Source organism: Argiope bruennichi, chromosome X2, assembly GCF_947563725.1.
Source record: "Argiope bruennichi chromosome X2, qqArgBrue1.1, whole genome shotgun sequence".
Lineage (NCBI taxonomy): Eukaryota > Metazoa > Arthropoda > Arachnida > Araneae > Araneidae > Argiope > Argiope bruennichi.
In genome coordinates this window covers 65,453,386-65,597,564 of record NC_079163.1, presented here as the reverse complement: position 1 = coordinate 65,597,564, position 144,179 = coordinate 65,453,386, and the positions used below count along the sequence as shown (strand labels likewise).

At 29.4% G+C, this 144,179-nt stretch overlaps 2 protein-coding genes across 5 annotated transcripts in view; one reads left to right on the top strand and one right to left on the bottom strand.

The window, feature by feature from the left end:
* The window catches only part of LOC129959792 (putative ammonium transporter 3), an 18,614-nt gene extending 810 nt beyond the window's left edge, over nt 1-17,804 (top strand). Inside the window, exons 2-7 of the mRNA XM_056072684.1 lie at nt 2,004-2,553; nt 6,423-6,494; nt 8,537-8,596; nt 8,681-8,757; nt 11,391-11,710; nt 17,646-17,804. Coding sequence (XP_055928659.1) covers nt 2,004-2,553; nt 6,423-6,494; nt 8,537-8,596; nt 8,681-8,757; nt 11,391-11,710; nt 17,646-17,804 — 1,238 coding nt within the window. The remainder of the gene's footprint in view (nt 1-2,003; nt 2,554-6,422; nt 6,495-8,536; nt 8,597-8,680; nt 8,758-11,390; nt 11,711-17,645) is intronic.
* A 6,883-nt stretch (nt 17,805-24,687) lies between these two features.
* Nucleotides 24,688-122,170, bottom strand: LOC129960807 (glyoxylate/hydroxypyruvate reductase A-like). 4 transcript variants are annotated; one of them, XM_056074459.1, is made up of 14 exons: nt 122,093-122,170; nt 101,656-101,835; nt 68,038-68,189; nt 54,700-54,843; nt 54,570-54,604; nt 50,391-50,521; nt 46,143-46,228; nt 39,593-39,680; nt 36,862-36,979; nt 35,303-35,370; nt 35,138-35,222; nt 34,912-34,956; nt 27,599-27,694; nt 24,688-24,821 (listed from the first exon to the last, which is right to left on the bottom strand). In XM_056074459.1, the coding sequence occupies exons 3-13, from the start codon at nt 68,171-68,173 to the stop codon at nt 27,608-27,610; spliced, it is 1,023 nt and encodes a 340-aa protein (XP_055930434.1). In that variant the 5' UTR covers nt 68,174-68,189; nt 101,656-101,835; nt 122,093-122,170; the 3' UTR covers nt 24,688-24,821; nt 27,599-27,607. The 4 variants fall into 4 exon arrangements, with proteins under 4 accessions (XP_055930434.1, XP_055930433.1, XP_055930435.1 ...); XM_056074458.1 differs by lacking the exons at nt 101,656-101,835; nt 122,093-122,170 and adding an exon at nt 71,012-71,109; XM_056074460.1 differs by lacking the exons at nt 101,656-101,835; nt 122,093-122,170 and adding an exon at nt 71,017-71,100.
* Nucleotides 122,171-144,179: the final 22,009 nt, after the last annotated feature.

The following is a 144,179-nucleotide window of genomic DNA, read 5'->3' as shown; positions in this document are numbered from 1 at the left end:
TTTCGCAAAATTAAAAACACACACACTAAAGTTTAAAAAAAAAAAATACGAGATGGTCCGTACAAAACAATATTATTTATAAATAATGATTCCGTATAAATATACTCTCAAATGAAATTTAATTATGTATAAATATATGTATGTATACAAAAGAGATGTTCACTCTAATCTTGATCTAATATCTAATTTCTTAACTATTAGACAGAAATATACTGATTGGAAAAACGCTTTAAAGTAAGCAAAGAATTCTGTTTTATATTGTATGAGTGTATACATATATTCTTCAGAGACCGAACAAATTATGCCTGTCTGAAATGGACCAAAATATTGGTTATTGGAAGCTAAGGCCCAATTTCTTTGTTCTGGCGCAATTAATTCTAACTTTGACCTATCAATGGTGCGATTACGTTTCTAGAGCAGTATATAGATTAGAAGATGACATACTTTTCATGCCGACACCACATGCATGAATTGGAGCTACGAAGTGTTTTCGAACATGAGTAACCTCAAACGACTGGTAATTCAGATGTTATTTTCCTCATAAAATCAGAGGAAAATGGAATATTTTGGCAAAAGAAAATTATATAGATGGGTTTAAACAACTGAACGAAATATGCAGTGACGACTAAACACTGAATTTTTGTTTGTATTTTTGTATTTGTATTTTTATTTAATGCACTGAAGATGAAAATTTATAATACGATTATTGAAAGCTCGTTGAATTATGTATGATTTTTAGACTGGACTTCCAAAATCGATTTTGTGTATCATGTTCAGTGGATGAAAAAGGCAATTTACTGCTTTCAAAAACTTTTATTTAAATAGCTGTTTTAAAAAAAAAAGCAGTCTGAGAAGCATTTGTTTACTTCTTGTGACGATGTATGTTAAAGTATGGATGGAAAGTTTGTTGGCAGTCAGCACTCCATTTCATGATTTAATATTTTTTTAAGGATGGAAAAAAAAAATTCTGGATGCATAAACAAAGGTATCATGCATACACATATACTGTTCGTTTCAGTATTCTGATACGACCACTTTTCGATGGTTCTATCTCACTAAAGGGTGACACACGGAAAGATGTGCGCCAGTTCCGGTAGTTACTTTATAGTTAAATGTAAATATCTCCTCCTTTCCTTTCACCCCTATTTTGCCGAATTATACCCATCCTAAGGCATGCGCAGAAGCACGGTGGGTTTTAGAATCCGTTGACAAACAATATGCCGTTTGATTTTGTAAAAGAAAAATAACTTTTTAGAGCAATTAAATAAATTAAGTTAAATAAAACAAATAATAATTAAATATTATAGATAGATAAAGATTTTACCACACGTTTGTCATTATTCTGTAATAAAAGACAATCTGAAAAATCATTATTTTGAGATATTTCCAATAGTTTTAAAGGCTATACTGAGATAATTAAGAACTTGAAATTTAATGAAGAAATATGCTTGTTTGATTTGAAAATCGGATACTTCTATTTTTTTGAATTTGTACTTTTACAAAATGAGTAACACTTATAATTCAGATTAATACTATACATTACGAGATAACATGTTGGCGATATTAGTATTAGATATTTAGCATAACATGAGATATATCGTTGCAAGTAATAAATGAGTTAAATGCAATTTTTAACTAAGAAAATCGTTAAAGAACATTAATTATTTGTAAAAATAGAAAAATATTTTCAGTTTCATAAAAATAGATATTCGGCCTTCGTTTTTTTTTTTTTTTTTTTTTTTTTTTTTTTTTTTTTTTTTAAGGATCAAACAAAAATTCAAGATACAAATTAAATTGATGGAAACTAACTAAAGGAGGAAATGTGGTAATTTTTGTTTATTTTTACGGTATTGCAATGCTCTAAATGATGTTCAAAGAATTCTTTGTAATCATGATATTTAAGTCTAGCGTTATTTTTATTAAGATAATAAAGAAATAGTTCATCGGATTTCAGTTGTAATTGCTTCTATACAATAACTACATTCTATTTATTGAATTTTCAGGTTTTGCTTTGTTGGAAGCTGGATGCGTTACACGTAAGAGCGAAGTGAATGTGCTGATGAAAAATATTGTGGATATAGTTTTTGGAGGACTCAGCTATTGGATGTTTGGTTATGGTATGAGCTATGGGACTTCAAGAGGAACAAATCCTTTCTTTGGTGTAGGAAATTATTTCGTTGATACGCAAGAAATAAATATGGGCTACTTATATACAACTTACATCTTTCAGTTATCATTCGCATCAACAGCAACAACCATTGTATCGGGAGCAGTTGCTGAAAGATTCAATTTCTCAGCTTACTGCATATATTCTTTTCTAAACACGTTTATATACTGTTTACCGGCCGGATGGATATGGGCAGATGAAGGATTTCTTAATCATTTAGGCATTGTCGACATTGCTGGTTGTTGTCCTGTTCATCTTGTTGGAGGAGCTTCAGCTTTAGTGGCAGCTGCTATGGTCGGACCACGAAATGGAAGATATGAAGAAGGAAGGACGAATGAAAATATTAATTCTCCTACTAATGCTATGCTAGGCATGTTCATTCTGTGGTAAGTCAGTAATTTATTATTCTTTTTGTTAGTAAAATATGATAAAGGAAATGCAGCGATTTGGGATAACATTATATTTCGCCTATTATGGGCTACCAAGTGTGGCAACAAAATAAAGTGCAGGTACATTATAATATTGTGCTTTGCTATTCGTTTTGAATACGTAGTTGCAGTTTATGCTTTGTTGATTTATGCTCAAGGAAAATATTTGTAGATATATTAGTATAATTTCATTGCTTTTGTTATTTCATAAGAGAGTAACATAATATAGATTAAAATTTTGAATAATGTAATTGCACTCCACATTTATGCTATTCTTTTTGCTTTCTCGTATACGAAGTATCAAAAAAGAATTGTAATCGTCAAAAAATTCAAACTCGAGATTTTAACGAATATCTACGTCTTAGACCTCCGTGAGTTCGAAAATCATATTTTTGACATTACATCCGTCTACCTGTGATCACGTTGACTCAAAAACGCATTGAGCTGGACGGATGGAATTTGGTGTATGGAATTTAGATCAAATTTGTAGATTTCTATCAGAGTTTGAACGAAATTCATTCCAAGAAAGTCGGTTTATTCAAGTAAGGTGAATTTGAAAGCTTTAAAATGTTAACAGCCTGGTAGATAAAATTAGATACACAAGTTTAGCATCCAAAATATAGATTCTTATTCGAAATGAATCTGTGCAAGGAGTTGAATGTGTGTCTGTCCGTTCTTTCGTATGCATGGAAATGCAATAACTCATAAATGCAATTATTCAAATCAATGAAATTCGATATGTAGTTTTGTGGTTACAATTGTAGTTCTGAGTCATTCAGATTTTGGTTACAACCAGTAAAGATACATAAAAGTGTTCGATTTACGGCAAAGTCGAATATTTCATAACTATTGTTCGCCAATGCCATGCAAAGCATTCGCAGCCCTATAACTTTGTGAGGTGTTGGGAAAAAGATAAGACCTGTATTGGAGAGTACCCGAGAAAGTTAAAGGGAGACAACTCTAACTGGTTTTGTACACAATAGCTTTGCTGAGTATGAATCATAGCGAGAATAACGAAATACCATAATTCTTTTTAATATTAAAAAAAACAACAGCCAAGTTTTGTGTGTCTTTGTTTTATCTGTTGGCATAATATTCCAAACCCATCCGTAAGGACAATTTAAGCTTGCCAGAGCCCTTTGATGCTGAATTTCTCAGGATCTGCTGGAGGAATCTAGCTTAGACGTGATCCTCATCATCTCATCGCGGTTCAAAATTACGAGGTCCATCCAAAATAGCCCTAGTGTTGCTTTAAAACAGGACGTTAATATAACTAAACTAATCCATTCTTTTTATTTATTCACAAAATCTGAATTTGTAGTGCATCAGGAAGTAAAGCTTTAACGAGCCTTTACGAAATATTTGGAAAGCTATTCCAATTTTAAATTTGAATCATATATATACATAAAAAAAGTATCAAAATAAAGTCTCACTCATTTTTTTTTCTTCAAAAGGAAAACAAGAATTTCAACTAATTAGATGAACCTATGAGAACTATAAATTTCCAAACAATTTTGCTCAACAAATTTATGGACTTTTTCCATAAATTGAAATTTAAAATTGGCAAAAACAATCGCAAAAATTAGTCTGCGCAATATTGAAATCTTTGTATCCAGTAGGAAAATATCCGAGTCCTGCAAATAGCGCATGCCCTGAACCCAGAAATCGATAACAGTTTATCAGATGGTCAACACACAACAAAATGGCTACCTAAACTAGTAGGCGTTTCTGCCACAACTACACTGGAAAAAATCAATAACTTCTAAGATACTAAAAAATTTTAAAATAAATTTAGAAACCTACTAGGGGAAATAAATTTAGAAACCTACTTTAGAAACCTACTCCAGGGTTTCAGCTACTCTTGAGCACCACATTCAACATAAATTATTCATCATTTTTCCTTTCATAGCCATATCTTAAAGAGCACAAGAAAATATCAACTATACGGATCGCAACGGATCCGAAATCGCAATTAAAAGAGTGAAAGAAACTCATGTTTGTTTGTGAGTTTCTGGTATTCATGTTCACGAAATTTCTTGAAATCTCCTTCTTATAAAATACTATTGTTAAATTGATATTACAAGAACGTGCCAACTGCGCAGTATTATGCCAAAGAAGGTTGGTTTTTGGCGAGATCCTTTGTAGAACTGAGGGAGTGAAAAAGCATACCTGCCTGCTGAATTCAACATTGTAGGAGAGAAATTTTGTTACTGAGCTTCTTCTGATAAAGAAAATTCAATTATACATCATTAATTTTTATCGAGCTATTGTCAAAGACACAGTCTTTTAGAGCATATTCTTTTTTCATTAATAATATATAATTAAAAATAAATCTAGCAATAATATACAAGTTTTGAATAAGTAGATTCTATATGAATCAAACTTTTTAGTTCGAAAGATTATGCTCTGCTTGCTAACAATTTATGGAATATTAAGTTTGTTATTTAAAATACAATGTAAATTCTAAATATAATGTTCAAAGGATTGGAGCTCTTGTATTTAATTTGAAGGCAAACAAAAACCAATTCCAAATTAGAAATGAAATGTGAAATTTCAGGAAAGTACTAAAGGGAGAAAGCGAACACTGAATAATAATTATAAAAGAGCCACCTATGAAGATAAAATGGCTGTCAATTACACTTTTGTGTTTATAAAAAGATACAAGTTGATCCCAAAGGACACCTGAGATTATAATTAGGAAGCCCTGAGTTATAAGTAAAGAGGTTTCCACGAAATGGAAACCCGCTATGACTATCTATAACATAATATATCAATTACTTTCATTATAATTCAGATTAATTCATTCAAATGTAGATTTTTTTTCAGTTATTGGAATTGTTCGAGTTTTGGCCTGTTATTCTCCAGGCAACACTGATTTACCCAACCAACTGAATTGAAATGGCAGTAGGCATGGTTTTGGCTTGACATACGAGGATTTCCCTTTTAATGGTTTTTTAACGATTTCCCTTTCAACTCGTTGATTGTAACTGGCATTGAATTATAAACATCATATATTTTCATGTAAAAAAAATCATTAGGATGATTGATTTTCGAAGGGCTCACGTGAGGATACTTTCTTCACCCTAGCTATCTGTTCACCAAAATTCTATAAAAATAGTCTTTCTCGTAGAGATAAACATGGGGAAATTATTCCATCCTGCTAGAAGGACATTTCTTCATTCGCAAACATCTTTTGAATGCGAGGTACATTGCATTCCAAATGTTAGTGTAGATATTATTAGCCAAGATATTCTTAATTTTTACTTGGAGAATTCTTGGCTGGTGCAAAAGTTTTGTCTTCATGGCATCCGGATATCTATAACCAATTAGATCCTCCTTTGTTATTTCCCTGAGTTGAGAGATTCAATTAATCTACAAGATAACAAATTACACACGAATATACCACTAGCTTAATTAACACGGTATTTCAGACCCTAAAAATAAACTCAGTGGCACAACAGCCCATGTAGGCCAAACCCTACAGTGCCCATATCTGCTTTCTTAACCGAGGGCCCTGGGGTGCAAGGTATATGTCCCAGTTAGGTGGTCAGCCTAACGCGGAACCCCCAGTGTTTAGTTCCCAAGTATGCTTGGTCCTCAGTTTATCGACCCACTGAAGGTATGAAAGGCTGAGTCGACCTTGACCAGCCCGAGGATCGAACCTCGAATCTGTGGGTTGAGACCACTACGCCACCGGGCTTCATTTCAGACTCTAACAAGGATTATGAGCTGTCGGATAGCTGTTGATTGAATCATAATAATTAAGGGGGATGTGGGTGAACTAATGTATACAAGTTTTTAAAAATGAATTTGATTTTTTTTTTTAGGTGGGGGTGGCTCGGATTCAACTGTGGAAGTACTTTTGGGGTTACTGGAACGAAGTGGAAATACGCTTCCAGGTAAGAAGTTTCATATTAATCTAAATCGCTTATCATTCTTGATTAAAATAAAATCAAGCAAAGAAGAAAACCAGTTTATTTCTTCGCTAAATGACACGAACGGTATATTAAGTGAGCAACCAACAATTCTTATTTTTCTGGAGTTATGGTGTTTGAGAAAAGGACGAATGAAAAGAGATAGTGAGGAAGAAAGGTGGAGTGTTTCACTATTTGTACAATCTTTCAATGAAGTAAGTTCTTTGCAACAATAACAACAAAAAATCGATTAATTCGTTGGATACCATATCGAAGTTACTTGAGGTTCGCAAGGGTTTAGAGATCGTCAATATGATATGTATCAGGCTTGTAAGTCAAATCTGGAAAAATATTCCCTGTTTTTCCCCTGTACGTATATTCAAGATACGAAGATCACTGCGCGAATAGCACTTAAGTTCTAGCTATAATGCAATATGGTTTTAAGAAGTGGAAAAAGCATGGAAAGAAAGCAACAATTTAACATTTTTCGAAATAATAGCATATTAAAGAAAAGTTTATATTTACAGAAAAAAAAATTATATTTTTTCATTATCTAGAATTCAGCAAGTCAAAATTTATTTATTAAAGGGGAGAGATATATTACATATACTGTTTTATTGTAAGTAACACAAAATTAAAGACTCGGGGGAAATAAAATACAAAACATTTTTGCTATAATGATACAAATCATATAATGATTACTTAACAAAAAACATTACAAAGCAAGGTTACTTTTTTTTATTTATTCATTTTTGCCAATTAATCTATTTGTGCATCAATTTCTGTAGATTTTTCAGTTTCATGAAACTAATCCTTAACAAATAAGGTACGACATTTTTAGTTATTTCACTTTTAGTGAACATATGGGAAAATATTTCCGATCATTGAATGCATAAATGATACATCGGAAGACGAGTATGATGAAACAAGCTTTAATGTCCAAAAAAGTTCAGCTTTAAATGTTCTAAAAAAGTTAAAAGCTAAAAAAGTTCAGCAGTTCTAGAACTGAAAATTTCGAAATCAGTTTTTTTCGGACATTAAATCTGAGGTTTTCGGATTTGATGCATCATCTTTTCCTGTATTTCTTTTAGATACTAAGTCCAACATCAATGATGACTCTTTTGAACTGGCACGCAGTTTTGTATGTTTTTCTCTTTTGGCGTGACTAGCAAATGCTGTTTTCCCATATTACTTTAGTTTATTGTCTTATTACAAAGCGAGCAATACGCAACAAATTGATTTTGCGGAATTTCTCGAATCTATTCAGCAAAATAAGGATTGACTTATATATCCGTCCAATTCTTATTAAATACGGATTTTTAGCAGTTCATTGTTATAAAAAAATCTCTAATTTACTTTGAATAAGTTACACAATTTTCCAATAATAAACAAACAATTCAATAAACTCAAGTATGGTAGATTAAACGCCACCGCTCTGCTTTCACAGATTAAATGTTATTTCCGCCAAAAAAAATGCATTATATTCATTCACACAGTTACGGAAATCTCGCGCATGCTAATTAGCTGCAATTCGTGAATCTCATGGAAAAAGGACAACTGTCTCGCAAATTGAAATTGGAATGATCCATACAGAAAAAAAGAGGAGAGAGTAGATAGGAGGCGAGTTTCCACCTTACACAATCGCGAATGGTATAACTTCGTTTTTGGAAGCTATGACTACGATCTTTTATTCTTGCTATCTTTAGAGTTCGCATTTTTTAGATGGGGAAAAAATGACTAAAAAACTTGGAATTCCCTATATTTTCCCGATTTTTTTAGATGATTTTCAAATTTCTTGTGTTTTTCCAGTTTTTCTCTGTTTTCCTGGTGGCTTGACAACCCTGAATGTGGTGATGATGAAAAGGAAAAAAAGTATATATATTTCGATTGAACGAATTTAAAAGGGGGTAGTGTGAAAATAAGAATCATACTCTAGTATTTTTTTTTTTTTTTTTTTTTTTTTTTACATATGATGTTATGGGGTGCAAAGAAGTTCAAGTTTTTCTTACTTTTTCCAATCATTTCAGATCAGCGATAACTACTATAAACGCTTCAATAGGAGGAGGACTAGCATCTTTTGTTTTCAGGTACGAATTCAATTCACTGATCTTTTTACAAATAATTATTTAAAGTAATCAAAATAAATATTTTAACCATCTATTTTATTTCAGTTTTCTCCAATACAGAAAAAAATTTCTGATTTCGAACCTTATAAATGGAATATTATCAGCTTTAGTTGCCATAACAGGTGAAAATTCATTTCATATCTTATAATATATAAATGCATTTTAATTTTGTATTTAATGTACCTTTTCGAATAATTACATGAACAAATACTACTTTCAGAATCAGACATGAATCAGGAATAAGATTATAGTTAAATACATTGTGCTAATTCACAACTACATCACACATGTCGTTGACTGCGTAGTAACTATTTCTAGTAAATGCGAACAAAATTTTATGAAACGGTTTAGACAAATTTAAATCAATAAAATGAATTTTACATGCGGTATTACATTTTCGCTCATCAACAAACAAGAACCTGAGAATATCTCAACGCTAAAAAACCACCTTAAAATTGAAATGAATCGTTATGAAATTTGGCTCATAAATGCTGGCATAAATTTCTGTTTAAAATAATTTATTTCACTGTTATTTAACCATAATTAAAGTAGTAGTTTGAGTAGGAAACTGGAAAATAAAAACTAAAACTGAGACCTCAAAACACAGACTTTTTAATATACATTGTGAGCAAGGAATAAGTTAACCACTTCAGAGGGTTCTAAAATGCATTTTATTGATCCAAATGAGATAAAATTTGAACTACAGATTATTGAGATGATGCGCTTTACATTTATTAAATAAAAAAAAGTATAAAAATTCACCGTTAGATGGCGTTGTAATACACATAAAACCCTTAAATATGGTTTATAATTGTTAAATAAAGTAAAATTAAAATTGCTCAATATGTCCTCCTTCATTTTCAACAATATGCTGTAATCAGAGAACCATATTTTCTATAGATGACCGGAATGAGTCTGCCGGGATATTAAGAATATGTCGCGGAATGTTGCCTTTCAGATCTGGTAGAGATTATGGCCTTTGACAGTAGATATTATCCTTCAAATAACCCCACAACCAAAGTCGCTAGGGGTGATGTCCGGTGAGCGAGGAGGCCATGCTATTGGGAAATGACGGCTGATAACTCGTGCTTCTGTGAAAGGCTGTATTGACAATCGCTTTACACGACGATCAATATGAGGTGGTGCACCATCCTGCATGAAAATGAAGGCATCCACGCTGTAGAAGAGTTGACATTACAAAATCCTTCAGCATATCATGGTACCGTTGTGCTGTGACGGAACAGGTCTGGATTCCATTTGAGTTATGTCTTCAAAGAAATACGATCCAATGATAAAGGTAGTTGTAAAACCACACCATACTGTCACTTTTTCACGATGCAAGGGTTGTTCTCTGCCATAATTCGACAGTTGTGGTGTTAACTTGCCTACTGAGGCAAAAGTGGACCTCATCACTCCACAGAATGTTCCATGGCCAAGTTGTGTCAACCACCATTCGAGCAAGGAACCGAAGTGCAAAAGTTTTACGGACCTCTAAGTCCCCGTCCTGCAATAGGTGCACAGACTTGATTTTGTATGGATAAAAATGCAAAATCTGCCGTACGATTTTTCGTACAGTTGAATACGGCATATCCAGAACACGGGAAACAACTGGCAAACTCACACTATTATGTGGCGACTGATTGCTGGCTTTGCAGCATTTTCGACGCTGGGAGACGGGATATTTTTTTCGTCCTCTACCTGGGATAATGCCAAGTTGCCGAGTTTTTTGGAATTTCTGCATCATCTTGCGTAGGGCATTTGGAGACATTCGACCACTTCGTATCTGCTTCATATGACAAAATTCCTTTAGAGCTGCAACGGAATTTTGTTGTTTCTGGTAGAACAATTTCACTAGTAGTGATTTTTCTTGCAACGTAGGCATGACAAACAGAGAAGAAACTAATGTTCGTGCAGAATCCACCTTCTTTCTATCCAAAGAAAAATGGTGATAGACATGCGCTGTAACGCAAATTATGTTTCACATTTTCAATATATGCAAATAAATGCCATTTGTGTTACAGCGCCATCTATTGGTGAATTTCTGTACTAATTTTTTAAAATTAATAAATGTAAAGTGCATTATCTGAATAATATGTAGTTCAAATTTTATCTTATTTGGACCAATAGAACGCATTTTAGAGCCCTCTGGAGTGGGTAACTTATTTCTTGCTAACCCTGTACATATTTTTATGTAATAGGAAGTTTAATTGGATTTTGAAATAAGTTTGACATCAAATCTCAAAATGAGACTCCGTGAAAGTAAAACAATTGAGTAGTTTAATGTCTCCTTTTAGAAATAACATAATGAATAAAAATCAGAATTAAATTGTTGACATAATTTTATTGAAAGCATAGTTCAATAAAAGTAAGAAAGCAAACAGAAAATCTTGACATCACAAATCTCAACTAAGAGACACTCTGATTATAGCTAGACTATAATTAAAGAGGATTATAGATTGAATACACACTAATTACTAGATTGAAGCTATAATTAAAAATTTGCAAATGTATGCATATCCATTACGGACAATATTTGTACATGCTTGTTATGAGCAATCATTTATTTTCCGCATCGGCTATTCACTCATGCTAAAATGGAGACACTTCTTTTTTGTTAAATCAAAAAATATATCGTTATTCTAAGTAAAACAATTCGTTTATTAATCTTATAAATCAACGTTTGAATAAGAATTCTTAATCAACATCTTAAAGTATTATTTATTTTTTGACTTTATATATTTTTATTGAGTTGCAGCTGCCTGCGTTTTATATAATCCATGGGAAGCTCTACTTATCGGTGCCATCAGTTCTTTGCTAACAAACCTTGCTATGCCAGCAATTGATGCCATAAAGATAGACGACCCAGTCGGTGCCATACCTGTGCATTTAGTAGGGTCAATATGGGGTATGGTTGCTGTGGGTCTCTTTGTGGAAAAAGATTCGATGCTAGCTTTAAGCAAAGGAGAGGCAGGAGTCTTCCAGAAAGGTGGCGGCTTCTATTTATTAGGAATACAGACCTTATCAGTTATAATCGTCGGCGTGTGGAGCCTATTTATGACATACATCCTCTTACGTGTAAGTATATTTCTCAATGACACATTATAATGATATGTTGTAAAGTTAAAAGATGGCACTTTGGTCATTTTTGAAAAACAAAACTAACATTTTGTTGAAATAATTAATTAAAGTTTAAAAATGATTTTAGCATTCGAACTCAACTTACCACTTTTCCAATTATCCAATCAATTGTTAATCGGACTTCAATGACATTCACATATATTGTAATTATCATTTCAATTGTTAATCGAGAGGACGAAAATCAACAATAATAACTTTTAGATCATACATACACACACAAATGATAACAATCATTCCCAAGATCGGAAACACCTATTTAGCTTGGTTGATAGGAAACAAAAGCATAATCAATAGCAATTTTGAGAGACAATTTAATGTAATACATTCACTATGGTGAATGTATTAGGATTTCTTTCGTTGACTTTCTGGACACGCCTCACTATTGTTCTACCAAGCACGGTGAGAGATTTCATAGATTTTTAAACTAGCAGGAGTGCTAATCTCCCTAAAATCTTTTTCTCACATACTCTCTAATAAAGGTGAATTTGTATTTTAAGCTTGCTTTTCCCCCACCGATTTAAATCAAAATTTGACATAGAATTACAATAATCACAGAAATGAATACCAAATTTGATATATTTACGTCATTGCGTTTTTGAATTTACGGAAGTACAAACCGACAGACGTTAAACCCCTTACTGGATTTGGCTCAAAATTCGACAGATGTCTATACAACAGGCTCTCTTCGTTTTGTAGTTATCGTATTAACTCATATTTGAACAGCCGGACAGACACACTTCCTCTTAAGAGATTTTACTTAAAATTTGATAGAAATCTACAAATTTGATGTAAAGACAATATACCAAATTTCATCTGTCTAGATGAAAGCGTTTTTGAGTTGCAATTGTCACAGACAGATATATGAACAGACAGACATTTTCCAAAAATTTGTTTTTCCAATTCAAAACGTGTAGATTCGTCACAATCTCAAATTCGAATTTTTTGACGATTACTATACTTTCTCTATACTTCGTATATGAGAAAGTAAAAAGTGTAATCGCGTTCCAGTACACGTAAAAGAGTTATTGTCAGCTATGAAGGACTACGCTATCAACCACATGTCAAGACAGAAATATCATTAACTACATCTGCCTGCTGGAGAAATAAATAACGATTTGCTTTATTATGCGTGTGTGAGAGCTACAGAGTCATCTTGAAGAAAATGTATTCATGATGAAAAGCTATAAATCAGTTTATTTAACTTGAAGCATAGTTTCTTATTAGATTAAAGACTAATTTATTCCTCATGTATTATTTTTAGCGCATCTGAGCCATGATCATTTGAGAAAAGCTTGAAGTATTTGATTTCTTTGGTGAAGTACGAAAGAAGAAGCTGGCATCCTTTATCAGCTCGGATGTTGAGATCTCCTGTTTCGAAATTGAAACTGAAACTATAAATAAAAACATACTTGCACAGCAGCTTAAAACAATCAAAATTACAAATATTCAATTCTGAGAAACGAAGGTTTAAAAAAAAAAAAAAAAACCGAGCATCTCAGAAGTTAAAATACAAAGGTTTTTCTTAATCAGGTGATTAGAAAAAAAAAATCTATTTAATAAATATGAAGAAATGGAATTTATTACAATCCTCTCCCCCCTCCACGAAACTTCTACGACAAAGAAGCTGTTCATTGTCATAGATTCTGCGAAGATGGAAAAGCTTGCTAAATTGGCTTAAAATTGTGACAAACCTGTTTTAGAGTAAATATAATATGCAAAAAATAACAAAGTAATTTATATTTAAAGCAACAGGTAGAATAATATATAGACACAAAAATGGAATCTACTAAAATATTAGCGGAACACGCTCGGTGTTTCCAGTCATATGGTGAATATCAGAGAAATCAAAACCATAACAAAAAAGTGAAGCTATGAAAACGAAATACAGAAATAATATCTATTTTTCGCCTTATTTATTTATTATTTTGCCTTCTGAATACAGATGATGAAAATTGAAAGCAAAAACTGAAAATGAAGAATAAAAAGAAAAAAGTGAAATAGTTTCTGAAAACGATGAAATTAGAATTTAAATTTTATAGATATAATTCCCAGATTCTTGATTCTTCCTAATTTGTCTCCTTGCCAAATCAGTAACATTTCACCTTGTAGTTCAGTATCCCCCCCCCCCCGTATCAGCAGAGAAAATATTTGAACTTACTAGGATAACCATTATTTTAAAATAAATGAATTTTTTTTTATTTAAATCGTTTTTTTATCTTTAAGAGAGACGTTCGGATACTGACCTCAAAAAATTAAATTAGCATCATAAATTAATATTTTTTAAATTTTAAAATGGTGCAAAAATCAGTTTTATGCTATAAATTTTCAGAAGTTATTTCGGAGAACGTCAAAATTTTGCTAAGTATTAAATTAATCAAAATTCAAAACAATCGCTTCGATGTGTACATTCCCACCTTCTAAAGTATATCTGTGCTGAATGTAGTAGTCCTAGGTCTTATGATCTGTTCTGTAGAGCAGATAAATATAGATTTTGGATTAAATAATAAAATTTCCATAAAATGATCAAATATTATAAAATTACAAATTTTTTTAATTGATCTCAGAGTACCTTATATAACATAACGCTTTCAACAGAGTTTGTTCTTTAGAATAAACGTTCTTAAAGGTTTTTGATACATGAATATAAATAATAATAGTAATAATAATAATTATATATATATATATAATGTAAACACAATTTTTTAAGCAGTTTCGTGGCCGAAGAATACATTTTGAAATTTTAAAACTTTACTTTATTCCATCCCAGGAGTTATAATTTATGTACAAGAAAGAAGCGAAGAAGCGATGATGAAAACTGACGTCCGTTCACAAGCAATACAAAAGCAATAGAACGAAGGAAAGACAGAAATGTTTTCCCGGTGGTTTTATACTATGAGATTCTGATAGGGATTTCGTTACACGTGTCGATTTAGGAATCTTTTAAAAGGATTTGTTTAGCTTGACAGATTTTTATCCCTTCACTCAGAGTGTGGGAACTTGCTGATTTCAGCAATTTTACAGAGCTTGTATAGAATTAATTAAACAAAAAAGAATTGGATCAGGAAATAAGAGAACATTTTAGAATCAATTTAATATAGGTTAAAATAAGATAAAACTTTGGAAATTAATGAGGATTTAAATTATTTATTTTTGAATCGCAAAAATCTCCGTTTCCTCACTGTTAGGGAAATAACTCATTAATTATTTTATCAAGGTTAATTTTTTGAACTTGACAATTCTCAATTGAGAGCAAAGTTAAACTGGCAAGTCTTTCTTGCTCCATTTTGGTTCGCAAACAGTTAGCTACAACCCAGGAATAATTAAGTAAATTGTGCATACACCAAGAAAACTCGATGGAATAGAATTATTTATTATCAGCAATTCTGCCAATCTTTTGACGTAATTAATATTTCTCAAGTTCCTCTTTAAATGATGTCTTAACTAAAGATAACTAGGATAGAAAAGTTGATACAACATCCTTTGGAATTGTTCGCACAAAATCATCTGTGCTGTCGTGGATCTCTTTTTCATTCACTTTCATCAGGCTGAATTTCTTGATATATATCATGAATATTCTTCATACCATGAAAACAATGTCGACATAAACTTTCTATCATTCAGTAAAATACATTTACCCTAAAATAAGATTCTGGATTCTTTAAAAGCTCATTTTCTCATACTTTAGCACAGTATTTTTTTTTTTTTTTTTTCACTTTCCTACCCTACTGCACCGAAATTCTAATTATTCCCCAAGGCCAAAGGATCTCTGAAGTGACAGATATCAGATCTATAAGTTTTTAGATTCAGTAATTTTCGTTCTTCAGTAATTTGTATGCTAGTAAGAGATCTTCTGTTTTCATACTGCAAACATTTAGGAACAACATTTCCGATTCCTGGAACTTAACTTTATATTGTATTACTAAGAAAACAGCAAAATCAATTCAGATCCTTTGTTTCGCCTTTTTATATCTAATTTTTTCTAGGACACTCGATTTTAGGATTTTGCTAGAATATTCTCGGAAGAACCATTTTTTCCCATCATACTTCCAGATAAGGCCTAGCTTCACCCAGAAATCTTTCCCTCTTTCCTAAGCTGGTTGGAACAATGGCGTCATCTATTAGTAGGGTTGGCATAATCTTAATAGCCATCGGTGCATTCGTAGGTATTATATCTTATTTAATTAGAAATAGACTTTCTTTCCAATAAGGTTTCCAGACAGGTTTTTGGCTTGAAAAGTAAAAATATAATATAGTTAGCAAAGATTAATTTTTCATTAAAAAGTACAGTGAGGTCCTGATTTAATAAGTCCCTATTTATCAAATTTCGCGATTTAACGAATTATTCTTTTTCCTCGATTAAAATGAAAGCAAAAACCTTATTGAGCGAATAATAAACCAGGAATTCATAAATTATTTCAATAACCGAAAAAAAAATTATTTTTGTTCATTTACATTTAAAAAAACTGGATTGCTTTTCAAATGTATGCAATGTCCACCTTGCCAGGAACAGATGAGTAATGAGTGTAACTTATCAAATAGGTTTCACATGGGTAAGGCAGAAAATTCCTTTCTTATCTCACCTTGCTACATAATGCAGAGAAGTGAGATGTACTGGACATTCAATTTTGCAGAACATTTGATTTTTGAAACATTGTGAAACAGTAGTAATTTCAACTGCTAAATAAAAAGCACACAATTTCTAATTATGAAATTTTTGTGTAGATCTTTATTAGGTCTGTTTCATAAACTAAATGCAGACTTTGTTTGTATTAATAATAAAACCCCGGTTTAACGAATAAAAGTTTTTTTCCCGATGAATTTGTTAAATCGGGGTCCAACAGTTAAATCTTTAACATCCACATACTATATATATATTCCCCACCTTATTTGAAAACCTCCTTAGTTCCTGGCCAAAGGGCTTTGCAATGGTGGTAGTTATATCCTGACTCTCAATACGCACGCTCACACTTAAAATAAAATTCAATAAAGGTAACTTTTTCGGAAAATAGCAACATCCTATTTTATTTCTATGCGTCCAACTTAGTCTATAATTATCCGCTAAAGCTGCTCTTTTTATATTGTTTGATATTATATATAATCTGATATCCCTATTAAAACTACTTATCAGTAAAAAAACTATATCAGCATTACTTTCTGGTTTTTTGATAAATTTACTTTTCACCCATTCTGTGCAATACAGGATTTTTTCATCTATATTAGTTTTCAAATTATTAATTTAAAAAATTTTTCTCTGCATTTTGGATCACTGATATAGAACAGAAATTTGCAAAATATAAGGGCCTTAATTATTTTTCAGTTGAAATATTTATTACTATAATCAGTTTGCACTTTTTATGCAAAAAGAAAATATTTGCATGTATAATGTTGCCTTCGAAATAGTCGGTGATTAAACTAGCAATGTTATTCACATTAAGCTACTGGTTAATAATTTGTATTACAAAACCAGATTTCAATACATTCAGAAATAAATAAAACATAATTCGTTTAAACAATCATTTTATTTTGAGCTTTAGTATTAGCAAATTGCTATCACTCAAAATTTTAAATATCTTTATGACAATCTCAAAGTTACAATATTAGTAACTTTGAGATTGTCATAAAGATTACTTCTTTTATTATTTAAGCTATTCTAATCTATATAAAGCAATCTAAGCAAATCTACTGTAACATACTCAAACATATTGCAAGCACACATTTTCAGTTTGTTCGTCAGATAAATAAACTTTTAGATTCTGGAAGATAAAACGTTGTATATAGCCCCCAAAACAGATCTGGATATAAAAGAAAATGCTATGAAATATTTTTCGAAATACTAAATAAACTAATATAAATTCTATGTTCCTAATTTCAGGTTATTAATGTAGTCGTTCCCCTGCGAATAAAGTTGGAAGATGAAGAAGTTGGAGCTGATGCCGTTGAACATAATATTAAGCATTACAAAAACATGGAAATGAGGCAATTTTCTTGCAATTCTTCATTAACGATGGGGAGTTCGCCTTCCCTAATATAACTTTGCAGATATTTTATTCATATATTTTTTGACACTAGCAAATAATGGTTTTCTTTTTTCAAATAAAAGTTTAATTTTTCGAAAAAAAAAAAGCACCGATATGGAATGATTTCAGAAATACGGAAAAATATTACACTTTATTGTCATTATTAATTCCAATAGAAACGAAAGAAACTTGTTGGAATGTGATTTGACACATCAGTCAAAAATAATCAGCAATAAAATTCTCTATGGAAGAAAAAATTTAATTTCAAATTGAAGGTCACCTTAAAAATCTTAAAATTCTATAATTTGTTGACTTTCACTTATGACAATATAAGCAAATATAATAAAGGACAAAGAAATTGAATTTCCAGACGATTACTGATACATTTTATAACACTAAAAAAAAACTGACTTCCTGAAATGCATTAAATTACCAGTAAATATTGCTCCAATTAATTTTTAGAACTAAAATTTTGAAAATACCGACAACTGATTTTCTTGATCAGAAAATATCCATATATGCATATATGTATATACTGGAATTTAAAATGAATTTGACTCTGAAATACGTCACAAAATTTTAAACAAATATAGTAAAAGAATTTAAAAATAAGAAATTTAAAGTTAATATCAAAATCATTCTGGATCGAACTTTGATCTAATTAAAACTGTTTCCGCATCGTATTTTTACTTAAAAAATTTTTGGTGACTATAAAAATTCATATTGTCTATATATCATTCTTGGGTTTTTTAAATACTCGTATAATTACTTTTATACAAGAAGTAAACGAAAGTAAAAATTATGGATTTTATTCTTCCTATGCCAAAGCATTCAAGGTTAAATTATAAACAGACTTTTATATCCTTTAAATATAAGAAAAAATTAGAATGAGAATTCCAGCCTCAGAAGAAAAAAAAAAGTTTTTTTGGGTTGTTTTTATGGAAAATGCTTCAACAGAAATCTAATAAAACTTACATAATCAATGTGGACATCATTTCTACCGGTTTTTTTTCCCGTGACCTTTTCCCGATTAATAAAAAAAAAAAAAAAAAAAAAAAAATGAAAATCTTTACACTGTGTCTCTGTTTCTAGTTAAGAAGACCATCAACGCAACTGTCGAATAACTATCATCCATCAAGAAACTCAGTTGATAAAGGTTAATTATTGACAAGCCCAGCAAATTTTGAAAACCAAAGTTTTAACAACTATTACAGTTAATGTTTGCACTCATAAAACACCCAATCATTCCAAATAATTATCGCTTGTGCTAAACTCCTACTGGAAGAAATAATTCGGGGGCTAAACAATTAAAGAGTGACGCGCGTAAGCATGCCTTACAGCTCGATGGACAACTCACTAATATAAAGCATTGCATTCTGCGATTTCATTCTCCAAAAGTACCAAGACGCATTTATGCTAGCTACATTAAATTATCTATTATCCCATTCATAAAAACATCCAAAGGAAAAACTTAAATGTTTAAAGACATGATCAATGAGAAGGATTTACACATATAAAACAAAAACGTTAAATATTTTTTAAATATAGATTGTCCTCTATAAATACGACAACGGTCCAATACATTACTAAAAATTACAAAGGTTGATCTACCTTACAAAAAAGTATTTTATAAATGGAAATCCGAAAAACAGTCTCTGCGTAGTCCTTAGACAATTTGCAATTTCTAATAGATTTTTTTTTTTGCAAGATTTTAATTGACATCGTCTTTGATGACCTTCTGGGCCTTTTACTAATAAATGCTCACAATTTAAGAGACGAAGGTCTTTATTATTCTGCAGCATACCTCTTTGTCTAATGCTGTTTCTCGGAATCGTCTCATCAAGGTAATTTATTTTTACTGACCTGTAAAATATTAATAAATCCTGTGCATCATTAGGTGAAAATAGCGAAATAGGACATTTTTCAGGTTGCGATGAGAGCGGTTTCAAAACAATTCACGAAAAGTGACCTGTACCACTTTTTTCCTTGAATTAAAATAATTTTCCATAGGACTGTCGAATAAATCAACTCTATTTTTATATTTGTTTAAAAGTTGTAACATAAAATGGTTCATCAACAATCTTTCTGCCTATTTTAACTCGACGCTGTACTTTACTGCGCACAATTGTAACTTCAAAATTTGTTAGTCATGAAACTACACAGTTGTCATTCCAGCGAACAGCAGCTATTTTGTGTGCATTGTCAAACAATGGATGAGATGTTCCTCTTTCAGTTTTAGCTAATGATTTCAAAAATATTAGAGGGCATTTTGCCATTCGATTATCGAACAGTTCTAGTGGCACAAAATCCTTTTTGTTTCAAAAGAACCATTAACCCATGTGAAGTAAAAAAGTTATCCATATATATCCTGTGAAACTTGTGATTTTTCACAACCGAGAGCTAAGATTCCACAACGCGTTGAGAAAGTAGTTCCATAAACTTTTCTTGAGCACCTTGATAAGGAATAATATTGAAGGAATATCCATTATAAGATGTCAACATCCATAACTAGTATCCAAAACTCACAGGTTTATTTTTCATGTACATTTTACAGCTGCGTTTGCCAAAATAGCCTACCATTTTTTCATTGATTGTTAGATTTTCTGAAAATATCCCAAATTGTTGCAGTGCTTCATTTTTTCTAAAAGTGGATTTTGTAATAACGATCCTCTTTGTTGATGGCCGATTTGTCATTCAAATGTAAGTATTTTTTATGTCACTGTATTGTTTTCCAGACATATTTACTAAGGTTGTACCAGTCTCCAGAGAATTTCCTCAATACGTTTTTTCAAGAGGTAAAATGTGATAACACTGCAAAAAAGGATACCTATAAACTTTTTGATGTCACTTTCGTTGACTTCAAACGAATCATTATTCTCTGTAACTATATACGATATCATATCATTAGCCATCACGAGAAAAAGTTCAACGTTTTTTTCCCCTAATATCTTATTTGCAATATGTTGATGACCTTGAGAAGAAAAAGAATATGGTGAAAGAGAAATTTCTAGTTGACATTTTTCCCATTTAGGTAGTTTTCAAACCTAGTTTTTTCAGATATTTGACAAAATCTCTATAGTTCCAAAAGTATCTCGAACTTCAGGATCATCACATGTTTCAACTATATTACAATTTGTGAAAGAATCGTCTATTCCTTCTTCACAGACCGCATCTGGTTCAGGCGGAATAATTATCATTCCAAGATCAACAAATTTTTGATCGAATAAAGAATTCGTATATTCAAGAGCTTTCTCAGCTGTTAGAAATTTCCTGGCTATTTTACAACAACAAACAAACTCGCAAGTACAAAATACATCAGCAACTGAACTAACGGAAAGACAAAAAAGGACTGAAAACGAGTTTCACAAGCATATGTGCAATAGTATACACGAAAGAACTTGTTTGACAAAGCAGAATGATACCAAGGAATATTCAAGAACATTCCAACCTTTTATTGCTCCCTGTCCTCTAGCATGAAAAGATAAAAAGATGCATTGTTCCCTAAATTCAATGAATGCGATCTGAGGTAAGGGTGATTTGAAAAAAAGGTGGATTATCGGACTGTTGTCTTATTTATAGGACAGCTAGAAAACACATGTCAAATGCCTGTAATACTTATTTTTTCATGGATATTTTTAATGTTTTGAACAACACTAATAATCTGCTAAAAAACCATAAATGTTTAAGAAAAATTATAATTTTATTATTATTATTTAAAGGGTTAAAACTATGACATTCTTTTAGGAGTGAATTTAAAGCAATTTCTTTTAATTAATTATTTTAAATTCGATTTTTCCCACTAATTTATTAAATTTAGTCTATTTATAATAATTTACGATAAGTTTTATAGATTTTATTTATTTTTTATTTTATGCAGATTTAATTCAACTTTTCTATAAATACGACAGCGGTCCAATATAGGTTAAACCTTATATCATGAAACATTTTCTACTTTCAGTGCCAGCGTTTTGACTAATCAAGAGTAACTGGCGGAGGGCGTTCATTTGTTCGATTTATGCTGCAAAAGGCCATGATAGGAAGCAATGCACTGCATCAGAAAAGTGAATAAACTGCAAAGGCGTTCTACTCTCATTTGCCCACGCTAGCAAATGGGAAAAGAAATCACTACAGTAAAAATTAAAGAGCAAATATCTTATCCTAAAGCACGTCGTAAAACAAATTTTAAACCGAACGTCTGAAAATAGTTATATTTCTGCTATTAAAACTTTCTCGCAGCCTCAAAGCATACCAACAGCCTCACTATCTAATGAACCTTTTGATTCCGAATCCGATCTTAAAAAAGCATCAAATATCAAGAGAACAACGTCAAAATCTTGCAGTTCTAAAGCTTTCGAAGAGTGGACTTTCCGAAAAAGGGATCAACATTTTAAAAATCAGCTTAACCGTCGCTTAAGTTCATATTTAGAGGCGCACTCCAAATCCCCGATCGCCTTGCATTTCTTCTATCAGAGGAGGGTGAGGTGATTCTAGTATTAATTATTTGAAAAGCTTTGCCAACTACACCACACGCTCCGAATAATTCTCCAGCGACAATAATCTCGTAATGGGTACATTCCTTTTATGGAATTGTCATGGTATACGATCCAAATTGCAAGACACCAAGAAAATCATTAATGCAATTCATACTGCTATTCTACTTTGTTGAAACTTAATAATCATATAAAATTACCAGACTGCATTAGTATTCGTAGAGATTTTGGCACTGGAAAAAAATCACTCAGGAAGTGTCTGTGTCTTAACATCTAATTCATACCCGAGTAATCTTTAACTCTACGCACTTCTTTGCAAGTTGTGGCTCATACTAGAATCTTAAAGTGCATTGTATCTATTTGCCGTCTGTAGATGTCATTTGTCCGCAAGATTCCAAAGATTTAATGGATCGGTTTCTCTTGCTTTTTTTTTTTACTCGAAGACTTGAATTTAATGGACATAGTAATTCGTGGGATTCGGATAGTGCAAATTCTAATAGGCAACAGATTGAACAATTTTTTCCCCTGATTACTGTTTGTATCTCCTCAATAATGATAAGTACTTACATGTACAATGTCCCATAATCCTGATCCGGTCATCTGTTCTCCCGAATTGCTACGTTGCAGACTTTTACAATTGAAAATGTTCTCTATAAAAGCGATCATTTACTCTAAATAGTCTCTCAAGTTAATAATAATTGTGTGACTTCGCTTCTGCAGTTTCTATTCCAGCAGACGGGATGGACTACATTCTTGCAATTGGCACTGAGGCTATGTTTAGTTCTGCAGACTTTACGAAAGCAGTTTAACTCATTATTAACACAGTAATCAGTACCACTAAAGAAACACATCTAGAATGTATTCCAAGCCAGAAATCCTTGTTGTCTTTAAACAAGATAAAACTGTTGCTCATCGCATTCGTCAGAAGGAATGGATTAATTTCATTTCATCCATCGCATCCTTTACCTCCAAAAACATTTGAGAAAAAAGTGAAACCCCCTAATGGGATTATGCGTGAATTTCTATCCTTGTTACGAATATAGGGAATGGGATGCATTCTGCCTCATTAGATGCAGCCAATATTCTTGACCACACATTTGCACAAGTTTCCGCAATTGATTCCTATAGTTTTGTATTAAATTGTTTTGAATCTTGTTTAGGATTTTACTTTTGTTTTAGAATCATTGTTCGACTTAAAAATACAAAAATTTTAAAAGTTTTTCTATTTATTGTTGCACTGTCATACTTCGCGTTTATATATGAGCTCATTTGCTTTTATATATTATTTTTTTATGATCTGCTCTTAGATTTTACCTTTTGTTTGGCACAGCAAGCCAAATATGGCTTATACCAATAAATAATACAAATTAAAACGAAGAATAGGCTATTGATTTCTTTAATATTACTGTAGAATATACTGAGAAATAGTAACAAACACTCCAAAAATTCAATATTTTCGAATAGATTATTTCAAATTGGAAAGGAATAAAACGTACTATTGCATATTTACAAGGAAGAAATATCGATATCGGTAACATTTAGATCGTATTTAACAAGTTTTTATACCTTAAAGATTATTCAGAGAAAAATAATACCAGCTAAAACTGCGAAGTAACTTTGAAATAGAGTACGGAAAAAATGGTTCAAATTTATTTATTGCAGACACAAATTATATTGATCAGAAGTCATGTCTAATAAAGTTATGCGCCTACCTACATGCCCTTCTAGCTCACAATGCAAATGTGGAGAAAATATTTCTTAATTTCCACTCAATAGTAGGATGAAAGAAACAGATAGTCAGGGAAAACAACGGAAATAATTTTGATTTCACATCATAATTCTAAAATGACTAGCAATCAATTTTATAATTATATGAAGAAAAAAAAAGAAGAAAGAAAGTGATTAAGGAAAAAAAAAATCAACTTTAAAATATGACTGCTCTCAAAAAAGCATTAGCCTTGCATCTTTTTCATTATTTACGTGTTCATAAATTATGTGTTAGAATGGATAAAGTTACTTTTTTTTAAATTTAAGTAAAACATATCATTACTTATCCACTTTTTTCCATGTTTTGTTTATTCAGAACTTAAACTTCCTATATCAATGTTTGGCAATTACGGCAACCTCAGCTATAAAAGGTATCAATTAATACTAAAATGAAAGACTAGAAGAAAAGTAATCATCGAAGTAATAGAGACAAATATAATTAAAAAGTAACTACAATGCATTTTATAGATATACATAACTTTGAAGTATTTTCTAGACAAACCTTTTACTTAATTAATTTTAATGACAAAACAGGGAAAACAGGAAGCTGCACAGAGGCAATACAAATATATTTCAATTCTTACATAAATTATACAGTATGTTACAATCACATAATATTATAAACAAAATACAAACAACATTAAACTGATATTTTTATTTAAAGTTACTTAGAAATCACATAAAAATATACAAATTGGCAATACATATCACATGAATTAAGGAGAAGTAAATAAATCCTTCCGTTTTCTCAAGTAATCATTTGCTTTAGTTCACCTAAGGATGAAACAAAATTAATTAAATACAATTTATAAAAAGTGAAGATTCATAAAACCTTAAAATAAGCAATGATATCAAATTGAATTAATTTAAATATTAAAAATAAAATTCCGACACGATGATAAGTCATCAGATCGTTTTTTTAAATTTATACATTTTTTGAATTTCTCTTAAAAGGTTACACGAATTGTCTTTGAACTCCGACCATTAAAGAATATACTTGAATTCACATTTCACAGAGAAGATTCGGTCACGAAAGCCTTTAGCGGACTGACTAGAAATTGATTAGGAAAATTATTTCAGCTCTACCCGTTTCACAGAAAACTGATAAGCATTAGCAACTTTCATCAATGACTAGATGCATTTTCGTAAAAAAAAACCCCACATATTTGGTATGTATAGTTTTTTAAAATCCCCAATTTTCCCGGAGACATTTTGCTTATAGGCAGTTTTCATCCAAATTATATGAAATTTAGTAACAGAAATCTAACGAAGAATTATATTAAAACTTGAAGTAAATTATTTCAATTTCTGAGGAGTTATGAGTATTTGTAATATATAATTTTAAACTGTTCATGTTCGAAGTGTAAAGTACTTTTTTCTCCCATAGTTTCGAAGCCAGATATATAGGGACATCTTATATAAAAAAATTCTATTGAATGCTTAAGATTCAGAAAAATTTCGACGTTCCAACAAGTTGAATTTTAATTGATCTCTAAGGGAAGTTAGATGAAGAAGGTTTTTCCACAAATTGGTATTTTAAAAACTTGAATCTATGGATAATTATATTAAGTTAGAGAGAGATTAGAAATATGCTTACTACCGACACGCACTTATAAATTAAATCCATAATTTACATTTTAGTCAATCAAGTATTATAAATAACAATAAAAATAATTTATCCATATTATTTACCCAAACATTATGTAGCGCATATTATTACATACCAGGACACCTCTACGCCTTATTTATCCTGCAAATGTGTCAATTGCTAACATGCAGAGGGGGGGGGGGCGCCTTTTACTGCAGTGACATCTGGCACTAGGGAAGCTATCCATCAACTTTTGGAATGCTTCTGCAGGAACTGCATGCCATTTTTGTAAAGAAAATTCTTAGTTCTGTCACTGACAAAGAATGTTGTGATCTATCTCAAATTCATTTCTAGGTGTTCTATAGAACTGAGATCCGAAGCTAGTTAGTCCACTTGCTCAAAAACCATATCAGCAAACCGGCTTTGCGTGTTTTGTGTACAGTAACAGGAGTACGATAATGTTGAAACAAGAATAATCCTTCTAAAACTATAATGTAAATGTATATGAAGGTTTCAAATTATATGGCGTATAAGGAATTGTATAATGCTACAATTTTAGTGTTTTTACAAATACTGCGACTAACGTAGTAATACTTATCATTATTTATACTGTGTAATTATTACAATTTAAAATATATACTTAATTTATAAGTAGGTATTGATTACATAATTTTTACTTTTAAACAATTCAATACTGTTAGACGAGTTAAGTATATAAAACATGAATTTGTGTAAACCTTTCATCATTTAGTTTCTCTTGCATATCAACTGAAATTCAATTTACTAAATAACCGATACCTTCCTCAACCTTAACAGTATTCAAAGGGATTTTTTTATAAGTTACCCTGTATATCTATCTGGCTTTGAAATCAAAAAAGAAAAAGTTACGTTTCACACATAAGCAGTTAAAGATTTACAATAAATACTCCCATTTCCTTGAAAATTCAAAGAATTCATTACAATGCTTCGTTAGCCTTCTGCCACTCATTCTGTAAATTTCGTATAATACGATTGAAAATTCTGCCTGTTATAAGCAGAAATGCTGCGAAAAATTTGAGATTAAAAAATGCTTTCCTCCCCTCATATACATATTATTTTTAGGAAAAAATACATGAATATCGCGCACAGCAATGTAAGTTGCAAATTATTACCAGCTTTCTGTGAAACGAGGCGAGTCCAAATCCATTATCTTCATCAACTCCTGGTCTGTCTTGCAAACGCCCTCGAAACCGAAACTTTACAGTAAAATATATTCTTCACATAATCTAAATTCAAGGGCAGTTGGTCCAGGGTTCAAAAGTATTAAAGTAAAACGTGAAAATACGAAAACACTGGGATAATTTTGATCATTTTATGTATTTTATTACAATATAATATGTTACACTATATATATATATATTCTTGTCAAGGTTAAAATCTAAATGAGCAGAGAAAAATTATATTGTAATAAATCATCTGCACATTACAATATATATTTGATTAAATTAAATATATAATTTAAATATAATTTCTCTATAAGACGAATGGAATATATGAGTTTTACAGGTATGACAATCCATAAAAATTTAAAAATACTAATGTTAGGCAATTAAAGTACAAAATCTGTGCACTCTATCTCACAAAAGTAAGATATTTCAGATAATCCTAATAAATGTTTAGTTTCTTATAAATATAAATGGAAACTTGATAAACATTTCAAAAACCATTTCTTTTCAAATGATAAAATATGAATTTAATGACCAGCTTAATCAATTAGAATTTTAAAAATCATGTAATCAATTATTCAACTAAACAGAAAAAAAATAATCTTACAATTCCTAAAATGTTAAGCTTTAAATGAAAGCAAGGAAGAATTACATTTAGATTAATCAAGTTTTCTTTTAAATTATTTATTACAAATAGGAAATGCAGAAGTATTAGTAAACACATTTCATTCATTAAAATTTTCAGAATAATATCTCACCTGCTGATTTCAATATCCATCAGACCATCTAACAACATTTTTTAGCTCATGTCCTTCAACATACCTCAAAAACACATTAAAGAATTCTTCTGCAATCTGTTAAAAAAAATTTCTATTCAAATAAATAACGAAATATCAAATGTGGATTTAATTATATAATAAAGGTGTATATATATATAGGGTGATTTTGATTTAATTTTCTCAACAAAAAGGGATTTGAAGAAGACCATGTGAAACATAAAACACAAAAGTCCCCCTGTCTCTAACCGTTTACGAGTTATAAGAGATAGGTGAAAAAATGCGCCAAATATAAAAAAATAAAACCCCAAAATTAATAAAGTTTATTTTTCTCTCTCTCATACCCATGCGCGCAAGCAAAACCACATATTAAAAAAAAAAAAAAAAAAAAAAAAAAAACAGAAATATTTTTATAAGGTAACTCACTTCCATCAGGATATCTAGATATAAAGGCTAGTTACAAGCGCTTAGAAATTGGGGAAATGCAAAATCGAATTGTCGCCAAAATTTTTAAGTATCTCACACACCCTTTCAGCTCCAAATGGACTAATTAAAAAAAACAATCCTAGTCTATTTTATCAGCTTTTGAATTATCCTATAATAAGCTATATCAATTACATAGTTTAGCAGAAATTTGGCCTTTTGTTAAAAATATATTACTGAATTAGGCATTCATAAAAAAAGACACCAAACATATTATGGTGAATTCTGATTTCAAATATTTGTCTGAATTCAGCTTACAATTTTACCAGATGTAAGAATGACAGTTTTAGAAAGGAAAGTAATGTTTCTATTAAGTTGGTGAAACATAAAAAAAAAAAAAAAAAATGATATTTAAAGCGTTTTTCGAACAGGAATATGAAAAAGAGAGGGGAAAACAACAACAACCCCATGAGTGACGCATCTCACGTCTATGATTAAGGTCCATGCATTCGCAAGAATATGTGAAACCTACAGCCGTTGCTGAATTTAGTCCCTTTCCCACCTAATACATGTCCTTGCCAACTTACGAATTGAAATCATCGTAGCTCTTAACTAAAGCTCTCAGTCAGTGGCATAGAGAGTGTAAGTGACACCAGAAACACAGTATCATTTTCCCGCCTCCTCCAGTCATCTTCCGTGGCTTAAATGTGTAAATGGCGCCTGGAGCAAGGTACTATCTTTTCGCTTCCTTGTCATATTTGGTTGTAAGAAGTCATAATCATGAATCAATATATTGTCTCGATGATTTCTCCTACTGTTGACCGATGTATCTATATTCCCTTGCCACTTGATCGCTAAGCCACTACCAGTTTAACTGTTAGTGTACAGGCTAATGGAAAATGTAGAAATCTTCTACTACGGGGATTTTGATGATAAAGCAGGCTTTTACGTTCCCCATAGGCATTGCCGTTTCATTTTACAGATCGCAGAATCACAATTCTTATATATTTATCCCTTATTAGCAATCAAATACCAATTACACGCGACAAGACCGATTATGTTATTAAGGCAGAGACTAATTAGTTCAACTGGGGGAATGAAATCCTAATCTTTTTCTGATACAGATGTATCAATTCGCAAGCAATTTTATTTTGATACACCATCTATATCGTCCATAAAAGTAAAAGTTAACTAATGTCTCATCGAATTGGATGCTAAAGCCTTTCAAACTGAAAACCTCCTTAAGATACACCTCTTATTTCAAGAAACCCCAGACAAAGAAGTCCAATGGAATCAGATAAGGCTATCAAAATAACAAAGGGATGGGTCTGTAGTCCAATCCACAGCGGATACTGTTCTTAAGAATGCACAGAAGCCCGTCATGTTGGAAAATTATTTCATCTCATTGGGTGCAATTATGAATAAAGTAATCCTACAGATGATGTTCCAGAAATACTAGTTTTATTCATAAGATGATTCTGGATTGCATGTATATCTTTCAAACGATAAGCAAAGATTGTGAAGCAAATATTAAGTTAATCGACTCGCCATTTTTACCCACAAGAAGGATGTACCAATTGGAAGGTTGACGTGGAAAGTGATGGATTTGCACAAGTTTCCTTTAACCAACATTACTTCGACAAATGTCAGTTAAGGTGATATATTGCAAAACAAAGCCATTTTTCTTTTGGATCTAGAGCACCAATATGGTTTATTATAAGCTCATTTAAAAGCTGATGGAATGGATACGTTATGGGTAAATTTAATCGGTTATAGCTGGTAGTGGTTTGAGATATTGCTGGTTAGCGAATTCGATTTTGTATTTTTCCAATTTTGTAGCATTGAAACTTGCGGTTAAATTTCGATGGAATAGGGGACATTTTATAAGAATCTTTCTGCTCTTTTCAAATATGTAATGTTTTTTTTTTTTTGTGTGTGTGTGTGTGTGTGTGTGTGTAATTTTTCTCAAAAACTACATTTTTTTTAACAAGCGCATTGTTCGTCTATTCTCTGTAACTTGTAAACGATTAAATAGGACAGGGCGGTTATAATATTTCATGTTCAACATGGACTCTGGCATTATTCCTTCTCCTTTGGCAATTTAAATCAAAATCATCTTGACTACATTATGCAAAAACTAGGATAAAAGATAAAAGTTATATAAAGAATGGACAAATATTAATAATTAAAATCTATACTGTACTTTCCTAAAAATAGACCTAATCGAAAAATATATTTCAACATAACCTTTTAGAATTTTGCAGTACAAACCCTAGTTAAGATCGCCAGTCAGCCAAATGGGTACCAAGCTTATTGCCAAATAACCAATCTGAGTACAAATGCAACGCACATGCATTTCAAACGATCGCTAATGAAAGTCGCCTCATGATAATTTCAATAACTCAAAAATGGAACGACTTAAAATGATGAAATTTGTTAGGTCTATACATTAAAATAATTTAAATCAAATTTTGGATGAAATCCGCCTAAAAAAATGTCTGCCTGTCAAAATACATGCGAGCATCATAATTAAAAGTCAATCAAATATTGCACAACCTTTAATCAGACTGATTAAAGGTTGTGTGAAACTTTTAAATTCCAGTTCTATAAAAAAAAAAAAAAAAAAAACAGTGTGTCTGTTCATGGATATTCACTTTTTAAAAATATTCATGGTTAAATATTAAATTTTTGTTATTCATGCATTTAGTTTAAGGTTTTATTAAACAAAGTCGTTTTCTCTTAATGAGTAAAGGAATTTATGATATATATAATAATTTTCGAAATAATACTGAAAGTTTCTAACTCATTTATTGTTGGAAACGTCACTTTATAAAACCCTATAATTCTCACACTTTTCACCAGAGTTCCACACAGTTTTATAGAGATGTTAATTTCAAGACGGTCAAATCAGAACGAAATAAAAATGATAGCCGTAGCTGGAAAATTTTGAGACAGTAATTAATTAACTCAATTAATCAGTCTGCCATTTCAAATAAACATGCCCCCTCGAGCCATTTCCATTGATACCAATTTTGTGGAGATGAGATGGGAAATACAGCTACACAGTGTCCTATTTTTTAAATTACTGTATCTTTTGACACAGGATCTCTATTAAAGTTCTGTTTTTCCCACAATGAATTCAGAACAGTGACAAGTATAGTTACATATATGATGTCTAAATATAGCAAACTGAAATTTTAAAGAAAGTTTGATTGATTTGAAATTTTATATGCAAGAATCAATATGTAGGTTATACTGCTCCAAGCAATTCTTTCTCTAATCCAAAATTTAACAAAAAAAAAAAAAAAAAAAACCCAGTTTCAAGTACAATGAAAAAAAATATCATTGGTATAGTGATAATAAAATATGAAAAGCTATAATGAAAAACACAAAAAATATTCAAATTAAGGTATAAAATTCTAAGAACTTTAAAACGATAAAAAATTAGTACGTGGGTCTTTGTCTAGTAACATTGGAAAAGTCGCTATTATTAAGAAAATCAAATTCAGAATAGTAAAATATGGACTTCAATAAGGATGTGGAAAAACTGTTGTGCTATAATTACAGTGTCAGCATATATGCAAATGATCATATAATAAGAGGCATTTATATATGAATCTGGTGTAATCAATTCACAGAGGGTTAAAAGGGGTCATATTACTGGATATTTACAGAAGGTCAGTTTTCCATTGCAGGTTTGAAAATGTCTAATTTGTTTAGAGTTTCTAAATCCCCTTGAGTTTGCCAGTTGATGTAAAGGCAGTTCTTTATTTATCTCTTCAGGCTACAAGCAGATGTGTATATTTCTAAAAAAAGAGGGATTGATTTGGCACTCTTGTCAGTCCACTCATTTCAATATATTACTTCATAGGATTGGTATCCAGCACAATAAAAGTGTGAAACCTCAAAAAAGAAAGAATATATGTAAATAATATAACACCAACCTCTATTTAAAATCTGTAGCAAAGCATGCAGTAGCCTGAATAGTAACTAATAGAATAAGTATGATTCTGAAAACATGAAATTTTATCTGGAAATGCAACTGCAAATAAAGCATTAGTGGATACCTTAGATCCATCTTTATAAACAGGAATAAAAGATTTATAATGGGAACAGTGCTCAAGAAATAATTTATGGAAAACAATATCTGCCATTTCTGATTTGCTGAAATTTTCAAAGAAAACAGAAGTTGTGGACTTTTGAGGAAGAAAAACTATTAAGACATTTCTAGATGGATCATGCTTCATTCCAATGAAATAGTGAGTAGTGCTCTGGTAAAAAATATACGTACAAAATATTTTCTACGAAAGGAACAGAAAAGGATGAAAGTTAAAACTAACATAGTTAAAATTATAACATGGATAGGATGCAATTCAATTCTAAAATAATAATAAAAGGAAATCATTTTTTTTTCTTGCTCACGTTTAACTTAAGTCTGGCTCATGGCATTCGACATATAAATTCTTAACTGGAGAAGTATGAAAAGCTCCAGAACTTATTTTAAGTGCAGCATGGTGATTAAGTTCCAGTTTTTTGAGTATGACCATTCTGGCCAAGCCATAGATCATGCAGCCATAATCTATTTTCGAAAGAATGACAGCCCTATGAATTTTCATCATTGAGGTAGGTCAGGCTGTATAAGAAAAATTTCTTAGGGTGAATCAGATAGAAACTCCGGAATAATTAAGGCCCTTTCACATCTGTTAAAGCCAATTGACAATAGTTCGAAGGATTCGTGAGATCTTTATCGGGCTTGAAAAAGTAATTATTATCTGTTGCTAAGATGACAAGGAGTATTAGTCATTCCAAATCTGGTTAAAAAGATATGAAGCATTTTTCTATAAGCTTCGCAAGTTAAAAGCTGAATCATAGAATAGATGATGTTATCAAGTCCTGGAGAAAATTAAGATGTGATTTAGTAAACTGAAATTCTTGAAACGTAAACTTACTATTACAAGATAAATCGATGGGAGTTAAAATTCAAATTTTTGCCCACAGATTTCTTTTTGAAAATTTAAATATGTGAATTACAATTTTGATGGGTGATATATTTGCTAATGTAGAAGCTATTTCATTTGTTGTTCTTTAAAAGAGGATATATAATCTAATTATTGACATTTAAATATATATATAGAATTAGAGGTGAGAGTGTTAGTAATTTTTTACTTTATGCCCAAGTTCTTGACTTGAAATGGAAGACCTTGAGGTTGAAACAAATGTTTTCAACGACATTCTACGACTATATCGTTGAATACGACCGGACTCTGCTTTGGCTTTTATAATATATAATTAAATTTTCTAATGTGGGATATCTGCTTGCATTTTGGCTGTACGATGGAAGCATTTACAGCATAGATTATTGTTGTTTGATGAATTCTACTGCCGTTTGAATATATTTTGCCTAGGCGCATACATGCATAATAATTGGAAAATAATTGTATAATATTAAATATCTGCCTCATTATACGTCAGTTTAGAGCATATGAGATATACCAAATCTCTTGCAGAGAAAGAGATTAGAGTATTTCCTACTAACAAATATAATGAAATTATCAAATTTCTTATTTTTAATCTTATTTAAATATTGTTAAGTAACAAAAGAAGAGCCTGCTTGATAAAAAACAAAATCTCATTACTACTTTCACATTTTAGAGAGGCAGGACCTACTTATATCAATCAAATGGAAATTATAATATTCACAATAAGTTTTATACACCAGCTTAACCGAAAAAAATCCTCTAAGCATTTTAATATATTACAACAGTTTATAAAAGGAAAATTAAAATTATTTAAAACCTTTAAATTCAGGATCAATGTCTGATGTAAAATCGGTACCAATTTGCCCCTCCCCCATTATACGGTTCCTAAATGTATGAACAAAAAGCGCGTTTGTGAGAATTTAAAAATTGTGACTTCACTAACGGGATAAAACAGAGCACTTCGTTATTAGATTTATTTATTTTGTTCAGGATGCTTTTATTAACCACAACGATGACAACATTAAACAATCTGAGGAAATATTCATTTGAAATCGCTTTCACAACAAGAAGAATATTGTATAAGAAATTTATAATTATCATACTTAACATTGGCATTACCTGATGTGTACAACAAACCATAAACTCAGAATTCAAGATATTTGAATTAATCAATGGTAATTAATGGTCTTCCCAAAAAATTTTCATATATTGCCTAATAGAGATATTATCATTCCATATAAAATTTCAGATCATGGTCAAAACTATGAATGTCGAGGGTGCTCAGATTTTCACTTTCAGAGCTCAATACATGAATATTTTTGTGCTTTGTAGAACAATGAAGAAACCTATTAGATTATTTTTGATTGGCTGACAAATTTCATTTATCTATTTATATTGGGTTATCGCGATACTGTTAAGTCAACTCATTTACGGATTTGGTTCAAAATTTGATGCGGACCTATACTTTAATTATATATATATATATATATATATATATATATATATATATATATATATATATATATATATATATATACTTATTTAGCTTTTCACTTTTTGTAGTTGTCGTTTTCGCTACTAGTCAAACAGACAAACTTCTTGTATATGTATTTCGTTCAATAACCGTTAGAAATCTATAAATTTGAATGACATATGAAATTTCTTCTGTGTAATGCGTTTTTGAATAAAAATGGCCACAGATTGAGAAAGCGACAGAAAACTTATAGAAAACGATTTTTGGAGGCCTGAAACGAGATTTTAATCAATCAAAATTAATAAATCAATTACTTTGACGATTATAACACTTTCTTTTCATAAAAGAAAAATAGTTTTGCATACAAAACAAGTGCAATAAAAAAAATAACACAGAGAAGATGTCAAAACATTGCTCACGTGTTCAGGTTTTGATATAGCAGCTACATGAGGCGTGATGGTTACCTGCAAAATAATGCAAAAAAAATTGAAAAATAATAAAGGAGCTGCAAGAATACATTAAATATAAAAGTTCATATCAGACACTAAACTTTTAGTTCCAAATATATTTCAATGATTGTTTTTGTTTACATACAAAGAAAAAAAAATGCATTTTAAGTGTTTAAATATATAAATTAAAAATTACTTCTGGCATGTGCCATAGCTGACTTGATTTAGGTAAGGGCTCAGTTTCAAAAACGTCTAGTACAGAACCAGAAAGGCATCCCGTCCTATCCCAATGTAAAAGAATTATTTAATTAGTCTTGCATAAAGAAAATTACTATGAAAAATAAGAATGTTGATTTATTACCTTAGAGCCTGAAGTAACTCCACCTCGGGAATAACATCTCCTCTTCCAACATTGATAAAAACAGGATTCTAAAAAGGTATGCAAAGAAATAAAATTTCTTTTTATCACTAAAAGCGACAACAAATATTTCATCAAAAAGAAACAAAACAGTCATAACTGATAAATAAGACAACATCAATATAATGACAGCACTTTTAAATCCGTTCAGAAATACACAATAAATAATGTAATTTTAATAGCTTGTTATATAAGGATATGGATTCAAATTAGAGGAATATAAGCAAGTTTCCAAATTCATAGGCTCCTTAGCGAATTAAGGCCGTTTATGGGAAAAAATTTCAATTTTCTCAAAAATTTGTAAAGTTTTTTTTTTTTTTCTTTCTCTGTAGTGTATAAAATTTACAAAAGGAAAGTACGTCAATCTTCAATAAATTCAACCAAGAAAAGTTGACGAATCTTCATGTTCTAGATTTCTCTACAGTGATCTGTCAAAATCATCTTTTCATTAATATTGATCTTTTTCTATCAACAGATTAAATTAGCTCTTTTCATTCGAAGAAATAGCTACATTTTTTTTTAACTTTACGAATATCATGAAATATATACTTTTAAACTTTATTTATTCTATGAACACCCATTAAACATCGAGATGTCGATGTTTAAAATTGTTTTAATCTACAGATTTAAGAGAAAAGACGAAATGCTTGGGGCTACAGTGTATCTTTCTTCACAAATTGTATGCAGTATACTGAATTTATTTTGTATGTTTTTATTGAAAGATATCCTTGATGTTCTAGAGTGCCCAAAGCACCGCACTGTCTTGATTTTGGCAATCCATATCCAAAGCTTCATATTTTAATTTGAAAATGCACTAAAGTATTTAAACCATTATTTCATTAATTTTCAAAATCATTTCTGTAGATTTGCAAGACAAACAGCTATATAAAAATATATAATATTTCAATAAAGCACTAAATTTAAAAAATGCCTTATTTCTTTAGCCAAGTGCTTCTACTCATATATATGATTCGAAGTTACATAGACGAGTTATATATGATTTTTGCATTTCATTTTTCTTATATGTTCACATACTTAATTTGAAATGTGTCTTGATGTTATTGATTTTTCATTGCCTTTTTTTTTTTCAATCAGTTTTGTACCCTTTATAAATGCTTGATGGGTGTTTGTCCTCTTTAATCCAATTCTAGTAAGACCACTGAACTGAGATGAGAATGAACAGCAATCTGGTGCGGGGCCCCTTGAGTGCAGGATTCAATTGAAAGCAATCGATCCAAATAGAGCTGAAGACCTGCCCTATTCAACATATTTTAAATAATTACATAGGGTAAGTGGGAATATGTTTTTAAAGAAATTTTTCCAATTGCTTGATAACGTCTATAGAGCTGTCACAAATACATATAGGTATGTAATGAAAGAAACGGTATTATAAAGATATTTTTGAAGAAAATGCAATGAAATTTTAGATGAAAAGCCGTGATCAATTTATTTTTAAAATGATGAATCAAACATTGAAATCGGAATTAAAAATTAATTATCACCTTCTTGCAATTCCGGAGCACAGAGGCACTCAAGATTCCACGTGTTAATGGGGTGCTAGGTAACGTATTGCACAAATAATCACAGTCCGAAAGAATATCTTCCAACTTGTTGGAAATTCTAGGAAACCAAAATAGTATAATAATAAAAATAGGACTGAGTAAATATATATAACATGATCAAAATATATTCCATTATAAATTATTATATGCAATCCTCACCCCTCATTCAGAGTTGCCACTCCAATCTGTAAAAAAATTCCCAGTGTTTTCCCTCTACGTATATTCAAGACACGATTAAATGCGCAAATAAAACTCATGTGCCAGTTATAATAGAATATGGTTTTAAGGAGCGGAAAAGGAAGCAATAATTTAATATTATTCGAAAAAGCATATTAATAGAAGGTTTAGATTTACATACAGAATTTTTTTTAATCTATTTATTATTTAGAATTTAGCAAGGCAAAATTTATATATTCAGAGAGGAAGATAGATGTATTACCTCTGATGCTCTTTAATTTAAGTCATACAACATTAAGGACGCGCGTGAAATAAAATACAAAACTTTCTTCTAATCACAATACAAATCATTTAATGATTACTTATCAAAAAACATTATAAAACAAGATTACTTTCTTTATCTATTCATTTTTGTAGATTCAAATATTTGGGCATCAATTTCCACAGATTTTCCAGCCAGCAGTTTCACAGAGATAGTGGATCCAATACACAACAAATAATATACGACATTTCACTTTCAGGGATGTACGAAAATATTATAATATATATATATAATTGAATGCATTACGAGACGAATGTGAGGCAACAAGTTTTAATATCCATAAAAGTTCAGCTTTAAATGACTGTCCTTGAACTAAAAAGTTCGAAATCGGTTTATTTTTGGAAATTAAATTTGAGGTTTTCGAATTTAATGTGTCATTTTTTCCTGTATTCCTTTTAGATACAAAGTCAAACATCAATGATGACTCTTTTGAACTGGTACGCAGTTTTATATGTTTTCCTCTTTTGGCATAACTACTAAATGTTGTTTTCTCATATTACTTCGGTTTATTATCTTCTTACAAAATGAGCAGTGCGCAACAAATGTATTGTGCGGAACTTCTCGAACCCATTCAGCAAAATCAGGATTGATTTGTTTATTTGTCCAATTTGTATTAAAAACGGATTTGGAGCAACTCATTGTTTTAAAAAAAGTTCTCTAAATCTACTTTGAATAAGCTCACAGTTTCTCAAATAATAAACAAACCATTCAATAAACTCAAGTATGGTAGATTTAACACCACCGCGCTGTTTTCGCAGATTAAATGTTGCTATTCCCGATGGAGAAATGTATTATATTCTTTCACACAGTTACGGAAGTCTCGCGCATTCTAATTGGCTGCAATTTGGGAATCTCATGGAAAAAGAACAACTACCTCGCAAATTGAAATAACGGGAAATCTAAACAAGGAAAAACGGGGAGAGATTAGATAGGAGGTGAGTTTCCGCATTACACAATCGGGAATATTATTGTTTCGTTTTTGGAAGCTATGACTACGATCTTTTATTCTTGTGATCTTTATAGATCGGCATTTTTTAGATCGGGAAAAATAACTAATAAACTTAAAATTCTCGGAATTTAAATTTTCAAATTCCTTATCATTTTCCCGATTTTTTCAGGCGATTTTTAAATTCCCTGTGTTTCCTAAGTTTTCCCTGTCCTTCTGGTGGAGTGGCAACCCTGCCATTGAGATAGTTTGTTTCAGCTCTAAGCATATAGCCGGAGATATATATTTATTCACTTATGCCTTTTTTGAAAAACTGTATAATTTACACTAAATTAATTAAACAGATTATATAATGATATATATATGAAAAAAATCTAGAAAATGATAGAAGATCTTAGATTTAAAAGAATTGGACCATAAAAAACTTTTATTTTCAACCTGTGATTAAAAAAAGAAACATCATCATTATATCTTTTACTTTTATAACGAGAGTAAAATTTCAGACCCTTTCAATTATAATTGATCCCTTATTAAATGATAAAAATCTTGACTTATGTTTCTAAGAATTTAAAAACGAATTCTAAATGTTCTTACACAAATTGTATATAACTTTTTTAAATGTAGATGGGTGTTTCATTTGCTTACAAATAACGTCTTAGACAATATTTTATGAATCCATAGCTTATTAGTCACAGAAAATTAGACATCTTACTCTGTTATATAAACGTCTACTATTATACATTTAAGTCACAATTTATAGCCGTAATTTATGCGTAAAAAATTCAAGATTTTACAAACAAATAAATAAATAAACAAATAGCGAAGAATTTAGAAATCAATAAAGAATACAATAATTAAATTTTTAAAGATCTATCTACAAATGCCTACCTAATTTGTTTAAATCATGCGGAAAAAAAAGCTTCTCCTTTAAAAAATAATTCATCAACATGATGTCACTTCACAGATATGAAAGGATATCACATAATAAAAACGTGATAGGCAGTAAATAGACTTTTGTTATGTTATTTTCTTCAACGACTATTGGAAGGCAAATTTTAGCAACAGCGGAATTAACCAGAAAGACAAATTATATCAAATATAGTATCTACTTATAATTAAAAACTAATAGCCGAAGTTAAATTAACGAAGTATAACATTCCTAATGTATTTCGATATAAATAATTATGTTTATATTTCTAGCTATATAATAAACCTGTTTCACTTACTTATCAAATTCGCCAAACTGATTAGGAGAACGAGAGTGTCTAGCAAAACCAAAAACAGTAGCCCCCCGAGCTTTTAAAATTTTAGCAACTGAAAAGAAATTTCACATATTAGTTTCACAAATCTAATGTTTGTTGTTGTTATTATTATTTTTTTAAACACAAGACAATCGTAACACAGTTTTATTTAAATAAATGACTAATAATTTTAGGAACATTGAGAAAAAAGTAACTTCGGATTATCGTTTTAAGTACAGAAAAAATAATCATAAGATACATAACAAATAAATAAAGAAAGAAAACGCTATAAGCGTAAGTTATTCGGCGCTCAAATTCCTATATTCATAATTTACAGTAATAAATATTTTCTATTTAGATTAAAATAATTTATGCGATTTTGTAAAGTACTCAGAAAATTCACAAAAAGATTAAGAAACAAGCATAATCTATCGTACCCTTCGGCGCTTAAATATCAAAAACCATGGAAGCAGTTAAAAAAAAAAAAAAAAAAGAGCTATTTTAAACTTTATCTCCAATAAAGCATCTCAAATGTTTTGAACAAACACCACCTAGATAACATAGAAAAATTAATATTTTAAACTTCAAACTGTTTACAACAAAAAAAGAAATTCTATAGTTAGAATGTCAATTATCAGTTAATATTATTTATTAATAAGAATTAGCTTCCCACGCTTCTCATATTATACTGTAAAACACATTAAGTATATAGTACACAATTTAGAACTCTTGTGAAAAAAATTTCTGATTGGTGTTTTCTTAAAGCAACTATAATTAAAACTTAAGCAATTACTTTTTAATTTCTACATAACAACAAATTAACTTTACTGTTAACAAATCCTGTAGTAATGTGAGATTTAAAATAATTTTATATAAATGACACGAGACAATATATTAGTTATGCTACTTAAAACAATATGAAAAAAAAAAAAAAAAAAATAAGAATATCAATCTCAAAACATAAGTATTCTTAGTAGAGACTGTTATTTAAATAACAAAACAGAATTAGCAAATTTGCTCCAAACCAATCTATTACAATGGCTTGCTAATAACTTAGCAAAGCTAATACAAATATATCCTTGGATACTCACATATCTGTTAGAATTATTCTAATAGGTATCTGTTTTTCATTTTTAGGAATATGAAAAAATTCTTGAATAACGGTAATTCATTTTCTAATTTACCATAGCAGATATAGAAGTTTCAAAGCACAGATGTCTTACTTTTAGAGAGAGTAACAACATCAAAGATGACAAAAAGAGAAATATTTATTTAAAATAAAAATCGAATAACAATAATAAAGTTTTGAACTTACAGATGATCAAGATTAAGAGACTTGAAATAGTACTTCACTTTAAACGCTCGAGGGTAATACGAAAACAGTGGTTAAAACCTACCCAAGAAAATTATGATATTTTCATAAGCCTAAATTCCCCATCTTAGGATTATAAGAATACGAGAATTTTGTAGACTAATTTAGTCAAATTGTATAATCCAGTTAAGAAAAGAAATGTAGCGGCAGTTTTCAACGCAGGCGTCGGAGGCGGTTGCCTCGTGTCTCGGGACCTAGACGGGCCTCAAAATTTATTCGAAGTATAACCACAATGCTACGCCGACAGTAAATTTATGACTTTGTAGCTTTAGGAGCAAAACATTTTCTTCCCTCTCCCTCTGTTTCTCTTTTTAAAAAGAAAGAGAATGAATGAATGACGGAGAGGTATATTAACAAAAACGACGAGAAAAAAAAATCAAAATATAATTTCAAAAAAAGTGATATTCAAAAAGTTTCCATAACGAATGAAAAAATAATTTAATAGAACAATATCTTTTTAGATAAAAGTATAAAAATAATTGATATCTGCCTTACATTTATATGAAAAGCATAAATTTTATTTCAGGTATTCGTAGAGAGATTTTCCATTTCTTTGCTGGAATCAGCGTGACCGTTATTGAGAAGTTTCTGCTTTTCTCTAAAAATGCAATCGCGTTCAAGTGTGATACTTTGGTTTTCAATAATGTAAGATTACGTAAAAGTAGAAAGAATAATATCGCTACTTATTTCTAAATTATTGAAAAATCTTGAATGCAGTAAATTACGAATGGCAATTAAATATTTAATAAAACATTTAATATTTTTTATTCACTTTCATTCAAATTAAAATTTGGCAGAAATTCATGCCGATTTGTAATTGTAAATGGAGAGATTGTTTTCTATTCTAAAATGCGCCAAAAATTACATGCCAAATAGATTGAATGAATCGCACTTAAACGAACTGCCGCTCTTATTTATTGAAAATGACGTAGTAAATGAATTGAATTAAGAAAAAGAGAGAGTTTAGCATTTTGATGTCTTCCAACATCTGTTCCTGCATTTTTGAAATTTTACTGCCATTTTTTTTATTTCTTTATTGTTATTTCAAAAGTACCATTTTAAAGCAACTTAATATGTGCCTTTGTGCACCGTCTAAAATTTGACTAATTTTTTCTTATTATTTAACATTATGATTCCTATAATTATCCTTAAAAAATGTCTATTTAATTTTACTTGTTTTCATCAGAAAATAATGTTTTTCACCAAATAATTGTCATATGAGTAACTTCCTTTTTCAAAATGTAACATATTGAAATCATTTAAAATGGTAGAAAACTTTTAGAATAGGACTTTTTTTCAGACAGACGGAACAAAACTTAAAAGTATTTTCCGATGAGTTTTTTTTCTCGGAAAATAATTTAATCTGAAATTTCAGTTGCATATTGATTTCTGTATAAGTGGAATGGCAAAAGTTTTGCTCGGATTTTTAAAAATATGCACACACGCACTTACTATAGAAAATAAGTTTAGTAAACTTACTAAACTAGTACTATAAAAAGTAAGTTTTAATATAAAGTCAGTGCTGTAGAGTCATTAAAAATGTAGCAGTATATATACTTTGTCGATAATAAAGGATATATATAAATGAGGGAAAATAAACACTATAGATGAATAAATAATAATAAAGGAATCGTCTTCAAACTGAATAACTATTATTAGGAAATAAGAGAAAAGATAAAATTAGAAAAGAAAATAAGTTCACTCATAGTTCACATTATTTTCTTGCCATCAATAGAGTTAACGTAAGAAAAAACTTGAAATAATTCAATGCATGTGACCTCATATTGTCAAAGTCCGCCACTTTTCACATATAACAAATGATCGATAATTCTAGTAAATGGATAAATAATATAAAGATACATATTAATAAATATTTAAACACCTCACAATTCAAGAAATTATATATTATTTTATTTACATCCATTCAATTTTCTATTTATTCTTTTTTTTTTTACATAAAATTATTTTCAGTTAAAAATAAATTAAAAATGTGGTTTCATATTAATCTTTACTTTTAGAGATTTCATGAGCTTCAAAGATGACAGTAAAAAATGATATTTAAAAATAAGCTTGTGTTTACTATAGGAATATTCATATTGATGAACATTTTCAAAAACTCTGATGAATTATTAGATTGTATAGTTTCATAGAAATCAAACTTTATAACTTTTTTAATTCCTACTGTTAATGCAAGAAAAATCAGAGCTATATAAACAGAAATTTCGTAAAATAAAAAAAAACCCAACTTCTAATTCAGCATTGCAACAACCCAAAATTATGCAATGCGACGAAAGGCTGAAGAAACACATTTAAATCATTGCCTAACTTGGCATATAAATAATACATATGAATTTTATTTCTTTAGACGCAAAGGTAAGGAAAATTATTGTTTAGAAGAAAGTAACGAAATTTTTAATCATATCAAAATAAAACGGATCATACTATAAAGCAAATATAAAGCATCATAGAGTACCATTTAACGATACAACAGATTTATTAACTCGTAACATAAAAAAAAAAAAAACTTGCTCACAACTGTTTTGCCTATAAATGTTTTCACCGGTAGCGTTTATAAGAAGTGATACTGTTTTATCTTCGGATATCGAGAAGGTAACTTGCTGACAAAAAAAAAAGGGGGGGGGGGTAGTTTCCTTTCTCAAATTTCATTCCTCTGCATGTAAGATTGCGTATTCTCTCCGAACATTGTGCTTTGCACGTTAATTTCTTCTCGTTCTTTTTCGTAGACTTTTAACGATACCTCAAACGTCAACATAATCTAGTTTCAAATGTTTCCTTTGAAGTTAAGACTGCTTCGTGGTTCACATACCACTGATTTGCGATACTTATTCCTCAAACCATTTGCTAAGAATTTCCCCAGCTTGTCATTGAAAGATTGATGGCCTTCTTAATTGATATTTAGGCTACAATACAATTCCCTTGGCTTCATCCGACAACTCTTATCTTCTTTTTCTCAGAAAATTATAGTTCAAATTTAGGAAGTATACCTATTACATGAAAGCTTTTGCGAAATCCGTTATTAGCTGATATATTTATATTTAATCACAAAATTTCATTCCCCAATCAAACTCCTTAATGATGTCAAGTTTCAATGTTAACTATTTTCATCCTTTATTACACCCAACACAAAAGTTCAGACGTTGTTTTTGTAACTTTTTTAAAAAAATTACTGGACAAATTACAACAAGATTGTGCACATTTATTTTCTTGTACTTTGTACTTAATGTAATCAAACATTTTAACTACTCAATTTATATTTTGAAGTAACAAACATAAATAAAAATAGATGTGTCTCAAAAATTTAGACAAATTAACAAAAACTAGTTAAAATAAAACAAAATACATAATTTTAATACCCTGCTGGATTTCCATTTAATTAATTCTTAAATACGATCATTCATTGAAGAAACCAAGTTCCGTATAATTTTTGGTCCGATACATAACCAGGATTTTCAGTCGAAACTCTAAGATCTTTAGTAGAGGAGTACTACCTACTATTTCCATAAACTTTAAGACACATAATGCTCAAACATTTTTCGATGGGATTTCAATCAGAACTTAGATATCTCTAATTACGTCACTCGATAACTTTGATATTTTCCAATTCTAACTAATTCTTTGCAGTGTCAGCGTCATGCATACTCACATCATCTTGTTGAAATTCCCATTGCAGGCCTCCTAAAAGCTCCGCAAGTGGTAGTAAATTGTTCTCCAATGTGTCTATATTGTTTTTTGATGGTTAGTGACGATCAAGGAAACCCAAATCTACTTGGTCATTGAAGCAAAATGCAGCTCAAACCATCAATGAGTTCCTATCTTGATGTCAATTTTATATTATATTATAAACTTTATTCTCGGCGTAAACATTTCCAATAGGACACTCAGTCAACTGGCCAATTCAATTTACACTTCTTTTTTTTTTTTCACCGCTGAATATTGTTGTACATTATAATGAACCATACGAGAAATATTTTCGAGTCCACTGAATTCGCTAGTTTTCATTTAATTTTACGATAAACTATCGTATTCGTCTCTCGAATACGTTGCTGAATCGTTTCTTTTGATATTTTAATATCAGAAGCACTTTGAATCTTTGAATTTGATATAAACTCATTACCTGCAAGAATACTAATTTCTGAATGTTTCTGCTATCGAATTTGCTTGTGACTCATGGTCTTACAGATCTCAGTTTTGCTTTACAGTCTTCATTTATGGAGAAAATCCGATAAATAATCTTAGATCTATTAAAAATACTCTTAATTCCATCAATTCGCTTGCCTTTTGATTTCAGCATCCACTCATCTCCTCCAACATTTTTTTTTTTTTTTTTTGCTGGTGGTATGGTATCTTCACTAACTGATGTTATCGAATCTTAAACTTTAAAACTCGAACTTGCGACGTCATATGCTTAAATTTTGCATAGCCTTTTCAAAAATTTGCCATAGTGTCTATACTTTTAAGTTAGCGCAAATTTTATTTTTTATGTTACTGTAAAATATAAATTGTTTAATTCAAATTTTCTGTTAGATGCATTAAGAACTAAGTACAAAAATCAGTGTGTACAAGCTCGTTTTAATTGTTGAATATTTCCTTAAAACAGCGAAATTCCTCACCAACAAAATCAGCAGCGCCTAACTTTTTGTGCCGGAATGTGCATGCGGAAAAAGTTTTATTACATTCATTACGATTATAATAATTTTAATTTATGATATAGATATAATATAGTAACTTTTAACACTGATTAATCATGAAGCACAACTGCACATGTATTTTCAGGAAAATAGCAGCAACTGCAAGCGAAATAATCTATGTGAATCCACGGTGGGGGCGAAGCAGGAGAAGGAAATAAGGAACCACATAACTTCAAATTCGCATAAGTTGAGGAATTATGGGTTTCTCATCGATAAATTTATATGGCAGACAATATAAGTAACGGAATTTCAGAATTAATTCTTGACGTCTTATACTAATAAGGTATTTGTTAGAAGCTAAAATTGATCACACTATTTGTTTTTATTTAAAACTAATCATATGAAGATGAAATGAGATTTATACGGTACCACTTGGTAATGCATTCACTTAAAATAATATGGATTTTTTTTTTTTTTTCATATGCTAAGTATTGCAATAGAAAAAAATATTTACTTTCAGATGCCATGTTGCCAACTCCCAAGATAGAAATAGTTAATTCGTCCAGAGAGCGATAGGAGCTTATTTTTCCGTCTTGTGACCTGAAAATTTAATTAAAACAACATAAAGTCGTATTACACAAAATAAACTTAAAATAACTTTCCCTGTTTGAAGGCATCAGAATCCGAAACTAATGAGAGAAATGAAACCAATTTCATACACAGACTGTAGTAGGTATGGGGAGCTAGATTCAGGGAATGAAAAATACGCACGACAAAAAATTACAACAAAATCACCGATAAGAAAGATTTCGAAAATGTCGGGGTGGAAACACGGAAATCAAAAATTATAAGGAATGCACGATAAATCAACTATGCAAAATTTCATTGACGTTCCGAAGGATAAAAAAAATCAAATACAGAAACAACTGAAATACAGTAAGAAACTGGCAGAAAATATTCTTTTATTAATCAACACTAAGGCCGAATTTTCAATTTGCTGATTTTACCTTCGTGTATCAGATATTGCATCAGTAACAATTTTTAATCGCGGAGCTAATCTTCCAATACCTTTTACAATCTGTGTATGAAAACTGATATCATCCACCCAATAGTTTTATCTAAAGGTACTTCCAAATAGGGAAAATTATCTTGTCATTTCGTAGTTCTGAAATGCGAAACAAATTATGTACCGCTATATTCATGCACAAAAATAATTTTGACAAAAAGAAATGTAAAAATCCATAATACTGAATATTTTATTCATCTTTAAAACAAACTAAACTTTTTTCATATGACTGAAATACTATTGAAAATGTTTCATGGCGCATTATCTCATATAAAATCAATTTCTTTTACTTCATAGAAGATTGGTGCTAGAATGAAAGTAACTATTAATTTGCCCTATGGATAATGTGCCACAGTATACAAAGATGTGAAAATTATTTTTAACCCTATGAGATCATTTAAAACTGATTTAATAAACTCATTTAACCGCCTCAAAGAGCCTGAATCACGCGCCTGTCGAACGGAGCGACATCGTAGGACTCGTAGGTTTTAAAAGACTAATCTGTTAGAAAATTAGAAAATTTTAAATTATATTTTATTTCAGCTTTTTCCCCCTGCTTGAAGCATTTGATTATTACTATTGCTTTCATAATTTTAATTTGAAACGTTCAATGACAAGTGATCAATAAATGCTTAAAGTGATATTTCTGTTTAATGTTGTTCAACATGGCCTTCCTTAGGAGGTACGAAGTCCAAATGGAAACAATTCTGGAAAGCCCATTTCCAGCTAATTTGCAAGAAAATTTGTAGAAACATAAGGACATAAAATAAAAGCATACTTTTATTGGTGCTCTAAAAAATACTTATTTTTTCATTATTTTAATGATTCAATAGAAACGAGTTGTTAAAACGTACAATTGCTATAAAAGACAAAAATTATTATCTCGATGTTCCCCAAAACTGCTTCGAAATTAAATTCAAACTGAATTCAATATTATGCTCGTGACAATGAAATTCATGACTCATATGAAATATATATATATATATTCTTTTTGTTTGAACAGTTTATTATTTTTTTTAACCCCCAGGCATCCACTGGTGTGCTTTAGATCTGCACATATTTTCAGAACTATTTTAAAGCTATTTTAATAACTCCTGTTTCAATTTCTAATAATGAATGCAAGAAAAGCAATGTAACATAATGAAAGGTAATGGAACTTGGCTTCTTTGAAGCTGCAGCAGTGAAGCAAAATAAAATCTAATTTATATAGAAATTTGAGTTAAGAAAAACTTTATCTAAAAATCTGTTCTGACAGAAAAAAACCCAAAAGGGCAGGAAAAGACTTATTCTTAATATTTATTAGGTTTACTAATATATAATGAATGAATAAACAATATAAAATTCCAACAAATAAACACAATATATAAGTTAAATTTTTTTTTTTTTATAATTTTAAATAAATTTACTTATTTCATGCTTAAATATTTTAAAGAATTTGAAACAGAGAGAAATTTTTTTTGCTTTTTTTTAATTAGATACAATATACAACAGTTAAACTCTTGTGACAATTATAAATCTTCAAAAACTATTTATTCGTGATTGTAGCGTGAATCCGCAATCTTCGACGAAGCGAGTAACAACTTAACTCCGGATTGAAAACAACAAAAACAACTTGGAAAAACTTGATAAACGGAACAGCGTTGTGATCAGCAGTTGAAAAGATACTGAACTGTTTACTTTCGGAAATGCAGTCATTTAAACTTAATATGTATATAGAATAGCTTGTCTTGTCGTAGAAATAAATGTTATAGTTATTTTTTGAAGGAGAGTAATTTTTTTCAATCACAGTAAAAGAACCTGTGTACCATAGGCGAGTACATGACAGTGATCACTGAATACAGAAATACCGAAATTTTTAATGAAAGCAATTAAAAAAAAATATATGAAAAATTTATTATTGAATTCGAATTATTAAATTAATAGAAAATTCAAGGGCACAGAGGAAAAAGAAATCGAACAAACCAGCATTTTTCAATTTGAAGGTTTCTTTTTCAGTATCACACTCCGTTCTTGATTGTTTTTGTATGTCTTTTTTTTCCATAGGTTGATCAAACTACTTACAGTTTGCCCCTTAATTTGCCCTCGGTTATGGAGATATTTGTCCATTCTGAATTTATGGGCATCTGTGATGCAAAAACAATTGCTTCCTCTCTGTCTCGCTAATCTGTTGACGTCAGCAGATTTACTTCCTAAGCACAAATGTTGCAATCAAAGACATCATGTAATCATTATATTTCAGATGACAAATATTGCCACAGCAGGGTAAGAAATTATTTTAAGTCGCTGCTTCATTGGTTTAGTTTCAATGTTTCTGAACATATTTATCAAGATTTTGTTAGAAGAATGCTGGCATTTTACTTAAGAGAAAGCATAGTTCAAAATAGTACATGTTTTCTAGCATCAAATACACTAAAAAAAGCTAATACAAAGATGTTACAGAAGGATACAAAAATACATACAATTTTCAAATTTCTTAAACTTTCTTGTTTTAAGATATTTCTATGAGCTTTAATGGTCTTTTCTAAATGAAAAACAGGCAATGCATATTCCTAATAAATAAATAAAATAAACGGATTTAAAAGCTTCCCAAACATTTTTTCAAGAAATAGATTTTTTTTTGCAACTGCATAAGATTGTGGCAAATTTTAAAATTTCCTGAATCAATGTTTTAAATAATAATTACTGAGTCACAACTTTGCATATTTAAGAGATTATATTTCAGAATCTGAAAAATGCAGAAGTTTCAATGCTTAAATATATATCATTGAACTTCACTGTTTGTCAAGTTACTTTCTGAATCAAAAAATTGCCAACTTAAAATATTATAAAAAACATTGAGGGGAAATGAATTAATTCAATAATAATAATAAAAAAAAAACAGATAAAAGTTTGAGATGTGTAGATCTTAACTATTATTCAAAAAAGTTTAAAAAATGCTAGTAAAAATATTACAGAAAAAAATGTTCACTTCTAATAATTTGAGGAACTCCTTCATACAGAGTTAATATTTGCTCACCAAATTTTAAAACTATATCAGAAGTTATTTCGGGAAACCGAGTTTCATTAGTTCAGGTCTATTTGCTTTGAAATTATGAGCTAACAAAATTTTGACTTTCTAACGTTAAAATTTAAACTTTTATTCATATCTTAAAATTATTGATCTAAACTCTTTTCATTAAGAAAATATAAAGTACTTCTACATAATACCTTAATGAGCCATAGTAAATAAATAAAAATATGTACCTTATCACAAAGCTATTAAATCAAAACTTAACTTAAAATAAATTATTGACGTTTTAATTAAATTAAAAAAGTGTTGAAATGTGAAAATAGACCAGTTTATTAAACGAAGGGTCTTATAACATTTACTATTTTTTGAACAAAATGTTTCAATCCACCAACTGACCAGAGAAAAAATATCAATTCAATAAATCGTAAAACACATCACGCAGCAAGCCCCCCCAAAAAAAGCTGTTTAAAAACTGAGAAATTGTTTCTGATAAAAAATATAAGCATGATATTTATATTTTACTATTAAAGAAAAACAAAAATTTGTAATATATAACAACAGATGTAAATGAAGCTATTCTTTCAATCCCCTAATACTATTTTTACAATTTATAGAGGAATAATCATCAAGAGATAGCTAGAAAAAATCGGATTTGACAGCAAAAGTAACAATGTAAGTAATCTTACCAAATTTTTGAATTTTGATGTTTCCAACATAGTTTAGTCTGCCTTTCACAGTTTAATATATGACACATAACGTATTCAGCCATCATTCCACAGAAGGCTACACCACTATGCCTAGTGAGGGTAAAAGAAGGCTGGAAAGAAAACTGAATTTTTAAAACAAAGAATAGGATTGTAATCTACTAAAATGTAAAATAATCTAATGAGAAAAGATGCTACAAAGGAAAATAAAACTTAATTCCCAATACTCCACTTATACGAAATGAATATACACTTTTAAATCTCAAAATATGTAATCAAAATAATATATTTTGATAAATATATTGCATGATGCAAATTTAAAATGTAGAATTAACATAGGAAATAAAAATATACTTCAATATTTTCAATTTGATTTTGCATAATTTTGTCAGTTAGCAATATCTACATACACGTTTATGTCTTCCTAATTCCTGGTCATTAACAATAAAAGCACTTTTAAAGGATTCATGTTACTGCTATTTTACGATACAAGATTCAATGTTAGAAATACAAATAATTTACCGTACATTTCATTTGATTTTAAAAAGTTATTTATCATATATTTTCTAAAAATCATAAATAATAACGATTCTGTATGTACAAATTTTGGTAATTATAAATGATAATTTTAAGATTTCAAAAATACAAGGTCGTAGAGCTTCAAGTATTTACTAACAAAAATTTTATGTTGCTGCTTGACATTTCAAACAAAAAGTATTTCAATGAACAATTAATTGGTAATAGAATGTCAATGAGCAGATACATAGAAAAACAGAAATAAGTTCCATAGAATCAACTCTAAAGAACCGAAAGTGCTCATGCTAAAGGTATCCAAAAAATAGTTTATATTGAGAGATTCTCATATGATTGATTATGAAAGAATTGCAATCAACATAGGATTATTCCAAGTTATTTTTTTTACCAAGGAGGCGCATATGCATTCTCAAATTGTCCACAGAGGTACTTTTTGCAAGTCACATTCTGATCAACCAGTCAGCGTACAATTGCTTGTGCCTGTTTTTCCAGGCTTCTGAATATAATGCTATTCGATATTTACATTGACAGTACATTACATTGATAATGCATTAGAAAAAGTTCACCATTTGGATGAAATAAAACTGTCTATCTTTGCAATAATTAAGTTGAATACCACTCCAAACATATATTATGTGGCTAAATTAACTTACTATAATTTCAAATAATATTAAGGAAGGATTCAATGTTATAGATTTTATTTCCGTTAATAAGAATATTTTTACTGATGATGAGTTTCTAGCTTATCTGTAATTGATAGGCCGATGATTCATTTAGATATCGTGCATAGTTCAGCCATTATAGGTTAGTTAACACAAATTCTGATATAAAGTTTTATCCCTTATAACGTCCTCTAAGTCAAATAACTTTAACTATACCATCGACATCCACAGTTATATTCTTTGAAAATGTGAGATATTTCCCAACGGCTTCGTGAAGAATAGGAACAAATAAAAAAGAACAAATGTAAAATCAAAGATTATCACAGACAACCCTGAAAAAATAAATTTGCAGACATTGAAACCAAATAATGCCTCAGAAACTTAAAAAGATTCAAAAGAAATTCTGTTGCTTTACTGTCATCTTTACCCTAAGTAAAAGTGAATTCTGAAAATAGTTATATTTTTTTCTTTAAATTAATAAAGTTCAGTAAAGATTTTTCTCATTCTAAAAACAGGAGCATAATTTATACTTTTGAAAAGGAACAAACCCTTTACAAACTACGAACTGTTATAAATAAGTAGTTTTTATGCACAAAAATTTGAGATTTAATTTTAAAAAATCCTTTTATGTGAATAAGTATTTTTCTGATTTATATTTGTTTTCATAAAAGACCCAGATAGAAGGCATGGCACTATGTTTACCATTGATAACAGTGTAAAGGTGCTTTCTCAAAAAAATTAGTAAAAATGTTAAAATTGAAAATCTTGGCCTTTTACATATATAATAAATGCAAAACTAAGCAGAGTTATGATTAGCATTTGCAACAGAATTGTGGGTTTTAATATGAAGCCAATAATACAGTGCCCGAAAAAATTATAAGGACACGCAAAAAATCGCCAAATCTAGAAGCCTTGTTTACAGAATCGTATGCAAATTTTTGCAGCAAAAATAGAAGTAAAACTAAAATATTTTATGCTTAAAGTAATTAAAATTTTCAATTTTAAATCTGCTAAAATTTAAATTTTGATTTTTAAACCTAAATGAAAACGGAAAAAAGTATAAGGACATTGCTTTTTCTCCAGTAATTATTTAAAAATTTGCAAATTTGAAAGCATAAAATGACAATTCCGAGTTAAAAGATTCATTTGCGAAAAGAATTTCCCACTCGGCGACTTTCAGTGTGAATTTTTAAATGACGTCCAAAGGAACTCAACTTCCTGACTCTGAAAAAGGAAAAATTGTTGCTTTTCGAGAATGTGGATTAAGTGGATGGGAAATTTCAAAAATAATCAAGAGATCTAAAACGGTGGTTTATAATTTTCTAAAAATCCTGGGATGTATGGTATGAAAAAGCGAACTGGGAGACCAGAAATTCTCACTCGTCGACAAAAAAGAATGATTGTAAGGAGAGCTTGCGAGAAAAGAGAAACCGCAAATGAAGTTATACAAAATTTGAGTTTACCATGCTCAACAAGGACTGTTCAAAATGTTTTGAGTAAACATCCTCAAGTTTCTTATGGGTAATTAGTGTCACGCCCCCCTCTTACAAATCATCATAAGAAAAGAAGAGTTTACTTTGCCAAAAAATACATTTCTCTTGGTCAAAAGTGGGCTGATGTAATTTTTTCGGACGAAAAAAAGTTCAATCTTGATGGACCGGATGGGTTTCGTTATTTTTGGTATGATCTGCGAAAGACCACGGAAGTGTTTTCCAGACGTCAATATGGTGGTGGCTAGGTTATGGTATGGGGTGCTTTTGCGGCAAATGGAACCACTCCAATTATATTTATCAACCGTAAAATGAATTAGGACAGGTATGTTGATATGTTAGGAGAAAGTTTGTTACCTGTAGTGCCACTAATTACTTCAGGGGACTCTATTTTTCAGCAGGATAATGCTTCGATACACGTTTCTACGAGTGCAAAACTCTAGTTTGGAGCTAATTCTGTAAATTTACTTGATTGGCCGGCGAGAAGTCCCGATCTTAATCTAATCGAAAACTTATGGGGACTTCTAGCCCGAGAAGTTTATAAAAACGGCACACAGTATCAATGTACACAAGATCTTGTCGTCGCTATCAAAGAAGCTTGGGAAAAAATACATCTGGACATTTTAAAAGATCTTTCAGGATCTATGACCTCTCGGCTTATTCAAGTGATTGAAAAAAAAAGATAGTTTTCTTGATTATTGAAACATTTTTTAAATATTTTACAACATGTCCTTATAATTTTTCCGTATTTCCTTTAATGTTAAATTTTGTAAAATCAATATTTTGAAGCTAAATTATGTTTTTTATGTGGTATAAGTGTTATCACAAAATTATGCAGCAGAAGTAAGAAATATAAAAAGTTCATTTAGATGAAATGGAAATAAAGCATATTTTCATGCAATTACATGTTGTCCTTATACTTTTTTCGCGCACTGTATTTAATAATGAAAATTGGTTAATACTCTTCCATACAAGCTCATATGAAATGGCATGCTACACAAGGCAACACATTCAACAAGAATTTAGAAAATTTATATCATTTTGCAAAAAACAAAAAAACACAGGTCTTTTTTTTAAAAAAAAAAAGTTTATCGGAGGTTAGTAGCAATTTCTGTTCCCAGAGCATTCAAGGCCACAGAAGAATAAGATTTCACTAATATATGCTGCATGAAGAAATATTTTCACTAATTGCCAATTTTATTTATACACACAGATACAAAAGACTGAGAGAAATCGAACTAAGCAGTGATGAAACCTTAAACAGATAGAATTAACCACACATATCTAAATGAAACTTCAATTTAATTCAAATTCAATTTAAGTTCATTTAATCAAATTTGAAGCTTGTAAAATCATCAGTCAAATTAATATTTCTGGAGAAGTTGAAATAAAGAAATATATTTCAAAGATTAAATCTTAGCTAAAAAAAAATAATAATGCAAATATTAATAAAAATTTAGTGCTAAAAAACTCACTTTTTCCTTTATTTCCTTGATTAGTGAATCAACTCCTAGAATAAAAAAAGAAAGATAAAATAATAATTAAATAGAGAACAGAAAGTATTGCAGTACATCTTATTGGTAGTATTTAAAAACCATTTCATACCAGCCCATGTGCAGTGCGCCCACTTTAAATCTGGCATGCTCTTATAAATTTTTGCTAATAAATTTCCATCACATACAACAATCTCGGCACTTTTGAATGCATTAATTTTTTCTTCACTGAATACAGGATCTTTCTCAGATACATCTATGAAAAAGAAATATATGTTTTATCAATATTTTTAATAAGCATTATCTCAATCACAATAAGCATTTCTGTAAAACTGCTAGGGAAGAAAAAATGTTTTTACAACCCTTATTTAAAAAATAAAGTTTTCAGTAATATACAGTAAGTGAAGTACTCCATTTTAAGATATATCTGTAGGGCATAATACAGCCAATATGAGATTTGGAGAGCAAACACTTCAGATTATGCATTATAATCTTAACTGCACTATAATTATACTAGAAAAAGGCAAATAAGTGACACTGTGAAGTATAATCTTTAAGGAATGGAAACTTGCAACAATCTATGAAAACGATGAGTCCGATAATAAGGAAGAGCAGGTATTCACAAAGTAACAGTTTCCAGTTTATTGACGGTTCATGTTGGCTTTGACAGACAAAAATTCCGTTAGTCAAACTCTTCTATCATAATGGAGAGAACTCCACAGCTGCGATAAAAACATATAGTCTACTGCAATGACGTAAAATAGGTGAAAAAATTTAATTCGTTTTTAAATTAAAGTGAAAAGCCTGTCTCGAGCCTCCAGATAATGAAAATCAAAGAGCTGAAATGGAAGAAATGAAATTGGAAAAAGTTTAATGGTTAATAGGTTGTTTCTTGCTTATGTAACAAGCTACAAGTATGAATTTTTAAAAATATAGGTAATTAAATTTATTATAAATTATTACATTCCATTTAAACTTAATTAATAAAGTATCTTATGGAAAATTTATTTGTAATATTTTAAAACACATTATTTTATTTTAAAATAGGGTAGATGTTACCGTTAAAGCTCGAAAGCCGTTAACGTGCAGATTACCTAGCTACTCTGCAGATTAACTGATTTGCTCCGTTAAAGTGCGGAATTAAGAGTTTTCCGCATTTTAACTAGGTAATGTGCACATTACCGGTTTCCGTATCGTTAAAGTTCAAAAGTTTGTTTCTCTCATTTCCTTTCTCCCTCCTCTTTCAATTTAGTTTCGCCAGAGTCTGATAGTCGCCAGTTGCTTTTATTTCTCCTAATCTGCGTCGGCTTCCAGTGCCTAGCATAGCTAATTGAGTTTTCAAACTCGTTTCTGCCTATTAGCGCGTGAATTTCCGTTGTGTGTGTGTGTATTTTAAATGCAGGAAATTTAGCTCCAAATATGGAAGCAAGCATCGAATTGGTGAGTAAAGTGAAGAAAAGTTTCTTCGCAAACCTATTTACTGAAGATTTAAAATATAATAGGGTTTTAATCACGAAACGAAAGTATGATTCCAATAACTGAAGATTTAAAGAGAATAAAAGTTTCCAAGAAATAAAAAACATCTCACGATTATCAAATAATTCAAAGGCACGATGAGTTGACTCTGTAAGGCTGTGAAAAACTCATAAAGTCATTGCTAGATGCGCGAGAAAATGTTGAAAAGGTTTGCTCATGCCGAAGAAATGTTTGACATATTGTAATCCACTCATCAGTCAATAGGCCAGATTCCAAGAGACAGAATGATCAAGTAATTAAATACACTTTATAAAAATATAACCCAAGGCCAAATAAAAATGTTTTGGGATATATGCGAATCTTGTCAAACATTCGCAAAAACAAAAAAGTGCGGAAAAAAGCAAATTGTTTCATCGCATTACAATAGCAGATAGCGGGTAGATCCACGACCTTTGTATTACAAAGGTCGTCGTAGACCTCATCGATTACCAATTTTAGCCAGATGGAAATCTTAAAGTTTCTTCTCGTATACCAAGATCACTTAGCACAATTTATTGTATTGAAGCCGCTCACATCAAAACGGTCGGATAAAGAAGCTTATAATTTGCTTGATATTTTTCTCCTTTTTTTGCACTCCCAAGTATTTTGCATTCTAATAACGCCGGATAACATACTCTGCCAGAAAATGCTTCCCTACACATATATGTTATGCACTTGTCCCAAAATGGGATTTTTGCATAAATGGTAACAACACATGTAAAATGAATCCTTGTGAAAATGCCCTTTCGTGAATGGAAATCCCTTCCCCTCCGCCTTAAGGCGCGGAAGAATGGACAATGGAAAAGAAATCAGCAACTCCTAAACCGATGACCATTAGGACTCAGAAATTCTTACTCCTTTCAAAACTAGTTTGAGTGCTCTATCGGCCTAAATCGAACTTCCGATACTTATCGAATTGCTGATATTTATCGAATTTTCATGATTAAAGAGAATCAATCCTGACAATGTTTTACGAATTTTTTTTTTTATTTCGGCATTTTGTAAATCGGTGGAAAATATCTATCGTTCTTCTTTTCTTTTTAATCCGCCTGCTTTTCTGTAGTATGCTCCTTTATGTTTCTAAAAGAGTATAATATTTCTTGTTGTATAGCTGTACTCAGAAGTTGGAAAAATACTCTTTTTCAATTTTATAAAATATTTTTGATAATGTTTTATTTTTAATTTAAGATTATTTTTAATGGATGAATTTTATTACTCCGATTTATTTAACTGCATGTCATTATATCATATGTTGCATTCTTTTTACAAATTTTCATACAGTTTAAAAGGAGTCCCCCCGCCCCCCAAAAAATGCAGCATTTTGAATTGATTTACAAATTTCTGCATTCAATTGGCTTAAAAAATGTTGTGAAATCACTATTTTTTTTGTTTTTAATGTAAAGATATTGTAGTGGTTATTTTTTCAATCTTTCACTTGTTTTTTTATATCTTTTTTCCATTTCCGCCTTCATTTTAATTTTTCACATTTATTTTTAATTTTTTTTTTTTTTTTTGGTATTTTATTTCGAATTCCAAAATATGCCAAAATGTTGATAGAATAATTAGAAATAATAAATAATTAGCTAGAATTTAAATATTCAGAAACAGAGCGTTGTACTTAAGTGTTGGTTATTTTTTAATTGAGTTTATATTGATGATGATATATAAAGGCACATTTTTCTTTTATTCGATCATGATCAAGACCTTTTCTAAAATTTTTAATGTATTACATAATTCGTTCGTAAATAAATTTACCCTTCACAATATTTGTTATTAATATTTTATTCATTTCGGAATTACCCTTTTCAGTCTTTTTTTGAATTTTGAAACAGTAAATGAAATGATTAATTTTAACTATCTAATATACCTATTGATAGAATTCTAGTGCATATTTAAATTAAATATGCTGATAACACTATTAAAATAAGAATGCAAATTTATGTAATTCATATACAAAATTAATTTTTCAAAACATCAGATTTCGAATTCGGGTATTATTAAAACTACTTAATTTTACTTGTTAAAGGCATTATTATGTCGTTTTCCTTTTTAAAAAAATAAGGAATGAAAGAAATTGAAGAGTTTTATTTTAATCAGCAGTAAAAAAGGTAAAATTTAAAAAAATACATGATTGAAAGAACGCAATACGATAATTTGTAAAACGCAGACACTGCTTTGGCATTGCACACTTTATTAAAGGGGTTGTAACGCAATTATTTTCTAACTGTTTTTATTAAAAAGAACAAGATATTTTTATTATACAAAATGAAACTTCCTTTAATTTGGAGTTGTCTTGATTAGTCAGTTTGTTAAGAGATGCTATTTATAATAACTATAAATAAATAATGATATCGCGATATATCGAAAAATATCAATATATGTTGGTCGATATATCGCGATGATGAAGTTCGGTCATCATCCAACCCTATTTAGGACTAATATAAAGGTCAAAGTATTTTCACTGCCAATTGAAGATAGGATATATTCAAAGTTAACATCACAGATTCTGTGTCTAGGGTGACAACCGAAAAGTTGAAAAATACTTAGTGGGAATTGGCCTTAACATTCTCTGAGCTACCAAAGGTTTCATAAAAAAATCTGCAAACGTAAATGGCTTTATTAAAAATCTAGATATGAAAATTATTGTTTTGATTACAATATATCACTTTCAATACTTCTTTTTCTTTTTTGTAACCAGGGAAAGAGTTTGTGACCACCCTTTATAATAAAGTAAAAAATCATGCAAATTTATCGCCACAAAAAGAGACGGTTGGATAAATGAAATATCGCGTCTTTTCTTAAGTGTTCAGCAAAATTTGAATCAGGGAAAAAAGAGTGGGAAGTCACCCATGAATTCATTGTACCATCCACATGGGCTTCATTAAAAGAAAGTAATAAAATATGGCACCTAAAATATAATGAAATTGAAAATCTTTCGAAATTATTGTTGTAAATTCTTTTTGGATAAATAAAATATTGCTTCGTTTCTTAGATATTCAGTAAAAACTGAATCAGCGCAAACAAGTCGAAATGCGTCCATGCTTTCGTTGTATTATCCTAACACAACAGTCTTAGATAATAAAAAATACTCTAATTCTCTCTAACATTTCCACCGACAAGTGATCAAAAAATCGATAACAGTAACAATCCATACAGAATTTCACTCATCGTGTTGATTTCTCAGTCGGCTGAACAAAAATAATCGGCAAAATGCGACCCCTCATTCGTTTGTCGTAATGCCGGTTATTTTACCAAAAACTACAGGCTGAAAAGACATAAGTGAATCATACATCCGCTATTCTGCCCAATTAACTTGTTCGTCAAAGTAGGAAAAAATTCGGGGTTTTTTTTTTTTTTTTTTTTTTTTTTCGATTACCTACACGACGTCCGTTTTAAAAGTTTACATTTGCGAAGCATCCATATCAAATATTATACAGCAGAATTTCATAAAAATTGAGTAATGGCATAATGAAATGATGGAAGTTTTATCTATCAAAAATTACCCAAACCATCACTACATGGCGCTGTGTGACAGTCCATAGGCATATACAAATATCGTAACCATAATAATCCTGTGGGTGCACAGTTGCGATTGTTCTTGAATTAAAAAAAATCAGAAATCGGCTTATTTTCAGACATCAATTTTTACGTGTCATTTTCTCCTGCATGCCTTTTAGATATAAGGTCCAATACAAATTACCTCTTTTTTGTACAGGCACGCAATTTTGTATGTTTTTTCTTTTGGTATGACTAATATGTGCTTGCTTTCCCATATTACTTAAACTTATTATCTTCTTAAAAAGCTGACAGTACACAGCTAACGGAATTTGTGGAACTTTTCTAACTGATTTACTTCATATTTTTTTAGCCCAATCTGAATTAAATATGGATTTTCAGCAAATAATTGTTTAAAAAATTCTCTAATCTACTCTGAATAAGCTTACAATTTCTTAAATAATACACAAACCATTCAATAAACTCACGTGCAAGTGACTAAATACTACCGCGGTTGCGTCTGCATCTTAAATGTTGCTATTCCCGCCACAGAAATGCATTCTAATCTTTCACACATTTATAAAAGTCTCGCGCATGCTCATTAGCTGCAAATTTGGGAATATTTTTAAAAAAAAGAAAAACCGTCTCCAAATCGAAACTGGGTTGTTTGATTCAGATAAAAGGGAGAGAGTAGAAAAGATGCGAGTTTCCGCATTACGCAATCGCGAATAGTTTTGTTCCGTTTTTGAAGAGAGGACTACGGTCTTTTATTCTTGCAATCTTCAAGAGATCGGTATTTTTATATGGGGAAAAAAATAGCCAAGAAACTTAAAATTCCCTTTATTTTCCGGGTTTTAATGAAAATTTTCAAATTATCCATGTATTTCGCTCAATTTTTTAAAAATTCTCTGCCTTATACCGATTTTCCAGGTTCTTCCGGTGACGTGGCAACCCTTATAAACTGATAAGCTGAGTAATTGTCATGTGAATAGGTAACTCGAAATTTCATCAGAAGTGTAAGAAACTTTTTCGGAGAACTATTATGGTAAGCAATTGAATCGGTGGAAAAATTGTTAGGCGTAATGGGTAATTATGAAATGGCGCAATCAAAATTGTTAGGCTAATGAAAAAAAAAAAAAATAGTGATATTTCGGAAACTAACATACATGTTAAAATTTGTTTGCCTATTAAACGAACATAACGTTATTACACAAAGTGATAAAATGAATTCATAAATAAAAAATAACTCATGGTTTTTACAAATTTTTAAACACGACTGTGAGAAAAAAGTGAATTATATCCTAGTAAAATTTTTACACGAGTATAGCCGAGATACTAAAACATCGGAATCCTATTAAATTACGTGCAGATCTGCGATAGTCTTCGAAATATTTGTAAAAAACTGCAAAATTCCTACTGTCGAGCGATAATTGTCTAAATACACCAACTTGCAGCGTGCTCAAAAGCCTACTCGTAGTGAAACATTTATTTCAATTGCTAGTATAAAGATTATTTTAGAAGAGATTATTTTAGTATAAAATGGCAATTTATTTTCTTATTTTTGGGATTTCTAGGCCCCAAATTTAAAAATATCTAAATGTAAGAAAAAATGTACTCTTACCTGTTTTTCCAGGAACTTCTAAATTAAAAGAACTGCGATATTACAAATGAATTAGTCCTCAAATCATCGGACTCATTAATCAAATAACGGCTCACCATTCTCTATTTTATCACCTTTTTATTTTCTGGACGAAGACACAGGTACATATAATTATTTACATATTTCATTTCATATGCACGAATTCTAACACATGTCATACAATCCCGTTTTGTTCAGTTCTTACACTTCAACAAAATTTAAACTTACTTTTGTATCTACGAGATCATGGAACTTGACGTCACCAATGGGCGCATGCGCATAAGGGTTAAATCGTATTTTGGTTAAACCAAGAATTCCAACACTTATCCAAAAATAAATATATTTAATCAATTGATTTATCAGACGTAGAGTATTAAGTAGCATTTCTTATTATAAGAATAATTATGTTACTGGAACATTATTTTTAACAATTCATTTATATTTTCTCGTCTTTTTTGTTGAGATTTAATTACCAATGGCTGATTGAGCAAGTAATGCATAGTTATGAATTTCTGAATAAAATTTGAGAATCAAACCCATAACTGAAATATTTTAAATTTCGTTTAACATACGGATTTCAGATAAGTTCAATAAAAACTGACTTTATTTCTAAATGAAAGCCAACTATATTTATATATTTCGCTTTCCATAATGAAAAGTGCTTTTTTATAGAGGTATTAAAAAGAATTCATACCCATGTAAGATTCTTTCCTATCTCTGGTTTAGAATTACTGTCTTACCTGGTTTACAAAAATGATTTTATATTTTTCTTGAAATATGCAAATTAAGATGGCGTAACTCAAAACAATTTAATCACTGAATCTAAGATATTCTCACTGAATATCTCGTTTTATGATATTAAATAAACTGCCCTTTTCTTTCACGCTGATTTGTTATGTGTGATTAGCAGTAGCAATACTAATGCCATTCTTATTCACTCTAGCCAGTAAATCGTTTGTTCTCGTCACATAACAATCCTATTATTTGCATGCATTCTCACGCTTCTTTCTATTAATTTCGGTGATTGTAACCAGGTTCGAATAGAAAGCTTAAATATTCTTAAAATTAATTAAAAATAAAAAAAAATTATAGCGCAAAATAATAGTATTGAAAAGAGATATATATTTTTTAATTTTAAGATGATGTTTAAATTATTTTTATACTGTAATATTTTTGGAAATTGTCGCGGAAACGTCAAAATTGAGGTTAATTTTTAATTAAAATTTTAAAAATCGCTCTAAGACGCACAATTCCACCCTCCAAAAATATATGTACCAAATTTGGTAGCTCGAAATCAAATAGCATACCCTGTAAACCGCTCAGTCGATAGTTTTTTTTCCCGTTTAAGTGAATAAAGCTAATGCAATCTTTTTTTTTTGGGGGGGGGGATAAATAAACATGTTCTTTTGAATCATTCCCATCATGATCAGTTTTGTAAAAGTGCGAAAATAAAAACTGGAGTTATAAGTTTTTTTTTTGGAGAGGACTGTACCAAAACAAAGACAAATGAAAACAACAAGCAAGGAAGCTGTAGTTGGCCCACATGTTGATTTTCTTTTTTTACTTACGACAGGTTTCTCACTCTTGTTGAAGAAAAGAACTTTAGCAAGGACCATAAAATTACCAATTTTAAATATAGAAATGCTCGGTTTCTTTCTTACTACTTCGAAATGCTTAAGGAAAGAGCACTAAGGACACTTGTGCTCATCTTCAGTTAATAAGCTAACACCTGCAGCTCAAAGTGAGTTTCGAAATCACAATGCAAGAACTCTTACTGTTAAAAAACTACACAATAACTACTAATTTCATTCTAACTAAAGAGTGTTGACTTCACAAACACATTTACACAATGGATGAAACAAAACACCTTAAAAAATGTTAATTCCATAAGAATTTTTAAACTTACTTTTGGCCAATACTTAGAAGTAAGAAGGGGGAAACGCAAGAGATAGATCAAATTAAGAATTCTTTATTAACATTTAAACAATTGAATTTAAAAGAGTGTGCAATTAAAATATTTGAAATTTACATTTTAAATGACTCCGTTAAAGCCTCAATTCCTAAAACTATTTAATTCTGCTAAGCACTTTAAAATCAATATTCTCTTCTGTCTTTTCAATTAATTTGTCCACAGATTTCTCTTTAGACCTTTTTAATTTTAAATCATTTAATTTATCTGTAATGTGTTTCTTTATCTAACGCTTCTCACCATTTTGAGAATATAATCGTTGTAATCCATTTTTTTAACGCATTTAAATTAATCTTTTTTGCAATTACGGGGGAGGGGGGAGGATTTGAAAATTCTTTATTCCACCACATTCTTGTCAATTCAGCTGAGACAAAATGTTTTACAACATATGTTCCTTCTTTAAGTTTTTAAAGTTTAAGCTTTCATTTCAGGTGTGAGAAATTTTTTTACAACATATGTTTCTTCTTCAAGTTTTTCAACCTCAATATTTTTATTGAAGGAAAATTCTCTTTCAGTTATACTCTGGTAATGAGATTATATAATCAGAATTAATTCCCACAATTTATAATAAGACTTTTGACCTTTTCAATATTTTGATTAAAACTTGCCAATTATATTTTCCAACACTTCAAATGCCTAAAATTCTATTGAATTGCAACTTCAATTTTGTTGGATTATAAACTAATCATTTTCTACCTTCGTGCAGTTACTGGGAGTGACATATTTTCAGAAAAGGGAGGCAATACAACTGTTCTACCTATTCTTGATTGCTTCATTAAACAAATTCCACTGATGGTGGAATTAAGCAAGAAAAGTTAAACGTCACATTGTACAATGCGAAGTGAGAAAATTCTGAATAACTGTTTTAATAAACTAGTAGATAAAGCGAGAGCTGCTGTTGCCTTCTCAAAATTATCGCTAACTACAGAAGCTGCACTTCAACAGTTAATAATCCCTTTCACTTTCCAAGCGATGTAAACATGGCAAGGACATTGCTAGAACTCATTTAGGTGTGAATGGAAATCAGTAAACAAATCGTTGACGCCTATTTAAAAGAACAAAAACACCTAAAATATTGCTCCTATTTACTTATGAATCAATCAAGGTTACAAAGAAATATACAAAAGTGTGAAAGCTAACATGCATTATATGCAAGAAATGATGAAACCAAAGCCCAAGCAAAAGACATAATCAAAGAAGATAAAAAAAAAAAAAAAAGCATAATCTTGGCCTTATAGACTTTAGAGCAGCATTAATAAAATAAAATATGAAACAGCATGGCATTTCAAATGTGTAACTAAATACTATTTTTTTTTCATTTCAAGTTGGATAAATAAAAAACATTTATTTGGTTCAATTTAATAAAATACATGCATCTTTTTTTATATAAATATGCTTTTACAGGAAAAGTAAGCCGGATATAAGTTTAAATTAAATGCAAAATAAATCATAACAAACTTAATTACCTATAACTTTAAAAAAATGATAACAGCTTGTTTTATAAATATCACATAACCCTTTTACAGTTGAGACATTTTCAAAATTTCAAATGGATGGGAAAGCTTTTCTCTCAAAGGAAGGAACTCTTTATTAGTCATTTCCTGCAAACTCAAAGGGTGTTTAATCAATTTTGAAAACAATTTTTCTGCAATGTCCATCCCCCCCCCATATAAAAATACCTTTCTGCATAAAACTATAACCAATACAGTGTTACAGCTAAAAAGATAAACTTTTAAAGTAATAATTTATAGCAACTAAAAAGTTGATAGTTTCTGGATCACAAAGAGGGTGTGGAGGTGAAAGAAACATTCGACTCTAAGAGAAAATTTTTAGTTCTAATTTCCTTGAAATCAAAGCATATTTGATCAAAATATAAAAAATTCATTGTCTCAAGACACCCATGCATCCTGACTTATGTATATTACAGCTTGCAGTGATCTATAACTTGGGAAAGTTTAACTTCGACAACCCTGTACTAATCAGAAAGTATATGATTGAAATATTTATGCACATGTCTAAAACAAAGAAATAAATCATTCTCAGAACTATAGTTTTATTAGATAAAGGGTGGGGATAGGTTTGCAGAATATTTTTAAACTTATTTAACCATGAGACTCTTCTTTTTGATGTCACATCATAACAGGAAAAATAACAGTACCATAGGATGAAAATGATTCTACATATTTTCTATGTATGCTAAGTACAGTATGCATGTAGAGCATAATCAGTTTTGTAGATAAATGTGGAAGAAAAAGCCTTCATCCCAACAAATTGTAAAAAATTATACTTAAGACAGTTATGTGGTCATTATAAATTACGGAACTCAAAATTAAATTTTTCTTCTACGATAAATATACATTAATATCAAACCTTTCTTTCCATTTCTTTTATTTAAATGCATTTTCTTTGATTATTCAATTGCACTAATTCAATTCATTGTTATTTCTTCATGTCTCATATAATAAAATAAAAATTTTAGAAAATTTTAAAGCACAGTGAGTCTATTGTTTGACAACGCATTCTAAAACCCTCCACGCTTTTGTGCATGCATTAGGATGGGTTGAATTTGTCAAAATAGGGTTGAGAGAAAAGATGAAAGGAGGAGAAGTTTACATTTAACAGTAAAACAAACCCGGATTATTCACAGACTGAATTAAAATAATGCGGTCAGAAACAACACAATATTCCCAAAATTAAACAAAAATGTATCTAATAAGGGGAAAATCAATGTCAAAGAATTCCGGAAATGCACTCATCCTTCCACGTCTCTCTCCTTAATTAGACAGAATTGTCAAAAAGTGGTCATCTCAGAATGCTGAAACGAATAATAATAAAATGTTCGTATTGATTCTAGCACAGAGGGGAGAAGTGATTTTAAGCATACAATTTGTTTTGAAATTTAAAGAATTAAACAAACTTTGAAAGCTGAAACAAATAAAAGAAAATTAAAGATAGCATATAAGTGCAATGTTTATTCAAAAGCATTATATGTAATTATTGTTTAAAAATATACAGTAAAGCTGTAATCCATTTTTCTGTGAGGAAAATTGATTGAGGACAGGGCTAAGAGAAATGAAAAATTTACATGCCTATTACTTAATTTATTCTCGTAATTTCATATATATTATCATTTATCTGCTTCCTCTCATTAGGCTACGAAATAGAATTTAATGTTTAGTACATATTCAAATAAATTTTACTACTTTAAAAGATTCTTCTCTTTCTAAAATATAATTTTTGAGAAAAAGTACTCTCTTTTCTTAAATTTATTTTATAACTAATTAATTTACACTGAACTAAATAACAAGATCAAGGATTTTAAATTCCATGTGAAACTTCACTTGTAAATCTTTCCACTTTCTTAACAAGCATACTAAAATAGTTCACTCTTGCATACAGCCACATCTTAATAATTTCTTTTTATTAAAAAAGATTTTTCTTATAAACCATATATAGAGTTCAATTGCACACGTTTATGCAGAAAAATATAAATAATTGAATTGTAAATAATATTGCACAGACTTTGGAATGCATTTTGTTTGTTTTCTAATAGCAGAGAACTTTTTAAGAGCTTTGCCTGTTCAATTATAAAAAAAGTTTTTTTAAAAATTACGCAAGCTGAAAATGCCTTACTGTAAAAGTTTGCTGTTATGATTTCCAAAGACTAGAGATATAGAAATAGGCAATTCTGAAATCTTCAGATAAAACATAATAAAAATTCCCATTATTTCTAAATCAATGAACTATTAAGCCAAATTACAATAATACATAAATATGTAATTTTCTCATTAGATGTCTACACAAAATGACTCCTAACATCCTCTAAACACAGATACAAGCCTAAAATTACTTTATAATAAAGATGTATGAGTATTTATTAATGGGGCATAACTTCAACTTTTCTAAACAATACAAAGAAAGTAGTTATGTTGATGGAGGAAAAAAAAATCATTCATAATCAAGGATAGCTCTTATAGAAATAGCGGTGAGGATAAATCCAATTCTGAAATACTTCGAGATCGATACAAACTAGAAGAGAATGAAAGGAAAGCATTTTCAACCAGGCAGCTTCTTTGGGTCACAAGCAGGCTGATTAAAAAACTACATTTTCTTAGTTGCCAAATAATTAAGTTGGTAATCATAATGGATAACCTTTTCACAAAGCTAATAAAATTAAAAATACTCTAAAATAAATTATTAACATGTTAAAAATGTGTTGAAATGAGAAATTAAATTGATTAGTTTATTAAAAAAAGAAGCGCATAATGTGGAATGCCTCGGGTTGTAAAATATCTAAATCCACTCCTACCTAAAACTGTGCTAGCATTTCCTTTACAAGAAAAGTATAATTTTTTATGATGCGCGAGAATTATATGTAAACAATTAGGTGGTAAACTTCTTTGAACACATATATGAAGCAATCTGAGAAAAATTAAAGCCCTTAAAGTAAGCAGTTTAGTTTTCTCTCAGGAAAAATATTTACAGATGACAATGTTTTAATATTAAAAAACTTTCTTCAATGCTTCATTATAACATAAAATATGATGTAATCAAGTCATAAAAGTATGGTTCAAAACCTATAAAATATTATGATGTATTGTTAAATATATATATTAGTGATACAGTTTTGCTTCAATGGCACAGAAAATAAATGTCATTTGAGTGTTGTTCTTTTTTACCTATTTGCCATATTTCTTTTAAACGTCAAAAGAAAAAAATTTGTCTTTACATTACTACCTCCCTCAAGTGGGTTACTTGGCACATCAAACACCACCTCTCACTCTGCCACTGCTTTAACTGCAAATATTTTTAAATCAAAAACATATAATTACCAGATACATCAACAGATTTTATTTCAATTCCTGGTAAGGCACATGCTTTTAAGCACTCTGCCATATTTGGTATGTGAGATATGACATACACTCGTGGGCAAGCTAACACAGAACCAGAAGAAAAACAAGCTGCCATTCTGAATCTTGGATATCTAAAATAAACAAATAAATAAAAGCAAGGATATATATGTATGTAATGATATATTAAAACCTAATTTAAACTTAATAATTACATATATATATATGTAATATTTTAAAATCTAATTTACACTTAATTAATTTCCTAATTTTTAGCTTAATTTAGCCCATATTAACTTTATTCTAAAATATTCTCTTATTTCCCAATCCAATTCCACCTTTTTTTATTTAATAAATGCAATAGAAGCTCTGTAAAATTGCTGAGATCAACAAGTTCCCACAGAATGAAGGGATAAAAAATTGTCAAGCCAAGCACATTCTTTTAAAAGATCTCTATAATTCGATTACCTGGGTCAACATGTGTACAGAAATCCCTATCAAAATCTCACAGTATATAATCATGGGGATAAATTTTTCATTAGCTATTCCCTATTTTGCTCTTGTGTCATTCTGTGTGATGTGTCTCGTCGCTTCTGCTTGTAAATAAATCATGTCTCCTGGGATGTAATAAAATGAAGTTAAAATTCAAAGTGTCTTCTCTGTCTTCCGCCACCATTCTGCTTAAAAAAAATGTTTACACACACACACACACACACACATATATATATATATATATATATATGCAAAAAATTCAAATTACTTTTAAAATTACTTCTTTTTCTCGCCAATTGCATTAAAAGGTAAACATTTTCTCTTGTGACTCTCAAAATCTAATTATTGTAACTAATAGTTTGACACTGATCTGCTGTATCCTATTAATCATACCTAAAAATACATTGAAAGTAATTTCTTTTTTTTTTAAATTCTAATTTCAAATACATAAAATCTAGCCATGTCTTTATAATCAGCCTTTATATGAATTTTACTGATTAACAAATGTGTGCTACATTACCTTATGATTGTCGGATTTACTTTAAATACTATTTGAAGGGTTTAAATTCATCTTACATTATTGATAATAATATGCTTCAAATCTAAAACTGATTTACAATTTATCATAATAAAACTTGCTCTTTTTTAAAAATATTTTTACTAATATATACTGAATATCATTATGTTACATGTATTTGCACATTTATTTCTTTTCGCATTAAATATCTTTTATTGCAGTCATTGCATGATGTTTAAGGATAATAAGGAATGGAATAATTTTATTAACTGAAAAATTATCTTTCAGTCTGTGAATACTAGGCAAAAATCTAGAGAATGTAAAAATGTAGAAAACAAGTGTTAAATTAGTGACATAATATTTGTTTTTATATATAACTTTGAAAAGGGAAAATACTCTTAATTTAGAATACAACAGATCAAATAGTTCAGCATTTTGAAGAGGTTTACAAAGCCAAGTGGAACTTCGAAATGATCAAAGACAGTGAAAATTAAAGTAGTTTACCTAGCATGAAGATGAAAATGATATTATTACATATATAAAAACATAGTATTCGGAGGCATTTTCACACATTCAGGCTAATAAATTTTTGTTGCAGCTATTTAATGAAAATTATAAAATTACATGGAGTCTAATAAGTTTTCCTTTATTTTTTAATAAAAGATTAGACTTGGATATATAAAAAGGAATTGCATAACAAATAAAAACCGAAAAAAATTAAATGGAAGTAAAACCATTCTTTTATTGAGTAGTATTATTATAATATTTAAAAATTGAGATAAAACAAGTTAGAGACATCTTTCAATTAGTTCAAGTATTACCAATAATAAATTTATAATCTTTTGATAACTAATACAAATAGTGAAAATAGGTAAAAGCCAATTAACAATCAAAAGTGAGCAAGTATTCTTCATCAAAAAGAAAGAAAATAAATTACAACTTTTATGACATAAAATTTAAATATCACATTTTAAATTTAATAGTTTAAATTCATAAACCAATTACGTTAAAAGGATTCAGCATAAGCATCACCCTCAGTAAATCAGAGATGATAAATTTACATGCAATAGCTAAGTATAAAGAAAAAAGGTTTTTCATTTCTGAACTCTGATAATAAAGTTAATTAGAACAGAGGAATGTCATTCTATATTACAATAACTTTAAGTTTAATACAGTAAAAATAATTTTTATAAATTAAAATAATCAGATAGAAGAGAGGATTTATGCAAGTCCAAGCAGATAATATAGGTAAAAACTGGAAAGCATTGAAGATATAAGACTTAATTTGTTTGAACAGCGAGTAAATTTGAAGACAAATGTAGCATAAATAAGAAAAGTACTAACAGTACAAGACATTCAAATAATATAATACACAGACCAGCAACTCATGTAAAATACATTACTGAAATGTGCACTTATTAGCAGCATTTAAATTATACGGCCAATTTTAGAAATCACATAAAATTATATAAGAAAATACCATGGATAGCACAAAACTTTTATTAATTAATTAAAAATAATTAGCTCCAATGTAATCTAATATACTGTATTATGGTTTCGTTTCAGTCAGAGTCAGGATAGTCCTAAAAACAAAACACGTTTCCAAGACCTTGGTTTACACTTTAAACACACGGGTAAAGTGTGTTTAAAGTGTAAACCAAGATTTTACATAGAATGGATATTTGATGGAATTCAGACTAAACACACCATATAGATAAAATTGACCGATATATATAATATATTAAATTGCAGTTATAATTTTCCATTCAAGAAATGAAAACTAAGTATTTAATTTAGTAAGCGGCATAAGGAACAGGAATGGAGAATAATAAAATCGTATTAAATATTTAATAACAATGTATGTTTCAACAAAAAAGTTGTCATTCCGAGAACGTATTGGAATGACAACTTTTGAAATAATAAAAGTGTTAAATTATTTTATTTTACCTAACTGTAATAATAGAGAAAATTTTAACTAAAGTTGTACCGCTTCCAAATCCAAACATTCCATAAGTTTGATTTCTTTTACACTTTCAGAGATCGTGAGTTTAGATGTATTTGTGGAATAGCTAGTCACTGAGTTTATGATAAGGTGTCTTTTAAATACAAGTTGTCTCCTTCACAAAAGAAATAAAGCAAATAATGAGAAAAATCAGTGGAAATTTCATTCATTTAACTATTTGACTGCATAATTTTTATTTTCCAACTTTTCATTGTTAACTGTATTATTAAGCAATTCTTCTTAAGCATGAGATTAACTGTAACTATGACGGAAAATGTTTTCACTTTTTCCCGCTTCGCTAGTATTTTTTTTAATTTTTTTTTCTTTCTATAGTGCTCTTATAAGCTCATTGTTCTTTGGAGTTGATTAAAATAAATATTTTTGTAGCTAAAACGATGGTAACGCAATTTTCTTCAACAAATTAATTCTTCATTGCGAACTATATGTTAAGAGGCTTTCAATACAGAAATATGCATTTAATATTTAAATGAAGATCATAAATACCGAACTCCATAAAAGTATAATGTCTAGAGGCGTATCTGCATAAAATGACACCAAGGGAAAATTCCAAAATAGCGCTCTTCCCACCATTTTGTTAAAAAAAATCAATCCCTCTACTTTTCTGAAACTTCATAGAAGGGAGTGCTAAGATTAAACTTCTAATGGAACTTAAATAAAATATTTTTGGACGTATGCGACTTGCCTTTCTAGATTTAAAACTGGCTTTGATTTTGAGATATTACCCAACATTCATATAACTCTTGAACTTACTTAATTTTTGGCACTTTGAAAACATTAACTGCTACAAAAAATTGGATATTAAGTTGAAACATACAAAATAAAGGAAACAGTTCGCAATAAATGTATTACTATATGAAGTAAATTTTGATACTTCAACAAAATGAAAATGTCACGCTCGTTTTGCAGCTAATCAACTTAATGATTTAGTCCTTACATTTAACTGTTAAAAGACTTAATGTTCACATATTTAGAAAATTACTCCGTTAAAGTATGAAATTAATTTAAATTACAATAACTTTATATTATAAAATTTAATTATAAGATATATATTTGATTATTTATTCAATATATCAATATAATATTCAATATTTACAAATGAATAAGAAATTAATTATTGTGAATGTTTTTATACTAAAGCACTCACAAATTACCATCTTGTGAACAAAATTACTACTTTATGAAATGCAAAAATATATAAATCTAGAAAATAAAAAGTCATATCTGCAATATAAATTATTAATTTAAATAAAAAAATACATCATGTGCAAAATATAATTCTGAAATATAAATGATTATATGCCTATAGTAATGTTAGAAACATTACTATAGGCATATAATCATTACAGCTATGTTAGTACAGCTTATGTTAGAAACATTCTAACATAAGCTGTAAAATATTTTTGAAATTTAATTTTTGGCGAAAAAATGTATTTGATTGGAATAAAAAAAAATTTAACCATTGAAGTCATACGCGATTCACATTAATTATACTTCTTGGTTGAAAATTATATATTTAATCTAATTATAACGCATTTGTAAATAACAAATTTATAGCTACAGGTATTTTTAAAATAAGAAAAATTTTATTTCTTAGGAAATGCATACTTAAAAATATATATCATTTTAGAGGTTATAAAAATTTTCTAAATAGTTCATATGCACTTAATAGCTTTCACATGACAAATCTGACATTCAAATAAAATTACTTAATGCTTAAAATCAGAGAGAGAAAGAAAACCTAACATTCGCAAGCTACAAAATGACTTACTGCCTTTTCATAGCTTAAAAGTAAAGTAACATTCTTGTTTTAAAAAACGTATCTGATATATAATAATCTCTAAAAATAGAAAAAACACGATTTAAAAATTTTATAAAACATTGAAGTCTGAATTAAATTTCAACAATAAAAACTACTGTTGCAAATCATATTTTAAGATTTGTTAAAACTACATACTAAATTTATATCATTGAAAAGATAATTTTTGAAATTATCTTAAAAATTATTTTTATATGATGACATTTTTAATTTAATTTAATTTTTAACTTACTTAAAATTCTATTTAAAGATTCGAAAAAGTTTGAAATACACATCCTGTTGTATTGACTGAAAAATCCAACACTGAGACACAGAATAATGATATGATCATATGTACCTAGAAAGAGCGAACTCAGACAAAAGAGGCATAACATAAACTCATCCTCTATCTTCAAAGTTAAAGATTACAATGATATACATTCAAGAAAATAAAAGTACGAGCTTTATACACTAAAACAGAAGCTTCTGGACATTTCTAATATGGGCAATTTTTTTAGTAAATTTTTAATACCATAAAAAACACTAACTAAATAAAAGAGAAGAAAATTCTGGCCCGCTTGCATCTAATTTCGAATTTTCAAAGTCAGGAAAGGTCATAAGTGGAAAAGTGTTTTTTTATATGATGATTAGGGCCACGTAAAATCACATTAGGGTATATCACGATTTTTTTAAATTCAAACTTTGAATTCGACAAAAAGTTGTCACTATGGGCACTATTTACCGAACAAAAGTATTATTCAAATTGAAAAATATTTAAGTCTCCTGCAACAGGCCTAAAGTTTGAATATTTTTACCAAAAACGATTTTTAAAAAGTTTAAAAAAAAAAAAAATCCTATCTGTGTCATGCAAAAAATTGGTATGCCAGATTAGCAGTAAAATCATCGTTCTTTTCTTACTTGTATACGAAGCATAAAGTATTGTAATCGTCAAAAAATTCGAACTCGAAATTATGACGAATCTCCACATTTCTGATTTCTCTGAATTAGTAAACTTCATTTTTTTGCGTTATGCATGTCTGTGAATACGATAACTCAAAAACGCTTTAAGATAGCCGCATGAAATTTGGTATATGGACTTAAAACCAAATTTATAGATTTCTATCAAATTGTTAACGAAATCCGAGTTTACTGGCTTGTTGCTTGTACAAGTTAACTCCATCACTAGAAGACGCAAAGAACTTAGTAGATAAGTTTAGCACACAGTTTTAACATCTAAAATATCTATTTATATCAAATTTTGAGCCAAATCTGTCAAAGAGTTGACCATCTGTCGGTCTGTACTTTCGCATGCACATAAACACAATAACTCATAAATGCAATGACTTAAATCAGTGAAATTAGGTATCTTAACCGAATTCACTGATATCGGTACCACTGATATTCGGTATCTTTTGTGTGACCACAATAAATTTTTGTTTCAATCGGTCGACAAAATGGCGTCCAAAGTAATATCCGAACGATAGATTCAGAAAAACTGCTAGATTCACACAAAAGACCTATATTTTGTAATTATTGTTTGTCAATGCTATGCAAGGCATTCGCGTTTTTATCAATGTCCATAATTTTAAGCGGGGGAGACCTCAGTTGGAGAGTATGTGAGAAATTTTCTAGAAGACTTTCCCGATGATTCATAAAATAAAAGTCTATAACTGGCGGTTTCATTTGATTTTTGTCTATTTTTCACTAACAAATTTCTAATAATCATACAAATAAATATTTCAAAATTGAAATGCGTTCACTAATCCATCTTATTTTCTGTTTATTCAATTTGGTGTATGAGAGATGAAAGAAAATAAAACTTAATATAAAGAATTTAAAAAAAAAGGATTACGCATATGAATAATTCTTAAGGAAATATTATAATCTTGCGACGTAAAGATTACGTATTGAAATAGAAAAAACCTTAATGAATTTTCAACTTCAAAAATATAAAATTTAAGATATTAGGTCTCTCTGAAATCTGCATATAAACCTTACTTTAAAAAACAACAACATATTTTGAAACTTTCTCCCCATTTTTTATGTCAATATCAATTATTTTATTTATTATTTACATTACAATACAACTTTTTGAAATAGCGAAAAATTTATTTTCTGCTTCTCTGGTACTTGGAGACAGGTGCCAAAAATCCAATTTCTTTTTCTTGAGCATATGGCCATACAGTCATTTCCATTATATGAGCTGATCAAGGAAGTGCCTTTTTGAAGGATTTGAATGGTATAACGGCAAAAAATCAGTTATTGGTAATATATAAATACAATATTTTTAGTAAAAGGGCGAAATATTGTCAAGATATTAATTCAACTCGTATCTCAGAAATAATTACACCTTTATTTGATTGTCGAAAACATGAAAGAATAAGGTAAAAAAATTCTAAGTGATCAGAATATTTAAGCAAGAAGAACACATGTCTTTGGTTGAAGAACACAATTCAACAGAAAAAAAAAAGAAGTAATAAAATTATGGTAACATGATGGTACTGTAAAAAGTACTGAAGCCTCTAATGAATAATTTCATTTTCTCGAAAATACTTTAAAACCCCAATGAAAGAAACAATCAGTTTTCTTCGATCAAACGAAATTTTTGAAGAAATTTATGGTTGCCCTAGATAATTCAATTTCTGGGGTTACTTCCTTCAGTGGTACAATAGAAAAAAATTTATCTCTGCAACCTAGAGGGCAAAGGTAAATTCCTTGCACTTACGTTACTGTTTTCGAATTCCTTTCAATCCATAGACAAAAACCAACGGGAATGGTCTTTCTGAAACATTCTCGTAAACTTTCCAATTAATTTCCCTCCTTTCTCTTACATAAAATCGTGGACCTTGGATAACGTCGCAAATACCTTGAATGGCGTTCACCATCGCCATACACAGTAGTCACAAAATACAGATATTTGCAACGAATCTAGCATTTTTACTGAATCTATTTTGATAATATGTGCTTTGGACGTCCTTTTACCGACCGATTCACACAAGAATTTGACAAGAAATTCTTGTGTGAATCGGCGGGTACAATTGTATGGTACAATTGACACGAAATTCTTGTGTGAATCGGCCGGTACAATTGTATGGTACAATTGACACGAAATTCTTGTGTGTATGGTCGGTACAATTGTGAATCGCGACAACAATTGTAGTCGCAAAATTAAATACTAAATTTCACTGATTTATGTCATTGCGTTTATGAATTATCTTGTTTACATGCATGAGAAAGTATGGACGTATAAGTGGTTAACTCCTTGACAGATTTTGTTCAAAATTTGATACGAATCTTTGTTTTAGATGCTAAACCTGTGTACTAAATTTTATTTAGATAGCTCTTTGCGATTTGTAATTATTGAATTCATTTGTACTCAAATAATCGGATGGACAAACTTCCTTTGAACCGGTTTTGCTCAAAATCTGATATATATCTACAAATTTGGTGCAAAGAGTGTATATGAAATGTCATCCGTATACCTTAAAGCGCTTTTCAATTATCTTTGTCACAGACAGACAGACAGACAACAATAATGCCAACAATATTTTTTTCGTACTCAAGGAGGCCCGAAGCGAGTGAGTTTCATCAAAATCTCGAGTTTAAATTTTTTGACGATTACAATATCTTCTCTATATTTTGTATGCAATAAAGTAACCAGCAGAAGTGGTCTTCCCAAAATTTTCCCGCATACTCTCTAACAAAGATATTATCCCAGATTTTGCATTACACGTCATTAGCGTACAAGAGTTACGATATATATATATACGTACAGTACTGTGCAAATTAATTGGGACAAACAGATTTTTAAAGAAAATTGTTCCTTTCTCGGGGATTTTCTACCTCAGACCGTTTTCAACTGCATTTTCTTAGAACGTGTGACTGCCCTTGACTAGTCTAAGCCGGTTGGACCACGTGATCATGACATGTCGAAAATTTTCCCAATCAGTTGCTGTAAAAAGTGGTCGCTTGTGTGAATTGTCTCCTTCTGACGTTTATTAAAGAAAATGGATATCACTCCCAGGAAAAGGACTAGAATTGTTACCCTTAGTCAGCATACTTCTATGGCTGTGAGGGATATTGCTGCAGTAATTGGAGTTGGAAAATCCAGTGTTTCTAGGATTATTAATCAGCAAAAGAATTTGGGGGCAGTGTCTCCAAAATGAAGAGTAAATGTGGACGCAAACGCAAGACCACACTTCGAACAGACAAATTTCTTGTACGAAATAGTACAATGCATCCTTACAAAACAAGTAGAGATCTTCAGAGAGAATTATTAGCTACTGGTGGGAGCGTGGATTCATCGACAGTTCGACGAAGGCTTAGTGAAACTGGGAGATTTGCAAGAAAACCAATAGAAAAACAGTTATTAACACCTGCAATGAAGAAAAAACATTTGGATTGGGAAAGGAAATATCAATCCTGGACTGCACAAGATTGGAAGAAGGTTGTATTCAGCGACAAAACGCATTTTCTTGTGCAAGAGTTTCGACCAAGATTTGTCAGGCGAAGTGGTGGAGAACCCATCAGGGAACAACATCTTATTCAAACAGTTAAGCACCTTCAGAAACATATGTTTTACGGTTATTTTACTTCTGAAAGATCTGGCAGCTTAGTACTAGTTGAAGGGATGATGAACTCTAAATAATACATTTCTATAATAGAAAGTAAAATTGTGACTATGATGCAAGCGTTCGCTGGTAGTGTTGATATCTTTCAACAAGATCTTGTTCCATGCCATCCTTCTAAGCTAACAACGATTTTTTTTCAAAAACAGAAAACAATGGTTTTGGATTGGCCTGGTAATTCTCCTCATGTAAATCCCATCGAAAATTTGTAGAGAATTGTAAAGAGACATCTGAGTAAAATGGACTGCTCAACAAAGAAAACAATGATTGAGAATGCTGTAAAAGTTTGGTTTCGTGATGACGAGATGAAAAATTCATGTTCTAATTTAGTGGAATCCATGCCAAACCGTGTACAGGATCTCATTCAATATAGAGGAGGACATATTTTGTATTAGATTGCTATACCGTGCATGTAAATTAACCTATACTAATTAAACAACATTTCTGAAAATTTTTGTGTTTGTCCCAATTAATTTGCACAGCACTGTATATATATATATATATATATATATATATATATATATATATATATATATATATATAATGATATTTTAAAATCTAATTTAAACTTAATTAATTTCCTAATTTCCTAGCTTAATTCAGCACATATTAAATTCATTCTAAAATATTCTCTTATTTCCTGATCCCATTCCACTTTTTCTATTTAATTAATGCAACAGAAAGCTCTGTAAAAATGCTTTCGTCAGTGGTTACCACGCTAAGAGTGAAGGGATAAAAAATTGCCGACCTAAACAAATTCTTCTAAAAGATCCCTATGATTGATTTCCTTGCCTGTGGTCGACACGTGTAGGAAATCCCTATCAAAATCTCACGGTATATATTCACAGGGATAAAATTTTAATTAGCTTTTCCTCATTTCGCTCTGTGTCCTTCTGTGTTGTGTTTGTGCTCGTCACTTCTGCTTGTACATAAATCAAGCCACCCGGGAGGAAATAAAACGAAGTTAAAAATTCAAAGTGTCTTCCTTGTCTTCGGCCACGATTCTGCTTCAAAAATTATATCTATACTTATAATAAAGCTCAATGTGTGTGTGTGTGTGTGTGTTGGCGCTCTACAGGCCAGGTCATTTGACATACAGCTACCAAATTTGGTACATGTATACCTTAGAGGTCGGGAATGTGCACCTGGGGTCCCTTTTTTTGAAATTTTAATTAGAATTTTAATTATTAATTAAAAACTAACTTTCCCGCCCAAAAAATCTTCCATTTTCCCCACCGCCAACTTTTCCGCCAAAATAATCTTCCATTTCCCCCAACGCCAAATGATTTAGGCTTTAGTTCTTTTTTTCTCCCAACAGTAATGAGGCTAGGGTTAAAATTTTTCGGCGGATTATTTCAATCGGTTCTGTTTATTTTCTTAATGTTTGATGCATTTAAAATTAAACATTGTTAATTAATCCATGTTTCAGATTCATTTTGAAGTACTTTTGAATTAAAATAACACAGAATAAAGGAAATTAAAAATGTATAATCTGCATAGCGTTACCCCAACTGGCGTAGAAAAATTCACGCATTTGCGTTACCGTAAAAGGCGAAGAAAATTCACGCATGCGCACTGTGTTCTGATTGTTGGCATGGCAACCATTAACAACGAACGATTTAAATTGCTTTTAGGTTAGTTGTATGCTTTTGTAAGTAAATTGTATTTATGTTAGTTATATATTTTTTGTATATGCTTATAGTTTTAAGTACATCGTTTTTTAAGTAGTTTTTTTAAATCTGTTTTCGACCGATTATTTTAAACGATTCATTTTATTTTCTCAGTGTTTGATGCATTTAAAATGAAACATTGTTAATGAATCGATCCGTTCATGATGAATCTGAGAAAATTTTGTTGACAAATTCTTGAGATATTATATAAATTAAGAAAGATATTCTTTAGTGCCCATAAAGTTTAAACGCTCAGTGACTCTATTATCAGTAATCACATTATTAAAAAAAATGCTTTGTTTCAGTAAAAAATATTATTATATTAATTGCAGATTAATCCTTTACACTTTAATTTAAAGCATAAATTCTACGAGGGGTAACAGAAAATTAGAGAGATACATATCACGTTATGACTGAAGGCCTTTATAATATTATGAGTGAATTATATGACTATCAAAATTTGAAGTTTTAAAATATTTTGCTGAAGAATCTATTAAAGTTGGAATTACATAAAATATTTAATTATTAAAATTTTAACGAACATTAAGATTGGCGAACCGGCTGGTCGCCAAAGGCGGCTAGTATATATATATATATATATATAAACTTCGCTTTTATTCTATCCCGCGAGGCATAGTCTATGTACAAGCAAGAAGCGTCGAGGTACGTCAATCTCCATCACGACACAAGAGCGAAAAGAGAAAAGAGTGCAAATAGAGGCAGAAATATTTTTTCCGGCCGTTTTATACTATGAGATTCTGATAGAGATTTCTTTACACGTCTCGATTTAGGCAAGGGAAATTTAGATATCTTTTAAAAGAATTTGTTTAGGTTGACAGATTTTTATCTCTTTACTCGGAGTGATGGAAGTTTTCGGTTTCAGCAATTTTAGAGCTCGTGTAGTATTAATTAAATAAAAAAAGATGGAATTGGATCAGGAAATCAGAGAACATTTTACAATGAAGTTAATATGTGTAAAATTAAGATAAAAATTAGAATTTAATTTAGATTTAGAGAAATCATTACACACACACACATTATATATATATATATATATATATATATATATATATATATATATATATATATATATATATTGTGTTAAAGATAAAAATCACTCAACACGGAAAGGAATATGTCCTTCATACTGTACTTTCTCATTTATAATCATGTATTTATGTTTTCTCATGTATGTTTCCTTTTAATTTCTTTTTTTCGTATATCCCTTAAGCATCCACATTTTATATAATTTGGTCTATCATGCACTTTTATTTTAGTTTATTTATATTGTATCTCATTCTTGTATCACGCTTTCCCTCTAATTCAAAATGATATATTATAGTTTTATCTTTTAAATGAAAAGACAATATCTTTTCACCTAATTGTTCGATGCTGTTTACAGAAAATGTGATAATCCCTTTTGCATTCCATATTGATTTCATCTCCTGATGAGTAATTAATGTATTAATCGGCTTAATTCATCTTTTGTATCGCATTTTATTTCTACCTTTATTATTAATTTACAATTTATATCTGCAGCGTTCCTTTAATTTTAGCTTCTTGCGCATTCCTTTCATCTGACTTTTTTATTTATATTTTCTCTCCTTTATATTCATATGTTTAGGAAATCTTTACTTATTTTCTTTATTTCTTTTTTTTTATCTATCTTATATTTATATAAAGACAATGTTATTTTTTCAAACATATAAATCTGTGTAAATTAACGAATGTAAATCAACGTACTAAAATTGTGTAATTATACGGCTACTATTATTCTATTATAGTGTAGAAATGTATGCAATTTATGTGAGTCAAAGAGCATTAATGTTATTACCTAATTTAATATTAACTAAAAATGAGGATTGTAATATAAACATGATTATTAAATTTGAATGATCAAGTTGTAACCCATTCCAGCTTAACTTTCTAGCAGAACATTAAGTTCCTTTCCACAATTTCCAGTTCTGAGGAAAATTGAGCTCATTCTTTGGAGTATAGTTAGACCAAAAAACCCTGAATTACCTGTTGTACTTCCCATTAATTCTGCGTATATCAGATTTAAGTCTCTCCGCGTTTTCGGCAATTTGAGCAGAATCCTTCATAATGATAACGTAATTGAAATTTCTGGGAAATCTGAAACACCATCCTCCCTCTCCTTGTCCCGAGTAATTCATTCCTTTAACTCCATTCTGAGCTCTATCCACATTCCTCGTACAGTATTTAATAACATTCTGAATATTAAGCGTTTGATAATGCTGCAAATATCATTAAAGCTTTGCCGAGAGTTCGAAATATATTACACTGAATGCTCCGGAAGCGAATGGAGGTTGATATCATTTACCATGTCGAGGGCGAAGCAGAATGGAATTTTCTCCAAGCACAAGAGAAAATGAAAGAATTTATGATTTTATTCTTGAAAAATTCCGCCACATTAAAATGGAGTTGAAACTTTAATCCTAATGATTAAGAATTTTCAACATTTCAGCCAATGAGAGCCTATTGATACTCATTTCATTTAGATAATTAAGGGCCAAATTATTAAATGCCCTCGTCATTAAACTTGGTATGATAAATTCTTTTGTGGGGGAGGGAAGGGAAAGTGTAATGTAATTAGAGCTATGTAATATAGAATTAAATTACAAAGTAATTAATGCGTTTAGATGTGTTAGCAAATTTGGAACTAGAGACAATTTCATTTGGAATAAATACACAAACTCAAAACGCATTAACAGTGCACTGGATTTCACAAATCTTTTTACTTATTTTCTCAGTCATTATTCGGAGAATTTTATCATAAATTTAGTATACTCTTTTATTACAATAGGTACTTCTGATAACTTTTTGGCTAATTGATAAGCCGCGTAATATTTGTTTAAATGAATGGAATTTCAAAATGTTTCAAGAATATCAATATCAATATTTTTTTTCTGTTTTATAAAATATATATTTATGTTTTTCGCCGAATTTTCAATGCTTAATCCCCTTGAGTTTATAATTTTTGCTTGAAATTTAACAAACTGTGAAATGCTTTTCACAGTTGATAAAACATAGACCAAACCATTTCACTCCAACTTTACAAAATGTTCGGATGAGCATTGAAATAAGTAATTTAAGAGGACCTTTATTTCAAGCTAAACATAGAAAGTCGCCTCTAATCAAACCCACGATAAATGAAATCATCAAATATAAACAATCGTCCGACCCTGCAGTTTTGTCTATTTATTAGAATTTTTTGCAGTAACTGAAAAACAATTTTCTAGCTTGCAGAATCTAACTTAAAAGACAAATATTTATCGGAGGATTCCTTTAAGCTCCCATTCTTTGATAGCTTCATGTTTCTTTTATCCAAGTAATTTCGGGTTTTCTTTATCTAGCCGATTTTGGTCGAAGCTGCCAAGAAACAGCCTGCTTCTTTTTCATTCTTTGGTAGATGACGTCTTTCCATCATTTCTGCGCCATTTTTGTTCCAGTTTCAATTGCTTCCTTTCGAAATTTAATAGCATCTTTTCAACTCATTTTATTTGTATTGAAATCGATCTTTTCATGTTTGTCACAATGATGTGATGTAATTTTGACGCTATTTGATTGTTAGTTTGTCAATAGAACAGAGTAATATGTAAGAGAATTGCCGTTCAAGAATTGACATTTCAAACCATAATTTAGATTTACTTCTACTTTGCATCATTTGATGGAAGGTAATTATTATAAAAAAATTTTTTAAAAAAGGAGTTTGGAGGAGGAAAAAAACTGGACTCCTTCGTGAACTTCAAGTCAAAAGAGCTTTACATTTTCAAACAGATCAATCAAAAAGAGCTTTACATTTTCAAACAGATCAATCAAAAAGAGCTTGAAATTTTCAAATACTCTCATCTTCAAAGTATTTGAATTTTTTCTTTGGATTAATACGTAGGTAAGGCAAAAGCTATTTCGAGTTTGTCTTAATTCTTCTGAAACAGTACACACTGACTTTAGTTCTTCATTATTTTATTATTATACTGTTATGGTAATGCTATGAATGTTTGGTCGAAATTTCACAAATTTTCTTCTCAATCATGGTCGCCGTTCCATTAGAAATTTGCACCAATGAGGAACAACGAGCAGTCATCCAATTAGTCTAATCGGAGGATGTCAAATCAATCGGAACCTTTGACACCTACTGGTTAGAGGAATTCTATCCCTCCTCGTTGTTTATATTTAATGCAAACTTGTAATGAAGTGGCCATGGTCTATCTGTAACAAAAGGGATACAAATAGTGGAATTAGGGTAAACTTTCTTAGCCTTATCATAATATATAAGCAAGGACAGAAATCAGTTTGTTCGATGTAAGAAGAGTTATATCAATAGTATAGAAAATTTTTGACTTGCGTTCGCACATTCATGTTCCACGAAAGCGATTTCAATATTTTCAATTGAGTTGATTCTAGATTACCATTTCGAGCTTTTTCACGAGCAAACAAAAAAAAATTCTATATATTCTAAAATGAGATATTGGATAAAAAGATGTTTCATGAATACAACAACATCAGCAACAATTCAAAAATGTTCTTAATATCTTAGTAGTGTTTCCAAAATAAATCTTAATGCCTTCAATTGTTCAATACTTTATCAATAAAACATAAGGGATTTTTCATTAGTAAACGTAGTTAAAGCTGTCAATATTTCATATGAAGTTTAACTTCCCTGAAATCAAAGCGCTTAAAAAAAAAAAAAATCATGATTTTTTTTTTTTTTTTTTTTTTTGCGTTTTTATTGAAACAACTCTTATCTAAATGAAATAAGAGGTAATAAACCAAGGACATTTCAAATATGAGTTCAGCTATTTTCCTAAATTAGGTGTAATAATTTTGAAATTATGCATTAATATTCAGATGGAAATAAGAAATTTAACTCCACAGACCGAAGAAAATATAGAAATTTTCATTTTACTCTTCTGAACATGTATTGTAAGTTCTTGGCATCCAAAATTTATGCTGACTCGTTGAATTACTATGAAATATTCTTTTGGTTTAGTAGTAAATTTAGCAAATCATACTGTCTCATTTAGTCATACAAAAATGAATGAAAACTGAAATAATACATTCTAATTTTGTTTGTTTTTTTCAAATCCTACTTTCCTGTATATTTCAGGATATTTTGTAAAAGCAAAACAATTTCGTTCTCCAGAAAATTTCTCTGTCTACAAATCTTAAGGTATTTATCAATTTCAAGCATAATTAAATTAAAGCATTCTTACTACAGAAATTAATCTTTAGATACCTATTTCATTGACAGAAATTTACTAAATTTTAATTTCAATTTCATATTTTTCTTTAACATGTTTTATATAAAACAGTTGCTTCAATTAATATTATTATTATTATTTTGTTAAAAACTCAATAGAGTGTTCAATTTTTTATAAGGACAAAGTAAACAGTTATCTAACATTTTGCAGTTAAATGCAATAATTTAAATATTTCATATTTAATATTTTGAATTTAAATGTATTTATTGAACTAAAACCCTGGTTTAAAAGAAGACAAGCATTATTAAGAACAAATATATGAATTTTAAATAGTAAACATATAAAAAATAATTCTTGCCCAGCATTTTGGTTGGATAGTTTTTCAATATTAAAATCCAATTTTCGTTGTGCAATTTGAAGTTTTTGATTTTCTAACCAGATGATTTTTAAATATAGACGGAAATTTATTATTATAAATATATCTTTTGGTACACAATATGGCTTTGATTAAAGTACTCAGGCTTCATTTTATAATTTTAGAAGACTTTCAATCTGTTAATTCTTTTCCAAAACTAGTCAATGAACTTGATACAAAATTACTTGTATTAAAGATAGGCACAAATATAAGAAAAACGCCGAAAGACTCACACTTAGCTGCTGGCATAATCTTATGCAGCTTTCAAATCGAACTCAGTTTCATTAGACAGATTTGATGAAAATACTCATAAGCTAGTATAAAACTAGCTTTTTACAAAAACGACACTTAAAATACGATAGTTGTCAAAAGAAATTGCAGTGTCAGTGAATCAAAGAGATTCAAGCAATTTATATAGATGGAATCCATCCTCACTTAACAAATAAAACCGCCATTTTCATTTAAAATGTAAACTGCTCAAAGTAAACGAAGTGAAATTAAATCTTTGCTATGAGCAATTCAGTTTTAATTCTTCCACTATCTTGAAGTCCAGTCTTTTCTCTATTAAAAGAAAAAGAAATAGGCGAAATCTATCTAATCCATAATACGACATGCAGCTTAATTGGGATACTAATTTCTAATTAGCTTTTCTGAATCTTTAATTCAAGAAATATATCTGACCTGTTTAAGAAATATATTAACTAAGAGTTTTTAATTTAAGAAATGAGTTTATAAATAATTCTTTCTTCAAGAATAGCGTCAATATATTTCAAGAATCCATAATACAATAAGAACGTTAGAATTATAAAATAATTTTTATTTCAAGAAAAGCAGCAGAATTATACAAGAATAACTAATTCAGTAATTAAATTAATTAAGAACTCCTATTTCAAGGGTTTCTTCATTTGAATTAGAAAGAAAACAAAAGCCGTACTTCCCGAGAATATGTAATCGAATTTTAACATTTGATTGGCATAAAATTAAATTTCACTTTGTTTATCTTTTTATTGATTGGGACAGCAATAACTCTTAATTCAAGAATAATATTAGGAATGGAAGCAAAGTATGTTAATTAAGAATTCTTGATATTTCGTACACGATAAGTCTTTATTCACATTTTTAAATGAAAAAAAAATTGTTTAAATGTTATCATTCCTTTAACTTCTATCATTATTCACTTAAAAATTTATGATATGGCGATTAAATTTTTTTACATTCTTAAATTCTATTCAATTTTGCGTTTCAAAATGTCATAAATTTTGTATCTTTATCTGTAGCTTTGTTTCGTCATTGGATAAATTTAAAGTTTACTTTATATAAATTTATGAAAAGAATTTTAGTTATACGGCAAAATATTCATAACAATAATTGAAGATTTTTACTACTGTTCTATCTTTTTTAAAATAATAGAGTATATATTCGTAAAATAAAATACTCGTAAAAAACTCAAGTTTTTGAAAAATCAAGTATTTTTCAAAATTATTGATGAATATTGTTGAGTTTATTATAAACTAGATGGTACCCGACGCGTTTCTGCAGCAGAAGAAATAAATTTGGAAATATCGTTTGAAATTTGAAATAGCTATCTTGTTTAATTAGAAATGCTAGAAAGAATTATATCTATTTTCTTGTCGATAATGAACACATTCATTAAAATTGAATGATATAAAAAGGAGAAGTATAAATAATATTTATTCTATTTTTTTACGTTATTATTCAAATATATTGTAGGATAGACAATATTTTTTGTTTATCTGTCTTCAGCAAAAATAAATAAATTTCGTGGTTGTCCGACTAGTGAGGTTCAAAGGTTCATGAGGTTCAAAGCAATAAGTTGGCAAGTTTTATCGCCATCGGATGAACAATACGGCAGCGCATAAAATACGAAAAAACAAAAGTTCATTTTTATATATTAGATATAATAATTGTACTATGCCTATAACCTTCGCGCAAGTTCAATCAATAAATTGGCAAAGCTTTACTGCAATCGGATGAATAGTACGGCAGCGCTTAAAATACGAACAAACAAAAATTTATTTTTATATATTAGATAACAAGAGTCTAACTGAAAAACTTCATGAATCATCCAAAATCATAATTTATAATATAAAGATTTTCCACTACATGATTACAGTTTTATTAGTTGGCAACAAGAAGAAAATCTTGAAGAAAAGCTGCAATATGTCTTACACATTACAATGGCAAAATTATATTTAGTTTAAATACAAAAAAAAAAAAAAATATCGTTATTGATGATAAAAAAATTGAAGTACTTTTTCCGCTTTTTTTTTATACTAGAAAAAAAAACTTTTTAAAATCTATTCCGAAATTTTATTTTTTCATGTGCTAATCCATGTAGTACATCAGAAAATCGAGACAAAAATTCTACACTTTCCTTATGCAAAGAATGCATTTTGAAATAAAATCCACTTTAAACCATTGTGACTTGCATATACAATCAAAACATTTTCTGAATGTCGATTTTTGAAATCACATTTCCTTTCAGAGAGGGCAGAAGGACATGAAAGTTTTCGTATTCTTAATCGAAAATTTCCTTTTGGAACATTCCTTTTACATCCCGCATTTGAGAACAAACGAAATATATGAAATCTCCTTGCTCCCATCTCACCTAAAATTTCATAGAATCGAGGAGAGAATATTCGGTAAAAAATAATTCTTCTTCCGAACGAAAAATGATCAATTCCCATCATGCACCGTGGCTGAAATACATTGAAGCGAATCTTCTGCAAGATTTCATTATTTTAAGAGATATTCAAAATAATAAACGAATAGCAATCGATTCCAATAGAACAAAAGCACTTATTCACTTTCTACAACGAAAAAGCTTTCTCTTTTTTTTATATACAAATCTACATTTTTTTGGTTCTTTATTCATTCAATAAAAATATTTCTTCTTGTGATTACTTACATTTTTGAAATGTTTATAACACATTGTTGCAAATTTTTTCTTTCTCTATATTTACATGTTTGGTTTTCAAAAAAAGAAAAAAAAAAAAATATGTCAAGAAGGCTTAACCTCCTTTTCTTCGTTAACTTTTTTTTAAAATTTGAATTTAATCTGTGTTTTTATGTCTTGATCTGTTTTATATTGTTTCTTGTTCGAAGGTAAAAGTCTGTATTCTTATATGTATTCTTTGTATGTTTGTATTCCTTTTATAAATACACGCAAATATATAAAGTATATTTGCGTGCATTTATAATCGTTCGTAGGAACTTCTAATAAAGTTAAAAATTTAATAGTATTCCAAGTTATTAAAAAGATTTACCTTAAAATTCCATTTGAGATTCATAAGAAAAATTTCTTAGTCGTAATTTCGGGTCCATTATATACAGAAGCCATTATGTATGGAGATTTGATTTCCCTTTAAAAGCATAAAAGCATGGAAGGCATGTATATTGACTATTCTTATAATAGGCTATATTGGAAACTTTTAATCATTGTGACCCTCTAGATATTAAATACTTCATTCATAAAAAAAATAAAAAATGTAAGGAATAAAAAGCTTAATCTTCAGGGGAAAATCCGAATGATGTGCTTCGGTGATTTTAAGTTGAAAAATTCATAAAACAAGTCTATATTTCCCCATGTTATGCATTCCCAAGTATTTTATCATTACTTTTAGCAGAGAAATATCAACCACTAAGTATACATCACACAACGTTCGCAGAATTCAGCACTAGAGGGCGCTTTATTAAATGCAAAAATAATTCCTCCTACCTATCGTAATCGTAACTGTCACTTCGTGGGGTTTCTTATATTAGCGGGATGTTTTAAAAGGGGAGTTTACACATTTTAATAAATTTTTATTAGAAGAGCGAATCCCGTAATGACGTGAGCGCGTTTATTGGAACATTAAGATGATAAATTGTAAATAATTACTGAAATCGTTTGGGATAGCAGAGCGGGTGGAGATTTTTAATCTCGATTATTAGGTCCAATAGTGTCCGATAAATTTAACTGTCAAATGTCGCCGAGTTTTTTGTGTGCCGATTTTATTGCACCCAAGTTTAATTGCCGCGATTTGTGTTAATGCTTCGAATACTCGTTAAGGTGCGCAAGAAAAAAAATAAATGTTGGTTTTGAAATGTCAATTGATGATGATAAGTGTGGTAGAGGAATAAATTGCGAGCATAAGTTATTTCTAGAGTAATTAAAAGGTCAGAACTTTCCTCCATTTAAAAAAGGGAAATAAATTTTGGTTTCTTGTCAAACGTTTCTTATTTCATCTTATACGGAATAAAATCAGAAAGAGAGAGAGAGGAAAGATGATCATGCCATCTATATTTTTTATTATCCATATTTAAGAATATAATTGAACAAATCTGTAATTATTAAGAAAAATTTCTTTAGAAAGCATAATAAATAAAAGCGCTTAAATTTTCACTTCGCAAAAGTAATTCTGTCTTGAATTATAATTCTTGTTTTAGAGAAAGAAAACACAAATGTTTAATTGTAATAAAAAGATACTTCACAAAGTTTTAAAGATATATGATTGGCGATACTTAATATAAGGTCTGTTGGGGTAAGTGTGAACGAATTTTGTGGATGTTGTCATCTTTTACAATTTAAAATAGTCGCTTGAAATGAGAAAGGGTATATATTTTTTGTGAATGCAAAATCATGTTCTGCAGTATTTTTTAAGTAATGTCTTCTAATTAATTAATAAAACAGCCTTTTGCAAATACATTCCAAATCTCCTGTGTCCCAAATTGCTCGAAGACTATGGGCATGTGTGTGGGGGGAGTAAAACATGTTTCGACTTATGATCACAACAATGTATTGATTGGAATAGAATAAATGTACAATGATGAGAGAATATATTGTACATTTCTTCAGGAGTAATTTACGTCCTATTCCACTTACCCCCAAAGAAATATCTTTTTGATGGTATCTTCTGTTTCCTAGAATATCGAATTTAAATTCTCATCACTATTTTATACCTCCAATTTGGAGTAATTTATAATCCTCTTATCTACAATTTTTGTTGAAAAAAGTGAGTAATATTACATTTATTGTATCATATAATAATCCGAAATAACTGAATATTATGACAAATAAGGAGGAACGATATAAAACTTATAGAAACTTATTCAAATTAGTAAAAACTAGTTGTTTGACTTAATAACAGGAAATAGAACTTCCACTTCAAGCACAATATCCAATCTACAATTCAATTAATTTTTCTTTCACATTTAGACTACCTTAAAAAAAATTCAATGATCGGATCTCGGAATATAATTTTTATCTAACTCTCAAAAGTCACAAAATCTTCGTCAACTATGAAAGCAAATTAACCAAACGGACTCTTCCTACCTGTCATATCTACTTTCGACAGCATACATTTTTAGACAGACCGTTTTAATTCTGGAACTTAGTATACCTAGTCATTAAGGCCTTGTTAGTGTATATTGTAATCAATATTCACAATTAACATGCCTGACTCTATTTTGTACAGAACACAAATTTATCATTAATTAATTGAAGCAAATTCTACAGAAACTTAGAGAGTGGATGCTTGCAAGGAGATATGTCATGTTTCAAATCAAGTAGGAATAAAGTAAGTCAATGAAAAATATAGAATTTCGAGCAAAGTTTAACGGAGAACATTAAGAACAATATGATTCTTTCCTTTCTTGTATTTCTATAAAACGTTTCTTTAGAACTTCCAGATAATAAAACAAAATTAAACTAAGTACTTCAACTTTTTGTACAACAAGAGAAAATTCTAGTTAGAATTATTAAAAAAATTAACAGAATTACTTACCTTCCATCATTATGTTTTTTCTGTAATTCGTTAAATCAGCCTTAACATTTAGGAATATTACTTACGATGCAAAAACTTATGAGAGTAAACTTGAAACAAATTAATAATATAAGTAAACATATAAATTATAAGTAAACTTTTTCGAAATAAATTAATTAAATGTTAATACAAATAACTAAAATAAAATTAATATTGTCTATAACGTCAAAGAGAGTTTCACAAGGAAAATGAAAATAAAAACTTAATTTAAGATTTTATGCAAATAATTAATCATGCCAAAACACATGACTGTCGATTTTTTTAAGTTTAAAATTAAAGTTTGTATTATTGTATCACTTCTACGCTCAGTGAAATTGATAAAAGATTTAATCAATTCTTCAACACTTATTTGTCGTAAGAAATATTTAATCCAAAAGGCTTTGACATCAATGTGAATCCTGATCCTGAATTTGTGTTATCGTTTGTATGCTCTTAAATAATCAAAATTAATCAATTTTGATAGATAAGACTTGTGGAATAGCAGATTTTAGAAACATTTTTTTATTAGTTTTGACTTGCAAAATAAGTGCACTGCAGGGCCAATAGTGGCAAGAATTGTCAACAGAATAAGCAAATGGTATTTTATTTCAACACATTTCGAAATATTTTTCAACATCCAACAATGATTCATTTTCATTTGTATAACGGGCAGTTAATATTTTTTGCTTTCAGTGTTATATGTTGAACATGAGATGCAATTAAATATTCATGCAAAATGATTGCCAGCCTATCCTGTAAAATATGTTGTTTCACAACTTCACTTGTCAACATATTACGAGAATCAGCGGAGAAATAATGCTTTGAAATTGCTCCTCCTCTGCTTGTGACATTTCATATTGCAACACTTATTCTTTTAGAATTGTAACCTAATGAGTCAAAAGCTGTATTAGCCCTGCTTCCAAATTCCCATTATTCTTGCTATCAGCAAGCTATGAAATAGCGCTCAAAACGAGCTCATATCCGCTATGGAATAGTTTAACATCAATGGTTCGTTTCATAACGTTATACCACTTGAAAGATTCCATTTTAATATATGCTTTGAGGAGATTTTCAATCTCATAATCGGAAAACAGATTTCTTTATTTCCACCAAATCAAATAATAAATGGCCTATGAATACTGCTTCTGAAATATTCTACGCTGCATAGACATCATATTAACATCTCTCTAATAATAAAAGTATAGACTTGGATGCGTAGCTAATAATGCAACACAGATTTTCCAAAATAATCGGTACAGGAAGTAGCATAATGCTTGTGTAACATCGTTCCAAACAAGTTAATCTCGTAGATGTTTTTCGTCATTTAAATTTCAAACTATTAACATGTTTCTAGAAAGATTTAGTAATTCACATGCTTGAGAAATGCTTTAGGAATTCTAACCTAATTTTTTATAACATGTTTTTCTCTATTCGTTTGAAAAGAATTCACGATAACAGAAAATCCAATATCGATTCCTATTATTTTCTTCACCATGGCCATACTACGTAGACATTAAAATGCCGGCGTCCTGGCATAGGGGTAGCGCGTCTTCCAAGTGATCTGGGCGTCCCGGGTTCGAGTCCCGGTTTGGGCATGGTTGTTGTTTTATCTGTGAATGTGCCCTCCTGTAAAAAGGGGTTGTGCAAGCGAATGAATGATGCGTGAGTGGCAAAGTCGTACTCTTGGCCCTAGTTGGCGCTGCTATAAAAAATAAGAGACGTTCCCCCTCAGGCTTAAATCGCTGTCTTCGTAACAGCGGGCTTGTGAGTGGCAAGTGCCATAAGAAACAAACAACAAACAGACATTAAAATACGTGTTGCTCTACTTCTCTCTCCATCACTCAATACTAACATATACTATAAATCTCCTTGTCTCTTGTATCCTTCCTCTTCCAGATCCACTTTCACTCCATCCACCTTTACATGCCAAAACGTATTATGACATGGATGTAAAAGTTTTTGAAAATCTAAATCGACTTTATGAGATTCTGTCCTTGTATCACTTCTGTACATAGTTTTAATATGGAGTTTCATTTTTGTAAGTTTCTCTTGTTTTTCATTTAGCGTCAAGTTAAAAGAGTGTTTGCAGCCTTTTAATATCAATATCATCATTTTTTTTAATTTTTTTTACGTTTATGAGCTCTAGATGCTTAAGATGTCGTGATGTTGTCAAATGATATCAAAGATAGAAATTTGCCTGTCATTATCGAATGTTTTATTATTGTTCCTGTAATTAGGACATATCGTTGCTGTCTCTCTACTACTATGTCCGTCACCTACATTAAATCAAGGTAACTGGATATTTTTGTTATTTTTGAAATAAAATTTAATAATCGAAAATTCCTCCTTTTCCTTTGTTTCGAGCAATACGTGTACAATTAGAATAATTGTTATATTTTAAATAAAATAAAAACGATATTTGCTTATTAAAAATTACATATGATACATTTAAAAATTTCTCTGCCCTATTTTTCGACATTAGTTTCTTCGTTAAAAATACAAATTTGCATGCAGTTATTTTCCATTTACTTGCTTGTCTTTAGTATCATCATTCTTTGTCGAACTAATCCCATTGATTATGTGATTTGATATAGTCTCTAGAGAATAGATAAATATTAAATAATAATTTGAAATAACTGTTCATTTATATAAAAATAATGTGGATTTGAATTTACGATTAAAAAAATTGATTTTGACAAATACAACAAAATTTTGTCGATTTCGTAGAAGCAATAATTTTTCTTTCGATAGTTAACTCTTTCGTCGTTCTCTCCTGTCAGCGAAAATTTCTTTTTTTTTTCTCTGTTTTTCGCCGCATTAGAACAAACAAAAATAAAAACTCAAACAAGTAAACATTTACAAAGCATTTTAAGCGTTTAAAAGTTTTAAAATGTAGACGAACGCTTGAAGCGCGTTACGGCCACCTTGCAGAAGTTTCACTTGAGCGCACTAGACGCGTTACGGACGACGAAGAGGTTAAATTACTCCAAGTGAATATCAATACATATTTCAGAAAAATATCGACTATATGAATAAAATTCCATTGTAATCATGCTTATCCAAATGTCGTCAACGTTCACAGTAAAATTTCATGTTCGAAAATTTCATCAAACACTGCTGACTGATGATCAATAAGCGATCTCTGAAAAAAATTCACGGTTAGGTGAAGGGAAGGGTTGCATCCTCTCTCCTTTGCCACTTTCCTGCCCTTTTGACTTCATAGTCCTCGTAGTGATGTTCTGATTACGCTCTCAATTCTCCGCACTCGATTCAAAGTTGAGTTATTCTGAAAACTGACAATTAATTTTAAATTGTAACTGCTTTTTTCAATGACAGAGATTTATCAATCCGTCTTTACATGATTTTTTTTTTTGTGAAATAAATCAGGGTGATATAATTCATCCTCTAAGTTAAAGGAAAAATATTTTAAAAAAATCCTAGCATAAATATATAATATTAAATAATTAAAAAACAGTATGATGGAAATATCCTTCATCATGCAAATTTACATGTTAAGCTCAGTACAAAATCTTTAATGTCCCTCTCTTCTAAATTTCACCACTCATTCTCGCTTTTAATAGCACAAAAAAAAATATCTCAGATTAGTTATAAAAAAATATTCGAGAAATCGCAGATTTCTTCCAACCTCAACAAACAGCAGAATGACAAGTTCAAACCCATTATAAAGACTGTGACATTGTTTTTTCTTTTTCTTTTTTTTGACAGCTACGTTCCTTACTATGTAACAGTCGTGAAAAAAGTTGCCAACAACAATCAATTTACAATACAACTGTTTTGAGTATAATTTTTTTCTCACTAAATGTTATGATAGAAATTTCCATCATCATGCTAAGAAGAGTTGTACCTTTAATATTTCATATAGGGAGAAATTTAAATGAGGATTGTTTTCAGGTAGCAAAAACCTCAAATTCTAATGCAATTTCCTTGGTATCACTTTGAAATATTCAGGTCATATCTAATAAGTCTATATGTGTTCTAATATTCAAAAAAGATTAAAAATATTATTCCCTTAATATTAATCTTATTCCATTGATATTAATTATTCCCTTAATATTAATCTAATTCTATTGATATTAATTATTCCCTTAATATAAATCTTATTCCATTGATATTAATTATTCCCTTAGTATTAATCTAATTCTATTGATGTTAATTATTCCCTTAATATTAATCTTATTCCATTGGTATTAATTATTCCCTTAATATTAATCTAATTCTATTGATATTAACTATTCCCTTAATATAAATCTTAAGCAATTGATATTAATTATTCCCTTAATATTATTAATCATTATAATTATTAATTTAAACAGAATTATAGGTTTTAAGTTAAGTAGAAATAATTTCTGTACCATTTTCACTCGATTTAGTTTTTTTAATACTAATAAAAACTAAGAATAATGAAATGCAAGCAGGATGAATTTTTTTATTAGAATGACAGAAGTCCCAAAGTGGTATCCTCTTTTTCACCGATAAAACGTTTTCTTCTCTAGATCATATGAAACAGGTGGAATCTAAAATTATATTTGTTAAATGCAAAGTAAAAACTTTTTATGTTTAATTCATTTCTTTTTCTACTTTTTTCTTAATAAAAATGAGATGAAAGATAAAAAAGAAAGCCTGCCGAGTGATAATTTTTCTTTTCTTGAAACCTTTAAATGAGAAATATAATAAGCAAGAAATTTATTCCACAGGTGTAAATCGATAACTTTTAGTGCTTGAAACAGATTATTCAATTTTAAATCAAATGAGAGTTCTCTCTTTAGCCCTTAATTAGAGAGGATACGTTACGAATTGCATCAGCATCCTTCTGTTAGAAATAATCAGTCCTGAGGACAAATTGTCAGAAAATTCAGCATTCAATTGAAAAAGAAAAGTGCCCTCGCTGCCGCCACTTCCAGATGTCGTGGGTTCACACAATAGACATGACGTGCGAGTTGGGTGGAAGCCATGGAAACAAGCTTTCCGATCTATTAGGATGCCGTCTCGTTAAAGCAGCCTCTTCCAATCACAATTCCAGCGAGCTTTCGAATGAGATCCAGTTCTTCAAAATGGAGAAGTACAAAGCACTCTTTTAGGATAGTTCTGCTCCATTGTCTTTTTTTTATTGAAGTATATCTTTCCAACTTCACTTCATTAAATCTTCTAATATATTTCGAAATCCTTCCCCCTTCGATATGCATCTGCTATTTATTTTCTTTTACGAAAACTAATTAATTTGCAAATATCTTCCTTTCAACTTTAGGTCGGAGAAATATTTTTTTTAACGAATAATCATTATAAATATGTGCCTCTTGCTGTTGTTTCTGGTAAAGACGGACGTTGAAATAGGAATGAAAAATTCTGGTCAGAATAAACATCTTTTCTCAATGCGGTTTTAGGGTTTGATTACAAGGATATCTTTTCATAGAAAAATAGGTTTTCAACCTAAAAGATAAAGGTGTTTTTTTTTTTTTTTTTTGAAAATTGTGCGTATATCTGTAAATTATTTGAATCATTTGTCTTAATTTATAGTTCATACGCTTGGGTTATATTATATATATATATATATATTTGGTTAAAAAATTTAAGATATAGTTTCAAAAGCTGATATGTTTTCAATAAATATTTGTCCCATATGTTCATCAAAATAGTTTTTCTTTTATTTTAAATTTAAGAATTGATGCATAAATTTATAGTAAATCAATAAATATTATATTATCAAACTATTTACTGTAGAATTTCTAGATAATTGTAACATAGTGAAACATAGATTTATTCTTCTAAAGAGAATTCTGCTGAAAATGGCAAAGTAATGCTTTTATTCGAGGAAATTTAAACATACATTTTATTAAATAAATCATAATTGAAAATTAAAGGTCATTCATGGAAAATAAAAAAACCTTTTACAGGAATAATCGACGAAACAAAATAAATAGTTTTAAAAAGTCTATTTTGAAAAACAAAGTCAATCAATAAGGTTCAACATGATCACTCAAGCACTGAAAGAAAATCCGTTGCAATAAGAATTTAACAAAAATGTTCTTAATGTAAGATTGTTTGTCATTTAACATCAGGAATTTTTTTCCCAACCCGTTAGATTAATGACTGAATTGTTTCGATTTAAAAACCCAAGTTATGCAGGGTATTGTTCGATACAGTATAATATATGATGACACTATTTAATACGATACTGCATATAGTCATGGAATTGATATTGTTTAAGGGATATTGTATATTATATGATACGGTACAATTTTATCCTACACTGAAAAACATTTTACGACATCTTTGTATAAATGGGAAAATGAATTGTTGGGAAAATCAGTTTTTTTTTTGGACGAAAAGTGAAAATTCCGTTGTAAACGGTTCGCAAGGAGTGCTTTCCTGGAGAATTTCCAGGACACATTCACACTTTCAATTGATGGGAGTTAAAGAATTTTTCAGTAGACTGGCAATAAGCCAATCCTAATCGAAACTCTGTGGAATGTGTCTTCTACTATAACCAATTCTACGAAAATTTAGAAAAAATCATTTTGTTTAAAAGAATACACTAACCCTTTATCGCATAATGTATCGAATCTGATACATAATTTATTTTTTTGTTAATAATGAACAGATAATTTCTTAGAAAAGAAGATTTTTTTTTTTAGAATTTTTTAAACGGAAATCTTGAATATAAAGAAGTATTTCCAAAACGGAATTTTTATAATAATTTTTTTTTTCAAAATTCCATTTAGATTTTCTTGTGTATGTATTTTCTGCTGTTATACTCCTGCTTCCCATTAAAGAAAATGTTTTTTTATTTTGAAATTAAAAAAAATCTTGTATTGGAAAGTTAAATAATAAAAGATGTATGTATAAAAAAATATGTAATTTAAAAAAATATTATGAGAATTTTTCAGATGAAAAAATGGAGTTTCGTTGTAATATTTGTCATCAAATATAAAATTTATTTACTTTTTTCCCTGAAGTTCTTGTCAGCTTGTGGGCAAGGATTTTTCAAATATTGATCTTAACACCACGTGAAGCAATGACAGCCTTGATAACTGATATTTTTGTCATATCAATATTCAAACATATTTTCAGAAAATTACCAGGCTGGGAAATTTATTAAATTTTTTCTATCCGGATTTAATTTTGCTTATGAGTCATTAATGTCCCCTTTTTCTATTTTATTTACACACACACACACACACACACACACACACACACACACACACACACACACACACACACACACACACACACACACACACACACACACACACACACACACACACACACACACACACACACACACACGAAAATAAAGTCACAAAATAACATACCGAATGTCATTGATTTGAGTCATTGCGCTTACATGCATGTGAAAGTGTGACCCGATTGATGATCAATCGCTTGACGGATTCTATTCAAAATTTGAGAAGTATGGGAGCTAGGGGTAACACGCACTTTATACGGTGGTTTTAAAAATTTTTGATCAGACATTTTACTAAGAATGATCTTTATGATTGAATCTATTAAATAGTATAGTTAGTGCCCTGCCAGAAGGTGTAAGAAATTGTGCGTATGATGCTCAATTTTTGCTCGCTAATAGAAAAAAAAAAAAAAACATTTTGTAAATTTTGATTTTAGTAAATTAATTGATTTCGTAAAAAAAGTTTTTATTTATTTATTTTATCTAGGGATCAAGTTATAAAATACAATTTAAATTTTTTAATATGTGTAATATTAGTTTATAAATAAATAAATATAAATGCATTTCCCTCGGGTTTCTATTTGTGTCGTTAGATTTCGTGCTTGAATTGATGCCATGACAATTATTTTATTCTTGTTAAAGTAGTTCCTGATCCGTTGCTGATCGAAAGAAAGAAAAAATAAATGATTATTTACAAAGAGATGACAGAGTGAAAGGAAGCACAAATATACATACATATCAAGCAGATATTATCCAATAACATTAAAATGCGCCAAACCAAAGTACATAGTTGCATCAAATATAGAAGAAAGTAGTAGAGAAAATAAAACTGATTACAGAACAAATTATAAATCCGAATGATTCTATTTAGTTATTTTTATTTATCTATTAATTATTGTTATTATTGCTTTAGAATAAGGAGAAAAAAAAAAGGAAATCTGAAACGGCTTCAAAACATTGATTGACTTCTGTTGTAACTAATTCATATACGAGTTAATTACTGTTACCGCTCATTGGCGCTCTTTGTTAAAAAATGGCAACCATGCGCTGACTTGGCTTCAGCGATTATATTTATTGTAACCCTGCTGACATGGGATCAGCTATTAAAACAGTTTTGTATTGAATCGTTGCGGGGTCGGTTGAACCTCGATCAAATAAAAAGTTGGACTTCGAAGAGCCGTTTGATTTTAAATAAGATTACAGTCCACTTATTAAAAAATTGAAATGAACCAGCTTAAACTTATGGTAAATTCGTACCAGTTACAATCGAAGTCTCAGAAAAAATGTTTAGAAATGCAGTTGAGTTATTCGATATTTGTCATATGGCTCTGCATAGATATATTAAAAAGAAAGAGCAAAACGTTATTCTTTTTGTTGGATGTGCTAAACCAAGATTAGCATATCCAAGAAATTTTCTCTACAAAGGAAGAGAACATTTCTTATCTGGAGAAATGTGCGGATATTTATTTCGGATTGCTGCCACTGGAAGTTAGAAATTGGTTTATCAGAATGCTGTAAGTATTGGCATTCAGAATATGCCTTTTCTTCTGACATGAAAAAAAAATAACTGATCATCTGATAATGAAGAATGGATGTAATACTTAATTTTCAAATCTGTAAGAGGTAATTATCGGTCATTTGCTTGCTTCAATTGCAATTCTGTTAAAAGATTGACTTTTATGTTGATATTTCAATAACCTTATCATTTTTTACAATAAACCACTTGATATCATTCATTGCCACTATGCCAAATAATAAAAAATACCAGATGTCTTTTTTATTTCAATTAATAAAAGAATTTTAACGAAAATAATATTTTTAAACATTGTTGTTTTTATTGTTACAATTTGCCTCACATCTGTTACAACTTGCCCCAGCAGTAGGGCAAATTGCAACCGACGCTGATGTGTTTTGGAAAAATATTCATTGTGCTAATGTGTCTTTTTTGTATATGATGGATAAATAGTTATGCTATAAGATAAGCAGATATAATAGAAGAAATATTTAATAGTTCGAAAAATAGAACCATTTATCCAAATATTGTTACAACTAGCCTGAAGATACCCTATATATATTTTAAATGCTAAATCTGTGTCCAAATTTTTGTTAACTAGCTCTTTCTGTTTTGTATCAATCAGGTTCATTTGTACTTGAACAGACAAACAGACAAACTTCCTGTGAATGGATTTCCTTCAAACTTTGATAGATATCTACAAAATTTTGCATACAAAACCCAATATTTAATTAACTCGAAATACAAAATTACTCACGTTATTAACCAATATCAATAACAAACTATCTGCAAGTTTTACAGAAATTTTTACTCTAACTCGGAAAAAAATTATTCATTGTTTGTAAATGTCCTTTAAATATACTTCCAGAAATTTTTGTGACTTAATAAAGTATTAATATATAATAAAATGCTTTTGATTAGAATAAAAATGTCGACATTAAATTTAGAACTAAGAAAAGGGGGAAAATACGAAGAATATAAAATAAAAAGAAATGGCGGAATTTTTCAATATTTATTTTCTCGAAAAGAAGTCAAACCGTTTGAAAGGGAAACATCAAATATCTTATTAAGAATTTTTTTCCCTTTAAGGAAAGAAAAGTCGATTATATTATTAACTGTAAAATTGATCTAACAGTCAAAATCTTTTGTACAGAAATATAAGATTAAATAAGAAAGAAGATACATCAATCAAATTTGCCCTAACTAAAGAAAATGATGCGACTTCATTTTAGAATCAAAGACCTAAATATAAAGAGAACATCCATGTTGAGCTAAAACAAATAAGAAAAACGCGGGTGCATCGAGCCAAACGCGAAATCAATTACTTTCATTGAAGCCATGTATAATCAATAATCCTTTATTAAATCTCTTCATTCATGCATTTACTATCTACAATCCCAAAAATAAAATCCCATTCTAATTTGAAACGGTGTTGTGTTGAAAATGCGGACTCCAATACAAAAATAAAAGCAACGATAAAAGTGATTACAAGCTTTTAATCATGTACTGACGAATCAAAAGCTGGTCTCAACTAATATTTTGTTTAGGAAACTGATAAAATAATCACATCGCTCGTTGGCGATAGAGTCGGAAATTAATAGATTTCCAATAACATATGAAAGTTATCAATACAAAAGTAGAATCTCATTCCAAAAGCAGTTCACAGATGTATTTTATTTGGGCAGATGGTAATTAGAATTGGATATTTTATTGACAAATTTCATCATTTATTTTTATAGATGTTTCCGCTGTTCCTTTTGAAAAAATATTTGTTTCATTTTTTTGTGGTAATTGGTATCATCGTTATTGTTTATGCACCTACATTGTTGAGAGACCTCTGGAAAATAGTTAATAAATAGAGTAATGCGTTATAAATGGCCATCGACTTTATCGCCAGGAATACTGCACCATAAATAAATTGCCGTTGTGTTTCATTAAAGTTCTTCCAATTAATAATGACATCTCAATAAAACAGCACAATTGCTTTACTTCATTAAATAGGCGGCTTCGTATTACTGGAATTACAGAAACGTTTAAAAGTATACGTATTAAAAAACCGAAACTTTTTTCTAAAACCAATGGAAACAATTAAGAAAGCTAATGCAATTCATCAGAATATCAATAATACAATAAAACATTAATTTTTAGTTAATAGCTCAGGAAACAATATTTTTAAATAAATGGTTCGAAAATCCAATAATAGATCCTAATTGATGAAGAATAGTTAAATGTAAGGAATGAAGATGCATACACGTTGCTGCATAACATGATTTAATCTTTAGAAAAATACGCTAGAAAAATGTAGTGGAAAATTTCTTACCTTTAGCTGGTCTTTAAAATTTTCGGAGTGTTTATGTATTGAATTATGATTGAGGTCATACTGTATTGAGATGAACTGCAGATTTTATTGCTGGTGTTTGCAAGAATTGTTGATTTTAAATCCTCTTGGTTTTCTTTAGTTACATCTGTCATTGAAGGTGACTTTGAGAATACGGCATTGCTATTGAAAGAAAATTCAATATAAATTATAAATATTCTTGAATTATTTATTAGTCAGCTACGGCAATATTCAAATATGCAACAATGAAATTATTTTCAAGTTCAAATTTGCTTGTACACTTTCAGGTTACTTTCACAAAGCAAAATCTAGAATTTAAAGATCAGATGCCGAAAAAACCTTGTCTCTGCTATCAGTTTTAAACAATTTAATTTAACACAACTCGTTTTATGTTTATAAAGACGGAGTTGTAGAATCGATTTTTCACTCTCTTTTTGTGGAGAGCTAAAGTTTTGAACTTGTATGTTCTATATGTACATTACATTATTTTAATATTTTCATAGTTTAATTATCAGTTAATCATGAACTTATTTAAATTTCGATTCCTCTACAATGGCACTATCTGGTGGGGGATTTGAGAAAAATTGATTTTAAGATTAAACAGTGGAAATTAAATAAAATAAAAAATATTTCTCCCGTTTAGTACATTGAGTTTTAAAAACAATACTTTGAATATAATTAATTTAATCAGGTTATTCTTATCCGAGGAAAAAATCGTTTTTTTAAAAATTGGGCTTTAAGATTTACATGAAGTAGTGCGAACATACTCAATGTTAGTTATTAGATTTTACATACTTTCCTTTTTGTCCTTCACTGAAATAAATAGTAATTAAAAATCTCTTACTTTTTTATAATTGCAATGACGATGGCATAGCTTAAATTGACACTTATATTTTTGTAGAATGTTAAGGCAAAACTTCGGCTAAAAGAATTAAACTATACCGAATATATTTGTTAAAATATTGAAATTAATGCCTTTATTCTGCTCATGTTACAGCAAGTCACCAGGAGAGCATTTTAAATGCAGGCCATGAAACCTAGTTATGTCGACTTTGGAAAAGACATCTGTGATAAGGTATTTCATAGTATTTTAAAACACGTTCCTAGAAAATTTTCTATTTAATACGCTTTCCGTGTTCGAGGTGGAGATATTTAATCTAGTGAATTTTAGATGAGTAAAAAATGTTGTCTAATATAAGAATCGTTTGAATTGCTTTAGAATAAACAGACCCTTTTAGCGCTTATTAGCATACATCCACGGTTCTCGTTTAGCCGACTTTTTCAAATCTCCCGTGGGGAAATTTTTATTTACTGAACGTCAGCTGCAAAAATCATTTAAAAATCGCGCTCTAGTGAAATTTTATACCTTAAATGTCACTGCTCTTGGTTAATAAGGAATACTTAAATGATTAGCTGCAAGACTGGGTTGTATCAACAGTAAAATAGTCTTTATTACATTGTGATTGATACATTTTGGTGACAGTTTGCGGTGGTGCGATCAGTGGTGCGATATGCATAAACATTCATACTAGAAGGGGGAACCCTGAAAAAGACCACTTATTTTCCGAACATTTACGGATACAGAATTCCGGATAAATTCTAAATAAAATTGATTTTAGTTCATATTTTACATTCCCTTCAAATAAATTTTTTTTCAAGAGTTAACTGTGAAATAGAATTTAAAACAATGTTAGTATATATATATATATATATATATATATATATATATATATATATATATATATATATATATATATATAGGTATGCATGTAAACTATAATTTTTCAAACAGAATCGTAGCCGAAGACAGAAAAACACTTTGAATTTTTAACTTCATTTTACGTCCATCCCAGAATGCATGATTTATGAACAAGCAGAAGCGACGCGCGCAACACAAAACGACACAAAACGAAATGAAGAAAAGCTAATGAAATTTTTTGCCCTGTGAATATATACTCCAAGATTTTAATAGGGATTTCCAACACGTGTCGATCACAGACAAGGGAGTCGCAGGGATCTTTTAAAAAGAATGTGCTTGGCTGGACATTTTTTATTCTTTCTTTCGGAATGTGGGCTTTTAGCCGATTCAGAAATTTTAGAACTCGTGTTGAATTAATTAAATAGAAAAAGTGGAATGGGATCAAGAAATAAGTGAATATTTTAGAATGAAGTTGATATATGCTGAATTGAGCTAAGAATTAGGAAATTAATTAAGTTTAAATTATATAACGTTTGATTCTGATAGACTTTGTACATTAAATTTGAAAAGAAGTATATTCAAGTATTAAACTGTTTAAAAATACAATGCAAGCGATAGTTTTTCTTTTAAAATGAAAAAGCAATTTATTTACCATAAAATTATATCTAGAATCCATGATATATGTTAGTAATTCTGCAAATCAGTTCTCACCAATTAAAATTCTATCATTTTTCTTGATCGTTTGTCCAGAATTTATGTTAGTAAAAAGAAATTTAGAATTAAAATTTGGACCCAAGCAGTTTCCTCTCAAGTTTTACTTTAAAATTAGAAAAGTATTCTTTGTACAAAGTATTCAATATTTACATTTTTTTCGCATTCAATGAAAAAAAAAGTGTATGATCCGTAAAATGTCTTGAATTTGTGGCATATCATTTCTTTGGATAAGGTGAGCGATTCATTTTGTAAACAAGCAACATAATTATTATAAACAATTACACCCAACAAGATGAATCCTCATATTAATGACAAAAAATGCTTTAAGAATTGTTGCATCTAGTTTTGTTTTACTGTAATGGCAGTTTCAAACTTAGAGTTTTTGGAATATCAGTGCTTTTGTCAAATGAATTTATCACGCATTTTTATTATTTAGAGAACATTCATTTAGTTTAAATAGAAGATTCAACTATTCTGTGAATAGCTGAATACTTACCGAATAATTTGTCTGTAAAAACTGAGATAGAGAATGAAAATATGAGAATTATGTGATAATAAGAAATGTTACAATTCAAACTATCGACATATCTTTTTAATTTTATTAAGAACGAACATTTCAAGGCAAATGAAATATAATCTTCAGCTGGATAAAAAAAAATCCTTTTTAAACAATTCACGGTTAAGTTAATTCATTATATTTAGAGAGAAAAAATAATTTGATTAATTATTTGTTTTATGCTCAGATATTTCTCTCATGCAACATTATTTTTATATAGAAATTGATGCAAATTTTTTTTTTATTTCAGAAAACCATTATCTACACATTTTGAGAATCCGATGTAAGCTAATGAGTTGAAGTTGTTCCCCTTTACTCGGAATATTTCACTGTGCAACAAGTGCTCTTTTTGAATTAGAATGTAATAAGACAATAATTTTAATCACCCCTTCCCTTCAAATTTCCTTTGTCCTTGTCACCAACCTGCGGTGACCTACCACGCAAAGCAAGTCTACATTCACTAAGGAATAGTTTTACACCAACGATTCATTTCATAATTTGTACACTTGAAAGAATCGATTTCAGTTTATGCTTATAAGAGACAGAAGGCAAACTTCTTTCTAATTCTCACTAAACCAGACACACACTAAGCCACGAATATTGTTTCTGTCATGTTCTAAGGATGCTTCGATAATATTTACTCCATTTTTCAATAGCTGGCCATCCTATCGATGATGTAAGATGATTCTGTGAAACACCGGTTTGTTCCAACATAATTGGCAGGATATAGCTCTTGCATAATTTCAATTTAGATAATTCATCTACAAAACAAGCTTAGCGATATGATAAATCTAATACAATGACATTTGAGACTACGAACTTAGTGGCTGCTTTTCATGATCAGTTTTTGAATTTTGAGGAAATCTTATGAATCCAATTGTAAAAATAATTTAAACCTTCTACAATTTTTCTTGAATGTTAATTTCTTGACTCATAAATATCTTTCAATGTTCCAATTGTTGAGTTCCTTACTATGGATGGTAATAATGAAAATACTACCGACATAAGTCCGAGAGCTGCTCCTATTTCTATCAACGTTTTCCTTATGTTGCTGATTGTGCACAGATGGCGCTTCTGCCTCTTGTTTACACAGTGTTTGTCAACAGCCACCCCCGAGGACGGGGACTTGCATAGCAGGCACGGTACCCAACGAATGGAATTTGGAAGGAGTGCCATGAACGTTAAGCTTAGTAAATAGCTTAGTTAGTATCTATATACACATGTTATCATTAATAAATACCTAAAAAGACACCGATTTTGGAATTCATTAAGCATCTCCACTAAACACAGACGCATTACCTTATATACTTGCACTGAAGTCATCCTTAAAAATGTCATAGCCCTATCATTATCGGAATGTCACATCGCTTCGATCTAAATATCAGATTATTTATTTATATAAAACTGAGATGGGTTGGGAAGGAAACGAGGCAATTCATCAGCATATAATTAAATGTTTGCATATTAAATGTTGCAAATACTCAACGTTTGTAACGTCAGACTAGTAAACTATCCTCTCAGAGTACTCTTGGAAAATGGCTGCTCAAAAATTCCGTGTTGTTTGCAGCTAAAGTAATTTTAGAAGTAAGGAGTGGGCGCTAACCTAATAAGAAATGTAATAAAAAAACTATTTTAGATTTATTTTCTTGAAAATATAAAATTTATATACTGCACATTTTCAAGATCAGATTCAATTCTTTATACGAGCTGCATGCATAAATTCATAAAAGAAAATTTTTAATCATTTATATATAAATCAGAATGTTTAATTTACAAATTATTAAAAGCTAATTGTTCATTTGAGACAAATTGGGATATTTTTCCAAAATGAAAAGTATTTAAGCACTAATGTTTATTAACGAACTAAATCCAATAAAAATACTTTAAATGTCAAGAATATGACACATTTTCTTTGAATTTTTTGTGAATCAGATAAAAAAACAAATTCTTTTTTCCTCTTATGGATATTTTCTACTCATTTACTTAATACAACTTTTAATGCCAAACTAAAAAAAGAGCAATACGTGTAATTTTGGAAATCTGTAAACTTAACTAAGTAATACAAATGCTTCTGATGATGGATGGTTTGAAATCCAATAGTTAAAACATCAGTTACGAGTAATGCAATGAATATTTGTAACATAATAATATGAAAAATGTAATGAGTATTTTTTATTTAGTCTTGTTAAAATAATTACCTAGTGTTAATCATTGAAAATCCAAATGGTTCTTGGGATTGATTAGTTAATAGGTAATTCCCAAACTAAACCGTTACGATACATCTGAAAATAAAATTTGAATTTCATATAATCAAAAAAATATTTTTTAAGGATTACTTCTAAAAATATTACAAAGTACGTAACCTAAATTATCAGATTTTAACAGATCAAGCCCGTTAATTTCTGACGCTTAAGAGAACTAAGCATTTTTGAGAGTTTTTGTTTAAAAAATTACTATGGACTGAGTTATTTTAAGTTATAAATATTATTAGGAGCTTTTGTACACATGTTCATTTGAATATAATATCTATCTTTAAATTTAAATGATTTAGAAGTCTAATTAAAAATGACTGGAACGATATTCGTGTAATTTTTCTTTATCACTTCAAAAGGTATTTTGAGCAAATCTAGATAGTATTTTATTATTTCTTTTGCCATTTTATTTTCAAATGCACTTTTATGCAAAATTACTCATTTTTCATTAAATTTTATGTTTACAAAAACTAACGCTGTTTTTTAACTGGCTGAATATAGTTGAACCCTCTGCAGAAATTTTGTACAATTTCACTAAGTTTTATGTTCGAATAGAGCATTTTAAAAGTGTATGGAAACTCATAGAAAAAAAAAGAGAGAGAGAGAGAGAAATATTTTGAGAAAAACAATTTAAAACATATATACTCTTCTGAATCTGTTAATCACTAATTTTATTTATATTTATTTTGGAAATAAAATACCCAAAAGGAATTTTTTATTTTTGTCATGTTATGCTAATCTGAAAATCGATCTGCCTATAATATAACCTATAATATTCCATCAAACCTCTCTGGTGAAATATTCTAATTTTTGACCACTTTCAGTAAATCTAAGTCTTTTGGATTGACATGATGCGCAGTAAATCTTCCTTTCAGTGTCAAGTATTTGCAAATTGCTCTGTGGAGATTAGGGTAATGACAATTTAAAATCCCTCTACAGGGAAAATGAATAAATTAAATTGATTGAAATTTTTCTTTAAATTTTAGAAGTCAATCCTCCTTTTTTAGATCATTCAAAACTCCTTCTCAAATATCCTAATTTTATAGTTTGAAAAGTTTTGAAGGGTAACCACATTAAGCGTTTCTTATGAAGTAAAGATTCATCATATTAATAAATAGGTTTATTGCATTAGTTCATAATCAATTACTTTAAAATATAATCTATTGCTATTTTTCTCTTTTATATTAGCATGAAAAATGATTATTTAAGTTATAAATACATTTGAAAGTTTTTTTGAACACTTTTTTATATTTTTTTACAGAATGATTTTGTGTACTCACATGAGTTTTGAGAGTGCATAATAAAATGATAAATATTTTGTTGCCTTTTGATTTCAGTAAGACATTTACTATCATATTAGGTAATAACCGAAAAGGTTTAAAATGTTCTTGTATAAATATATATTTATATTTACGAATATACATTTATATAATTTTGATAGAAAAAGTTCTTTATTTTTTCACTCAACATATTTAATTGCCTTGAAAAATATACGAATCATAATACTAAAAAAAACAAAAACTGTTCGATTGAGTGGAACTTACATTATCTCTGTGATAGTTTTATTAAAAAATTATTTCAAGTGCCGCTTCTGAATTCCTCAGACGAGAAATACCTGCGTATCTACTCTTTGGTGAAAGTAATTAATAAAAACTATGAGGGGCAGAAATTTTAATATCTGAATAATTATTAACAGAAAAGGCAACAAAATTAGTATGTGCAGACAATTGCACTTTTTAGCACTAAACATGAGGAGCACAGCACCCAACCGATTCAAGAAGCTCGTTTCAATTTATGATAGATATAAAATTGTTTCTTGTATACTGAACAAAACTAGAGGCAACTGAGATTTAAGCATAGTAATTGTAAACCTCGATAGGAAAACAAATTAAATACTTCAAAAAATTTATTTCAAAAATGTGAATAATATAGAATAATTTTGTGTATTTTAAGCCAAGGAATGAGCATAAAATTGGATAAATTAAATTATCTGCCCGGGTAAAATTTTTATTGCTTTCTTAAATTAGAGAGCGATTTCTGTTCTGTTTAATTGCTGTACTATCCCTAAGGAAGTACAGCATTACGAAAACTCTAATGTCACGTTAAATGAAATGAAGGTGCATATCGGCGTTTGCAGCTCATCCTTTTGCTTCTAATGACCTGAAAATACTCTCTCATTTCCCTTCCCTCAGTTCAGATTAATATGGCTGCCGTATGGAAGCTTTTAAAGCAAATTTTAGAGGAATCTGAGTATTTTCATTCCTCTACATAGCATAGTTAAAAGCTCTACTGACTGTGAAAATTGCTGATTTTATTATGCCAAAAACAGTTGTTGTATTTTCTCCGCAACTTTAACAATTAGCTGGGATTTTAGATTCAACGAAACATGTTTTTTTTATTTACGCATCATTCAAAATAACTGAATATTTAGAAAATTCTGACCATTTGGAAAATTAGTTGGTTTTAATGACCGCTCGTAAGGATTTGATTTGCTAGCATTTTCCGTTAATGAGAGCTTTTCTAACAGTGTTATGTTTTAATTTTGGAGGAGGTAGCCTTTCTCTCAGATTCTCTGAAAGAGAACATGCCTCAAAGTTTGATTGGATAGGATATTATTTGTTTTTCACAGTTTCTAATGTTTCCAGTAGGGTTATTTCGCTGATGTATCATCTAAATTTAAGAAGCTCAGTATGCTTTGTAAATTATGGAAAATTCATATCGGCATTCAACTCGTACTTTGTTGTTTAGGTCAGAATTCTGATGTACGTACATAGGACTAGAGCGTTTTAATTGAAACATCACTGCTCAGGTTTTGATCTAAAAATTAAAATCGGTTTGAAAAGCAAAGTTAGATATACCAAAAGTATGTTGTTTATAAACGCCTTCACTCCATTTCAAATGTTTAATGTTTCTAAACAAAATATACAAACAAATATTATATCTATAACAAAATGACAGAATTTTGTTATAGATTTTTCACGCATTTCCTCACGTGAGAAACTTTGATATTTTTTATAATTATTGATTCTCAATGACGATGCGATATTTCAATAATTTTAGAGCTATAAAATATCCATTGATATTCTAATTTAACTAAATATCGATTTTATAGGGATGACGAAATCAGTTGAGATAGAATCAGTTTGAGAAATATTAATTTTTAGATTCCATAATATTTGTAATAATGAATAACAACTAAAAAGTAAAACGAATAAGAATTTACAAATGTTTTTAATAATATTTTATTAATGTAATAATAAATAGGATCAAGGGATGTTGTAAATAAATTAAGATCTAATGAATATTACAAGAAAGAAATTCCTGGACATTAATCAAAAATTAAAATAAAAATAGAATTTATTGCAATTAACTGATTTATAGCAATTATTGATTATTTCTATGAGCCTCTCACGCTTTACGATTTTGTTTTAATATCATACTTTTGATTAAAAATGGTTAAAGTAAGGATCAAAGAATATTATAAGAATATTACTAATATGAATTAGAACATTTAATGCTATCATAGAACGTTAAATATATTGATCATTTACGAATAAGAATATTTATTTTAAGCAAATTAGAATTTATAAATAAAATAATTTTTTCTTGGAATTGTAAATTTATAGAACTGATTAGAATATGGATTAAGAGACAAGAAAACACGTGATTTGTTATGATGGCTTGCACACGATGTTACACTTCAAAGTAATTGAGTTCGATTAAGACTTCGGGGCTTTATTCAAGTCCGACAGCTGTTATCAGATACCCCTGAAAAAAAAGCGGCATCTTTGGCGATGATTAGTTTGTGAATGTATTAGAGACTAGATATAAGAAACCCTTTTATTAGTATTTTAAAAAGGATATTTTTTCTCAAAATTCTCGAAGTCAATAGAAAAATTTTCCTTTCTAGCTTTATATCCTTTTCCAATTGTTTTCTCCACTTCACGGTTTTAAGATTTTTGTTTTAATCTCCAAAGTTTTGATGAAAAAAAAATATTTTCCCTTTTTAATACACTGATAAAATAGGTTTTTTTTGAAAAAGATTTTTTTATACGTAAAAAAGGAATTTTTTTTCCTAAAATGATTTTTTTTCTTTCTGATATGAATCATATAGTTAAATGAAACACATATACAAATTTAATAAAGTGTTCAAATGTCAAAATGAATGTTATTCCAAATATAAATGTAAAATGCCATTATTTTCTAATTAACTATTGGCATTCGAGTAGTTTATTACAAAACAGCCCTCATATAGCTTACAAATGGTACTTTAATGCAATTTTAATTGTTTTATGTAGTTGTTTGATTTTTAACCTCCTTCTGTGTTTTACGATTTAATTTATTTAAAAACATTTTAAAAATGTATAGTAATTTTTAGCTGAAATTAAAACAATTATTTAATTGTATTAAGTATCTTTAATTTAATTTTTCATTCTTCCTTCAAATATCTGATTTGTATGAACAATTATTATTTGAATGGGAGTTTACTGGCCTTTTATTGTGTATAATTATTACGTGAAATATTTTCTTCTTTCTAATATTTGACCATATTTCATTTCCCAGTATTTTTTGAACAGCAGGTATTCACTTTCCCGGAATTGATTGTGTTGAAGAATGATTCAGGCAAGTTAGAATGTTGAGGGTTGAAAATTTACTTCAAAAGCTGTTCATTCGAAGCCTCGTGTTTTTCTCGACAGTCTTTTTTTAAAACTTTGTGTCTTGTAAGAAGCTTGAAAGACTTTCTATTCTCTTTGACTAAACAAAAGATCTCTGGAAGATGAAAGCTTGTATTTAACTTTGAAATTGACGAAGTGCCACTTTATTTCTAAGTAATTGCTTGCTTATAGAAAAGTAACTTATTCAAATCAACAAAGATGGAACCTACAATACATTTCAAGAAACATTTCCCGTGGGAAAATTTCCTGTCAATTGAGGAATTTCTAAAAAAAATTATTGGATAATTGCTTCTGATTCAATCAATTAGTTCAGAGGGAAGAACAACAGTCCCAAACAACAAGATCCATCGCGATACAGCCCTCGTGTTGCTTCAAAACGGAATGCTGTCAAAGAATCTGATCATATAACATCGAATAATATTGAAAGGTTCTGTGGTGTTTCAATATATTGGATGCTTCAAGAAGAATAGTAACTGGATTCGTGGCGTACAAATAACTTCCACCGTGATAATGATGTCAACTAGTCCTCGACATTCGTAAGCTTCTTACTAATGACATACTCTTGTCGCTTCCACTTAATCACTGTTTGCCAGACATAGTTTCTGCTGATTTCTTCGTTTCTTCTTATTTTAATTCTGTTACAGCATCCCAGCGAGAACCCCAAGATATTATGAGTCCGCATAAATAAAATGAAGTCTAAGCAACATCGCAGTAGTAGAGGATATGCTGGGATCTTCGCATTTCCATGTGGAATCACTCTATAGAAGGATATAATATCTAGACTTACGTAACTTTTTTTTATCAGCAGTTACAGAACATTCTGAAACACTTACGTATATAATTATATTGCACCGACATAGTTTTTCTGATCAGTTGCACTTTCTTGCATCACGCTTCCAATTATGAATTTCTAGAATGGTTTTGCATTTCACACTGTTCTATTATGGAATCTGCATGAACTGTCAAACGTTAACTTGGATCTTCAGTTTGAAGAAGCTTTGAAACGGGAGCGCTAGTCCAGGTGTCGTCCTCGTCATCTAATTGTTGCTTAAAGTTACGAAATAACCCTAAAGTTTTTGCAAAACGGAACGCTAATACAGCTAAACTAAATTAAACCATCTACTAAAAGAAGTATTCCATATTTCATTTCGTTTCTTCTGAATCTAAAAGAGCTATTATTAACCTTTTGCGGTCGTATGTCTACTCACAGCCACCAAAGTATTTTTACCGTTCCGGTGGTATGTCTACCCTCAGCCACCACAGCAAAGAAATATACTAAACTTTTATTCTATTTGTCATATATTAATCTCCATTTAGGATATATCAGTTTACACTTTCTATGAAAGAACAGAAAGAGCTAGGGAACTTATTCACGAACTAATATGAGTCTTCTACCACTTAGTGATAATGGAACCTAATATTAGTATAGCCGCCTCTGACTCGCCATGAAAAATCAAGGGTGAAATTATTGACGCCAAAAGAATTATTTTGGCGACACTTGCCATCGAAAACCGGGACTTCACAATGGAGACTGTTTTAAAGATACAAACTATAATTTTTACAATAAAACTTGCATTAAAACATTATTGTGCTTACAATATCGAAGTTTACAAAAGAATGAGAATGAGTAAATTGTACTTTTCCTCCATAATCTTACATTCTATGTATTACTGCTCGCTCAACGGAAATTAATTCCGACCAGCACGGCACCTATGTCCAAATTTAATACGACCGTAAAGGGTTAAATTGTTATTGGATTTAGACATCGCGTGCAAAAGTAATAAATTAGTGATTATAACCATATATTGAAAAAGTGTGCTTCAGTGCTTATGCACGAGCCGCCCAGTTCTGGAATATGCGTCCATTGTTTTCCTTTGGAATAAAAATTATTCTTTTAATAAAAAATACAGACATTCATGAAGAGAAGGCATTCATAATCGTTCTTAATTTCAAATCCAAAAATGGAGTCTTTTATTTAAAATGCAAATAAAAGATCCAGTTGTCCTTAAGGCTTCATTTTTCACTTGGCGGTATTCGTTAGGTTAAAAACTTGAGTTCTTGAGTTTTCTATGAACTTTTTAGCCAATGTAATCTATCTTTTCTTTCTTTGTTGAAATTCAGTGTGATGTCTAGTGAGAAGGTAGAATCTACGTTATTTTCCATAACATTAACCGTTCATTTTAACTGTATGAATAAAATTTGGGAATTTCGCCTTTTTAAAATCCTTTAGAAGACAGCAGCTGTGAAAAAGACATCATTGCAATTTTATTTTCTCGCAAAAAAAAAAGCATTAAATAAGCATTTTTATTAAGGTGCGTCCCGTAACTGGCATTCAGGACATTAGTAACCCCTCTAACGTACAGTGCAACCTTTTTCTATTAGTTCCAGGATTAATATATTTTTTATGTCCTTAACTTTCATTAAATCTATGTAACCTGAATATTTCTGTGATTTTTTATTTAAAATTTAGTAACCGAAAGTTCGTCTGGCTTTTTTTTTTATTTTGGCGCAACAAGCGGTGCATGTAAAATTCGAAAAATTACTACTTTCTAAAGAAATTAAAAATGACATTTGCTTATTAAAAATTACGCATGATAAGTTTTTTAAAATTTCACAGCTGATTTTTTTTTCAGTCAGCATTTGTTTTCTCGATAAGATTACGAATTTTCATGCGATTGTTTTCAATATAATTCTAACCTATAGACTTGGTGAAATATTTGAGCGACATACGCGCTAGGAATGGGGCGTAATAATAGTAATAATAGTAGCATCCAGGGTGGGTTCACAAACGCGATTCGCAGAAGCTTTCCAGCGCATTAATCCTTCTTTCCATGATGATGGAAATTTCCATCATAACATTTAGTGAACAAAAAATTGTACTCAAAACAGAAGTACTGTAAATTGGTTGTTGCTGGCAACTTTTTTCACGACTATTGCGTAATAAGGAAAATTAGCTGACAAAGAAAAAAATCAAATGTCACAATCATTATAGCGGGTTTGAACTGGTCATTCCACTGTTTGTTGTGGTTGGAAGAAACGTGCGATTTCTTGAATATTTTTTTATAATTAATCTGAGATTTTTTTTTTTTTTTTTTCTGCTAATGACAGCGATAATGAGTCAAGAAATTTAGAAGAGAAGGACACTGAAAATTTTTTACTGAGCTTAACATGTAAATTTGCATGATGACAGATATTTCCATCATACTGTTTTTTAATTATTTTATATTATATATTATACTAGGATTTTCTTAAACGCTTTTCCTTTAATTTAGAGCATGAATTATATCATCCTGATTTATTTCACACAAAAAAAATCATGCAAAGAAGGGTAAAATAGCATTATTAAACATTCCGAAACCTGCTATTCCAAGCGATTTGCATTAATCCTCATCATTTAATATTGCGAAACATTTTTATATTGTAAATAAATTCCGCGTAATATACTTTTATTTAAGAAAATGGTTTCCGCAACATCGCTGTTAATTTTCTGTACATCAAATCCAAATAATCTTCTTGGAAATATTATTTGCATTTTTTTTCTGCCCAACAGGAATTTTCAATGAGTGAATATAAATAATATAATCTTTTGGACTTTATCAAATCTGAAGCCGAATTTTTTTCTCTGTCATATTCCAAATTAAAAGGTGGTTAATATACTGTGAGTACTTCTCATTTGATTCACAAAGTAGAAAGTTGCTTGATTGCTAAGAAGTTTTATATGTTTTCCTTGGATTTACAAACACAAGATTTAAAACAAAATCGAGTCTTTTCAGAGACAAGTGCTAAAGCTCACGTGAAATATTTCAGCCAATACATCCGATAACAGCCAACCTGGTTGTGCTGTTATCGGATGTTCGATGCATTCGAGAAATTTCATAGGCTAAAAATTTCTTGATAAAAAAATTGAAAAAATTTGATCTTGATATTAGTTCAAATGCAGAAAGAAAGACATTTTTAACATTGAAAATGCTTAAATTTGTTCTCGGAACATCAGTGAGAGGGATTATTCCCGTAATTCGGAAGTTGAATTGCTTGATATTCCTGAAAAAAAAAAATCCGAGATCAAATGCTGTGCCAGTGTTAAATTTGAAGAAGAAAGAAAATTAAGTAAGCCAGTAAGAAAATTAAGATTCACTTTATCGTAATATTTGTTAGAAATTACTTTCTGCGGCTGAAATATAGATTTTTTTAATACGGGTACGCTTAAGTGTGAAAATGCGATCTGCGAATAAAATTGTAAATTTAATCTGAATTAATACTTTTTGCTTATATTTCTGAAGATGAGTATTTAGCGATTAAATAAACGACAGCCTACAACATTCTGATAACCACAATTATTTTTCCATAATAATATCATTCAATTAGGTAACAGAAAACAGTTTATTCCAAAAAGACAAGCTTAAAACAAGTATTTTTATATATTAGAAATATGACAGTATTTATAGAAGTAAAAAAGATTCTGTATGAAGGTGAAAAAGAATAAAGAGTAACAAAAATAAACACCAAACGATAATCAAAACGAAATCGAAAACAAATTAATTGTGAATATCGATTTACTGTATCACAATTTATCATTAACTATTATTCATGATCATGATTTCGATAGATCGATATTTTTCAAAAACTAGCATCGAAAAATCGACTTTTTTTTCGATAAATTTTCGACAGCCCTGATTCTAACATATTCTATCAAGAAAATACGTGATTGTAAAAATGAGTGAGCTGGTGCTCTAACATCCTGAATCCACTTCTTCGCAAATCTCATAGCGAAACAGAATCTTTCAAATAATTAGATAATGATCTAGATGAAATTGCTGTATCCTGAACTGAAGTTGATGCACCATTGAAGAAGTATATTCTTTTTTCGTTTTCCACACAAAACCATTACAGATTAGCTCATATGATGTTTGTTTAATGGTTAGAATTTTCTACCCATATGAGAGGCTATTTTATGAAAACTCCTTCATTTGACATTTAAGTAAGCAATATTGAATCCAAAAATTTCATTCACTAATGATGGATTTTCATTTTGTTTGTTTCACGTACAATTGCAAACTTCAACAATCAGCGCCTTGTATTGGAGACATGAATTTCCTCACGTGACCAGAGACATGGAGTTAAAATGACTCCATTGTTAATTTAATTTTTTTTTTCTTTTATAAACAGCATCGGAATTTATTTTGGAAGCACAATACATTCTGGAAATAACGTAGTTACCAAAAATATTAATATTAAAAATGTTATAATATTAAATGTTGGAAATATGTTATAAAAAAACCTAAAGAATCTTTTAATGAGTATTTACTGGGTTAGGTACCACGGAATTACACTAATATTAATAACTGTTAGAATTTAACAAAAAAAACTGAAGAATACAATATTTTAAAATAATTTTTTAAGAATATTTCTTTATTATTATTATTATTTCTTTGCATTATTAAAATAAAAAGCATTTTCAGAGACATGGAGTCAATGACAACAAAAACTTTGAAAAAGAATAACTCGGTTATACGCGCGTGTTCATACTTTAACTTTTACCAACATATTGCTGAAAGAACAACTTAAAGGTACTGAGGAAATAATTGTATTCAAGGACAAAATACCACGTGATAAGCAGAGATAATGAACAACGCGGAGTCATTTTGACTCCCGTCTCCAGTTACGAGTTAAAATATGCTTGCATACAAACAAATGAATCTCTTAGAAGCAAGTAAAGTAAGTATTTATAAAATATTAAGAGATAGAGTCCAAATTCGTAAGTCAATGAATTATTACTGAACAGAGACTGATTTGTGTTCACGAAATTCAATAGTTTCTTTGGAGATATTTTATAAATTTCTTTCTTATTTCACGGCACGCCAAAAACCTTACAAAAAGGTTTGATGACTTTTTTTCTCATTCAGCGTCTTATCATTTTCTCATAAAATAAGTTCCTTGTAAAAATAACTTTTCTGATAAATTCAGCAAAGTAATTTCTAATATCAAGATAAAGTCACTTTAATTTCAAATTTATAAAAATTTCTTTTTATAATATATAGTAGAGGCCTTGCCATTTTTCTGTAACTTAAAAGCTGAACACAAGTTTTAAGCCTTTTCTAACTGTTTTGAAAATAGCTATAAGGCAGGATTAAAGCGGACATTCTGATATTTTAAATAAAGCATTTATAGGGTTTTTTTAAAAATTTTCTTTCTTATTTCCTTTTTATCAGAGAGAAAAAAGACGTCTGGGAATTTGAGCACATGCATATTTCACCCTCAAAAAATAATCGGAAAGTCTATTTTTTATAAATAAACCAAACACAAAGGAAAAAGCTAATGTCGGGATTCTTACTTTTTTTCTTTGTTCAAAACGAAAGTTTAGTTTAGTTTAGTTATATTAACGCCCCGTTGTAAAGCTAGGGCTATTTTGGGACGGACCTCGTAATTTTGAACAGCTGTCAGATGACGAGGACGACACCTGAGCTGGTACCCACTCTCCACGCCGTACCACATCAGCAGGATGACGTTCAAAACGAAAGCATTTGCAGTTGCTTTAAAATTTTTATTCTTTAGTCATAGTTATTAAGTGCTCAAGTTGAAGACTATTAATTAAAACTTTCATTTAAAGATGTTTTTTTTAAGTTTATAATTTCTTAGAGAAATGTAAAATTAACACAAAGTAAGAACTTGGAAATGTTTCTGTTTTTATAGATAGCACAAGAATTTTATTCAGAAATATAAGAAGAAACACACTGAGCATAAAACAGTGTGTTATTATGCCTCTTCTCAGTACTGTGAGTTAAGTCGTACACAATATTAATATAAAACATAGAAGAATTTTATAGTTGCAGACACTATCTAACAGCAAAAATTCTTAACAATGCTTGCACAATTTTTGGGAATTTGGTATGGGTTCTTAAACTGTGTTCAGCAATTTATGCGAAATTTTTCTTTTTAAAGAATCGGATAGAGCTTTGTTCATAAACAACATGGTATTTTTTCCCCCTTCCAAATATGGCAGGAAATTTTCTCAGTATTTCTTTTAGTCCAGCCATGTTTGGTAGATACTCAGTTGAGTGAAAAACTTTTCTTCCTAAATATTCTGAGGAAATTATTTGGAAAAAATAAAACCAGAATTTGTAGTACAAATTCGTAAGGTTAGGCTTCGCGTTTCTACACAAATTTTCTGAAAAAAAAAATTGGACTTTAGTACTAAATAAATATTCTATAATTTTGAACCCATTGTTACAGTTATTGTTAATTAGGTATTTCCTGTCTTCCCCATGTTAATCTTTGCAGTCGGAAAGATAATTCGATGCCTAATTATTCACTTAATATATGGATCTGTATATCACACCAAAAAATAAATACATGCAACTGTTTTAAGTTGAGTTTCCAGAAAAATGAATCTACATTATTTTAAAATTCTGTAGGCATTTTTAACAATTAAAATTAAAAATAAGTAAACAAAATGCCAAAATGATGCACCGTCTTGAATGGTGGCTGAGAGAAGACATTTGACTACAAAGATAATTAAAATATAGAATTCATTTCAGTGGGTAAAATACCTTTCAGTCTAAAATTCCTAACTTGTTTCTTCGAATGAAGTTAGAGGGAAAAAAGTCTTGATAAGACAATATTAATTTCTTGACCTAGGAATTGAATAAATTTGCTAATTAGATGGCACATCCTATTTTGGATAATTATTATTATTTTAATATCTCTAAGGGCATTTGTGATATTGAAGTCTTCTTAAGTGATTTTCGCATTTTTAAATAATTTAATGCTTTCAGTTAACTGCAGAGTTAAAACAGTAATTCGATGCGCAAGTCAGACTCGTCATTGTATCCGAAGGGATCAAATATGCTCTCAAGAAACGCAATGCTAAGTGGTTTGATATATTCTTTTCGAACCTCTGACTCAACAATTCTCCAAGTTTTATTGCAATAAATAAATAAATAAATAAAAATAAATGTTTGTTTTTAATATTTAAGAAGTATTCTTTGAATGTTTGCCATAAACGTAAAAGTGTATTTGCAGAGTATTTATGCAGATATTCTTTTTTAGACTCTGCCTAATTTTATTAAGAAATCCACAAGACTGGTTTCGGCTCAGGTGTTTCTAATATTTCATCTCTTCTCAAAGGTATTCAACTATATCTAAAAGTAGAAACTTTATTCTAGTTGAATATGGATGAAATGGAGCGATAGGAAATATTAAACACAAGTATCTTTGGATTTATTTTAAATTCTAACCATATTTGTTTATTTAGAACCGTATCCCTTTACTTTACATATTTTCAATATAAAAATTAGAATACTAACTTTTGGCATTAGGGGATAACGGCCTTTGTTGCCAAAAATTCCATTCTTATCCCATTCAATTAATCAATTAGAATACTAACTATATAATCCCTTTAGTTAACCTCATGATTTAAATTTGAAACTAACAAGAATATAACATATGGAAAAAAGAAATGCATAAAATAGTAATACTGGTTTTCTTACCAGAAGCTTTCAGGAATGAAAACAAACTTAATTTAACATGAAAATGAATTTCAAATAGTTGGCTTCTACTCAATAAATATTTAACACTGAAGTTGCGGTTGCTGCTGTAATTCCGTTTAGTTTTGCAGTCTAATAACAAGCTTGAAATCTTGATTTTGGTTCTAAATTTTTCCGAAAGATTTTTTACTTACTTTCAGGTGAAATAAACCAGAGAACCTTAACCTAGGCGCTGAAAATTTCACAACTTGAAGACGCAGCAGAGGAAAATATTTTTATGTCTTAAATGGAGAAATAGACACTGACGTTTTCGTAATTTATTCTCTCCAAGTTCATAAATGGAAAACCATCGAGAATAACCGTTTAAGATAAGTGATTAAGGATATTAGATTTTGTTGACATTATTTGAAAATACAGTTAGCTTGGTAAAAGTTTCCTCGCTTAATGTAGTATTTTGTTTTATTACACGTCCTGATCAAGTCTATTTCTAAAGAACAATATCACATTCCGATTTTCATTAGCGGTTATGATCAATGAAATTTATTAATCACACCTTGATTCCTACATTTTTTATCACTGAAATTAATTTCAACTATTTAATTAATCTATTTTTCATATTATTAAACTTATATACATTTCGTATTTATATGAAAATTTACGAATGGTTCGAACACAGTTATTTTAGTTGCGCAATTTCTTAATTTAAATGAATCCCTATGAAGTTTTTAGCATTGAGCTTGGAAAGTTCTCCACTTCTACGGTCCATGCTACTGATAAAAAGTTATTATATTACAAGTGTAAATCAGAGGTCGATGTCCTTATGAGTAGATACTTTTATATCTCTACCAATAAAGTAGTAGAGTTAAAAGAGACAGAGTTAAGAGCATCGATTCGAATTTACCAAGGCCATTCCCCAACATATTTATCTTCAAAAAGCTCTATGCCCCCCCCCCAATCATTGGTTCTATATTACTTACTAATAGATTAGATAGAAGTAATTTATTAAACTGAAATGTAGTCTTTGTTTCCACATATTTTTATTTCATATTTGTATGTTTATCGTAAGATTTTATATGAGGCATTACCAAAAATTAAGACAAGCCGGCAGTGTAACCAGGATTCTATGAACAAAAGTATTTTATTTAGCATCTTATCAATATTTGGCTTTGAGACACAAAATAAACAAATGTTTTGTCTTCGGATCATTCACCAAGACTGACTATGATCATTTACATTCTTTTGACCTCCCCATCGGTATGTTATTATATTGCACTTTTTCTTTAATTGTGCATAAATGAGCTTCTGGCTTCCAATTTTTTTTGTAAAAGTCTCTACGTGCGAAATTTTTCATTGTATATATAATTAATTCCATTTCTGTTGTTTTTCGAGATTTTTTTAAAAACCTTTTTACTTTAGAAAAACGTCAGAAAACAAAGAGGAAAGATGATAATAAACTAAAGATACGAAAATTGGTGACAAAGCGGATGGAAGTGTTTTCATGCAAATTTCTTTTCTTTTTCTTTTTTTTTATCATTCGTTTTAACGGTTTGATATGAAAAAAATCAAAGAATCTATAAAGTTTCCTTTAATCTTTGTCAATATAATTAGCGCATGATCCTGTTTCAGTAAAATTTTTAAATTTGCAAAAGGCGCACTCTAGGAAGCTGCAAAATATATAATAACATTTCAAACTCATTCTGCAATTCAGATATTTTACCAATATATATAAAAAAAATTAATTACAAAGCCGAACTAAGCATATGCTTTACCTACCTGGAAATGTAGCGCATTTTTAAATATAAAGTCCTTTGCTATAAGAAAAGCATGGAAAAATTAACTACAACGCCAAACTAAGCATATGCTTTACCTACTTGGAAATGTAAAACGTATTTTTAATTATCAAGCCATTGCTATAAGAAAAGCCTGAAAATAAAAGGATAATCTACTCTGAGATGCGGGTTGTAAAACAAGGGATTTGATGTGTTCAGAAAATTTAAATTACAAGTTAACTCAAATAATAGTAATATAAATCTACTCACCAGACATTTATTTCCCTCAGATTTAAAAATAAAAGCATTACACAAGTTTTACAGCTTTTGCATCAAACTTATTTCAACTGTTGTATTAGTGTACTAGCTCGTCAATAGATGGCGTTATGAAAAAAGTATATCGAACAGTTAAGACAAATGAGAAGGAATTTGAATCCACGATATTAGCAAAATTAAAAATCTTGCCTTATTTGGAAATTAAACTGAAGGATATCTGAGAATATTGTAAACAAAGGTCAATTTCAAGTTGAAAAGTAGAAGGTTTATTGATTGTTCTTAGTGATTGATTTTAAAAATATTCTTCAGAGTTTGGAAGCTTTTATTTGAAAATTTCTACTTCTCTGCTGGTTTGATATTTTTCATTCCCTCTCAAGCTTATGAACAGGGCCAACCCTAGGGATTGAAAGCACACAAGACCGTAGCATTTATCTTTAAAAAGAAAAGAATTTAATTTGCTATCTTTTTTAATCCGATTATTCAAACACCATCATGTCATTTGTGCATATTTCAAATGACAGCTATCTACTATACTTACAGAGTACATGGTTGTAATCAGAATCGAAAATGCTATTTATTTCTTTTAAGAAGAGATTTAAAATTTATTCTAAACATGAGACATCTTATGGTTTTTATTTATTAAATTCTGATAAATTTCGCAAACTGAATGAAAATGATCTCAAATATTGCAAAGTATGTAATGCGATTTATAGGACGATATTGAGTGCATTGGTTTATTTAATGAAATCAAAATTTGTCGTCAAATTTTGCTTTTTCAAGATAAATTAATCTAAATATTAAACTCTTAATTTAAAAAAGAATTTATTTGAATTTTATGCAAATTAGTTACTGTTCCGAAAATGACATCGACCTTTGCTTCTGCAGGAAAAGTTATTTTTTAGTTTGATAATAATAAAATGCTTGAGATCAAGAATGATTTACTTCATTTTATCAAGCAGATCCGTCAATAAACTAGATTATATGACGTATCGGCAATAAATTTGTAATAAAAATTTAAATAAAAATCATATAATGCAACCCTGTTCTATTAATTCGCATTATTTCATAAGTTTATTAAGCAATTATTAAGTGAATAAAATGTTAACTTTATAAAAATAAATGAACTATTTATTATTTTCATATATTCTTTAAGTCTTTACAACACAGATTTGTACAATTCAAAAAGTAACAAACTATTATTATTTTTTATTTTATGTTGTTGTTCAAAACTCCTTGAGTGATCTTTGTACCGAGCGCGGAGTTTGTTCGGGCAGGCTTTGTTTTCGGTATAAAAGAAAATTTCTCATGCATATATTTACTTAAATAAAAAATAGCAAAAAAGAATTTTGTTTGGGCTGGATTTGTTTTTGGTTTAGATTAAAATTTCTAATGCATATTTATTTAACTAAAAAAGGAGTTATACAAAATAGTAAAAAAGTATTTTGTTCTGGCCTGCTTTGCTTTTGGTTTAAAGAAAAATTTCAAATATATATTTATTAAAATAAAGAAGAAAAATAAGAAAAAAAATAATGAAAAAGTATTTTATTCGGTCGGCTTTGCTTTTGGCTTAAAGTAAAATTTCTAATGCATATTTACTTGAATAAAAAAAAAGAAATATTAAAAAATGACTAGAAATTTTAAAAAGTTTATGCAGTCTTGGATACTGAAAAGAGTCTACATATTTAAAACAAGTGACATTATCCTAATTTTTTTAAATCTATGCTTCCATACACTGCTCGAAATGTTCATCATTAAGTTCATATTTGATGAAAATCTCCATTTCAGCTTAACTGGCGTATTTAAACCCTTTTAATTTCGATTTTCTGACTTACATGGTTCTTTGCGCAATTGCTGCAAAATGAATTTTATATTTTAATTCTTCTTTTCATCGAAGAAATCAGAATTGCAGATGATATATTTACATTTACGTGAATAGTAACCCTTCATTCAAAAAAATGGTTTTGCATTCAATAAAAAATGGCAAATCTTTTCTATGCTGCTGGAGCAAATAAATCAGTTTCGAAAAAGTGCTCACACGTACTTTTGATTAGTGACTTTAGAGATATCGTTATTTTTTTCCAAAAGCAACATTTTGAAAATTGTTCTTACAATCAATTCAAAATGTTCTTTTTTTGTTTCTTCATTTAACAAGGGTTGTTTCAGAATTTCTAAAAGATGGAAATACAATATTGAAAACAAGAAAGAAATGGCAGATGCCAAAGATTCCAGTTGTCTGATCAGAAGCTAAAATGTAAACTCTCCGTTGGAGACAAAATCACTTGATTTAATTGCTAGGAATGACACTGCGCATTTTATTTAAAAAACTTTATTGAAGGAATTTTATTTGTTTATTATTTTAATTCCCTTTTTTATTTAAAAATAATATGCATATTTCAATTGATCAGCATTGTCTAAAATTCTGAAACAGATGTTAATAATGTTAATAACTTAACAGATGTTAATAATGTTAATAACTTAACAGATGTTAATAATGTTAATAACTTAACAGATGTTAATAATGTTAATAACTTAACAGATGTTAATAATGTTAATAACTTAACAGATGTTAATAAATTTATAAAAAGAATTTCTCTATTTGCGGGCATATTATATATATGTGTGTGTGTGTGGGTCAGAAGTGTCGTAATTTAACAGAATGGGCATAAAATTATTTATTTTCAGAACTATGATGTTAGTTATAGTTCTGAAATCATTATAAGAACAATCATTCCCAGATAATAGAAAGTAATACAATTTCTAGTTTAGAAGAATCATTCATATATAATAAAACAAAAGAATTTCTAATTTAACTCGTATTTTTATTTTGAAATAGAATGAATAATTGTTACCTCATCATAGTTTACAATTTCCGTTTCAATCAGAAATCATTTTAATTTTCTTATGAACACTTTTATGTGAGTGCTAGCTCTTATTTTGTTATTACGAGTTCAGCAAACTTTAAAAGAAATCAGAAATTTTTGTGTTTAACTTCTTACTAGCAATCTTTTACATTTTACGTTGCAGACATTGTATTTAATTGCTAGAAATGATTATTGCACATTTGTAATACCCCCCCCCCCCGTCTTGTAATAAAGCAATTTTTACTACCTGCAAATAAAAACTTTTCGAACAAGCAATATAAACTTTTAATATATATTGCGTATGCTTTCCTCTCTTTATTATATAATGTTTAGATTTGTAATCAAAGAGAAAGGTAACTCCATAACAAGGGAAAGCATTTTGCTTCCATTTTAAGTACAAATTTAAAATTTCGCCTACAGTTTATCATGAATCAATCAGAATTTTTATTAAAAAATTCTTATTAATTAACTATTTTTTAAAAAAATTCTCTGTTAGAAGCAAGCATTGTAAAACTAGTAAAATTAAATATACAAAATATAGTATAAAGCTAAAAGATGAATTAAAGAATAAGATAATAGAAAAATTATTCACGTTTAAATATATGCTAAAACTGCTGTAGAAGTTTTACAATAATAGTTAAAAATTTAATAAAATTAAAAATATTTTATATCAGATTCTTAACTATAAGATGGGGACATCTAAACGTAGGTTCTTGAGAAAAAAATCTTCAGAATTTTTTAAAATCAGCTTTACAAAGTAGGATTCAATGAAAATTAAATTTGTTTTCTCTTGACTACATAAAAAATCATTATTATCATGATAGAAGCATAGAAACATTTTTAAGTGAACTGATTGAGAATTAAAGATTCTTTGACATCGTCAAGTCAAAAAATCCCTTTAATGCACTTTATTCTTAACAAAAGCTATTATAATCAAGACATCTTAAATTTAAAGCAACTGTAAAAGCCCTTTCTACATATTTTATAAAATAAAAATTCTTCGTTTCAGATTTTTCACCACAAAATTAATGCAATCAAACTTTTATCAATGGAATTTGGTCTTCTAACATTTAATTTTCTATTCAATTTCCTTTTCGTAAATTGAAATAGTGACGAAAGATAAAATATTCTATTTCCTTATTACTTTAATTCTTATGCATTTATATACATGATAGTAAATTCTGTCATTTATCAATTGAAAATTTCCTTTCAGAAAAGAAAGGAGTGACATAATGGTCCTTATTGCATGGTGTAGGGTTAGAATAAAATAGTTTAAACTCTTTCAATTTTTTAAAATTCTATACAAGTATCGCTACAAATACACATTCTAAAGTTTTGTAAAATATTTTAAATGCCATTTAGTATGTGTTTTTGTTGAAAATCTTTTATGTAGGAATTTGGAGTTACATCATTCATTTGGAGTGAGAATAACAAAAAACTATCACCTGAGAAATGGAGTTAAGTTATATAAATGTCCCGTTTTAAAGCTACACTAGGGTTATTTTGGGACGGACCTCGTAATTTTGAACCGTAGTAAGATGACGAGGACGACACCTGAGCTGGCACCACTCTCCAAACTTCCATACCATACCAGCGGGAAGACTTTTGACCCCGACGGATTTAGCGTCCATTAGATCCGCTTAGACGACAGTTCTTCGGTGAAATCGGGTCTCGAACCTGAAGCTCCGCGGTTCCGAAGCTGAGACCTCACCACCGGGCCACCTCGTTCCCCCTGAGAAACAAAATGATGTCAGCAGGTAGAGTAATTCCTATTTTAGAAGGGAGTTGTATTTTATTACTGAATGTTCGGGTAATATAAACACAATACTATACCAACAATAGTATTTGATCTTTTTGAGAAGACAGTTTAGAATACTCAACAAATATCAATGAAAAACACGAACGAAACACTGCCACCAGGTAAGGCGCAAAACTTTTATCGTTTTCTTTTTTATACACTGTTAAGTGAAAATAATAAACATTGTTCTTACTAAATGGGCACATAGAATATTCTAAAAATATTGAAAGTTTTTTTTTTGTTTTAATCTTTTATTTGTTTTTTATTATTTCTTTTTATAAGTAATGAAAAACGGAATATATTGTACTATTAAGTAAAACATAAAAATAATTGAATTTTGTAGAATTAAAATGTACATATGCATGAAATTACATTACACAATATTGCAAGCGTACAGGAATATCATATTTACCACTTCTGGAAGCGAATAATCTGAAAATATTTTGTGTTAATTCAGTATTTCCTATCAAATTTTCAATACTGACAGAAGAAGTACTTATCAAAAGTATTTTCGTTTTCAGAATCCTTTCTATCAAAGCTTGTATATGGAATTAATTTTTCACTATAATCGAATTCATAGGTTATATGAAATATCCTCCTGTAATGTATGCTAGTCCAGTCTTCTTTTTTATTTTCTTATATACGAAGTATAGAGAAAGTCATCAAAAAATTCAAACTCCAGATTTTGACGACAATTCACGTTTCAAACTTTCCACAATTCGAAAAACACATTTTTGGCATATCTCTGTCTGCCTGTGAACACGATTACTGAAAATCACCTAAAGCTAGATGCCTGAAATTTCGTACATCAAATTACGATGGATTTTGTAGATTTATAATATACTTTGAACGAAATCGATTCACAGGAATCATGTATGTTTGGCTGTTAGAGTAAAAGTGAACACGGTAACTACAAAATGCAAAGAGATAGATATATAAAATTTGGTAAATCGAATTAAATTTTTGGTTGCCAAAATAACTAAATATTCAGCTACTTTACCTAATTTATTATAAAACTAAAAAATCCATAAATTATCTATTCATTAAGAATCGGAGTAGAACTATAAATGATTGAAATTAAAATATCAGGTATTTTTTTTTTTTTTTAATATTTCATGTGATACTTAGAAAGCATTTTTCATTGACAATTTGATGAAGAGTGCTAAGTTTTTATTGCATCCAAACTGACAGAGATGGTTCAGATGACAAAAAATTGGCAAGAAACTATCATTCATTATGAACTATAATTTTAAAATCTTTCTAACGTTTTGTATTTATAATAAAATAAAGTCTGAATGCTTTAAAAAAAAACTTTTGATGTTCCTTAATAACATGCGTTAATGAATACATGCTTTTATCTATTAGAAGACTTTGTTCAAGTTAGTTTCCATTATTGACTCAGAACGAAAATCTGTGGCCCATTAGCAATACAGTTTCTAACATTTTTTCGAGAATTTTCTTATTTTATATGTTTCAGCTGAAAATTATTAATTTTGCGTAGTTATTTACTTTACAGTTTATGGGTTAACTAACTGTATTTTGTCAAAATTTAGAGGAAAATATGTTAAACCTTCAAAATAAATTTCAAACGAGATTATTAGAGTATAAATCTTTTATATCTTATATATCTTTTATCTTATCTTTTAGAGTATAAATCTTTTGTTTTTGCTTATATATTATAATATATAAGCCAAATATATTATATAAGCCAGTATATGTTATATAATAACCATTAGATACCATAATCCAAATTAAGGCATTTAATCATATGCAGTCAAGATTTAATACGATTCCTGTTTCAAGATAATATTCAGTTTGGGTCCATAAATTTTTTTGAATATTTGCAGAGCGAGTTTAAAAACATTATTATTAAACATAGCAAATTTGTTTCCAAATTATTTCCATCTTTGTTAGCTCTCAAAAGAACGTAATGAACTCTCTTGTAAGGTTTAAAATAATTCAAGTGATTTAACATTTCCTACAAATCAAGGATGATGGCAGCAAAGAAGAGACTCCAAGCATTAGAAAAAATGTTCGATTGACTGGTAGACTGTAATTTTAAAAATAAACATATATACTATACGAATCTGTACAAACCCTATTTGACACCAAAGACCTAATTTGTTAAATTCGTGGTAGCAATTAAGCTCGATATGCTACCCGTAATTGGCGAAAAAATGGAGTGAAGTGGTTCGAGTATCAAATCATTCATTAGATTATACTTTACTTGACTATCCTTATTTGCATTTGTGAAATCTTAAATGAATATCTTGAAACTTATACAGCCAAAAATGCATATACATAAAGACTTTTATACAAAACAAAAGTACTTACCCTAAGAATTATTTTACTCGGCCTTTTAAAAAAAATATTAAATTAATAAATTAATTTTTTTTCTGATGTCAATATTATGACCAACACACAGGAAAATGCTACACGTTTTAATATACGGATTCCCTTTTCTTGAGGAAATTAAGAATTTTAGGAGCTTTCAAACTAAAAAAGAATAGTTTTAATACTTTTTTTTTTATTCTTCGTATGATTGCTTTTTTGAAACAAATATTAACTGTTTGAGCAAATTCAAATGTTCACTAAATTCATAACAAAAGAAAAACTAGTAGATTAGAAAGCGTGTATAAAATTATTTCAGTATACACTTAAGGTAATCATAAAACCGAAATCTTATGAGTAATTTAAGAAATAATTTTATAGTTTCAAAGAAATTTTTAAAGAAGACATTAAAAAGTCTTCTTGGCCATTCATAAATATTAAAAGCTATATTTTTGGATGAAATTCCTTTTTGGAGATAAAGTGTATGATTTTGTATTTTGGCTTTATTAACTTAGAAAATTTTAAAACTTTATATTTAGTGTTTTAAAAAATACTATCATTTAACATTTTAAGATTTAAGAAATATTTTTTTAAACTTCTAAAGTAGAATTAAAGTTTATGCAACCCAATTTAATTGAACCAGAAGTTCTCTTTGCTTCTGACCCAAATTTTCTACGCATTGATTTAGGAAATTTCTTTTTTTGTTTTAATTAATAATAAGAATAATTAATATAAGTAATATCACTTCAATTAATATAAATAATAATTAGTTGAAGCATATCATTTTAACAGATATCTGATTAAAAAGAGTTCAAATTCATAGAAAAAAATTTCTGAATATATTAAAATTTAAACTACGTATGGATTTTAATAGATTCGGAATTTTTCAGTTAACATACATAAACATTTTGAATTGTCCACCACAACAAGAAGCGAATACATTTTAAATGAAATTCATGTATGAACGTATATCATTTCCTGCCACATGTATAGAAATCAAAGTATCAGAAGTGAGGTAACCAATTTCAGATATTCGACTTGATTTTCCACAAGCTGAAAACAAAATTCTGCGTTATTCTTTTCACTAATAATTAAAATTTATTTGTCATTATTTGTTTACTACCTTTAATATTTCATATATTATTGAATTTATTCATTCAGAGTTTCTTCTGTTTTGGTTTTTCTGCAATTTTTTTCCCGCTTACTTGGAAAACACAGTACAATACACTCCCGAGTATCCGGCCTAATGTGTCGGAAGAGCATGTCGAATAACAGAAAAGCCGGATAGGCCGGAGTTTTATGAACTCATTTCTTTGTCTACCAATAACAGGAGATGAAGTTTTTTATACTAAAGTTCAACATTATAACATGTATTTTCAGACTTCTTATTGAGTACTAAGCCTCCCCCCTCATTTATCTCAAGCCACATAGAATGTGAATACGGTCGCCGTCCGGTGAATCATAAAAGCGGTTGCCGATATCGAGTTTAAATTAAATGCTTTGTACTGGTAGTTTGTATATGTTTATATACTGCATTAAACATTTCGTCAATTTTTAAGAGAAAAAGTAAGTTAAAGGATATAAACTGTTCACATTTTAACATAAATTCTGTAATGCCTAACTTAATTGCAATACACATTTTTTTTCCCTTTTATCACCCATTTTGAAATTTTAACTGTGGTTCACTTATAAAAAATTTAAGCATACTCCAAGAAAAATTTATGAATACTGTACGTACAGTGCAGTTGTAATTAGGAACATAAGCAACAACTAGGGTCCTTTACACACTGACGAAACAGTGAACAACAAGCAGAACGCTGCTCTTTTCTTGCCAGAGCTTGTATTACACATACGACACGTCGGAAGATCGTAGCCGACGCCCGCTTCCATTGCCTTGGAAATGTTGTCAATACAATGCCTTGCCTTCCTCATTTAATTACGATAAAAGAAAACTAGGTCGGATAGTCGCGAATCGGATACTTGGGAGTGTACTGTATAAGAATTTGATTAAGAAAGATTCTGCCCTGACATTTAAGTACCTTACAGAAGTTTATGAAAACCCTTATACCTTTATTTATAAGGTTTCTTTACAAAACTTATTAATACCTTTTCGTATACTCTCCTCTGATGAGTGTCAGTAATTTTCAGGTCGCATAGTTCTAGCGTAGTGTTTCGAGATCAGAGGACCGCAAGTTCGAGTCCAATTCTATTTATGTAAGCATGGCACATGCTTTCAAGAGTCCTCCTACTGTGGAAAAGGAGTCTACAGACCATATTATATCTCCAAATAGAGCTTCAAATCAAAGCGTTAATACAATTAAAAAATAATCGATGTCTTTCTTGAATGGATTTGCCAATTTAGGTGAGTTAAATAAGAATAACTTATATAGAATTTTCCACTTTTTTACAATTCAGGGTGAAGTTTAAAACGCAAAGCATTTTTCATTTTTAAGTTGTAGCATTGAAGTAAGCTCATTCTATTCATATTTCGTATGCTTTATTTTCTCTTCGTTTCCAAAGTGATGATTTAATTACATGTAAGAAATTTTTGCATAAAATTAACTTTCATAAATTTACTAGGATTTTCATGAATGAAAGAATTCTGGTTTTAATTCTCATCAATTTTTGTGTTCATACTAAAATATCCTAAGACTGAATGCTTCAGTAAAACATCTGTGGCAAAAAAGTAGCTTTTCACCGAAACTGAACTCTAAAACATAGGTCGACCGAAAAAGGACTTTCTAAAAGATTTTTAAAAAAAACTGACTTTCGGTCTGACATAAAAAAAAAAACTACAGATAAGAATTTGGACTATTTTTTATTATCCAAAAAGTCCTTTCTAAATATCTCTATAGACACAGATACAGTTTGCTTCGAAAAGAAATATTTCTAAAAGTTTCCCAAAATATCATATTAAAGAAGTTTGTTTTTTTTTTACAAATAATCTTATAAACAATTATTCAATATGTCTGATTCCGATTTTATATAACGGAAATAAGTTATTTCATGCTACACAACTTTCTTGATTCGCACAATATACTGATTTAAAGGAAAGATAAAAGTGTTGCAGATGACGATAAATGTTTACACGAATGTTACTGCCATCAACTCGCAGAGCTCATGCATTATCCTTTAAACAACTTTGATGTAAACGAAGTCCTTTAACCCTCTAACTAGCCTTTTATTTAAATGGTAACCTTTATTAATAAACTTACAATATGGATAAATTGTAAACTGTTTTGGAAAAGTATGGAAAACTATTTTAAATCGAACAAGTTTTCTTAAGAGACATCAAAAAGATACACAGGGTATCCTTTAAAAAGGATACAAATCCTACAAGGATCTTATTTCCCTACAAATTGCACCTACGTATATAATTTCATTTACAAAGTTTCATTAAATAAATTGATCAATTGTGTGAATACATTTTGGTTTCCGTGAAGGTTGATAATCAAGAGAAGCTTGCTAACGAATGCATAATAAATGCAATAAAAAAATAATACACATAAAACTAAAAAAAAGAATTCCTTTTCAAGCCAGGTTTAAGTGAAATGGTTTAGAATTGAAGTTCAGCAAGCGGAGAAAATGGATAGTGCAACAAATGCAATAGCTGATCACCAAAAGAAACTGTATATTTTTCTGTAGGATGGTGCGTAATTTGTCCTCTTATAAGATACTGAAACCTCCATTTTATATAAGATATTGATACCTTGTTAAAAAAAATTATTTTTTTTCTGCATCCAGTTGTTTCTTAATAAATTTTTGGCATCTTTGAATGCATACAACTTTGACTTATACAATTTTAATCAATGAGGAGAAAAAGATTAAGATGGTTATTTCGACAGACGAGAATGACAAATTTCTTTTTTCAAAAAGAGTCAAGAAAAAAAATTTACTCATGATATTTGAATAGAATGCTCTTAAGAAATACTTTAATCGTATCGAAAAATAATATTTTGTCCCTGTTATATCAAAATATCGCTTTCCCAATTTGTCTAAAAAATTGCCATTGCTATAAAAGCATTTTTGTAGAGGTAAGTTACATCTGCTCTAAAATTGTTATATGTGATCAACTGACAGAATTCGAGCTACAGATCCAAAATCAAAATATTATGTATAATTAGTGGTTCCAACTGTTACACTAGAAATTGTAATGTAACACATAAGACATAAAACTTGCCTCATGTAATACATAAAACAATTTGTACAATAATGACGAGTTTTGATTCTATAAATACTCTGAATCCATATTATTATGAGCATAGTTATTTTTACGTGTGAAAATATTTTTTGGCGTTCAGGACGTCAATGAAGAAAATAAACATTCCTATGTTTAATCGATTTGAATTTTTATAGAATGTCCATATACAATAAAATATATGGGTGCTTGTAAGCTTGAAAAATAAATCTTGACTTTATTAATGTTATTCCCATATACAATGAGAATTATTAGCTGCTCTCATGAAGAGCAATATTGTGCAAAATTTAAGCGATTTCGAAAATCATTAAAATTTTAAAATTTACAGCGGATCATGAAATTTGTACAACTCAAATATGCTGTTATTTATTTTTCTTATTTTTATTTAGTTAGCAATAAATGAAGGTATATATTTTTCTCTTGAATTTTTGCGCTTTCTAATAGGCTTCAAATATTAGATATAAAAATAACTAGAACAAGAACTAACACAAAGAAATAAATATAAAAATGATTTTCTATCTACAGGCCTGTTAAGATAGATAATTAAGTTTAAAGCGAAAAAATTACGAATGGCAACAGGTAATAAATGACCTTATGGCACTGAATTCTGCTAGTACATTTCATGCCTATTAATTGGTTCAAAAATTGGAAAAATTTCAAGCCATAAGATTTGGAGTGATGCATTTTACTGTTGTTGGGTAGTGTGGAAATATTATCAATAATTTTTTTAAATCTAAATAGAACCAAGCTTCGTGTCTTCTCATTTTGTGAAGAATTTTTCAAAGTGATTTCTTTTTTATACAAAATCCTGATTAACTGTTTGATCACCGTCAGTTCTTATCTTTTCTACTGAAGTTTTTAAAAAGTTCGACCATAGATTGCTCGAATGCCGATTATTGAGTCTAAATCTGTCGAATGACATTCGTTATCATTAAAAGATATGAAAAAGTCAATGTTTGGAAACTACAACATTTTTGCTCTACTTTTCCTTTTATATCGAGTATTAACCCTTAACTGGGGAGGTGAAATTTTAGGACTTAACTGTGGAGGTGCGGCCTACGAGACCGCATTTCATATACACTCAAATTAAATTTTTTAATGAATGTTTTTTAATGTTTTAATGAAACTGCTAATATATTTTGCAGATATTTGTCTTGATATATAGATATGTTTTAGAAATTTTTCTTTTTACTTTTTAAATCATATTTATTTTTACAGTATATGAAGATATATAGAAGACAATATAATGTCAAATTGGCCCTTTTTTTTATCGGCTTGTGTGACTTTCATAGCACAGTTTTCTAGGGCATTTTAAACATACAGGTTAAGAACTAGTATAAAAATCAACCTATAAATTCTGTATATATATCTCTTGGTATATTAATATATTTTATAAATTTATCAAAATACATTATCACTAGAAAAATTAATTATGTTTGAACATATACATATCAGAATCAATTGAATGCGAACTTTCATCGAAAAACTCTTCTGTACAATTATCCTTATCACTAGAATCACTTTCTGTTTCATTTAAAAGTGTCTGGAACATTGCTTCATAATAGGATCAGTAAATTGGATGATATTTTGGGGTCCAAGTTTTAGCGCCATCTGCTAAGTCTTGTTTATCACTGAGACACTAACAGGGAGGTGCGGTCTTAGAGACCGCGCTTAAAGAAATAACTGAATTATTTTAAAAGGCATCAGCTAAAATCGGTTGAAGAAGTGCACGTGTATTGAAGATCACAAAATAGGAAGCTACAGGGTCAATCCATTCAATTGAGCTAAAAATAGAATAGGGGTGACCGAAAATACATCGATAGCGGTCTCACAGACCGCACGTCCCCAGTTAAGGGTTAAGAAGCCATTAGAAAATAAGCACGAATAATCGCAGCTATTTAATGATTGAGAACAAAACTGTTTAGTAAAATCTGATGACATACAAAAAGTGAAAAACTGAATGTTTGTAAAAGACCAAATGTTACAATTTTTTGAATAAAGAAAAGGGAAGTCAACCCGAAACTGTCTTAGAGGTAGATGGTACAAGTTAGTGGTATTTGGAAGATGATTTTGCCAAATAACTACTGGTTTAGTTTAGTTATATTAACACTCCGTTTTAAAGCAACACTAGGGCTATTTTGGGAAAGACGTCGTAAATTTGAACCACTGTCAGATGATAAGGACGACACCTGAATTTGAACCCCCTCTCCAAACTTCCACACCATAGCAGCGGGAAGATGTTTGGTCCCGACGGATTAAACGTGCATCAGACTCGCTTACATAATGGTTCTTCGGTTGGAATCGGGTCTCGAACCTGATATCCTCTGGTTGCGAAGCCGAGACCTTACCATCAGGCCACCGTGGCCCAAACAATTACTGACATATAGAAGGTTGCTCATTTAAAGATTTTAAATTTTGAAAGTTATATAATTATCTTAAATGTCAATCTATTAATATTCTTTGAAACGTAAGCCATAAATAGTGCAACGTTTTAAATCTTAATATCCAAGAACAACGCATAAAACAGGAAATATGTTTTAAACGTTGTCGAAACGAGAATTTATTTAAATAGGTAGAAAATAAGAAATAGACCTTCCTAATTATGTTAAGAATAAGTAATATACGTCTCTCGTTTAAATTTTCTATTCGTGTATTTATACTAGGATGACTGCAAGACACAAGAAAAAAATTTTTAATGCTATCTTCGACGGCAGTTAGCAAAAATTTCCCTGATGAGTAAAAATGAAGATGACTAAGATTCATTTCGATCGGATAATCTTAAGATCTGTCTCATCAGCCCATAAATATTGGCAAAAGAACGAAAAAAATTTATAAAGAAAATCGGAGCCTTTTCACTTTAAAATTCGGACTGAGGAAAATTAGGAATTCTTCTGAATTCCTATTCTTCTGTTTTTTTTCTAGTTTTGTAGAGAATATTTCTGGCCTTAATTTTCAATTTCCTAACTAGGATGTAATATATAGGTATTTTTGTAGACCAAACCCGAAAAACTAACTAAAAAAATTATAAGCATTCTAAAATTACGTTTTAGCCACGCTTTAAGAATTTTTTAGTTTCTCATTAAGTTATTTATATTAAAACACATCGATTTTTCAATACAATTTTTAAGTGCAATACAATCCAGAGTATCCGGTTTAATATGGCTGAAGGGCAGGCCGAATAACAAAAAAGCCGAATAGACCGGAGTTCTATGCACTCATTTCTTTGTCCACTAATACCAGAAGACACAAGTTTTTATACCAAAACTCATTGTTATAATACGTATTTTCTCACTTCTTATTGAATACTAAGCCCCCCCCCCCCATTTAATCTCAAGCCACGTAGAATGTGAATGCGGCCGTGGCCCGGTGTACCATATTAGTAGTTGCCAGTAACGTATCAAGTTAGAATAGAAGGCTCTGCCCTGGTAGTTTATATATGTTTGTATACTGCACTACAAGAATTTATTAGAGAAAAAGTAAGTTAAAGGATATAAACTTCATTCACTTCAGAATATATGTTCATATTTTAACATAAATTTTGTAACGCCTAACTTAAATGCAGGAAACATAAACAAAACATTAACGTAATCATAGGATTAATTCTTAAGAAAATTAACTCAAACTGATTTTTTTTTCATTGAATAAATGATTACCCGTATATGAAAAAATAACCCTAAGATAAGATTCAAAACTTACAGTTTTCAGTTTTTGAAAAAGTACATAATAGGCATTCATTACCCACTGATGAAACAATAAGCAACGAGCAGAATCCTATCACAGCTTGCATTTTGCACACGACACGCAGGGGTATCGTAGCAGATATTAGCTTCCAATGCCTTGGCAATGATGCCAATACAACGCCTTTCATTTCTCATTTAATTACGATAAAAGAAAACTAGACGGATAATCATGAACCAAATACTTGGGAGTGTACTATGTATACTTCTTGTTTTCCAGAACTGTAAGTAATAATGAATTCAGAACCTTGAGTTTCATCCCCTGCAATTACAAGCAATGTAAATTCGAAGCAAAAAGACAAAAGATTTTTCTCTTTTGATATATGTCACGTGAAATTACTGACATAAATAGCTTTCCAGTGGTCCAGTTTTGCAGAAAATGTCGAATTAAACAACATAGAGATGCTGTAGGGCTCAAAATTCACTAGAAAGAGAAGTGGAGATATCCCTAAATTTCCTTTCAATTATCTATGCTGAAAGAAAGCTTAGATATCCCTATCAAGCATTTGAAAGTTTGATTTGAGGAGATTGAAAAACTCATGAGGTACGGAGAACACTTCAAAAGAATCGGTAGGTGAAATTTCTGAAGATATTAAATGTTGAAATTCAGGAGAACTGAAAGTTGTTTATTATGCTTTTTTATATTTTGAAATTGAGGTCAAAGTACATTTTAATAAAAACTCTTTATTAAAAGATTCCTGTGAATTATTGGTGAACTGAATTTGCAAAATATGTTCTAAAGTATCATTGTTTTAAATGCTTCCATAAATATTATCTCCATTTAAAAATTAATTTGATGCAAAATGTTATATCCTAAGATCAGGGAAAAAATATTTCTGTTTCAGAAAAAATAAAAAAATAAAAAAAAAAAAAAATAAAAGGGAAAATAAAAGAAAGAAAAATTTTAAAAAATAATAATTACACCATTTACAGTTAGGTTTCTGGGGATTAGCTACGTACTCTAGATTGTTAAAAGGAAAAATTAGTCTTGTTGTTGATTTACCATGAAAAGAAAAAACATTTTTTTCTCACTATGCGATAAGAGTAAGCGTAGATTTGACTATATAAAAACCAAAAATACTCATATCTGTAAGCAATAATATCCCATAGTCGTATTCTTTCCCTGTTTCAAAAATAATAATCTCAATGATTATAACATTTTATTTTACCTGCGATTATTACCTTTTTCACCATGATACTGTTTAAATACAAACGTGATTGGTTTCCCCCAAACGTTCTCACTAATAATGAGTGTTACCTCCAAGCCCCGCAAAAAAGTGGGCCTTGGGCAAGGCCATGAGTGCTCAGATTTTTATTTTCACAGTCCCACATATGAGAGTTGTGTACTTTCTAGTATAGTAAAGGAAGTCAATATCTGTGCATTAATTATATGGGTTTGGAAAACAATAGCTACGAAATATTGATCTTTGACGTGAATCTAGCATTTTTATTAAATTTACTGCGCGATCTGTTTCTCGCGATTTTTCGCTGGCATGTGGTTAATACACATGAGACAGAAAATCAAACATGTATTTTGGATGCCTTTCATCCAATGGAATTGAAACCAAAATTTGACATAGATCTACGATTGAGTTACAAACCACATGCCAAATTTCATTTATTAAGTGGTTACGTTTTAGAGTTATTACATTTACAGGTATGTGAAAGTACAGATCGACAGACGGTCAACCTTTGGACAGATTTCGTTGAAAACTTGCTAAAAAATCTAAATTTTAGATGCTTAACAATTGTACGAAATTTTAACTGACTCTTTGCGTTTTCTAACTTTCGTGTTCACTTATACTCGAACAGCTAGATACATAGACTTCGTCTAAGTGGTTTTCTTTCAAAATTTGACAGAAATCTACCAGTATGGCGTAAAGACCACATACCAAATTTTATTCATCTTGCTCATAGCATTTTTGACAGGCGACAGGGAGATAGAATTCCGAAAACGCATTGTTTGGATTTAGGGAGATCTGAAACGTGGAAATTTATCAAAATCTCGAACTCAATTTTTTTTTAAGATTCTAATATTTTCTCTTTGTACGCCTCTTATAAGACACAGTAAAAAGGAAAAAGTCATCTGAATTAAAATAAATAAATAAATAAAATAAACAAACGAACTGAGGCATGAAATAGTTCTGTAGCTATTTTTTCCTAATTGAAATAAATTTGTAAAATTTTGGTATTTGATTCATATCGCATAGATTTTGTTGTTGAAATCATTATACTATATAAGGATCTATTTGTGTTCCTGTATAAGTAATTGCTCAATGTTGCTGTATTTACTGCATTTGAAATTATTTTGATAAATTCTTGCATACTGAATATTTTTTAACGAGCCAAGTTTGTTGCCTTGCGGAGGAGAAAAACTGTAGTAAATTCAATTTATCTGCGTTTACAATAATTAATTATTTTTCACCCACTCAACTTCATCCTTAAAAAGAACTCCTGAGTTACATGGGTATCCCACGCCTCTCAGGATCTAATAAACATACCAATTATTTTGAACTGCTACTCAAGCATTCCTTTAATTTCAGTTCGAATTCTATTTCAGAAAAGGGGAATCCCAGCTGTTAAAAAGTTGCTAACTTTTTCTTTCGTCCAAGTTTTTTTAAAACTTTTTTTACTAATAAAGCTTCTTTGCGTTTCTCTCCGATGGTTCAGATTCGATCTCGCTGAAAATAATAAATGAAGAATAAAATGCATCTTTAACCCCATATATTGCAAATTTTAAGGGAAGAAATGCAATAAATAAATAATAAACGGAAAATGCAATGATGCTTTCATCATTATTGCGTTTTCTTCATTACTCTACAGATCAACACCGTTTATTTTATTATTATTGTATATAAAATTGAATAAACGTGTACAAAAGCTAAAACTTAAAATACAGAAAGAATATCGTTTAATATTGCTCATCAGGAGGTTAAACATCCTGATGGCACTCAAAATGTTTTTTTTTCTTTCTGCATAATAACCAATGAATTAACATTAAAAAATAGGCAATTATTGCCATAAAAATGCAGCCATAAGGAAATGAGCAATCCTAAATTAAATATATAAACAGAATTAAATATATATACATTTATATACAAAATTTGACATACCTGGGAGAAGCGCTGTACACACACACATTCAATTAACTAGACGCCTTTGACGACCAGCTTATTCGCCCAGACTGTTAAATATTAAAGCGGAATGCATAAAGTTTTTTTTTTAAAAAGTTCATCTTATTATTTGATAAGACCGTCAAAGTCTTAAGTAAGTCAAAACAAATTATAATGCGCGCAAATTAAAAAGCGTATTGCTAGGAACACGGAAGTCAAAATACTATTTTGAAAATAATGTCCACACAAAGCATGTTTTAATCTTAATTTTAACATTGGCATAAACATGCGACTGAATGTTTTGATGGATGAGTTTGAATTTCATAAGTACTAATTACAAATCGTAAATTACATTAAAAAATTATTAGAAGCACCGTGCAGTAATGAAATTGGTATCATTAAAAAGGGATTTTTTTTTACGGTGATAATGCAAAAAATATTTTTGTGAAAGCATAATATTGGATGATACGGTCTTTAATTTCCATAGGTAAATCATATCGATTACTCATTTGGCGATGGTGAGGCCTATTTTCAAGCTCGATTAAACTTTGTTTGACGACTATTTCTTGATTCTTTTTACATCTTCTTTTCCCTGAGCTAATGGATCTTGGTGAGCCTTATCTAAAGCCTTTCTAATAATATTTTTCAGCTTCATTAATTAGCGGAATCGCTGAATTAAGTCCAGCTGTAAAAAAGTTCAACGAAACAGTCTAAAGAGTTCGCAGAATGATTTCTTTACATCTGTTGAGATTCTACAATACGTACGTAATAAGAGCAATTTCTGTGTCACGTACTTTAAGCGTTATATATGTTAGAGTAAAAACCAGAAATCAATCAAAACGCGAATTAACTAGGGATAGCACGTAACTAACAGCGCTAGGGAGAATCTGAATTATGTAGGGAAAACGCGTTCTAACTGACATTGCTAGGAAGATCGGGATTAATCTAGTTTTTTCTCTATTATTTTTTATGGCAATAAATATATGGTTATTATTTATATTAATTTTAAATTCTGTACGTGTTTATATAATAGACTACAGCTAATCACAGTACAAGTTTGATACAAAAGTTTATCATATTCACTGATTTTCAGATCTAGATTCGATATATCGCAGCAAACTCTCTTGGCTCAACTCTTTCCAAATCGGAAATCTGAGAACACAACAGCAAGAAAAGGAGATGTAGGAAGAAAAAAGTTCGCCTGCTGTTCTTGTAAAAAAAAGATTGTTTTTCAAAGAGATGTTTCTATGTGAAAACTGGTTCTTTTTGCAATTCTAAGTATCTTAGTAATTTGCTTTGTCGAAATAAGTAATTTCTAATATCGTTACTGTATTATTCACTGTAACATATATATAGCTATTATGTTTGACAAGATGAGAATTTTACCGAAATATAGCCACCTCTACTTATTGTAATCAGTTACAATTAATGTTGCAAATTAGTTGATTTAGACCATAGATTTCCATAAAGGAAATTTTGAATTTGCTTTTTCTATTGCAATTAACAATATATTTATTAATTTTTCATTCTCCAATATATTTTGTATTAGATTCACATTTTTTACTACAGTTCGTCTTTTTCAAATGGAATTTTTTACTAGTTGCGGCTTTTCTGGTAATTCTGAAAAGTAGTATTTTGGATTAAAAGTAACAGATGAGGACTGTTAAAAATTTAATACAATTTTTAAAAAAAAAAACAGATCTTAACAAGACTAATTTGAATAAATGAATTGAACTGAATCTGATTAATTATTAACCCATTTAAGGGGACACGGTACCTTCACAACATTTTTTCAAATTTTAAGCATTATACATAAAAGTTTCATAGTAATGTATGTTAACATGGAAATAAAAATCACCTGAAAAGAAAAAAAAAACTTTAATCTGCCAGCTTTGATAAAATTAAAATTTTTTTAAAAAAATTCGTTTAATTTACTATTTTTTTTTCAAATATGAGTATTTTTTTTCTTCAAACCGTTTTTCATAAATTATTTGGATTACATTACACAAAATTGTGCATGAATTACAAGATATATTTAGTACTTATTTTAATATAAAATTTTTACTCTTAAATGTGATGAAAAATAAAGAAATTTAGCAGCACCTCATTTTAATTCTAGCATCTAAAAAAACTAAAATGGTGAATGATTATTGCATGCACAGTTTTATTAAATACATAATGATGAATTTGTATACAAAATTTGAAAGCTCTATATTATTTAGGAAAAAAGCCTTAGCATTTTAAATACATGAAGATGAAGAAAAACAGAACATGGGGAAAAACACATTTAAAGTTTTGATTTGTGAATAAAAATCTATTTACTCTTTTCTCAAGCAAATATTTTGAATAGTTATAAAAACTATATAATTTAAAATATATATACAAAATTTAAAACCTCTATCTTCAATACAAAATATTTTATAAAGATTTAAATATTCATTATTGCAGCAAAAGGAAACCTGATCGAGAAAAACAATTTTATGAAACCGACAAAATATATAGATTTTTTTAAATAAATTAACATACTTGGTAATTAAGATTTATTGAATAAATGATTCAAAAGTAACCAGGTTTGAATGTTAATCCTTCTTTTTTTAAATTATAGTTTTAAGATCAAGTTTAATTTTATATAGTTTATTTTTATAAAAGTTTAATTTTTATAGTTCTATGAACAAGTTAAATTTTTTTTTTCTGAACTAACTCACACACAACAGATTTCTTACATCTTCTCTGATACACAAGCTTCTAATCCCTCCACATGGCTAAATGTCTAGATCGTTTGTTCAGAAGAATGTTATTTTCAGTTTGAACACTCTCTAATGATTTAGATGCCCCTACAATGAACTCAGAAACTGTATCTGCAACTGCAATTGGACTAGGCAGAATGAAGCAGAAATTTCTTTTGAGCACTTACTCCATATTACATTAAGAAGACTTTCGTTTGAATTCTATGTTGAAAATCTTGCACAAAGTTGAAGAAGTTCATTTGATGCCAGTCGTTGATAAATTCACATAATTCTGAGGGAAAATTTCTCATTTATTGGTATTTTTATATGTGTTTTATGTGAACCTGGTGTTTTACCATTAGTCAATACTTCCTGATAAAAGCATCAAGAATCTTTGCCAGAAGGACACAATTCTCTGCTAAAAAGAGTAAAGCAATTCAATATTTCTTTGGACTGTAAAGGAGATCGGAATCTCCTAGTCTTTAAATGTCGGCCATTTTAAAAAGTTCAGGTCCTTTTAAATCCCTGACATTGCGAATAAAAACATTAATAACTTTCAAAATAATTCAGATACAGCTTTAATATTTTAGTGAGATGTGAATAAGGGTATAAGCAAACAAATGAGCCAATAAAAAAAATCGATATTTTGAAAATTCTTTAGGTGCCTTAAATGAAATAAAATAGTGTAAACATGTAACAAGAGTAGCAGTAAAGAAAAATAGCCATCTAATAATATCAACAATTCCAAACAGAAAACCCATTTTATTTTATCACATAAAGCTCAAAAATTACTGATGGCCATATAAATAATATCTAAATTAATAAGAATTATTAAAATGAATACCTCCAATTTTTCAGAAATGCGGGCTTATGTTGAAAACAACTAAAGATGCATATAATGAGGAAATAGTTTTCTTTCTGATACTTAGCAGCATCTTTCTTTTCCCATCTTTCCTACTTTGGCGGAAATCCAGTTGACAATAATTGCTTTTAGGATTGGCTTATCACCAATTCTGTGCTTTGACTTAAGTGTCTTAATTTCATTAAAGAATATAAATTATTGCTAAAATTTGTAAGTGGAAAAATTTGAAATTTTCGAATATTTCTAAATCTGGCAGTCAAAAGTATTTGTAAAATTTTTGTGCTTTGACTTTAAGTAATTTTGCCTTAGAATTGAACAGTGATGGCTTTTATTCTGATATATTTTTTTAACCGATTTGATATTTGTCGGAAAAACGAAAATCACTCGCAAGTCATAACATCTACAAAATATATTTTAGAATTTTGTTATTAGGATTCAAATTTCATCCTCATATT

What these genes read in the sequence shown, in the direction of transcription:
- LOC129960807 (XM_056074458.1), bottom strand. Translation starts at nt 71,070, where the DNA reads ATGTTTGGATTTGGAAGCGGTACAACTTTAGTTAAAATTTTCTCTATT. An exon ending in CAGTTTGGCGAATTTGATAA is followed by an intron (nt 36,980 to 39,592) that starts GTAAGTGAAACA and finishes TTGGTTTCCTAG; the next exon opens with AATTTCCAACAAGTTGGAAG. An exon ending in CTATATCAAAACCTGAACAC is followed by an intron (nt 27,695 to 34,911) that starts GTGAGCAATGTT and finishes TTTTTTTAACAG; the next exon opens with ATTGCAGAAGAATTCTTTAA.